Source organism: Fundulus heteroclitus, chromosome 23 (genome assembly GCF_011125445.2).
Source record: "Fundulus heteroclitus isolate FHET01 chromosome 23, MU-UCD_Fhet_4.1, whole genome shotgun sequence".
NCBI lineage: Eukaryota > Metazoa > Chordata > Actinopteri > Cyprinodontiformes > Fundulidae > Fundulus > Fundulus heteroclitus.
The window spans coordinates 26,343,118-26,484,124 of record NC_046383.1 but is presented as its reverse complement, the minus strand read 5'-3'; the positions used below and the strand labels follow the sequence as shown (position 1 = coordinate 26,484,124).

The following is a 141,007-nucleotide window of genomic DNA, read 5'->3' as shown; positions in this document are numbered from 1 at the left end:
GATGACTTTTCCACTCGTAGCGTCGGCACCTTCAGCTTGGACTACAAAATCTCTGAGAGAAATAAAAATGGCATATTCAGGCGCGCTGGTGGCGCAGCGGGTACTGCGACCCATGTACGGAGGCCTTAGTCCTCGATGCAGTCAACCTGGGTTTGACTCCGACCCACAGTCCTTTGCAGCATGTCTCTCCCCCTCTTCCACCCCCTTCCTGTCAGCCTACTGTGTTAAAAAGTGAGCCACCAGAGCTGTGAAAAAATAAAAAAAATAAAAAAAATGGTGGATTCATGAGATTGGCAAGTTGGCAGTCCATGACCTTGTTGACCAATTGTTCAACAAAAACATAACAGAAAACTGAACGGCTTGAAAAATGCAACCACAAAAGAATATAAAGATATATACGCAGCACTTGGACAGACTAAATTCATATATTTCTGCACTCCTGCCGTCTCCAAGTTCACAACAAATGTATTTCAGAGTTAAAAAAGAGGATGTTGCATGATACGACAACGATTTCTTGCTGATTTAAATGTACAATTGTGATGCAGTGGCACATTCTTCATTGAGGTGAGCCAACCTGAGTACTTAACAGACATTAACTAAATGACCTACATAAGGAAAGCATTAAGTAAATAAACAGAAGCAAGAGTGGAACTTACTCTGGGAAAATCTTTAGCCTAGTTACTGTGCACGTGTATGTTTTATATGGACGGATAGCAAAAGATTGCTCTGACTGAGAGGTTAAAAAACCCGAACAAACTATTTTATGAAACGTGTTTGAGTATGTTGGACAACCAAAGAGAAACATTTTAACAGCTGTAAAATGAGTAACGTGAGTTTTCCATTGGCAAATCAAATCACGGCCGAACCGTCTGCTTTGGTTCCACCGTATCTCCAGTCAGGAGAAATTAGGATGTGTTAAGACAGCCTGGGGAGAACCAGAGGGACACGTTCCTGTTTTTGGAGAAGGGGCACATTTAAAAGCTGGGAATGCATTCCAAAACAAGCTAGCTCGGATGCTTTCACGGGCAGCATATCGGAGGAAATGGTGCCAATATTTCAGAGCACATCCAGAGAAAGCATCTGCTCTGCCAGGTAGGTGGCATTCAAACACGAATGACCGAGTCCATCTTTATTTTCCCGGCACTGGCGTGAAGACCAAACAGCTGAGAAACGTATTTAAAAACAGCAAATAAACTCCCAAAACTCCCGTTTAGGAACGTTTTTGGCTGCGCAGCGCCATGTGTAAACTCATCAGGCGTTGATATAACAGCTATGTAAGTTATGAAACCATCCCCTGAGAGCCCACCAAATATAAACAGCCTGGAAGACGCGCCTGTCAATCTCGGCGGCAGCAGCCATCTGGGCCTATCCTGTTACCGAGCTGAATAAGAAAATGAGAAAATAAATAGCTGGTGGTACCAAGTTCGGGCTGACTCAAGAAAAAAAAAAAAACCCGCCGTCTTCTGTTCCTGCCTGTAGGTAAACCAAGCCGGAGCAGAAAGGCTTGCTAATAAATTCAACCCTGCATTCCCCGAGGTGTCTTGTATTTGATGATCCTAATTAAGGGTGGGTTTGACCTTCCAGCTGAATTCTTGCTTTGGGCCTGGAGCTCTCTGCCTCTGGAGGGCTGTTTGGAGGGCTTAGAGGACACAGCGGGCCTTAACTCCATGACCCAGCTAAAGACTGGATGCTGGCAAAAGTGCCAAAAAGGTTTTTTTTTTTGAATGATCAGTAAAACTCACATGTTCTTTTTTAAGTTTTAGGCGCTTGTCTGATGAAAAAATTGGAGTTCAAGAAAAAAAATAAACTATATATATATATATATATATATATATATATATATATATATATATATATATATATATATATATATATATATATAGTTTCTTTTACTCATGTGTATATATATATATATATATATATATATATATATATATATATATATATATATATATATGTGTGTGTGTGTGTGTGTGTATAATGTACATACATATATACATATTATATATATATTAAACAGGAGGAGTTGGTTTTTGAGAAAGAAAGAAACATTGATGACTTTTATTCTTCTGTAGAAGAACAAAATAATGTCTGGATGAGCTTTTCACGGTGTCATGTTTTGATAACGCTCAGCATGAAAATATTTATGAGCTCAGTGAAGCGAGGGCCCAAAAAAGAGAGAGACCTTAATAAGAGACCTTGTTGGAAGTTTGCCGGCGTCAGCTAACAATATGAAGCGAAACCCACATCAGGAGAGCATGAAGTCACCACAGCCCCGAGGCTGCAACACCCACATGTTGTTCTACTCTCCTCTGAATTTTAAAAACACCGTCTCTATGACAGCACAGAGCTCTCCATGTGACTTTAATCTGCATGGGCTACACCGCGGTGGTGGTCCCGCTTTCAGTGTTCAGCCTCAGGAAAGTCTCTCCAGCTCTGAACGGAGTGATCTGGATCCAGAGTGGGGAGTGAGAGGCTTGAGTGAGCGAGATCTTTATGAGATGTCACCCACAGCTGTGGCTCTGTGTGCACGTTCAGTGGCGTACCCCCTTTCTCTATTTGTTCTTTTTTTGTCACAATTAAATGTTTCAGATTAAACAACTTTTAATATCTGAGAAATATACCTTGAGTAAATACAGCAAAACAATCAAATGATAATTTCATTTATTCAGGAAATGAGGCCAGTCCGGCCATGTGAAAACATAATTGCCCCGTAAACCTAAAACCCCAAAACTGTCGGAAATAATCGTTTGGAAATCTGTCGTTGAGTATTTTCCATCACTGTGGAGGAATTTTGTCCCGCTCTTCTTTGCAGAATTGTCTTAATTCAGCGGCACAACCGGATTTAAGCCCAGGATGTGACTAAGCCGCTACAGAACATGACTCTTTTTTTTAGCTCTTCAGATGATTGTCCTGATGCTTAAACCAGGTTTGCTTAAGTTAAGTGTCACAAACGTATGTTTTGTTATCGTATGCCACCGCTATGTCTGACGTTTTCTAAAACATTACTTTCACTCCACATCCAACAGGACCCCCCCTTTCAAAAAGTTCCAAATTTGTCTTGTAAGTCCACAGATTATTCTGCCAAAAGTCTTGTTGCTGTTTTGTCAGATGTGGTTCTGGCGTTGGACCTCTATCACGGATGCCATTTTAACCAGTCCCTTTCGTACTGTTGTGCCATGAACACTCACACAAACGAGGCCTGTGACATTTTAGATGTAGTTCTTTGTCCTTTTGTGGCCTCCTGGGTGAGTTATCGTTTGCTGTTGGCGTCATTTTGGCTGGCCGGACACTCCTGGGAAGGTCCACCACCGTTCCAACTTTTCTCCTTCAGTGGATGAAGACACTCTGGTCCGCCGGAGTCCCAACGTCTCAGAACTGAGAACTGTCTTTCTTTCTTACCTGTTTTTGAACTTCTGTAGATTTTGCTGTGATGGGTTGCTTTTTGAGATTGTCTAGTGTACTTCACGTTGTAAGGAAGCTTCTCTTTATGGGATCTCTCTTTTAATGGTGTGGCAGCAAGCAGGCCTCGATGTGGATTGTGAAATGAAGCAGAAAAGTGTGGCAAATCAGTCAATTTACGCTTTAACAAAGGGGGCAATTATATATCCAACTTGGACTGGGTAGTTTATTTTCTTTAATAAATAAAATACTCATTTGAAAACGGCAGTTTTGTGTCAACTCGGGCTGATCATATTAATGCTATATCTGTGTTTGAGAGACTTCCTGCTCTGTTGCCCTGAATCTCTCTCGTTTTTACAGCCAAAGACACGTGTAGCAAAGAAATGTGAGCAACAAAACCAGTGGCAGGTTTTCCAGACTGGTCCCAGACCAACATATTCCTCATGTCCTTCATCTTCAACGTTGTCTTTCTTTGACATCCTTCATCCTGCAACCACGTCGCAGCGCGTCGTCCCTATAACTGTCTGCCTGAATTAAACCAGCTCTTTGTGATTTGGTGCTATTACTGTACTGCTTCACACACTCCTAGCAAATCCTCTCAACACTAATTTTCAAATTGCAGACAACAGATGTAAGTAAAAAAAAAAAAAAAAAGAAGAACAGACGAAGCCCGGACTCCAGCAGTGAACAGCATGGTGGTGCTGCTGGTGGGGAGACTCCAGATAAAATCCTTAGTAGCTGAATCAAGTTAAATTCTCCCTCGTGAAGTCAGCAGATTGACAAGATTATCCGTCCCACGCTGGCAGGAAATCGGATCTCTGAGTCGGATCAACAGGAAATTAAAAGAGAGCAACAAGGTTCAGACAAAGGCAAACAAACCCCCCCCCGTCTCTGGGCCGATCCTGACAACAGAAACGTCAGCCAATAATAATCACTGGAAAGGATGTCGTCGCAGCTTGAAGCTACCGTGGCAGTCCAGTCCAAAAAAAAAAAAAAACGAAGCTTTTTGGCCCTCAAAGTTTTTCACGGTCGTGTCACAACTGGAAACTGGATTCTATCGGGATTTTATTCAATAGGCCAAAAGAATCGATGGATTTTATATTTCAATGTGTCTTGCCACAGATTGTCGTTCGGATCCAGCTTTGGACTTTGACTAGGCCACCATGATGGGTCAATAAGCCTGGATCTGCGTGTCTTCTACCTACGCTCTGCTGGGAGCTGAACCACTCGGCACGTTTCAGCTGTTTCTGCCATCTCTAACAGGTTTTCTTCCAGGACTACCCCGTATTCAGCTCCATCCATCTACCCACAGCTCTGACCAGCTTTACTCTCCCTGCAGAACAGCAGCCAGATTTCTGCCACCCCCATGTTTCAGCCTGGGGATGGCAGATGGATGTTCAGCGCAAGCTTTCAGCCAAAACCCTGCATTTTTTTTTTCACATGGCGGGAAATGCAGCTCGGCTGAATGTGTTGCACGGAAACACGTCCGGGTCGCTACATTTGTTCCCGCCTGCATTTTTAAACTCTCCCAGAATCGATAGCAGGAAGGGTTTTAGTGGCACCCATCATGCTGCAGGCACCCCACACGTTGAGGACACATGCTGAGCAAAAGCACTTCTCTGGATTCTCAGCCGCATGAAGGTCGGCCAGAAAACTCATCCGCCAGCTTGCTTCCTGACGTAATCACCCACCATCAGGGAAAGATCCACATTAAGTTTACACGCAAAGTACAACACATTGTTTCATCTACAACCCCTAATAACTAAAAAAAAAACGAATTCCTGTCATCTGTGGGGGCGTCAATGCCTGAGACAGAAATCAAAATTCACATTTCCACTCCCCCGATCCATTTTCCTGAGCTGTAAATCCAGAGATGCCCTCATTGATTCCATGTATCGATTAAGTCTCCCCCTCCTGTTTGAATTACTGTACAGCTCGCCGCTGGGAGTTTGCACGTGTGCGCCTGGATCCACTGAACGTGGGTTTACAGTATTTGCAGTCGGGACGACCCGGGCGGCACAAAAAAACCAAAATCTCCACCTCAGCCCCAAACGCCTGTCTGTACCGCACTCCGCCGCTAACACACTTTTCATCAGGACCTAATGGGGCTTAGCTGCTGCAGAAGGCTGCAGAAACAAGCCACCACGCTGATAAAATAATAAGACTTCCACTACAAATGCTGCCCTAATTGGAATCATCCATTCACTTTACAGTGCATTATCGCTGGCGTGTGGCTGGCTCTCTCCAAGGCGTGCACTTCATCGAATTAATGAAACTGTACTTGCTGCTGAGGATTATCTTGTACTCGCCTCTATTGAGTTAAAAGCGAAGCCAAGACAATAAAGTCTGATCTGTTGCATTATTTCAATAATCTTGATTCTGCAGGAGAGCACTTTTTTTTTTTTTGACATGGCTTGCTTGGCTCATTGTAAGTGCTGCAGGTTTTCTTGTGTTTGTCCAGGTTGTGTCGTTTTTTTTTTTTGTTTTTTTTAGTGTTAGCATGTAAGTTTTTGGACTTTGAATGCTTGAGTACCCAGAGAGAACCTATGCCAACTCCACGCAGAAACAGCCCGAACCGGAATTTGAACCCGGGACCTTCTTGCTGCAAATCAGGGGGAAATCTGTTCCAAGGTTTTTATATTATTTTAAATTTTTTTAACAGATTAGAGCGTGAAGGTCAAGAATAAAATCACAACGCTGACAATGAAGACAAATAAAGTACAACGGTATTTCCACGATAAGGGTGAAATTTCAATAACTTTCTTGTTTTGAAATGAAAGCAGGACTATGAGCCTTAAAAACAAATCCCTCTGACTTCATATTTCCCACCGAGTCACAACATTACAGGCAAACAGGAGGTTTTCCGCCCCCGGCGTCTTCCCAGCAGATCCCCACAAGGCCTCGCTCTGAGATCCCGGGCCTGAAGTCGGCCAGCACACACCAGCAGGTTACAAAAGAAAGCGCAGACCGGAGCGGCGTCTCTGTCAGTAAAGTCGGTCGGGTTGCCAGAGCGAGCGTCCAGGGTCAGCTGTTTTCTCAGAGCGATCTTTTGCAACCAAGGCGTCCAAAAGCAACATTCCAAGCAACCAACCAGCAGCCACCACAATGAGGCGAGAGGAAACTGGAAGAAAAGTGGATCTTTTTTTTTTTTTTTTTTTTTTTTTCCCCACCAACCTTTATCCCTTCTCTTGAAAAAAGCTAAGGTTTCCCCGAGTTTGGCTCTCGCGGCTCTGGAAGCCCACATGCCTGCAGTTATTCATCTGGGCAGACACATCAATTACCACTAATTAACCAGATGATGGTCTGGTGAGCAGAAAATGAAGGAGGTGATTAATCACTCCGAGCACCTCTAGGCCCCACGCTACTCAACCTTAAAAAGGGGGGGGGGGGGGACATGAATGAGAAGAGCTACTGGGTTTCCTTTTCTTTTTTTTTGCCTTGATGACTTGCCCGGAAACAGGATGTGTCCAAACCATTGTGGAGGGCAATCAGGAGAAAACGGAGATCCCTCTGAGGATTATATTAGCAGAAATAATCCACCTGACCGACCTGATGGGGAAAACAAAACTTCACCCTTGAGCTCATACCTCTGCGTCTGACAGAAATCCTAGTAATTTCTGTTTTTTTTTTTTTTATTATTAGAAGCAGGGGATTTCCTGTTGCTGCAGAGGTGCTGGTTTTCTCTCGTTTCGTTCGCCTCAGTGGGTGAGTTTTGCTGGCGGGTTTGGGCGATGATGTAATCGTGGAAAGATCCTGGGTGCAGTCAGACTAGCGATCCAGTGGGAAAGCTTTCATCCCGCCAAAGATGGCCGCCTTCAGAAAGAACCAAAGTTAATCTTAAAAACAGGCGACCAGAAGGAGAGCGGTGTGAAGTGAAGACGTTTTGGCCTAACTTTCGAGGCAAAAGTTTGGAGAACTTTCCCTTTTTTTGTTGTTGTTGTTGTTGTTGTTTATACCACAAACTTCAAAGTATTTTTTTTTATTGGGATCTGATTTACCCCCATAAAGTGGTGCATGGTTGTAAAGGGGAAGGAAAATGCTGCATGTTGGTGGGTTTTTCCCCCACCACAAATAAAATTCTGAAAAACATTTGGATTCAGCCCACTGGAACCAAGAAGCTGCAGAACCAGTTTTCCCTGCAGTCACATCTGCGAGTGCTTTGAAGCGTGTCTCTACCAGTCGTTCCCCAATCAAGAGAGCAAATTATTCTATGCAGAGGTGCTCACGCTAAATTTCTCAATGGAGAACTTGTTTGAAAAGCGATTTGAAAAGTCTCATAGCAGATTATCCGTTATAGATCTGGGTCTGGACTTTGACTGGGCCATTCTAGCACATGAATCGAAACCACTTTAGCTCTGGATTTATGCTTGAGGTACTTGTTTTTCTTCAAGGATTGTTCTGTGTTTAGCTTCGTCTATCAACTTTAACTTAGCTTCCCTGCCTTTGCTGGGGTGGAAGAGCCTCCCCTCAGCATGATGCTGACTCCACCGTGTTTCATGCTGCAGTTTTTCCATCGTGCAGGATTTTATGTTGGTTCATCCCAATATAAAAAAAAAAAGCCTAACAATTTATTCTGAAGTAAAAAAAAAATGTGGGGGGAAAAGACGTCTTTTTGCGTGGCTCCGTGCAGGAGCACAACATTTATCTGCTGAATAATCTTCGCAGCGCAGACAAAGGCGAGTATATGTGTTTACATTGGGAAGTGATGCAGATCGGAGCGCGCTGATGGTGTACGGGAAATAATTCCCCGTCTCTATCCAGGAAAACATTTAATCTGACTGGAGGAAGCCAGGAATTTGTCTTGCAGATGGGTTTTAGAAGGGGGTGGGGGGGGGGGGGTGAACTTGCCGAGGCCCGCTCATGACACAGTTATGTGGTTACAGCACAAATCACAATGTGCCTCATGCAATCCAGTCATTTTTCCTTACTCCTCTCTGTGGAGGTAAATTAAATTACGACGGACCGCGCATGCAGATGCAGCAAGCAAAGCGCTGCATCTCCTTATTTAAGACAGGATCGTCTCAGCAGCAGCAGCAGCAGACAGCCGTGTGGAGAGCCCCGCCGCTGCGCACTGAGCTGCTGCCATCGTGGCCTCGGCCTGATGAGGGAGTCCGGCTTGTTTCGGTGCCGTGGACTCGCCCCGTGTGCGCTTTTATTACCTCATCATATCTGCTGATTTATGGCTCCGGCCCTGGCCCACTTTTCTGGGCTGTTTATACGCGATGACGATGAAGGAAAATCACGGGCTTTATTGCCCAGACCTGGCGGGGTTGTTTACAAAGCGAGGAGGGCCGCAGTGGGGGAGCTGCACAACACCTGCACCTCACACCCGTCTGATCCGCCTTTACAGACCCCCCTCTGAAAGGGGCCGATAAGTGCAGAGCATGAAACGATATGTATCTGCTGCGATAAATAAATCATTAGCGTCTGCTCCTGATGCACACATTTGCTCCTACGGACTCAAACCCTGAAGATAAAAGCTTGTATTCTTTTTGTTTTGTCTATAAAATGGGACTCCTTGTTCTGTTTTGCGTGGACAGAAACCTAAAATAAAACCCAAGGCTGGAATTAGATGCTTCTATCCTCTCTGAGCCTCATTGCGTCTGCAGACCAAACATCTGTTTGCCTATGGCGCCATCGTGTGGAGGGAACAGGCACGTCTCGGCTGCAGCTTGGTTTAACTTCTCTTTCCTTTTTAATTGCCAACTATAAGGGCTGGCCTTCGTGGATCAAGTCAAATGGAAATCACACTTGAATTTCTGATTCAGCGTTTACAACTCTAGAGTCGAGGTTCTAACATGTGATGGAAAGCCTGGAGTATTATGGTAAGAGTCATTTTCCAGGTGTGGAGGAGCCGTCTGAAGAGGACTCCGGCTTCCTCCCACAGTTTAAAAAAAACAAAAAAAAAAACAGGACTGCTCAGTAAACAGCCACGTCTAATCTAAATCGCTCTTAGACTGTACGGGTGCTTTGACCTGTGATGGACTGGCGACCTGCCCAGGGTGGACCCCAGCTTCTGCTCAATGAAGGCTGCACATGCAGGCCATATGCAGAACAGGCCTCCTGTATGACAACTACGTGGTTTGCCTAAACTTGATCCATATTTGCACGACCAGATAGATTCTGCTACACATTTTGGACCCATACGCCTCCACCTTTTTACCCAGAGCATCACACCGACTAAAGGAAATTAATGAGGACATCAAGCTGTAAATTGTTGGCTGGGGCGTATGGGAAAGCATTCAGGGGTTTTAGGCAGGGAACTACTTTTTCCATACCTATCCTTACCTGAAAACCCCCATTTTTTCCTTTTTTTCCACAGGAGCCCTTGTATGAATGAATGTTGGGGAAAGTATCTGGCCAAGAACATTAAGTCATTTCAGGCCTTTCCAAGCTGAACGGGATCACCTTTAGGAGAGTTATGCAGCTCAAGGACCATTTTCACCCAGGAGTTAATTAATAGCGAAAAACAAGGTGAGCAGCAATTAATCAGGCAAAATCAGTCATAATTCCAGTCTAATGATTTTATTGTGTGTTCTGGGTGTTAAGATAATCTATAAAGTCATCATCAAAAAAAAAAAAAAAAAAGCAAATAGATCCATTACAGCATGTTATCACTTTATTAGCCAGTAGTGCAGGTTGATTGATGCACAGCTCCAGTTTTCCTAAGATAACACATCACACAGTTTAGCAGAACACACACCTACAGGCTGATCACCAATGTTTGCAAACCAAAAGGAGGAGAAATGGAAAAAAAAAACAAAAAAAAACGTATCAAGGTGGCGCTATTCCACCGAGCTTCCTACAGCTTTACGTTACAGTTTGAAGGGATATAATCAGTTACGATCAGTCCTGTAGGAAGGCAGAGAAACCGACTTCCTGGCTGTCTAAACCGGCGGTGACGTTAGATTAACAAGCTAGAGTATGAGCTCCTAGACGCACCGAGCTGTTAAACAGTAAGAAGTGTTCCTGCACAATCGTCAGGTATGTTCAGGCAGTGCACAGCACGAAGACGCCGCTTAACATTTGCTGCATTTCATTTCGACAAAGCATGCAATGAAAACACAAAACTATGGTCTGCAGAGAAGGACGAAGACGGACACGCGGGGCGGAGCCGAGTCCCGCTTCAGACCGCTCTCATCTCTTGCCCCTTGATTCTGCTCACTGATTTCACCCGCTCAGTCCCAACAGCTTGCACCCGCTTGGTGTTGCAGTGAATTATAACCACATGGAGACGGAGGGGATAAAGAAAGCACTGTACGCGCAACATTAAGACATCCTAAGCTCCCACGCTGGAGCTGCTTCGTGCTAATAGACTGTATAGTGTTTCGACGGGGGGGGGGGGGGGTGTAGTGAAACACACAATCTGTCACGACAGTCGTTTTAAACAGAGGTGAACCAACAGTTTTCTATAGTTTTACCATGAACTGAGCAACAGATTGGGGTTATTGTGCGACCGCTAGGTAAAAGGAAGGCAAGCGAGAAACTAAAGACCCTGAAGGAGGGAGCTGAGCCAGAGATCGGTTTCAAAGAGCTAAATACTTTTATTTGCGCTCAGGGAGCGAGCGGCCCCAGCCTCAGCTCCACGTGATGCGTGAGCCAGATGGCCTCGGGCGCGGCGTCGCCCCCGTCCTCGCTCGGCCGCATGGGGGCCGTCAGGTTGCGGAAGTCGTGGCGCATCCTGAACGTGACGGTGACGTCCGAGTCGTCCTCTTTCTGAGGGATCACCTTGATGAAGAAGCCGATCTTGTTGGACTTCCTGAAGGCGACGATGCTGCGGAGAGGACCAGAGGTGAGGTTATGGGTGCTCCGGCGGCGGCGGCGGCGCTTTGGTGCGGCGCGCGGCGGGGGCCGGAGCCGTTTACTCACTCTGGGTCGTCCTGGAAGTCCTGCGGTTCAGCCAGCTCATCGTACTCAGCTGCAGCATCCTTCCCTGCCAACACCAGCTCCTTACTGGGTACCAGAACCTGAACGGGAAAAAAGCTTTTAGACGTTTCCCTCTTCTAATAATTATGTTGAACATAAAAAAATAAAAAAATTAAATTGAGAAAAGATCATAGTGGGACAAAAAGTGCTTTAAGGTGCAGCTTACTCTTGGAGCTCATAGTGGTAAAGGACAAAAAAGCAGAGGCTAGTTACATCCACATTTTAACATAATACTTGCAGTCTAGTGTTCACTGCGCTGGTTTCATTCGTGATAATTTACTTAAAACCGCTTATTCAACGGCAGCTTCAGCCCCATTAAGAGAGAAGTGAGTGACAGCGGACCTTGGCGGTGCTGTTAACGTCGTCAGGGTCTTCTTCTTCACAGGCAGCCAGGGTGACGTGGGTGACGTTCTCCACTGGGTTGGTCAGGGTTAGCAGCACCTGACTCTCCTAACGGCGCGAAGATAAGAGACGTTCAATCATAATGTTAGAACTTGTTAAAAGACCATTTTTAGTGCAGCCGATCTCATCGATTTTCCATAAAATGTATTAAAGACTCAAACAGTATGTGGTAAAAATGAGGAACGCTTGGGTGAAATTAATTAAGTGCGGAAACTATTGTTGTCCAGCTATCCCATATATATTTTCAATAAAATGCATAAAAAAAATGATTTTTTTGTTTTGTTATTTCTGCCACATTTGAAGCCATATAAACACCACATTATGGAATCGTGTCGTTTACGCGCATGAAGACGGCTCTGATCCGGGCTGTTCTACAGTTTTCTGACCCCGGCTTCAGCTAAAGTTTCTAACAGAACGACGAAACTTCAACAAAAATACACTTTAGAAAACAGAAGCAGGGCAGACGCTGACCTTCGTGTGTCGGAGATTAGGAATGGACATTATTCTGACTTCAGGGATGTAGCTCCTGTTGGAGGAAGACAAGAGGAACAAGAAATTCACCAACAGCCAAACTGCGCTACCAAAACAAATCCTCAGATCACCGGACCGCTCAAATGGTTCATTTCATTTTCTAAACTAGAACATCATTATTTCTGCCTGATTTTAATCACAGCTTCTTTTTTTTTTTTTTAGAAGAACACTTTTTGGAAAGCTTAGTATGCCTCATTTCTTGTGTTTACAGCTGCACAAGCAATTTCCCCCAACATGAACCTAATCAGGACCGAGGCTCCACTCACACAGCCACCAGCTGGATTTTGAACTTGATTGAAGTCGGATTAAACTCCGGCTTGCTCAGGTTGTGCTCGCATTTCTGAGGAAAGCAATTAAGAAAAAAAAAACGACCAACGTTAAACAGATGAGATCAAACCCCAGCCATCAGAGAGCCATCGGGGCACGGGAGCCGTACTGACCCTGCAGCGCAGCGAGCGCTTCATCAGGAGGTGTTTGTGTCTGGGGTGGAGCTGAGACGCTCCTGCGGGCTGGAAGTCCGGCTGCAGCAGCCTCTGCCGCAGCGTGGTCACTGGGGAACACACGGACGCGTTCAGGTTGGCGCTCGGTGGCCGTCAGGAGGTAAACCAGTGCTGCCGCTAGACGTAGAAGCTCACCTTCTGGTAAACTGATGGGTCTGGTGTAGCAATCCTCAGGCAGCGGCTCCACCTCGTCAAGCGCCTGGGCGGGCTCGATGGTGATCTCCTTCTGGTCCTCGCCCTCTTTGAGGCTGGATGAGGAACACAAACACGAGTCTCTTTAAAAGATGAAATCTGAGACTATCAGACTACCTGCTGCTGCGCACGGCTGGTCAGATGGCTTAAAAAAAAAAGCTTAGCACTGATCACCTAAAATGCTCATTTGAAGGTTTGGGAATATAAAAAAACAAGGCTCCTATCACTTTTATTAAGGTAACACTGCTTTAAAACTACAGCTGCTAACTTAGGATGGGGGTATTCAAGACTGCAGGCTCTACATAATCAACTCATCTGTTAAAAGGAGTTGAAAACTACTAAAAAAGCAGCAAACACTCATTCTGCCTTTCTGTCTATGCGTTAAAGCTTTCAATACCTAAAAATTTTAGTTTTTTTTTATTGTAATGTTTAACATGATGCAATGAGTCCTGAGGACCAGCATTTAGAGACACTGCTTTAGTTTTTTAATCTGTTGTCTATAACAAGGCAAACAGGTCCCTGATTTTTGGGGACTGATTCTTTTCTACTTTCAGCAACAGAAGTATTGTGGCCTTGCTACAGGAGCTGGACTTTGCTCACTCTGTTTAAATTTGTGCTATTCTTGAAAAATAAGAAACCACACAAAATCCTTCCAGGGCCATAAATGGACCCTGCGCTGCACTTTGGACTCTCGTGCTTTAGCCTCTCTTAGATCTGAGCTCTTCATTAAACATATAACCATGAGCCTGCCGTTACAGCACTCTGTTGTTCCCCATCGTACGAGCTGATCCGCTGGGATTATGGCTGTGCGTCACACGGCTACTGGACACTGGAGCAGTGGAGACGTGTCCTCTGGAGAGACTGATCATAGGTCTCTGTCTGGTAGGCCAATGAGTGAGGCTGGGTCTGGCAGTCACCAGGAGAACGGCACCCGTCTCGCTGCGTTTTCAGTCCAGCGATGGTTTGGTGCAGAAGGGATTACGGGCTGTTTGCAGGAATTGGGTTTAGCCCCTTAGGACTGAAAGGAACCCTTAATTCCTTCAGCACAACAGGACTTTCTGGACATTTTTCATGCTTCCCACTTTGTGAACACAGTGTGGGAATGGCCACTTCCTTATACAACATGACAGGATTTCAAACACATGGATGATCTGGTGAAGGAGAACTGCACAGAGTCCAGAGGACACAGGAGCAGTGAACAGAACGCCTTTGGGATGAAATAGAGCAGAGACTTTAAGCCAAGCCTTCTGGTCCAACATCAGTGTCAGACCTCGCGCTTCTAGACAAATGGTTAAACACTTCCCGTAAACACACTTTTCAACTTAATGAAAAGCCGTCCCTGAAGAGCTCCAGCTGTTCCAGCCATAAGAAGGACCGCGGGTTAACGATGGGATGTCATCCGACTTCTTGTGTGAGTGAAGGCAGACGAGCTGACCCTTTGTGTTGGGGATTTCCCCAACATCTGACAGAACTCTGTGTCGTGATCCATATTCAGGCTGCATTTAGCGCTTTGAATGCACCCACAGTTGTTGTACATCTAGTGCAACAAACAAGTTAACTGGATCAGAGCAGCCCGACACTGGAGGATCACACGGTAACTCGGCTCTGTGCGGCTGCCGTTTCTGCTCGGTACCAAATCACGACGCCACACTGCAATCCCACATTAACCCTCACACTTCACAGTGACTGCCTCCAGAGATGGATCAGGGTAGTAATACTGGAGGATCGACTTCAGCTCCCTGTTCTGTGCCGGGAACTTTCAGCCAATCCCAAGATAAATAAACAAAAACAAAAAAACATGTAGCTCATACAACCAAAGCATGATCTGAAAGGGGCTTTAGGTTTATTGTGAAGCAGCCAGCCAATTGTTGGTTTTATTAAGTTACAACCATGTTACAACATGGTGACGCTCCCACAATAGAAAGATGGTGACAAACTGCTGATTATGGTGAATTACCAGTGACTGTATAACCACATTTTCTAGGGATGATGAACAACATAATCAAAGCACAGCGGCTGAAAGGTAAAACATTTATCCATGTCATCGTGGTGTGGAGACAGGGTGCAGCTACTAAGCGGAAAGCACAATTCACCCGCGCTCTTCTTGTCATACAAACATGAAAAGGATCAACACTGGGTGCCAAAAAGCAGCCCTATTTGTCATATTTGACGAGAGGAAACTCACGAAAGTCCTGCCAGGGCGGAGATGGGGGCTCCGGGCCTCTGCCTCTGCAGTCTGGTTCCAAGGCCGTATTTTTCCTGGGCGAATTTGGACCGAAGAGGCATGATTAGGCAGACGGCCAAATGAGAACCAAGTCAGCATGATTTATGAAATTAATCTACAGCTATTTCTCTACATGACAAGTTCTTAACAAAGCCTTTGTGCAGGAGATAAATCCATGTCAACTCTTAAAAATAAAACAGAAAACAAGCTTCTTCTCTTTTTTTCTTTTTTTTTAAGCATAAAGACAATAAATAAGCCAGATAGAGTTTAATATATCTTCTGGTAAGAGACAAAGAACACAGAACAGAGCAGCTGGAGAAAGACGAGGGGGGATTTCTCGACTTAATTAGGCTTAAATGCTTTTCTTTCCCTCTGAATAAACAGACATTAAGATGCCAACATAAAGCTCCCCTTGTGTGAATCTAAGCCTAATTTAGCCAAGGACACATCCATGTGATCCGTGAGCTCGCCCAGTGACAGAGTTGACAAGGAAAAGGAGATAAAAGTGCATCTGTAAAAGACTATGTGAAAATGTAACTCACCACCACATGAATAGTGTGTTGCTGGGGGGGGGAGAGGGGGGAGGGTAAAAACCAAAATATCAGAGTGCATAAGCAAAGGAAGAAAAAAAAAAAAGAAGAGAATAAAGATTAAAGTGAAAGCAAAGCAATCAAGCAAAACATTAGTGGCATTTGGTGACATGCAAGTGCAACAACAATGATCCTTTAAGATGGAAAGCTAGAACTGCAGGACATCACATCTTAAGTGGTTTCAATATACAGCAAGAAGGCCTGAGTCGTAATAACGCGGGTTATTGCCAGTGCTGCCCTCTTTTATTAAATGTGCGCTAGCACCCAGCGAACACGGCTTTAGCTTAACCACACACCGAGGTGCAGCGGATCAGATCTTCAACTTGCAAATCACTGTTGTACAAAGCAAAATGACACCACGGCTGTTTAGCATTTTCAAAGGTTGGAGGGAGGAGGGAGGGGGGTGACATTTTTGAGAAGACTGCGTGAAAGCATCACTCTCAGGGGGAGGGGGGAGGGAGAGTACCGAGAACGCCAGGGGCATGCACTGTCGTCTCCTCGCCATCTTCTTCCTGTCTCTCTCCTGCTTCTCTCGGTGGGCGAGCTGCTGGTAATACTCGATCAGCTTGGAGATCTGTGGCAAAAAAAAAAAAAAAAGGCAATTTTAAGATCACAATAGTGATACTAATGCATGCTGGGGGTGCAATGGTACACGTATTCAGCGCTGAAAACGCATGCGGGATATTTGAGTGCGGCGGTTCAAGTCCAGAACTCCACGTTTAGCCCTGCAGCTTTTAAAAAAGGTCGTCACATGAAGCGACATTACGGCTAAACGGCAAGCCTGAGGACCAGCCGCTATGGTTAAAGCCGCCTGTCTGCAAACCCGGCTTCCTTCCACAGTCAAACTTCTTACTTTTCTGAACTCAGTGACTGATCCAAAGTATTTGACAGTAAACTCTTAATGTGATTTTAACTGGCTGCTGGTAACAACAGAACATTACCGCCCAGTCTCGCCGCTGAAACTGCAGGTTTGCTCAATAAGCAGCAAAAGTATCAATAATTGTTTGTTGTTTTGCAGTAAATATGAGGCCTAAGTAAGAGCAGCAGAGCTTGCTTTTGCCTTGGGCTTTGGATGTGTTGGGTTTAATGTTCTCGGAGAGCAAATCAAAAGAAAGCTGTGTTTGATCAGGGAACATGTGAGAAACTCCAGACTTACCCGCTGAGCGTGGGGGTTTTCTGGCTCCTGCCATCCACCGCTGGCTGCAAGAGACAAAAACGGTGCACAACATCAGCGTAAAGACCAGAAGCAAAGTTAGCTGCTAATTGTGGGAGGGGGGGTGTAGCTTTAGTTTTCCTATTAGCGACCCCTTTTATAATGTCGGCGTTGGTTAAACACCTACCGACTGATTTGTCAGCCATTCCTACATCCCTGGAGGTCCAGCGACAGAAACCACAGGCCAGGTAGTAGGCTTTCTTCATGGTGGTCTTGGTAGGGTCATCAGCCAGGGGAGCTGGGATGTTAGTGGCCCGAGTTGACAGTGTGTGCATGCAGCACGGGCAGTCAAAGCAGTTGGCGCACCTACGGCGGAGCAAAGAGGCAACAGTGAAGCGACGGCGGACACAAACACATTTCCAGAGGCAGCAACAGAAGAAGAAGCTTTCTGCGTGCATACGATTATCCGTCACCTGTTCTTTTTGAGCTTAGCCTCAGCGGACGGCATGTTCTCCAGGCAACTTGGACAGTAATGCGAGTCCACCTGGTTACCAGAGTCAAAGAAAGAACAGGGGAGTCAGCTGATCTGAGACAAAAAAAAAAACTTCAGCAAAGTCATCATCGGCCATGTTTCCATCCAAATCTCATGCGAATTCTGAGCAAACTTTTAAAATAACGCAGAAATAGAAGCGGAAACGGTTGCGTTTCCGTCTGCTGGCGATTTAATCAGGCGACGCACAGCGCAGGTCGTTATTATACATTGACTGCAATAAACAGGAAGTAGGGGTTGCTAACAGGCCCGGACCACGGATCAATGATGGGACGAGGTTTTGATAAATGTGTTGATCTTATCAGGATGAGACTAAGAAATGCTCGCGTCTCTTCGTCGGTCCATACGTATTCGTATTTGCTTCCAGCCATGTTTACGAGCGTTAGGGCATTTACTGATTTTCATTTCAAAAAAGTCAAAAAACCACCTCAAGTGAACGTAGAAACTTTGTTTGCGAAATTTAGTTAGTCCGGATTTTGCAGTTTTTCATCAACGTTTTCCAATGCGACACTTCAAAATATGCATAAAAAAAAAAACATTGATGAAACGCGACTATTGTCAGTGGGTGTGATTTGTTAGAGCTTAGTGCGTATAGTACCAGCCACGTTCATAGACACCACTGGGCAAGATGTACAGAAGGTTTTACAGTACAGTAGAGTACAGAAAAGTACAGTAGTAGTATCTCTGCTTTTCCTGAACTTTAAAAGAAAATTTCAAGCTTTAAATGAACTATTCTATTCTATATATATATATATATATATAAATAAAAACAACAACAACAGTGAACAAACATGCTAATGGTTGCACAGGTTCTTGATCTCAACAAGACTCATTCACACCATCTCAGATGATGCTAAAGACCACTTTAGCTACTCTGAGGCCTTTGCTTGTTCTATCAGGCATATTGCAAAGTTTTTTTCACATCGTTCTGTAAATCGCCTGTCATCTTTCGTCTACTTAACTAGAATATTGGACTTTTATCTGAATATGCCGTATTATCAATCGTTGCGATAAGATAATTGTCTTTTGCTTTACGGCTTAACTTGAAATCAGCTTGTTACTCATATTATTAATCTGGTCTGTAACTCTGTCTTTATGCCACTATCATGCCCGAATTTACAGGAAAATATCACAAAATGATGTATTTGGGATACTATTGCTGAACATGATTGGAACAAGAGAAAACTTGCAAAAAGAAGATTTATATATAAACTTATAAAAATGCTGGATTTCTTTATTATCAATTAATATTTTCCATTGATTATTTTGAATGGGGTATATATAAATAATTTCCATCATAGCACTTTTACGTTGTTATAGAAACAAGGTGAACAAAGACACATTAATTAATTTTGGTAAAGAATGACTTCATAACTTGGGGACCGATTAGACCACTGAATAAATGAGTCCAAATAAAAGATTGGGGGTTTCTAAAATAAAAATAAAAAATGATGTAGGAGATTATTTTACTGCAACAAAAAAAAAAAATTATTTTAAGGCCTTTACCAAGTGCCAGAACATAGGGCTGGTCTTATATCTATATATGTATGCCTTTAATAACTTATTCCTTATCAATTAGAAGGAAAGACTGGGTTTTTCTGATTAAATTTTTTCATATAAACTCTCAAAATGCGTTAATGTAGCTACTTCTTTCTGGGTGTGGTGTTCCCAACTATGATGATGGCCTCATTATGAAGCGACTCTTCGTAAATTGGATAACATAACCTTTAAAAGAGACACCCCGACGTTATTACAAATGGCTTTATTTCCCAAAGGTGCAGATAATCTGTATTTTTTTAATGTTATTTCAATTTTGTAACGTCAATTTTTCACTGGCTAGGCAGTTTACGCTACATGATGCTAACTAGCGGAAGTTAAAAGTGTCCAGCCAATGAAATAACGGAAATGCCGGAAGAGCGATTGATTGACAAGCCGCTTCGCCAGTCAATCCGCGGAATGAGCGAACAAGTCCCGCCCCCATCTGTCATAGCGACAGGCAAGTCGGCTAACAACAGAGCATCGGAGGAAGAAGAAAGACGAACGTACCTCGTGAGACACACATTCCAGCGACCTCAACTCGCTACAGTAGCGACAAAAATAAAGCTGAGATAGCGGGGCTCTAATCCTTTTCTCTCCACGAACCAGATAGACGACTCTATCTGGCTGCAGAAGAGACGCCATCTTTCCACGGCTGAGCTGTGCTGCTCACCCTACTCCTGCGTTCTGTTGGTCAGACCACGGACACACATACGTAGACGCCACTGGGCGCAGGTTTGCACGTCGACGTCACCGCCATATTGTATGTGGCAGAGAGTAGTGAACGTCGATCGATTCTAGAAATATTCCCTCTTAATTCCCATGATATGACGTTTTTGTCATAATATTACCACTTTTGTCTTTTCTTTCACTTTATTCTGCCATGACTTTTTTTTCTCATATTAGTCATTTTATCTCTTTAATACTCCCCCAAAAAGTCTGTTCCTAATCTGTGTCTATACCAGATCTTAAAAGGTTCACATGTGACACGGTATCATGAAATAATGAAGACCACAGTGTTTAGATTTAACCTATCTAAAACTTGATTTTTATGTACACACACACACATATATATATATATATAGAGATATAATATAATAGATAGAGATTAGTCTATAGACATGAGGGTATGGATATATATATAGAGAATATATTATATATATATATATATATATATATATATATATACATATATATTTCTATACAATATATTTCTATATATATATCTGAACATATAGTTATATATAAACACACACCTATTTATTTATAATATTTCAAAATCTATATATGCACATCTATGTCTAAAAACATCGATCAATAGCTCTCCGTTCTGCCAATCTCTATCAATCTATATATATTTATTTATAAATATATATTAGCTCCATCTATATCTTTCTATCTAAATACTTAAAACATATACAGGGAACATTTAAAAACATAGGAACGCAGGAATGAGGCATCTTCTCCGATCGATGTTCACTACTCTCTGTAATGAACATCTGGCGGTGACATCTGGTGGTGACATAGACATAATATAAAGAGTAAAAGCTCAACATTGCCCTCAAGTGGTCAAGGTTAAAACTACAAGAGGTTCAACAGTATGTCGCTTCTCTTACTCCAAGATGGGCTTTGAGCGTGTTTTTCATCAAACCTTGTTTTAACCAATTTGAATTTATAGAAATTACCGTCGGTCAGTCTTGAGCATTATTAAATAATAGTAATGTAGACTGTCTCATGTTTATTTAAGAATCAAAAATCTATATTGTCATTATGTTACCATAATGACATTTTTGTAAGACATCGGCTCAGAATTCACACAGATTCACACACAGGCACAACAGAACATAATGTTTTTAAACTTTTTTTCCAGAAAGTAGTTGAATGTACCAACAGCACTTCCTGAGAAGCCAAAAGCTTGCAAATAGTCCTTAGCGTCTGGTGATACTGATATGGGTCAAAAAGACAGATAGCCGTCACTTTACAGAACGATGTAAACTATGGTGCAATTGCACGAAGTTAAAAGCGTAGAAAAAGACAATAGCGAAAACTTTAATGTTCAAGTTACAGAACTGTGCTATTTTTATGGATGTCCAAACAACCACTCCCTGAGAAACTAAAGGCGTGCAAATAGATATTCGTATGTGAGGGACTGTAAATAATTCTCATCAGATCAAGTGCCTGTGCAACCAGTAGTTTGTTTGGAAACATGTAACCGAGTATGAACTGGGATGGTGGTTTATTGATTCTCAGCAGGCGGCGATAGCCCTCACAGCCTCGGGGAACAAAGCTGTTTTTAAGTCTATTAGTTTTTGATTTAATATTACTGAATCATTGACCTGATGGAAGTGGGACAAAGTGCATTGCCCAGATGGGTGGGATCTTTAGCTATATGTCTGGCCCTTTTCTGGACTTGTGCAGCATAAACCATTTAAAGATCTTGTAGAAGTCCTTCTCTTTTGTGCCTTGCAGCTCCCGTACCAATCTGTCACACAAAATGCTTTCCATTGTGGCTCTATGAAAGTTTATGAGCAGCTGAGTAGAAAAGTCCAGTCCAATCTTCTGAGAAAGAAGAGCCATTGTAGGGCCTTCTTCTCCAGGTGGGAGGTGTTCACAGTCCAGGAGGTCAGAGGAAATGTGAACTCCTAGGAACTTTACGCTCCACCACCTCCCTATGTATGCAGAGAGGAGCGTGTTCAGTCTTCCTGGAGCCCCTGCAGTGCAGGAGGCCAGAACCTGAATAAAAAAGGCATGTTGTGGGGTGATGTTGGACAGAGGTGTCAAAAGTATTCACATTTATCACTCAAATAGAAGTATGGATACTAGAGTTTAAAAATACTTCTGTAGAAGTAGAAGTATCAACTCAAACCTTTTACTCAAGTGAAAGTATAAAGGTACCCGTCTGAAAATCTACTTCAAGTGATATCAGTAATTTAAGTAAATTCTACCAAGGACAATAGCCTAGACATCCTGTACCACATCCAACTATAATGCACTATACCCCGCCACCCCCAATAAAAAGACATATTTCTAAAGCCATTATTAATTAATTGGATTCGTCTGTTTCACCCACAAATATGTCCATTGAAAACGACCCATTTAGTACAATGAAAATATATTAAAGGTCCATATCAATGCGATACTGAGCATGAACATGGGTTTCATGGAGCAGAAAATCTGATGTCTGGTTGCGTCTAAGTATTGATGCAAAAAGTCAAAACTCAGAGACATAATATCAATAACATCTGTTGCCCTCATCAATTCCTGTAAGCGGTTAGCTTAGCTTGTTGTGGAGTGACATCAGTTAGCTGCCACTAGCCGTGCTACCGGTAATAGGAGGAGTTGGAAACCAACTGTGCATGATTGCTAGCAGCTAGTTGTGCAGTGCAGAAGTGTTCCCCATCTGGCTTCAGGTCTGTTTGGGTACTCCAGTTGTGCTATCCCAAAGCTATTTTGTCTTTCAGTGCTGAAAGACAAAATATGTCAAAGCATCGATTTCTTGAATGTGATGTCAACCAGTCTTAACAACTGTGAATTGATTTAAGTATTGCTACCTCTCATTTAACCCAATTTGGACTTGTTTTATTTTCATTTATTTCCTGTCCATGTTAGTGTTTCCTAGCGTTTTTAATAAGTAGAATAATTACTGTAACAGGGATTATTATATTAATAAATAATAACGCGTGAAATAGTAATTGTTTGTGGTTATTTTGGTCCAGAAGTTGAATGGTCTCTAAGAGCAAAAGAAGTACTTCCTTTCGAGTTAACAACTGAACTGAAACATTTTCATTGGTTTGTGGTAAAGTGAGGGTTAAAACTCCAGTTGCGATTATAATTGCATTATCAACGTTTGCTGGATAAGTCTAATTAGTTAAACTGGTCCTATCACACTTTTCCAAAATAAATAAATGCATAACTGTTAATTGATAAACAAATTGTTAGTATTAATCATTACAGGCTCACAGCTGAAATAAAATAGAATGAGACAATTTTTAAAATGTAAGCAATAGAAAGCACATATAATTGCATGAAAATGTAAGGAGTAGAAGTAAAAAGTAGGTTAAAAAATAATTACTCCTGTAAAGTATAAATAACCAACATTTCTACGTAAGTAAGGCAACAAAGTATTTGTACTTGGTTACTTGACACCTCTGATGTTGGATAATCTTGCATAGTGTAATAAGGTGTATGGATACAGTCAAATACATTCAGTCAGCTTTTTTTTGAGGTAAGGTCACTCAAATTTATTCATACCCCTTACATTATTTTACATTTTGTCAAATTAAAAGAACAGTTGTTTACAGAAGGAGAAGGTAGCGATTTGGAGATTTTGTTTATTTGAGAAGATGAAAAATATAAACTATGGATGCTGTGTGTGTTAGAATAGGCATTTCTTGTTGTAAATTTTATTTATGAGGGATGCAGTTAAACATATTGGACAACAAGGCACTTCTGACATTCTGTACTAAGACTATATTGCAATCTACCTGTTTGCAACTCCTGTTCCTGGCTCAGCATCAATGTACAGTGCCTGGCAAAACTGGAACCTTTAAAATCTTGTCAAATTAAAGAAACCTCAATGCATTTCACAGGGATTTGATGTGACCCGGGCCTCTCTCAAAACTGGCTTTTTGATCGGTACTCCTCCATAAACACCTGACTTGTCGATTGGAGGTCCTTTAGCTGTCTTGACAGATAGATTTCCCCGCCTGAGCTTTGAATCTCTGCAGCACCTCCAGAATTATCATTGGTCTATTGGCAGCTCCTCTTATTTATAGGAGTTTTGGTATAAACATGCATGCCTCGCCTTTTAGATTTGTGTTTGAAAAATGTGTTATTTTCCCCTCCATCTAACATCCGTGCACCACATTGTGGGCGCCTGTCTCACAGACTCTGCACGCCGTCAAAGGTATTTTGAAAATGGTTGCTGAAATAAAATTTTAAACAAACATAGCTGAAACTAACACACATTCTAAGTTTTATGCTAGATGATCCATTTGCACAGTCCCTCATCCATTTTGAGGCGACAATGGGATTTTATTTATTAACCTGACAAAGCAGCTTCTTGGCCAGAGTTATCTCCGTGTGCAGCTCCAGAGTCAGTCATTTAAAGTGGCAGCGGGATATCGCTCCCATTACTGCGGTTGTCAGATAAAGTCACCGAGGCTCTCTGACAGGCATGCAAAGAGGCTTGTCAGCCACCAGCGGGGGACAGATGGCCAAGTGGCGGATCACTGTGACAACCACTGGTCCCAGACAAGAGAAGTGATCCATGAATAAAAGTTATGCGTGGGGGAGGGGGTGCCTCGCCATATATTGCCTTCAGGGACATGGGGTCAAAACATTTTTCATATAGATTCCCGTATTTATTCGTCTTAATCGTTAGTTTTCAAAATTTAATACTATAAAGTATAGCCACGTCATCCCAACCACAACAAGTGCAGGCCTATTCATTCTTTTATGGCCGCTATCGGCTTCCGCCAGCAGAGGGCGCCCTACCTCGGCCCTCTGGGAGCGCCTCCGCCCCCCTCGCCGCTGATGTTCATTTCTCCCCGGAGGGACAAGCTGGCAGACGGCCTCAGAGGACGGTCACCGTGTCGGAGGGAGTAGACGGCGTCATGTGGCCCTTCTTGCCGCTGCTGCTGCTCGCTGTGCTGCGACCCTGCGCCGCCGCCGGAGCCGACCTGGTGCAGGTACCTGTTGATGGACACGAACCCACATGGTGACCGACTGGTCCGCCAGCCTGGCGACATCTTCTCGCTGGTGCTGACTGACAGCGTTTACACCTGCTGCGCCCTTCTGCTTAATTATGAATTAATGAAAGCAAAAAAAAAAAAAAAAAAAAAAAAAAAAAAAAAAAAAAAGAAAGAAAAACACGCTGTTAATTTAGCCTAAACGATGAAAACAGAATGAAGGCTTTATTATGTTATGTTTTTCTCTGATATTTTCTGCCATCGTCTTTAATTGATAGACTTGCATTAACTGTATTTGGTTTTGTATTATCATTTTGCCTATTCGAGATTATATGTACATATAATGTAAATACATATATATGTATTTATATATTTATTGATATACACATATACACACACACATATATATATATATATATATATATATATATATATATATATATATATATATATATATATATATATATATAGGAAAGTTTAAAACACTGGTGTGTGTTTGTTTTTTTTTTCATTTTGACCCCAAACATCTGTATTTTCCATTTTCCCCCTCCAGACTTTAACACCTGCCTACTCTGACTTGCGTTTGGAAGAAAATCTCATCAGCCATGAGCTGCAGGAGCTACAAAATGTTGCTTTCAAGTTGATTATTTAGGATGTTTTGCTTATAGGCTGTGGCGCTTTCGCTAATGGAGCAAAGTTCCTGTTGACACTGGATGTATTTTGCACGGGGGCAGTCGGCAGGGGGAACTCCAGCCTACATGACAATGGAGATATGAGGAAGGGAAAAACACTTGTGGCCAGGTGAACACGCAAAAACATCTGTTCAGATAAAACGTCAGACCAAAGGAAAACAAAAGTTTAAGTTCATCCACCTGTTTTTTTTGTTTTTGTTTTGTTTTTTCTTAATTCTGCAATTGAGAACATGTTTGTGCTGGTGGTCTCCTTAAAGCAGAGTTTCCAATCCAGTGCAACCGGACCTAGATCCATCTTTGGCCTGCATGAACACAACCGACACACAGCGAAACACGGTGGCAGGATCATAATAGGGGGGTGTTTTTTATATCCTAGTGGGTACAGGGGAGCAGGTGACAGTTGACTGGGAAATAGCAATACTGGAGAAGAACCAGTCAACACGCTGCAGAAGACGGGGGCGGAAGTTCAACGTCCCAAACCAAACAGCCGGAGCCACAGCGGCCCGGCTTGGATCAGTGCGTGCTGTTGTGTTAAAAGGGACCAGTCAAAGTCCTAAATCTAATTCAGTGAGATAGCTTGATTGTTCACGGATGCTCTCAATCCAAACAGACTGAGCTTGAGGTCGTCTGAAGAAGAAGAACGAATGGGTATGGATTACTTTTGCAAGACATGTTGCATTTGAACGTGCAGAATCCTTTTAGATCCACTTAAAACAAACCTGATTCAGGTAAATCTGAATAATTAGGAAACCGTAAGCCAGTGGCCCCAAACTCGTGTTTGGATCAGTCTACGTTAACTTTTAGGACCTGGAACAGACGTTTTACTACTCGTTTACGACGATCGGAATCTAATATGAAATAACACGCGTAATAAAAACAGATCAATTCTGGCAGCAGGGGACACCGTAGTTGCACAAACATTTTTCCAGGGTTGTCGTTTAAAACACTCTTTAACCTTGTGTCCGCGTACCCACAGAAGTGCAACTCATCCACGGAGGACACCATCTACAGATACCAAGCACGGACCCTGAATGGAAGCAAACCCGTGAGCTTCGCTGACTTCGCCGGGACGACCGTCCTCTTTGTCAACGTCGCCACATACTGAGGGTTGACCTTTCAGTATGTAGGTAAGAAGCTGCACACAGTCGGCTTTGTGACTTAAACATTGCTCCATTCAGCAGCTGGAATCCTGCTCTCGTTTTCCTTCTACCCCCGTGGTATCTTCTTTCAGAACTGAATGCACTGCAGGAGGAGCTGAAGCCCCTCGGTTTCACTATTCTAGGCTTTCCCTGCAACCAGTTTGGCAAACAGGAGCCGGGGCAGAGACATGAAATCCTGCTGGGTTTGAAGTAAGAAATCTCTCTCTCTTTTTTTCTTTTTCTTTTTGCAGTCACAAAGAGGAACATTATGTACAGGCAAAGCTGACAGAGAACTCAAAGTGAGAAGTAAACAGTTTTTGTTTCCCCAAATATTTGCTAATGAGGAACATGATACAGCTGCGTCCAGGAGGCCAACGGTGTAAAAATGTAAACGTTCCCTAAATTGTGGTCCGTCAAGAACATTTATATAGCTGTTAACAACACTAGCTGGACCTGGTTCAGAAATCATCTGTCAATCGAGCTTCATTTAATCAAGAGGGATGTCTTCTGGCAGAACAATAGCTTTCTTATAGGGACAACCTGGCCGGATATCGATATCCGACTGACAGGCGTGCACGTTTACGTTTCAGAGATGATCAAAATTTGTTCAACCTGAAAATAGGGCTGGGCGCTAAATCTGTTTAATAAATTAATTTGAATTTTTTTTAAGATTAGATTTTTGGAAACATCTGGATTTTATTTTGCCAATGCACTTATTGGGCTTCCACGAAGCGAATCGCATTCAATGTTGAATATATGTTCAAGAAAATATATCGTCAAAATATTGAAAAAGAGGAACTTTTTTTTTTACCATAGTAAGAGGCACTTTCATTTACTCATTTGCTTTTTTTAGTTAGTATGAAGTAAAGCCCGTTCTTATCTTATTACGAAATACCGCAAAACAGCAAACATTTTGTTATAGTTTGATTAAAACAGCAGAGTCGCCATCTTGCATGTATTTAGTTGCACTTTGAGTTCAGGCCAACTCCCAGACAAAATGCTTTTTGTGAAACAGAGGGAAAAAAAATTAAGTTAATCGGAGTTGGTATAATAAAATCTGAGATTTTATTTTTAAGCCATACCTGAAAATTATGCAAACCGAATTTTTTAAAAGCGGGTTATGGTCTAGGCTTACACGCTGCTTTTCACTCCGTGAAAAACTATCACACAGCACCAATCCTGGGGCGACTGCACCAGTCACATGACCCAACAAAAACTGCACGACCAACCCCCTCCCCCCCCAAAACAGGCACAAAGGTCAACTAGATGGAAATAAACATCGGTTATTAATATCGGCCCAGTTTTACTTGTCGGATCGAATATGTTAAAAAACATACGGGGGCGATGTTAATGCTGATATATCGTGCATCCCTGCTTTCTTATTTCTGATTTATTTTCCACGCATTGAATTTATGTTGGGTCTTTCTTTAACATCCTGGGCTTTGACAGCCTGAGGGAGCTTTTTGGGCAGCGGCCACACTGCAGAGCTCTGTGAGCCACGACCGCTGATAAGATGCTTTCTCTCTGGGCGGCAGGCACGTCCGACCAGGCAATGGATACGTTCCAAACTTCCCGCTGTTTGAGAAGGGTGACGTGAATGGAAAATACGAGCAACCGGTTTTCACGTTCCTCAAAGTAAGTCCCAGGTTTTCAAAACGCAGGGCAAATTATTGTTCTGCAAGTCTTTTGAGTTAGAAATCCTGTGTTCCAGCTGTGCCATTAGGCTCATTAAATAGCTGGTTCCTGGAAATTCAGTGGGAATTTGCAAATCCCATTCGTAATTTGTATCTAATTTTATTTGATTTTTTAATAGATGGCAGTCTGTGTTAACTAAAATGTATAAATATGCTTTGAGCTTTTTACATTTTGCCATGTCACAACCACAAACCTCACTGTACAGCATTTAATTGGGCTTTTATGTCACTGATTCATGCAAAGTTGTGCATTATTGTAAAGCTGAGGGAAATTGTGTGTTTTTCAAAAATGCTTTACAAATAAAAATCTGAAGAGTGGCTGGCATTTGTATTCAAATGCCCCAAGCTTGGGGCATCTCACCGAGAACCCTTCGGTCTATCATCTGAATTACAAATCTGGCTTTAAAGGAGGAGCTTCTGGTGTTGAAAGCACATCGGCCCAGAGTCTACCACATGCTGGCTCGTACTGGCAAACATGAGGAGGTAGGCACTCATGTCAGATGAGACCAAAAGTTTTGCCCCACATGGGAAAACAAAAACAAAACAAAAATTCCCATCAGTTAAAACACAATCCCCAGAGTGAAACATGGTGGGGGCAGGATCATGCTTTGGGGATGTAGTAAGAGAGAAGATGGGAGGACAAAGCGGGAAGAAGCCTATTAGAAGCTGCCAGCAGGACAACAAGGCCAGAGTCCCAATGTATTGGTAGAAAATTGGTCTGTTGTATCAGAATGGCCTAGTCAAAGTCCAAACCTAATGTAATTGAGAATCTGTGGCAGATAGAATGAGCAAAATGACTTGCACTAGCAAGTGCAGTCAAAGGAGGTTTTGTAAAGTGTTTGACCCAGAGGGGCTGATTACAACTGCCTGCCACACTTTTCAGACTTTTAGTTGTGAAAAATGTTTGTTTTTCCTTCAGGCTCACAGTAGAACACTACTACCTGGTGGCATTTCCTCCCCTAAAAATAAACAAAATACTCCAACGCTTGTGTTTGTAACGTGACAAAATGTTGACGGAAGTGGTACAAATTAATTTGCGGGGTGTAGAAGCTCCACCAACACAGCAGCTGGATTTAAATAGTTCATGACTGGATACCAGTAGCCTATGTGATTGACTCACTCAACCTTCTGTGGTCCAGAGCTCCTGCCCTCCCGTCGGAGATGACTTCGGCACCCCCACCGGCAGGCTGTTCTGGGAGCCTCTGAGAACCGGCGACATCAAGTGGAACTTTGAGAAGTTTCTGGTGGGACCCGAAGGAAAAGCCGTGATGAGATGGCACCCGCTCGTCAACGTGTCCACGGTCCGAACCGACATCCGCAATTACCTTATTCAACGCTACACACAGGAATTGCTCAATTAAAAGTGATCCCTGTTTAATGTTGTCCTTTTAAAAAAAGAAAATGACGTAGCAGTAGTCAGAGCACAGTAGATAGCAGACAGGATGGTGATGGGACAAGGTTCTGATGCACGAAGATGGCACGTTGAATGAAGAGGAGGCTTGAAAACAGGAAGCCTGTGGAGCCTCCTCGGAGCCTGGGGGGCGCAGGGAAGCTTTTCAGTGCATTCAAGCTGCCCTGTGATCCCTCAGCACCATGGCATCTTCTCATCCCAGGACCTGTTTGCCATTACAGCAACATCTGTGTCGTTCTTTAGCTTCAATAAATCATTAAGAAAGCCCCCGATGTGCAGTATTTCTTTAAGAGCACAGAGAAGAAACTAGAAAAAGCTGTTCCTGCGTAACAGCGAGTGAGAATGCTAATCTGCAGAATGATTTGCGCAGAAGATGCAGAAGAGAAAAAGTAGCTGAAAAACATTGAAATCAGATTTAAAGAATTTGAAAAAAAAAATGAATTTGAAGGGATTTGAAGAATTTGAAAAAAATTGAAGAATTAAAAGAATGTGAAGAATTTGAAAATTTTGTAGAATTTGAAAAAAATTAAGAATTTGAAGAACTTGAAAATTTTGAAGAATTTGAAAAAAAATGAAGAATGTGAAGAATTTGAAGGAATTTGAAGAATGTGAAAAAATGTGAAGTAATGTGAAAAATTTGAAGAATTTGAAAAAATTGAAGAATTCGAAAAAATTGAAGAATTCAAAGTAGAATGTGAAGAATTTGAAGAACTTGAACATTTTGAAGAATTTGAAAAAAAAATGAAGAATTTGAAGAAAGAAGAATGTGAAGAATTTGAAGGAATTTGAAGAATGTGAAAAAATGTGAAGCAATGTGAAAAATTTGAAGAATTTGAAGAATTAGAACAATTAGAAGAATTGAAAGGATTGGAAGAATTTTAAGTAATTTGTATCAATTTGCATTGATTTCAATGGGAACAGCAAAAAAATAAAATAATCGCACAAAAAGTGAAATATTTTAAAAAGTGTAAAAGTTAGCATAACCATGAGATATAGCAGTCATGCCGGGAAAGAGCCAAGTTTGATACCAAAACTGTTGAAATTGGTTGAAGTATGCAGGAGTAGTTAGACGCCGACAGAATAATAATAATAATAAAGAAAAACAGGAAAACAATAACTGATAGTGAAAACTCGTGAATAAGGAAGGTAAGACATTTAGAATAGATTTATTAAGCCAGTCAAATACAAAAAGTCTCACGTGTGCTTTTTGATAACAGCAAAAAAGAAAAAAAAACAAAACAAAAAAAAGAAATAAAAAGAAGAACGCTATAAACCAGAAAAATACACCTGCCAGAAATTACAGCATACCTTTCAAAAGTGCAACTCCGCTGATGTCTCAGTTCTCACCCATCGAATATTTGGTTCCCCGCAACATTCAAAACTCATTGCGCAAAACCGAGTTAAAGTCCCCGTCCCGCCCAACTTGAAGCCCTTCGTCTAACTACTTGAAACACTTCATACTAAAAAGGAGAGAACAGGCGTTCAGGTAAATTCGGCTTGACCATTTTAAAACTGCAAAACATATTTCCAACATGTTGCTCCCGTATTACGTCATGAGGTCTTCTGACTTTGTGTGTGACAGCGCTTTTCAGATTATTCACCCCCCCGGCATGGATTGCTAGTGGTCAATGGGGACTGAAAGCATTGCCAGACCTCCTGGCAGAGGGTTTATTTTTCCCTCTGAGGAGCAGAGCTATAAGTTCTTGAATGAATGGATGGATGGATGAATAGGAGCCTGATGACTCCTGCTGCCTTAAAGGTGCATTGCGCAAGTTCCAGGATGTTTGCTGACGTCTGCCCCCTCTGGCGACAAGTTGAAATTACACCAGTGTCGTACATGGGAATAGAAAAAAAAAGGCTAGGACTTCACAGGGTTTTTTTTAGAGGCATAATGTTTTCTGAGGTAAGAAAGTTAAACATTTTTATTTTGTTAAACAATATATAGAAATATTTATTTTGAACAGCAATGTTATTAATTTTTTTTTTTTTTAGGGGAAAACGTAGCTACCCTTTTAGTTGGTCAATTACGGAAGAGGCAGATTGGCCCGGCCTCCAGCGACTTTTCGAGGCCGCCCTCATCCTGGCTGCAAAACCCCACTATGACTGAAGGCAGGTATAAGCTGCATAGCAGGGTTTGCAGCCAGAACAAGGCAGCAGCAGCAGAAAGGGAATAACGGTTCCCTCAAGTCAACAATAACAGAAAAAAAGTGAGCCGGTACATGAACACCATGTATTGTTATCAAGTAGTTGGTTGGCAATGAGGCGGAGTTGACTGGAGATGCCATTTCTGCAGCAGATACAAATTTTGTCAGAAGTTACAGATCTCCGTCACAGCATCTTATCTTTTTAGCTAAAACAGATCCAACTGCTGGTCGCTTTTCATTGCCCGGGCAGAACAGCTCCTTCCATTGCATGAAAACTGCCCCGATATTTACTCTGGATTTGTTCCTTCACCAGTCTGAGTCCAATTTTGCCCCTTTTCTTCACACCGGAAAAACTATTTTTTTACTTTTGTGTGGAATCTGTGATGGGGTCTGAGAAGAGCTTGTCGATGGCCTTTTGTGATCCATCTCTAAAACAGCCGGTGTTTTCTAATGCCTCAGTAACATCTGAACAACAGTTCAATCACTTTGAACAAAAGAGATTCGGCCCAAATTTCTCTCTCAAACTGCCTAACGGGGCCTACAGAGGCAAGTGCGGTAAATTGAAGACACCTCGTTTTACACGTCAGGCAATTGTAAGGGCATAAATGAGAAATAAAATAAATAATATTTAACTTTGACTTACGCAATGCACCTTTGAAATATTCACGCTCTGTCACTGTGTGTTGGGGCTACAGTAAAATGGCACAGGATGCGGTAAAATGCGGAGAAATATCGGAATGCGTGGTAAAAACCCAAGTAGAAGTGTTGTTTAATGACATTAGGTCCATCATCATGGGGGAAAACAAAAATAGAAAGTTGTGTTAAGTAATGTGTATTGTGTCTGATACAAACATACAATGTCAATAGCTACAATATATTGGAAACACACTAACAACATAGAAAGAACAGCATTACTAAAGACAATGATTTTACACTTAGTCAATGCAACTATCAAAACAGCAGGTTATAAATAAATTATTAGTAATCACAATCATGTAATTTTTTTTTTTTTGTTCTGTTTTTTGGTATGATACCATCAAAATTCACTCCCCCAAATTTTCGTATTTCAACAACCACTTTTGAACAGTTACACATATTAGACATTTCTAGAACATCGTTGGCACTGTAGAAATCCTCAGAAAAATCAATTAACATTCACGTTGTTTACCTCTATGATTTATTGTACCTATATAATCGTTCGGCGCTGGAATGAGCATGTGTTGTCTTATTTGTTTTTGGGGAATGGCTTCCAGTAACCCTACAAGTAAAAGTGTTAAAAAGGTGTTACATACTTGCAGAGAGACAATTACATAGGTATATTTTGTGGAAGGAAAAAACAAAATAACCACACAAAAAAAAAAAAAAAAAAAAAAAAGCAATGGTAATTATCCAAACTCATTTAAACAAAAAGGACTTCAGTTCCTGATAGAAAAAAAAAAATCTAAATAATATGTATATATATTTATATATATTCAGAATAGCGAAGTGTTTCACAAATAGCCTTATAAAACGCAAGTATAAACAACATTACAATAGGATATCTACAGTTCAGTAGGAAAATTATATCTCAATCACACCTCGTCAACTCAAAGACAGTTTCATGCTACTACCCAGACTCCATCAGATGGGTACGGTGATGCTTTAGTGCTTTCCGGGGTCTATGTTCTGTCTCTCCCTTTTGCCAAACCCTGTTGCTGTTGCTGCTGCCGACTGATCTACAAAAGTACAAAAAAAACAAAACAGCTGCATTACTGTCAACCCACAAATCTCGATCTGATTTAACGTTTTTATTTAAATGCACCACATATCCTGCGGTTCTTTTATGGTTTAAAACATCTTTTTTCACAGTACAACCCCAACGCATTACTGTGGTCTGATAGAATGTCACGAGGCAAAGCAGTTTCATAATTAAAACAGTTTTTATTAATTATAACCGGTAGAAATCTGAAAGGTGTGGCTTGCATTGGTTTTTCAGCTACCTTAAGTCAAAACTGTGCAGAACAACCTGTCAGCTTTACATGCAGAGACCGAAACATCCCAAGCTCAGTCAGACTGGATGGACAGCCACCGGGATCATCGATTCTCACATTTTTCCACAGATTTCCACATGGATCTAGTTCTGGACTTTGACTAGGCCATTCTGACTCACAGATATGCTTTGATCTAAACCAGGGGTGTCAAACTCATTTCTATACTGGGCCACTTTGTCATGATGACTCCATTAAAAGGATCGGTTGAACGTGTATAGATGATTTCAGTTAATTTCACATAGATGTAGAAAAACAAAAAAAAGCACAGTAGCATAAAAGTAGCACCCTTAGGCCCAGTTTGTCGGCAAAAAAAGTTGATATTGGGGTGAGTTACACTTTAAACTCATTATTCTGCATCACTTTTTCTCTTTTTTGGACATTTCTGGGTTGTTTAATGTGCTGTGGGAAAACAGACATCTAGTGGCAGGAAGCTGTTACTACACAGTTTAAAAAAAAACATTTACTACACGAGGCACAGTTTTAGCCACTTTATACAATTTAAAAAGGATATATGCTTGTACTTTATGACACAATATGCCCTTTTTGGCTCTTGAGGGCCGGATAAATTGTCTTGACGGGCCGGATTGGGCCCCTGGGCCTTGAGTTTTGATACATATGATCTAAACCATTGCACAGTAGCCCTAGCTGTACATCAAGGGTCATTAGCCCCCTGGAAGGCGATAAAGGAGTTCAAACCTTGCTGCCTCCGAGAGCTTTTCTTTCAGGATTGCTCTACGTTTAGCTCCAACCATCTTCCTATCAACACTGAGCAGGCATGAGATGACGCTGCCACCACCATGTTTTATCCCGTGGAATATATGTTAAGGTCTACGTGTGGTTTTACTACTCCATCACTTGCTGTCAAAACGTTCAGTTCTAGTCTCCTTCCACAGGTTTGCCGTTTCTCCTAAATGGCTCGTTGCCAACGCTGTTCAGGCCGCTTCTCTGCCTTTAACCCTGACCTCTGTGATATGTTCCTTGCTCTGCCGTTTGTTTGCTCGTGTTTCCCAGCAATCCTCTGAGGCCTTGACACAACTTGTTTAACGTATGTCAGTAAATATACTGACATACGTTAAACAAGGGTGTGCTTTATTTCCAAATCAGATCGTTTCTGAACGCCGGTGGTTACACCGGATTTTATTTTGCCGTCTCAGAGTACAGGGGGCTGAACACGATCACGTCATCGTGCCACACTATTCAGATTTTTACACGTAAAGAAGGCCGATTTACGTTGGTACACACATTTTGGCCTTTGGACGGAGATTTGCGTGAGAGAGCCTGAAGCAGAAGGAAATGTAGGCGTGCTCCTCACCTGCGTTCTCTGGTGGAGGTCTTGAACTCTCTCCTACTGCTCTGGCCCCTCGTGGTTGAGGGAATGACATCTGCCAAGGAAAGCCCTGGCCAGACAGAACACAGTTTGCCGTTAAAACCCAAAACATTCTGTATCACAGCAGTATTCGTCCTCGAGTCCTACCACGACTCGAGCAAGGGAATTGCAGGTAAGAGAAAGACAGAGCGGGGCGGAGCGCTCCCTTACCGGGGTAACAGGTTGGAAGTCTCGAGCTGGGGGCGGTGCTGCTGCTGCGGCGGCGGCGGCTGCTGCTGCGGCGCCCGCTGCGTTGGGCATCCGGGGAGGGAAATGAACGGGCCAGCCCTCGAGGCCCTGCGTTCCCACCTGCACAAAGGGACCACAGTAGGGAGGGCTCAGCGGGCCGTTCACTGAGCCTGACGTGGGGTCTGAGGTACGTCTTTCCTGCTGCTGCCCCTACGAGGTGTCACAAGTACACATGTGATCCCCGGTCAGTGCACGGCTGCTGCTCTCAGCCATGTCCTGGCATGGCCCACTGCAGACCCTCAACCCCGCGCATCCCAAATACACGGGAGCGCTAACTGGACTGAGGACCTTTTATCTACTATAGAAGCTCTTGCATCAAACACTTTTCAGCCACAAGGGGGCGCTACAAGGGTTTTTAACAAATCCCACAAGCTTTAAGAGAACGCATCGGTCCTGATGAAAGGTGCTTAAGTCAATGGCCCATCTGATCCAACATTTCACCTTACCTAGACCGATGGCTCCTTTGTATAAACCGTTTGAAACTAAGCTGCGTTACCGTGAAGCTCAGCAGCCAGTACCTGTTTGTGATGCTGCATCTGCAGTCTCTCCAGCTTACACCTCTCGGTGCGCTCTCTCTGACACTCGTTCTGCGCCTGATGAAGCTAAACCACGCACACAAAAACGGAAAATGAGACATAATATGCATAAAATCCCCCACTCAGGTGAGATTGCTTTGCATTGCAACACCGAAATGCTAAATCTTTCCACGGTGCAATAGAAGAAGCAAATAAAATCTTACTTGATTGGTCAAATTAGTGATCTGACCCTGGAGCCGCTCCACTTGCCGTCTCAGATCTTCTTTCTCTTCATTCATTCGCTCCCGGTCACTCCTTTCTTTCCTGAAGTCCTCCTCGAAGATTTTCACCTAAAGTTAAAAAAAATAAAGTAAAAATGTAAAAATGGATTAAAAGAGAAGCATCATTAACCTGAATCCTGTTTCTTAGCGTTATTCCTTTCTCCCTCCTCTTATCCTCAGTGAAACCTCAGGATACATTATGTTTTATGAATGTTATGGAAAAAAAGAAAGTCAAATGTACTTTACTATTAAAAAATAATTCACTATATTGTACTTAAAATGTAGTTAGCCTTGCAATAATTTTGTCTACATTACCCAGAATGTATGCTACATTGTATACAGTGGCTCCAAAGTACCACACTTTATATTATATATATATATATATATATATATATATATATATATATATATATATATATATATATATATATATATATATATATATATATATATATATATATAGTGTGTGACTGCTAGTACCTTACTAATGTTAATTATAAGTTTCATTTTTTAAAATGACTCTTGACCAGAGATATTTGAAACGATGCTTATTTACTCTGAATTAATAATCATCTTAAACACATTTGTTTGAATCAAACTACTAATTATAATTGTTGTTCTAATCAGAAACTATTTCAAACTAAAATCTTTTAGCTTTGCTGTTTGATGCCGATTGATAATAGTCAACCGTAACACCAAACGTGACACACTGGGTCACATCGAACTAGACATTAAAATACGAGGAGGAGAAAAACAGCCACGTTGTAGAGCGATGTTCCAAGCGCAGCTCAGAACCCATGTGTTCCTTAATAAAAATCTTAGTTTAAAAACGTTCAAAGCCTGTTTCCCCATAAACAACCAGGACCCTACGCCTTAGGAACGGCGGGGTTGGGGCCACGTTTGGGCCCCAGTGGAACGGGAACGGGCCTCGGCCGTTCCCTGCTTGTGTTGCACGTCTTGCCTGTTCTTTCAGCACAGCGATTTGGGTGAGCAGCTCCTGCTTCTTCAGGTTATTGGCGGCGTCTGCAAAGTTCCCCTGCCCGGGAGGTTGCTGAGATGACGAGGGAGAATGCAAGTTCAAGGCTTCCTCCAACGCCTGGACAAAAAAAAAAAAAACAGACAAAAGAAATGAGTTAAATAGAAGAGAAAGAAAGGTGGCCTCTGTTCCCTTTCTACACACTCACCCTGTTTAGGCGTTGGATCTCCTTCTCCTGGTATTCCCTCTGCTTGCTGAGGGGCAGCAGCTGATCCTGCAGGTAGCGGACCTTCTGCTTCAGCTCGGCTGTTTCCGAGTTCAAACACTCCTTCTCTCCCTGAAACGAACGAAGCCCGTGACGCCTTGCCGCCTCCCTTCTTTTTGACTTGCGTTTGTTCTGCGCCGGCGCGCTCTCTCACCTGTACGTTTTCGATCTTGGACTTGGCCAGCAGCAGCTTCTTGTCGTAGTCGCGCTGCCTCTGCTCGCGCTCGGCCTCCAGCTCCAGCACCGTCTTCTGGGACTCGGCCAGCCGCTGCCTGAGGTCTGTAATCTGGGGAAAAGAGCGCGAGGAGCGCCGATCAAGAACACCAGCCACAAATCTAACGTACAAAAACTGCATACGCAACACCAGAGAGAAAAAAAAGAAAGAAAAACTAAAACGGAAAAAAAAAAAAAAAAAAAGGACTACAAGATAAAAACTCTGGTAAAGATTAACATCTGCCGGTGCCTGTGTTGAAACAGAGCATTTAGGAAATGGGAGTTATCAAAATTACAAACCAAGCCGCAAAAAAGGACATGTTTGCGAACACGCAGTTCTGCCTCGGTATAAAATATGAACGAACCGTAGTGACGCAAATGGATATATCTGGGGTTGTGCGGTCTAAACCCAAGCCTGCACGGTGTCCCCGTCTCGACAAGAGTGTGAATGTCGGTATGTTCGCCACTGCGGCGCGCATGAACGCAGGTGTGCGAGAGTGTGTGTGTGTGTGTGTGTGTGCGTCCGTGTGTCGCTGTTGCCCTCTGACTGCACCACAGCAGGAAGTCAGCGGGTACCGGAGAGGTGAGGGGAATTCTTGCCGAAGAGTGACAGGCTTTGTGGTAAGCATGCTCAAATAAGCAAGCTATTGCAAGATTGCACCTTTTCCACTGGACAAGCACATTAAAAACTGAAAAAAAGAAAAGAAAGAAGAAAAAAAAAAGGGTGCATGTGTGTAATTGCTTCACTCCACTGCCAACTGTTTGCACACAAACATGAGAGTCGCAAGTTCCCTCCAGAGAACCTTAAAACTAACAATTTGATAAAAAAAAATTTTTAAATAATTGTGTTTACTCTAATATGCGTTTTTCATTTTATAAGGTTAAAAATGTTTATTCTTATAGTTGATTTTTCCCCCCCTCTTAAACCTTCATAGAAGCTAAACAGAACTTCAAAACAAAAAAAAGTGTCAAACATGTCGTGAGATTGGATAAAGATATATATTTTTTTTTTACATCAGTAATAGTGATTTATAGACGTTTCTTAACAGGAATTTGCATTCAAGCGGTCTAAAAGTCAGTCAGAGACGTCTTCCCACACTGCTCGTGGCAGCCGGTAAGTCATTACAGTACCTTCTGCTCGAACTGTGACTTCATGGCGTTCCACTGAATGTCCCACTGCTTGTTCACCTCCAGAACCTGCGAGCAGCGCCAGAAAGCGAAACAAACAAACGGTGAACATGTAGGAAACAAAAAGAGCACAGAGACTTTCCCCAGTGGCAAAAGAGGATGGGCAGTTCGGCGAAGACTCACATCCTTTCTCTGCTTCTCCAAAAGCTTGATCTTCTTTTCATACACCTCGATGTCACATGTTTTAGCCGGGGTTCTCTCTGCTGATTTTCCACTCTGATGGGGGGGGAGAAATTCCACAAAAATCTATGATTACATGACCACACCGATGAGGAAGTTATATCACAAACTCATTGAAATGGTTTGTTGAGTGCATTTCCAGAGGGAAATGGAACCAACCGGGAGAAAACATAAATAAGAATCACACACAATCCTATGAATAATGACATTGTGCGCTGTATCCCCATATAAATGTACCTTCTGCGGCGTGGTGGCCTCCATTTTAGACCGAACAGCAGGAGATTCCTCCTTGACCGGCTCCTCTTTGGCCTCGGGACTCTCCGTTTCTGACGGCGAAGCTGTCGACACCGCCGTTGCTCCTCCCGTCACCAACTCCTTCAGTTTCTGATTCTCCAGTCTAAGTAAGCAAGAAAGTGAAAATGATAAGCCTTTCTGAACAGAGTCCATTTTTTCCCCCAGTAGACTTTGATCCTCCTGCGATCGTGTCAGGATGTTCTTTGGAAAGAACCTACAAGACCCGGTGGGGACGCAGGACAGAAAACACTGAAATAACCCCCCCCATCAGAAGTGAAAGCGAGGTCAGCAGCAGTCTCTGAGCAAATGTAACCGGGCGGTGAGGGTCAACACAATCTAAAAACAGGCAGTGAGCTGTTTCCACGGCTGTCAGAGAGGTTTAGCACACGAAATGACAGCAGGTGACGTAACGTCCAGGAGAGCTCACGCGTTATATATTCATTTAACCACCCGACAACGGAGGAAAACACGAAAAAAGTCCAGCCAGGCTGAGAGAGAAGGAGAAACGCTACCTCAGCTGCTCCAGGTCTCGATTCCTGATATGATGATCTTCTTCCATTTTCTTGCGAAGCTCATTGTTTTCCTGCCTGAGCTGCTCGCACAGCGTCTAGAAAAGCCAAACAGACCGACAGAGCCACATTTATCACAATATTAACCACCGCTCTGTACAGTGACACAGGGTTTTTTTTTTGTTTTTTCTTAGCCAAAAGCTCCCGCCCTCTTAAAAACAATCCTGTAGTGAAAATCAGATTTTTTTATTTTTTTTTTTAATACAGTGGTGTTGATTTGCATGTTTATGAATTAAAATTCATCAGGAAATGCCATTTCTTTAAAGCTCATAATTCTCTGGGGTTTCTACCAGCTTTACAGAGTTACACTTGACACCAGATTAGCTACATTTATAAACTACATGACTTCCAAAGAAATCACTTTAGTGTGTTATAAAGTAACTTTTTGGTTAATACCTCATTTTAAATCAAACAGCATTAACATAAATTGTGTCTTTTTGACATGGGAATGCCAGTCTAGTGCTTTTCCACCCATGTTACTTTAATTTGATGCATTCTTATACACCATAAGCTTAATATAATGTCACAACCAGTTTTACTATAGATGTACTTTATTAAGTCAAACCTTGACAAAAATAAAATCTTTTTGATGAGCTAACTTGGATTACAAAACAAGAATTGTTAATGCAAAAAGTTACAATAAACCAATATCAGCAGAAGCTAAATTATTCTAAACAAAATAAGTAATTTCATGATAAATCGACTTAATTTATTTAATGCTTTCCTAGCTATCCTGACCACTGGAGCCAAATTCATCCAATCACACTCAGACATTCATTCAGCAAAACACAGGTCAGTAGGCAACTAGTGGTTTAGCGCTTTGCCCAGGGGCACATCAACATTCGACGGGGGGGAAGCTGCAATAGAACCTACAACCTGCCGATTGCAAGGCAACTACTCTACCCTCAGAGCCACAGTCGCCCCAAAAAAAAACAAAAAGAACAACCACACAAACTTACGCTGCAGCTACATTTAATGACATTTAAATCCCATAACAGCAAACAAGGACTTTTTTTAGGCCTCTAAAACCCCTAAAATTGTGATTATTGAATATGAGACTATTTAGAAACCTGACAAATCCCTGTTCTCGTTTTCTTTAAACAAAGACCATCTTTTAAAAAGCACATGTGAAATAGAAATGAGTCAAATAGCTTTAAGAGGTGACGCACCTCTTATTCATAAATAAAGCTATTTTGCCTTTACTGTAAAGTATTCTTTTTTATCTTGTGCCAGATAAAAAGTTTAGGCAAAATGAACAAATAGGATGATAAAACAGAGGCTGACTAGTCACCATGTAAGAGATGTCCACCTCTAACTGTCCTTATAATTATAAATGTCAGAGAAAACCTGTATGGGAAAATGAACTAAACTAAACTAAAACCACCAGTGCAGTGATTTGCCAGCATTTGTTACAGACGTGTACATCTCCCAGCTTACTGGCTCACAAAATGTGATGCTCCTCAAACCTCAGAGTAGCTTCCTAGATAAAAAACAACGTCGTAGATGTGGCAGACAAGTTCCCACGGCTCGTACCTGTAAGAGGGAGGTCCTCTGCTCGTTCTTCTGGACCTTTGAGGAGAGGTGGTGAAACTCCACCGCCATGCGGCCGAGGTGAGCCAGGAGCTGGTTTGGGTTGGACTCCTCCGCGAAAATGCTGAAAGAGCTCTCCAGCCTCTTCAGCTGGCTCGCCAGCTCGTTGTTCTCCTGAGGAAGCGGGGGAATCGCCCCTGCCACCAACCCGGCCTGGAGACACGGGGTAGGAAGTCAGTCATCTTCGCAGGGATGAGGCGAGGCCAGCTTTACATAGCACTGGAAGCCCGCACAAAGCCTACTGTTCAACACAAACACTCGAAAAGTGGAAGCTCAACTCTCTGAACAGTCAAACCAGTTTGTCCAGTTAGATCGAAGTGTATTTTCAGTAATAATAATGATCTGGTCCAGTTAAATATTTCTTTCAAGTGCTAACATTCGAGAAAGGTCAGGTGTCCCATCAACCCATGTCCTAAGGATGTGAAGTGTGAATGAATCTGAGTAATTCTAGTCCGTAATAATCCTGGAATTTCCCCTCACTGACTCAGATGGAGCTGCCAGTATTGTGTTCGTAGGTGAGTCAAAGCACCAGTGATGTATTCCTAATTTTGAGGAAATTGCCTTAGAGAGGAAATCCTACATTTAGCCACAGAAGCCGCAGAAAATTATTCGTACTAAAGTCAAACCGAGGGGACTGAGATTCTCTGATCTAAAAAAAAAAAAGCTGCTTGGAACATACTCCTGGGGCACTTCGCAATTCGCTACGTACAGCCAAGACATCCGAGCTCCTCCTCTCCATGTTCACTCTCTCGGATTCCAATAAGGCCTCCTGCGAAGAACAAAGAGGTTCGACATCTGTATATCAAAAACATTACACGCGCGTCACAATAAAGAAAAAAAAAAAAATCTCAGTTCGTACATGGGGCTTCTCCGGCTGAAGCGTTCTCCCCAAACAGCTTGATTGCTCCTCCTTCTCTGCAGTGGGGTGTAAACAGGGTTTGCCTGAAACAAACCAGAGCGAGCTCAAGCTAAACCGTGATCCTCCTCTAATTGGTCATCACGGACGGTGACATGGCAAACGAAATTCCTCGTCCGGATGAAAAATCGGCGGGACTTACTTTGAGTCTCGGTGTGAGCGGCCGCTCCCGCACAGAGGCTGGCGGCGAAGCTGGCCGACTTTAAAGCTTCGTTGTCCCTCACCAGCTCCTCCACTCGCTGCCGAAGCCTCGAGGCCTCCGACTGGGATTCCTCCAACAGATCGCCTGCAAGATCGAAGGAATCTCGTCAGAGAGTCTCAAAAAAAAAAAAAAAGGCGCTTCGGTCGATTGCGTCCGACAAGCCGTGGCATCTCAAGCATCCTCTGGCAGTCGGCATATACGGGACATGACAGCTGGCACATCCTAGGTGAGTCACAAAAGGAGCGGTGGGTCCAATCACGCTGTCCAAAAATAAGCCAGGAAGTTTTTCAGGTTTTACAATATGCCATAACAACCGGTGTCACAACAGTTTCGTTTCTGCGTGCGAACATTCAGCCTGGAGAGCGAAGCCACGTGGATCGTTACGGGAGAAACAGCCTTCCAACCGTTTTTCTCTCACACAGATAACATAAAGACAACGATCACCCCCCCCCCACACCCAGCAGGGATGCGTCATCCACATTTTTTTTCCCCCAGACACGCTCCTCTCTGGAACCCACCTAAGCTCTTAAGTCCCTTCATCCGTTCCCTCAGCATGCTGTTTTCCTCCAGCAGCTGGCGATAGCTGCTGCCCCCCACCGCCTCATCCCTGGCCTTGACCTCGCTCCCGCCGGGATCGTAGATGCGATACGGACCTTTCCCTTCCATCGCCGTCGTTCACTTCCTAAACATGGTCCTCTGAACTGTGGAAAGAGGGCAAAAACTGTTTGACTTTACGTAATAATAAATAATAATAATAAAAAAAGAGGACAAAGTTCAGACAACTCTTCAAAAAGAACACAAAGGATGCACACAAGGAAGGTTCTGACTACACCAACCCTACACTATTTCTCCACTGTGTACATAAAACACAGCTGGCTCTGAAGAAACACGAGCTCAGTAAATGTGTAAGAAATGAATCACGTGTTCCTGCGACACAGCTGCCCAAGTGCTGCTTATACAGCTTAAACTAAAATAAAAAATAAAATAAAAAATCTGGGCATCCACATATTACAGCCCCTCAAAAGTCACAGCAAGTAATCCGCAGATGAGTCAAGGCGCCCACTCAGAAGCCCACCGTAGCCCACGCGTGAACTTCCTAGTTTCTGGCAGTAAAAGTGAAAAAAAAAAAAAAAAAAGCCAGCGCTGTCGCCTGTTACAGAAACGAGCACACGAGTGACAACAAAAGCAACAACCTTCCTACCCTTGATGCTTCTCTGGCAGGGGGGTGGGAGACAGTGTGCTGGCGTTATGGAGAGCTAGATAAAGACAACTACAACGCTCCTAACCGGGGAGGAAAGACAAAAGGGGGGAGGGGGCATAACAAATAACCATAGTTCTAATATTAAACACACATTTATGTACATATTTATAAGACCCTCGAGCCTAAAATACACCACAGTCCGTCTGACGATAGCTACCTTGAGTGGCTGGAGAAGGCTAATATTAGTTTTCGCTGTTGTCATGCAAATTGCTAACGACATCTTCGTTAGCAGTCGGCTACAATGCGGGACAGGAAGCCCTTTAAACTCCGGTATTTCGCCACTAAGCGGGCTCCCGTCGGCGCGGAACCTAAGTCGGAAACAGGAGCGACGCGACGAAGCGACGAGAACAAAAAGAACCGGTCAAAGACGTGCGTGTGTTTTTTTGTTGTTTTTGGTTCGGTACCTTTCAGATTGCTGTGGCCTCTCGTCTCTGTGGCTAGACAGACATCTACTGCGGAAGTAGTCTACTGAGTCTATGCCGTAACCTGGGAAATTCCACCTCGCGACGTTTGATGTAAACAGCGGTGATTGACAGCCGGGCCGACCAATCAGAGGGCAGCTCTCCCCTCCCCTCGCCTGTCTCGAGCGGAGTCGCGCAGACCGTGATGTAAACACAGCGGCGAGAGAGAAGCGTTGCACAATTCCATATTTAGTCAGATTTATCTTTAATTATTAAGAACCGCTTACCCTGTCTTCATGATGCATTGATAAATACGCACAAAAAGCGGTGCCCACTTATTGCAGAAAAATAAAATAAATGTTTTACATGACAGAAAGTGAGTGAAACTGGTACCCCCCCCCCAAAAAAAATTTCTTTAAAGGAAATTACTACAATTTAAACAACTCCCATTCTTTTTTTCTTTTTCGTTTTCACCCCGAGAAGGTAACCAATTTTAGAAAAAGGGACAAACCCGACCGTTTTCGCTGAATTGCTTTATTCTTCATTGATAAATAGAGGGGGAAGGGGGGGGGGGGCTTTCTGTTGTTGCATCACATATTTCCTCTGAAGTATGAGGGCAAGAAGACCTAGATCAAGATAGAAATGAGTCTTCACTGCACGTTAGCACCGCCAGTTTGGTAAAGACACTTGTAACTATTAAATTGTGGTCTCTGCTCAATTTTACCTCTGGATGAACAATAATATATTTATTATTTTATATTTCATTGATAGGCTATAGATGTTAGAATAATCTGTCAAAGTCGGCTACCTTTTCAACATGTTGCCAGGCTGTAAGCACAAAATTGCGCTGAATGTTACTAAGGGTTAATATAATAAACCGACTCAATATAGGGCCTAATTGTGAGAGGGAAAGGTTTTTGCTGTTGTCTTAAGTAATAATGTATTCAGGCTGCTTTATTTTCATACCCCTACAATAAATCCAGTACAATCTCTTGCGTTCAGAGGAGATCAATACAGCCCTCCTGCTCTATGAAGAGCTCAGAGGTTCCTTTGAGGACATACGTGCAACAAACAGCATCACGAAGATTGACAAACAAAGCGTGACAAGTCGAAAATAAGGTTGTGGAGAAGCCGAGCAGACTTTAATACTGACACTCTCTATGCAGTGGTTGACCTATTGTGCAGAGGGGAATGTGCAAAAATGCAACTATGCAAATGTGCAAGTCGAGCCTGGTAGAGACGTACTCCACATGTGTGTTTATGCACCTTGGGGGGTTGAATACAAATGCTTAAAACGCTTTTATAGGGTTTGTGATATCCTACCATAACATCACATCAAAATGCATTGAAGCTTGTGCTTCTAACTCAATAAAATGTGAAGAAAATAAGTTTAAATGAGAAGGAATACTTTCTGTTTGTCCTAGGCCAAAAATAAATTGAGATTATAAATTTAGAATAACATGAGCTAATTTAGGATGGCAAAGCTTATCTGTCCACCTTGTGGACATAACCTTTTAGTAGGTTAAAGTTATTCTTTAACCTACTAAAAGGTTCAGTTTTCACAATCGGTTTGTAAAAGCCAAAGATTATATATTAATGCAAATCTTACTTATTGCCTTGTCCATTCATTCATTGTTACTCTTTCTTGGAAACTCCACAAATGTATGTAATATAAGAAGTGCCTGTCAGGTTTTCTTTTATTCAGCTTTATATCATACTAAACTCTGCCTCACAAAAAAGTCGAGTGTTCCAAAGAAAGTTGTTTCAGTACTTTTGTACATTAATTAAGGTGCAACCAATAGGCCACAGTGTTAAAAACACAGGCGGTGCTTGAACTGGTTGGGAAATCATGGCAAAAAAAACAAGAAAACAATAGAAAAAGTGCTAACTTGACAGGCGACACAACACAGGCAGTGTTTTCACTCTCGCGTTCACGTTATAACTCAACAGTTTTGAACTGCTTCAATTATTCTTGGCAACGTTTTTTTCCAATGAGTGCCTATGTTTAGTGCAAGTTTTTAACAATTCTGGTTTAAAAAAAAACAACAACAACACACCGGTTTGAGAACAAATTAATGAACGCATAGCCAAAAATGAGCATGTGGGAATAAGTCAATCGTGTTGTAAAGGCAAAAGAAACACAATGGAAATCAAGAAACACCAGCTAAATACTAACCAAATCATATCTAACCGTACATTTTGTTTTCTCATTTTTGGACATTAAATCACTTGAAACTTTTCCTATTTTATGTCAGGATTACTAAAACTATTCCTACTTACTAATCGCCAAAACAACAACTGAATGAAGATATTTTTCAGAATGTTTTACATATATTTCCTAAGATAAGTCTCAAAGGACATGTTTGGTGTAAACAGAATAGAACATTCCAGGAAAAGAAGACTATATCAACTGTGAAGCATGAATTCTGCAGCGTATCAGAGGATGCTACAGGAAAATGCAAGACCTAATATTAAAAAAAAAACTTAAACGCTTAAACCAAACAGTAAATCAGTAAATGTTTCTAGGACTGGCTTAGAATTGAGAAACTTAAAAATCCTGGGCCTAGTCAAAGCCATGATTGCGTTGTAATTGAGATGCTGTGTAGTGACTTGAAACAGACGCTAAGAAACCCTTCTCACATCTCACAACTATCCTCAGGCTGATGTCAGAGAGTGGTAGCTAGATAAATTATGTTATTTAAGTCAAAGGAGGTAGCATTAGCTATTGGGCAAATTGAATGTCAAGTAAAAGTTATCAATCCAGAGACAACTTAAAAACCTATAGATTACATCTTGTAAATGCACTCAGGAACCGTCTTATTTACAGTCTTATAAAACTAAAAGTAAAATTTTTGGCCATAATGACCATCATTACATTTAGAGGAAAAAGGAAGCTTGCAAACCTGAGTAAACATCGTCTATTCTGTGAAGTTCAACACGGGGGTGGCTGTATTAAGTTGTGTGGGTGTTCGGCTGCAGAAGGGGACTGATGCGCTTCCCAAAAATAGATGCCATCGTGAATAAGAACTTTATGTGCCGCGAAGTTAAAGACTGGGCACAAAGTAGTTTTCCAAATGGAAAATAACCCTTAGAACCTCACCAAATTAGTTAGAAAGCGGTTGAAAGACAAGAAAATCAGTGTTTTGGATTGGCCTTCACAAAGCCCCGATCTCATTATCCTCATTACGTTTTCTGAGCTGATGCGAAACGGTGTGTGAGACAAAAGCGTCCTTACAAACCTAACTTAACGCGACCCGTTCTATCAGACAGAATGAGCAAAAATTTCAGCTGGACGGATACCTGAAGTCATAAAGGGCAGTTCTACCAGGTACTTACTGTCCACAGAACATTTTTCCAGAAGTCCCAGCCTTTGTCTACGTCTCTATGGCAAACACCAGTGTGTTTTTTTCACATGACTTATGGAGAATTTAATGAATCGTTCTCATATGATGAACACACGGGTTGGAACTTCCTGAAGCTCCAGTTTTTGTCGGTTTCATGTTGTCCCACACTGCTTTTATTGTGCCACGGTACGCAAATAATGACGTGGAACATTTTGTACCCTTCAGCCGACTGATCACTGAGCACAGTGAGATCCCACTGATCCTTTGTGACCTCTCCACACAATGTGACTTTAGTTGAAGGATGCAATCAGGACAGCAGATCTTTATTTCGGGTAAATCAGATTGAGTGAAATTGATAGATGTGAATCCAAGAAGGATGAATTCTGTAATTGCGAGAAGGGTTGTTTTAACACAGCATTCACTTAAGGGTGTGCACACTTATTTGATAAAGAAATCCGGCTAAAAGATAAAACTTTTTTTTTTTTACTGCTCTGATGTAACATCAGAATCTTCTAAAAAATTAAATGTCATGTTTTCAGTAGCTTTAATGGGAAAATCCTGATAATCAACAGAAATGAATGCTTGACAACGTTATTCTATATGCCATCAATATATGTAACGTGTTTCATTTAGTGAATTGAGTGGCTGAAATAAATAAACCTTTCAATAATATTAGAATTTATTGAATGGCTGTGTAGATAAGAAATACAGAAGGATGATTTTTAAGTGCAATGCTTCCTGTACTTATAATTGAAGCAAAACAGGATTAAAACAGTCCCTAAAACACAGCTATATAGATCTGCCAACCCAAAATCCGAATAAGAAAAGTGTAAAAAGGCTTTTAGTGTGAAGGTGAATATTAGTTAGTCAGAGTATTATATACTGGATCTTTGGAGAAGTTTGTAAAAATGAAGCATAACACTGTTTTGTACATTTTTAATTTAGCAATTTTATACAGTCTATTTCTTGTCTTTCTAGTCTTAAAAATGAAGAACATTTTTAAGACTTGGATTTAAAAGAGTAATCTCTGTCAGTGTTGTTAAAGGTTTATATATTTCCCAACATAAAGAATATTGTTAAAAGTCCTTACAAAGCTGAAAAAGGTAAATATATAAATAAATCCTTCAAAGCAATAGTGACATCTTGTGGGAATTAAGAAGCGAGAAATCTTTGATCACATTTCCACCTCAAAGTGATGCACAGGCCTTCGGTTGACTGGAAATCCAAAGTATAATGTAACAATTACTTCACACAGCCAGACCCAACCACACAAGAGGAACGCTCCCACTAAGGTTTCCTTTCTTTCTGCCACTGTAAACAGAGTTCTCGCTGACAGAGACATTTACCACATGCGTGGCCTCAGAACTTCAGCCCTGGTGGTCTTATTTGGTGTCAGATTTCGTCAAGAGAGAACACACCCAGTCTGTCAGTGCTTTGGCACCATTTATAGATCATTTTCTGATGAACTGGAAATCAAATCTTTTTTTTAATCACTTCTGGCAACCACAATTAGTACTTCCTGTGCACCTCAATACTGAGGTGTGCAGTTCACACGTAAAAAGTTGAATAGCTGGCCTCCTTTTTAAAAGCTTTAATGCTTAGTAATCTACATCGTTTTGCAAACATATACAAAGCTCTTTAATATTTCCCCATTTAGCAACGTTACACAACCGCAAACAAAATACATTTACTTCATTAGGCCTATATATATAATGAAGTAAATTAGTATATATATATATATAATGAAGTAAATTAGTATATATATATGTATATATATATAATGAAGTAAATTAGTATATATATATATATATATATATATACATATATATATATATACATATACATATATATACATATACATATACATATATATACATATACATATATATATATATATATATATATATATATATATATATATATATATATATATATATATATATATATACCTATCAATACCTTGTAGAGCCACTTTTACACTCCAACTACAGTAGTGTTTCTTTTTTGTGTGTCTAGCAGAGTTGTTTCTTTTGTCCATTTTTTTTTTTTGGTAATTTACTCAAATTCAGTCAGATTAGACCAGGAGCAAAAAGTTTCATCTTGGTTTCGTCCAACCAGACCACCTTCTTCCATATTGTTTACTTTTCCCCGACACAAAATGTAAATGGGGCTTCTCGTGGCTTGCTTTCAGTGATAGCTTTCCTCCTTCCACAGCGGCCAGCTTTGTGGTTGCACAGCTTGTAATCGTTGTGCTTACAGCTTCTTTCACCTGAGCCATGGATCTCAGCTGCTCCTCCAGAGTAACCATTGTGCCTCTTGACTGCTTCTGTTGTTAATGCTCTCGTTGCCATTTTAGGTGGATGGACATGTCCTGGTAGGTTTGTAGCTGAAACACACTCTTTCAGTTTTCAAATTATAAGTCGGACAGTGGTCCGTGAGATGTTGGAATTTAGTTTTATAACCCAACTCTGTTTACCACCTCCCCATAACTTTATCTCCAACCTGACATGGTGCCGTCACGAGTCAGAACAGCTGGATTTATATTAAGATTAAATTACACAAAGGTGGAGTCTGTTTACTATTTAGGTGAGATCTTTATTATATTATTATATATTTTTTATTGTTTTTGTGGCACTAGTGACCTTTATGGGACAGTAAACTAATAGAAAATGGGGTTGAGCGAGAGGGGGAAGACATGCAGCAAAGGTCGAATGATCTAACTCTGTTCCACCGCCACGCCCTCTATTTTGGTGACTTCCAAAGGCTGTCGCTTGCCCTGGGTTTTATTTAAGGGGGATCAGGGCAAAAGGAAAACATTTTTATAGGTTTTTTTTGGATCTTTATTAGTGAAACATCTGAACATTTTAAAAACCACGTATAAATTTCCTTCCATGTCACAGTCATGCTCAACATTGTGTTAAATGTCCTTGACCATTATAGTGTAATGTACCGTACCAAAATGTGGAAACATTCAAAATGTGTTCCAAGAGGTGTGCTTTGTTTTTACAAAGTTCTGTAAAAAAAAAAATGTATCTACTCCTTTGTCTCTGTGTCTGTGCCTCTTATGGTAAACTTTACATTAAAGTAAAAACGATGTGAGGCATAGAACAGGTAGAAAGACCTAAATCTCTACCATAACCATTAGAATAAATAGAAATAGCATTCTTAGCTGTTTTGGTCAACCAGCCAAAAACACACCCAGTTGGCGTGCATCGAACTGGCTAATTGTATAAACCTGTTCTCAAGAGAGCCGTTCAGTGATAAAGACAATCCAGACAGACAACTAATGTGGTCCAGTTTCAAAAAAAATAAAAATTTGTGTGTCTTTTTCCCCCCCTCTCTCCTCAGCCTGACACCAAACACCTCGTCAGTATTTGCTGGTGCAAAAATATTTCCTCCTAAGGCTGCTGTGATGTGCTGAAAACAATAAGCGGGGGGGGGGGGGGGGACTCTGGGACTTCCAACTCAGAACAGAAGACAATAAAGCCTGAGGATACAGGAAATGTCACCCGTTGCTTCGTCCTGCGGGGCAGAAAAACGGCACACTTTGTTTTCTCCTCACGGTGACGGCTGAAACCGCTCTGAATGCTTTTTCATCGTTGCACAAGGACAGCGGAGTGAGCAGAAGGCAGGTGTGAAAGAGCCACCCATAGTTTGAGGCCCCGCTTCTTTGACACAAGCACTCAGTATGTACCTCACCCTGCTGAGGCACAGGGACCGGTCTAATTAACACTAGCCTAGGACCAAAAATGTCCGCTTGTCAAGTATCAACATCTTTCTCCGTCTCATGGCTTAAAAAAAATGCAGATTATTCCTTCTGTATCTCTGCTATAACACATCAAAGAAGCACCACAGTCACAGCATATGCATTTCTTTTGACCAGCAGACTAAATAAGATTTCTAAATAGAAAATCTAAAATATACACTTAATTTAATTCATGACAGACTGAGGATTTCAGGCATGGAGGGTAATATCACACAAGGATGTCTTTAAATGAAATAAAATCGAGAAACACAAATCGATTCGGAGATAAATGGCAATGTCGCGATAAAGTCAAGAAACACTACACGATTTAGCAGCTAGAATTAATTCATAGATCATAAGGGCTGAGAAATCCTCCTCCCAATGACTCTTTTTCTGCTTCATGATGCAAATGCAGCCACAGTTCATTTAGAGACAACACAAAATGGCTGCAACCACCCTAACCATAGCAAAAAGCAAGAAATCACGCAGCGGCAATAAGTCGACACCATCCTGCACCTCTGTCTCAAATGTTTAAAAACAAATAAAACTCACCCACACATTCAGCTTCTGTCGGAGAGGCACTTTTTAAGGAAACTGGTGAATATAAGGGGGAAGCGATTTCACTGTGAGACTTGGGGAATTCCCGTAACCCAGTAAAATGGCCTGACACTGCAGGCTCAGCCTAAACAGAACCTGGTGTGTGTCCAACTGCGCGGCCTCCCCTTTGACTGAGCGATACGACGCATAAGATAACAAGTATGAACATTTAAAATCCCCGTTTTTTTTTTGGGAACAGTAGGTTACATCCCCTGCCCACACACCCTTTGCTGCTTTCATGGATGCATGCGGAGAAACCGGGAAAAATCTGCAAAACATACAGCACATTTTAATCTGAGGATAGGGTTTGACATTTTAAATGGATAATTGTCCAGCGCTCAACTTTTATGCGCACCATATGCCATTTATGCACGCATGCATGCAGTAAAGTGTATGCTCTTTTTTGCAAAATCCTATCATGATGCCATCACAGTTATCAAAGCAGCAGATAAAAGTAAAAAGCCCGTGCACCACCCATTTTTTCCCCCCCTGAGGACAGACGGGCTTTGATATTATTAAACTAAAATCTGTCTAATTCATGCGGCACATCATGTAACGCCAGAGGAAAAAGAAAAACTTCCCCTGCAATCAAAGGGGAAATTCAACAACAATGCATTTATTTCTATATTGATAGTACTCTTGAAGTTATCTCATAATCTCTTGTCATTATCATCAAATGGAACAATTTCAGGTTGGGTGTGCCATTAAAACCAAAGTGACTGACTTGCTGCAGACTCTATTTGTTGCCTTGGATTTTGGAGTACTGCAGGGGATTTCCTCACCACATACATCTTTTTTTTTTTTTTTCTGCTTTCCTCTTTTAACTCAAAATGGCTTGACAACAGCTGCGCTCACACATACGCAACCAACTGAGACACTTGCGAAAGCAGAGACGGCTGTCGTCGCTGTGCAAGACAAAAACCACTATAGCTTTAAAGGCCACACAAAAAAAAAATACAATTTCAACTTTGGTTGCAAACGAATGTGTTACTTTGCATGTTTTACGACACAAACCCTGTTATTCACTTGTGTATTTTCTACATCTGCTATCAGATGATAATAACTACTGGTATTTTTTGAGTTTGTTTGACAGAGGAGGCCTTGAATTAGTCTGGGTGTTTCCTGACGCTCTAGTTCCCATCTGAATGTATTGACACTGGATTGCCCTAAAATAGAAACCAGTACACGTAGCGTGAAACGCAAACAAAGAAACGGGGATTTATGAATGCAAAGTCAAAAACAACGTTGTTTTTTTTGGTGACATGTGTTTTATTGGGGTATATTTAAAATCACGGCACTGATTGGACGGACAATAATCTGAAGGCTTGCGCACATACCACTCTTTATTCTTCATCTGAAGCTTTTATCCACACCGAAGTGAGCAACTTAATGTTACATCTGTAAAAAAGACAAACAGCACCCTCCCAGGTGGGGTCACTAAGGCTTGAAAAAAAAAAAAAAAAAAGAAGAAAAAAAAAAACACTGGCTTGGAAGGCTTAGATGTCATTGTTCAGTAGGACACTTGGTTTGGTTGAGGAGTGGCAGCCATAAAGGAACAGATACTGACGTTAACCACATCTGTTTTGGCTGCTTTAAAGGTCACTAAAGCAGGTGAGACGAAGCTGCGGAGACGTGACGGCTTTAATCTTCCCCTCCGCAGAGGATCAGCAGGGTTTTACGGTAGTCTCCTGAGGTGTCGCCCTAAAAAAAAAAGGGACGGGAAACACAGACACAGCTGGAGTTTGAATTACAGGAAATCACGGCGCGTATCTGGTGACATTTGGCCATCAGCGAGCTGGAACAGAAAAACAGGGTTTACCTTGGCCCTACACACTGGCAGAGCTGCAGAACAAAGGCGTCAAAATCGTTGTAATAATAAAACAAAGCGGTCAAATGTGGAATTACCCTTTCCAATCAGCTGACTCTGAGACACTGATTTAGTACTGTCATTGTAGCTGTGGTAATGTAATGTGTAGCTTGAGGCCTTTTTAAGGGAACGGTTCTTCTTTTGATAGGGGGTTTACTCTGGGCTTGACATATGTACAGATAAAACCGGACAAGCCCACCGCTTGACTTAGCTTTGCTTCACAGACAGTTCGACTCTGTCCTGTGGTCAACCTATTAGCAAACACCAATTTGAAGTATGCTCCTATTTCACATTTAATGTAGATGGGTTTTCTCCTTGAGCTGCTGTCACAAAGATTCTTTTTACCAAGCTTTGTTGGCACATCAAAAATAATGTTTGAACTTGAGCTGTTGTGTGTGAAGCACTAAATACTGTCACATCTCTGAAGCATGCGAGTTGCTTAGGTGTTTCCCTTCCTTTTGCGTAAAGCGTGCATTGCCTTGAAGGGTTGTAACTGTAAATCAAAATTTCAGGGTTTTTTTCACCCTTTCTTGTTTAATTATCATCTAACCAGCTGGGCGTGAAAGTTTAATCCTCTGTAAATGACCCCAAGTGGTCACATAATGATTTTGCTGAATTAGTAAGAAGGCAAGTCGGACTGGCATGCTGTTAGAGGCGCTTCAAGCATTCAGCATGCCAAGATGACTGGTAGGAATCTTCATCAGCACAGACAAAGCTTCTGCAAAGCTTAGAGGGACAGTAAGTGACATTCTTTATGGGTCATTGCTGCAACATGCATGTAGCACTTGGGTAAAGTTCATAGCAGGGGCACATAGGGGCTGTTTTATGAACAAAGAAATCATTAAAAAAAAATATGAGGCAAAACATTTTAGCTTTACATACACTATAGGTTCAGATGGGTAGAAAGGCGAGCAGAGATAATTTACTTAAAACTACAGTAGTCTGTAAGCCACTGAAACGAAATAGAGATACGCAACACTGTGACTGTGGCATTAATGGGAGGTACAGCATATCTAAAACTTGAAGAAATCCTTGTCATTATAGGGATCTTCACCAAATATAAAAAAAAAATATATATATATATATTTTTTTACTTCTGTCATTGTTTCTTAAAAGAGAGCTAGCAGTTGTTAGCCCCTGACTAGCCCAAGATCTTGAATACTATTTTGTAATCTGGTCAAAAACAATAACGGCAATCAAGCCATAAGTACTATAAAAAAAAATCTACACAGCTAATAAATACGTCATTATGGTTGCAATAATAAGTTTGCTTTGCCTTGCAAGAATCTAAGTTATGTTGCTTGGCTTTCAATTCTCTTTCTGTACATGCATGGGCTTTTTTTCTATGAGCTCTTTTTCTACAACAAAAGCAACATGCATATTATTAACACTATGGGAAAATGCTGGTGAAAAATATGTGGTTAAGTAAACCATCGAGGCAGATTTAAGGCCTATTTCACAATACACTTCTGCAAGCACTATTTTTACATTGATTTTTACGTCACTGCAGCATAACTACATATCTATAGCACAGCAACTATATAACCATAATTATAAAGTTTTGTTAAAACAAAGTTGTAATGCCTATATCCTATATCTTAACTAGGTTGCTGAAATCTCACTTTAAAAGCCCTGTGTGGTTTGACATGATTTTAGATAAATCCCAGTTGTGCCCACTTAACATTACACCCACTTGAGGTAAAGCCTCTCCTCAGATGTAAACTAGATAAACAATTTATGCCACTGTTTTGAGAGTGGATTCTTAAAAGGTAATTTGAATGTTTTTTTTTTCAAATCTCAAAACAATATAGTTTCTTTTCTTTTAAATCCATCAGTTAAAGCATGACAAATTTCGACAGTGTGCAAACTGAGATATCCTCTGCATATAAAATGTCTAAATAAATGGGGGTAGATGCGAAAAAGAAATCTTGAAATTTAACAAACATTTTATTTATTTATTTTATTTTGGTTGCATAGCTAGATAATACTTCTGTTAAAGCAAATCCAGGGCATTCTGCTCGCTAGTCTTTATTGGTGTCACGGTGATTTCATCTGTATGTTATTATAGAACTGCTTCCTATCTCTGCAGCCGCCAGCCAATCACATGGCAGACATAAAGAGGAAGTTGGGTTAGGGAAATTCCTAAACAGCTGTGCGGTAGCCAAATGCCTGCAGTCCACCGCAGGAAGCTATAGATCACCGTACCCCACCACCTCACCACAGCAGCAGCATTTGAATGATCTGCAAATGCATGCACACAGAGCGACAAAAGGCAACGATGGGGGAAAAAAACGACAACAAAATAGCATGACAGACACTCAAGGGGGACGAGAAACAAAAAGAACTTGGCAAGAGTGTTAGTGAGCAAAAACGTTAAGACTTACGATCATTGTCTCTACCTGGATGAATTCATGGAGGGAGACGTCGTGCGTTTCTTTAAACTCTTTGCGGATATTGAATAGGTCCACCTCGCTACGGGACACCATGATGCGGATCAGAGCTCTGTCGTCTGTACCGAGGCCCTAAAGAAGAAAGCCACACTTACTTTGTTCACATAGATTTAGAATACATTTAAATTTGAAGTAAATGAAGAATTGGAGGCCTTAGCCCCTGGTTTATTTGGTTTACAGTGCCCTGGTAATGTACTAATACTATATATAAAATTACAATCTCAAGCATGTCTATAAAAGCTAAGGAAATAAATATTAAGCTTTCCTGAGAATCACTAAATCCCTGAACTGCTTCAGATCTGTGTTGCACGGAGTTCACTGACTTCTGGGTCTTGTGAACAGGCATTTCAGCCCAGGATGATTGGAGTATTTCACACAGTCCCTGTCTGGATTAATTAATGGAGGGAGACGTGCAAAGGTATTGTGAAATATATCATTCCTTCGCACTATCCACATCTTTTCTATCAGATTAAGGACCGGGGATTGGGCTGCCTACTACATTTCAATAAGCTTTGTTGGTCTGGAACCGAGATGCTGCTCAGTTATCGGTGTGCTAGAGGCCATTGTTGTGTTGAAACAACCATTTCGGGGGCAATTTACCTTCTTCCAAATGCAGCATGACCTCTTCAAGTATTCTGATGAATTTGAACAGAACTATGATCATTGGTATGCGATAAATCAGCCCAATACAATGCCATGAAAAACATTCCCATGTCATGACAGGTCAGCCACAATGCTGTTAAGTATGCGGTGGCTTAAATATACTGCTTGGCTGGTTCTGGACAGTTTCTCAGAAAGAATTATCATGTTTCCATCAGTCCAAAAAAGGTGCACCATTCCTGTTTCGGGCAGTCAATGTGCGTACATGTAATCGTCATCTTCCGCTTTTCCGGTACAAGGTAGCGAGGGCAGTGGGTCAAGGAGGGACGCTCAGACTTCTCTCCTCTGGAGGAAGCCCAAGATGCTCTCAGGTAAGGCGAGAGACATAGCGTGTCCTGGGCTGGCACCTGGGCCTCCTCTCAGTGGGACATGCCTGGAATACCTCCCGAGGGAGGCATCCAGGGGGCATTCAGGAAACAAATGCCAGAGCCACTTCAGCTGAGTCCTTTCGATGTGGAGGAGCAGCAGCTCTAATCTGAGCTCATCCCGGATGGTCGAGCTCCTCACCCTATCTCTAAGGGAGTGGAAAGTAATTTCAGCCGCCTTTATCTGAGATCTAGCTCTTTCGGTCATGACCCAAATTTCATGACCATAGATGAGGGTAGGAACCTAGACCAATCATTAAATTGATAGCATCTCTACTGTTGCCCTTACTCGTAGACAAGACCCCAAGATACTTAGACTCCTCCACTTGGCTTGGTTACTCCTCGCGGGAGCCAGCCCGGCCAAGCCCGACCGAGCAATGCGAGGCCATCCCCCTGTGGGCCCACCGCTTGCAGGGGGAACCATGAGGGATTGGTGCAAAGAGGATTGGGCAGTGGTCAAAGGAAGAGTACCCAGCGACCCAATCACCGGACACGTAGACTGGCTCCAGACCAGGGGTCACCAACCTTTTTGAAACTGAGAGCTACCTTACTGGTGTTGTGTCAGACGAAGGGCTGCCAGTACTGACCGTTGAACTAGAAGAGTCAGAGTTCACCTTAACTTTATGTAAAATAAATAAATTTTTCATGCTATGTTATAGTCATTTTTAAATCTATATAAATGCAGGTGTGATTAAACAAGAAGGCTCGTGAGTGCCATATGTGGGCACTATGTTGGTGACCTCTTTTCTAGAGCAATCAATGTGTACTTTGGGAAACTGGGACTTCACCAGCACACGGGATTTGTTTCAACAATAGAGTTGGAGGGGGCTTCCTGCCTAGTTTGGCTTTTCTAATTGTTAAGGTAATCAGTGATTACAGTAGACCTTTAATAACCTTGGAGCTGAGCATTGCCTGAGCCTTTTCGATCCTAATTTTTCTTTGATCCATTCCTCGTCTGTCTGGTTTTGGTTTGCATTTTTAAAAATATAAAATTATTTTATCTGAGCGGCCTGTCATCTGCTGCTATATTTCTTTCCTCATTCCTTCATTAAAATCTTTAATGAAGTAGGGGAGACCATCTATTTATTCATACACTGAATAACCTCAATGCATGAAATTCACACAGTTATCATTCTGAACTCGCTCTTTTCAAAGAGGGATTCAGTTACACTGAATCAACAGCATGCATTTCAAGGTCCGATTGCTTTTCCATTAACCTACCGTGCCTACTAGCAAATTATGTCTCCTGCAGAAAAATAATTTCATATTGATCTGGTTATGGATTCTGGCTGAGTGACCAATACCTTCATGGCTTTATACAAGCGGTCTGCAAAGTACGACGGCTGGTTCTTCACACTGCGAACTGAAAATACAACAGACAACAAAGAAATTTCAGGAAGGAGTCACAGAACGGATGAAGTCAGCACAGTCCACTTCTAAAGGTTAAACATGATGAAGCTGAAAGTCTAATGCAGCAGTTACCTAACGCATAATAGGCATTTTTCACATCGCCAGACATTTCCTTCTTGATGATCTGCTCGATGTCCTTGTTGGTGCATTTGACAAACTCCTGGAACACTGTGATGAATGCAGAGGTGCAGAGCCGGGTTAAACTTGTTTTGTCGCCAGAGTTAGTGCTACATTTGTTAATTAGGCCATCGCTATCGATTCAAATTTGATCTGTACCTCTCCTGAGGTGTGGGAAGCTCCTGGTGCACAGGATGCTCATGAACTTCATCTCCATGTCATCAGATTCTGCATTGCATGCATCTGCAAGTTCCTGATTAGTTACAAAAGCAGAGCATGAAAGTAAAGCAATTAAATCGATTTGTCTATTATGTACACATTAAACGGATTAGAGCTTGTGTCATAAACTGCATCACCTGAGCATCTGCACAGGCTCGTTCCACGTCTGCAGGCCCTTCTTCTCTTGCACCCTGACCATAGCAAAGAAGGTCAAATGTAAATTGTCCATCTTTGATCTGCTGAATGTCAGTGGTTAACCACAAACGCTGTTGTCTTCCATACAAAAAAAAAGTATGTCACGATATTCTCATGGCAATAAATTGGAGGTGAATAAGTAGTTCTTTGTGTCTGTGAGAGTCAGACAGAGCTGAGAGGACTAACCACACTTTCAACCAGTGAGTGGGCGTGGAAATGATATGCAGTCTGAGTTCTCAGAGGGAGGATGAAGGTTACCTGCACCAGAGAAACAAGGATCCGACAGAAGTGGCCTGACGTGTCTGAACGAATGGCGTCCTCCAAAGATTTCTTGTAGGCTGCAAAGCATAGTCAGCCACATGTTCTGTAAAAGTTTTCCAGGCACGGAAAGCGTTATTGAATTTTCATTTTTAAATTGCAGACTCACCATCCATGTAGGCAGCACTCATGGCTTGTATTTCCTCGTTGCTCCTGGTGACCAGGATCTCGATCAGAGCATGCTCATCTGTCCCTGCTCCCTGTAAAAATGATGGGGGAAAAAAATACCGATTTCAGTTTTTTATTGTCCTCACTAAGATCTTGCTTCTAGAATGACAGGGTATGTGAGCTAGACTTTTATACAGCTACTGACATCCATGTTTTAGTTCATTTGTACCCCTCTTTGTAGCAAAACATAGACATTTCATCCTAGTCGTCATACCTGTAAACAAACCATACCAAACCTGTGTACTTATTTTTTGTGTGTGCATTTATTTCTCAAGGTTGTCAGGTTTTTTGAAGAATTATTGAGATGACAATTAATAAATAAAATTAGACATGAGATTTGTTTTTTTTAAACTGTTCATTGTTTGCTGAAAAGTTTAAATGACACTATTTTTCCACTGATATTTATTTCTTGTACTTTGAATGTTTTTGTGTGATTCTGCTCTTTGCAATCATTCTGTGATGGCTTTCACTAAAGAGGAACTCCTAAACATCAGACAGTCCTCTATAGATTTTTTCCCTCCATTTTTACTTAGATTTTGGTTGGTGGTGCAGCAGCTCTCTATGGGACTTACTGAGACACAGACAAGGTAAACAAGTAGGTGTAATGGTGAAACTTCAGCAACAGACACTCTGCACGCCCTTGGCTTCAATCCGCCTGCCTAATGTCCACTTTCTGGCTAAAAAAATGGACTAAGTGCTGCTTCTCGTTTCTAAAAACTCAGACGGCAGATCTGCTTTCCTCTGCTTTTTATTAAAACATGGTTTGATAGCGCACACCCTGAGCTACACAGCTGTGCAGATCAGAATCTGCTTTTACATAAACTAAGGTTGGTGTTCTGTATTTATAGTATTACAAAAGACATGCAGTACTCAGCCAGCCTTTTTTAAAAACTGTAAATCCTTTTATTCACCAAGGAAGTTGTCCTTGTTTGTTCTGGCTGGTGTTTACATCCCTCTACAAACCTGTACATCAGAGGCTCTCTGAGCTGATAACATTCATTGTTCTTGGGGATTTAAACAGCACACACCTCCCCGATGAACTTCCAAAATACAGACAGCGTACAGCATTAAGTGTCACACCAGGGATAACAGCACACTAGATAACGGCCACGCAGCTTTAGAAGATGCGTGGACTTTTCGATCACTGTCACAGATCCCATACATCCTGCACACAAACCGTTAAGGCTCTTACTTTCACCTAGGTGCTACACAGTGCTATTTAAAAAAAAGAAAAAAGAAAGCCACCATAGAGTCATTTTCTCTCCCCAGGCTGTCACGCTGATGAACAAAATGAACACCTTACAGCCTGATTAGCCAGTTACACTGCTGCAAAAAAGATGTTTATTTGCATCTCATAATCTCTTACAACAACAACAACAACAACAAACCATATCGTACATATATTTAAATCTAATGTTTAAAATCATGGTCAAATAAAGTTGATTTTGATTTAGAAATGTTATGTTTGTTTGTTTTTTTGCTGATGTTTAAACATTGAAATGAAAAATTATAATCTGTATTTTGTATAGATAGCATAATTACTTTAATTGATATGCAGCAGGTAGAATCATTTTTCATTTCCTATTTTAAATAAACACAATTCAGCCATTCAATACATTTTTGTGTTGAAATGTTTGTGTAAATACCATAACCTTGTGGCGCTTTTACTTAAGGTAATAGTACAGTGAGACTCTCACACAGGACCACATCTAGTTGCCACACAGTAATTTCCACTTACATTTCATCAGTGGAAGATTTTACATACAATTTTGCCTATAGCACAAGGAAAAGAACGTGTTGCCAGATTAGTCATAAATAAACCTATTTGCTTATCAAATAGTTCCTGAGTAAAGGCGGTGACATTCCCACACCAGCTTTCAACCCTCTCTGCAGACATCAGTCCAGGCTTACTAAATAATCATGAGGTCCTATTGTGCTGCTAAAACGAAGCTCTCCACTTTAGAATCAAATATAAAGCTCGATGGAGAATGATGTATAAATTCTTCAAAAGTGTGCATGCTTTTCACCTCCTTAATTATTGGCACCCCGGGTGCAGATGTGCACCAAAGCCAGCTGTTATAGAGACTTGGAGATCCCAAGATGTCGCTCTTTGCTGCTGTTTGCCAGCACTGAACTTTTTTTACATCTTTTACCTCCCTTACGGTTCTCCTCGGCGCAAATATTTCCAAGATTGCCGTGGGTCCTCTTTCAGCTTTGTTTGTTTCGGTTTTATTAAACCTAATAATTATTGCCTAATAATTATTGCCGTGACTGAAGAAATGTGTGAGTTTAGGTGAGTAAATAACTTATTGTAGCTGATTCCTAACTTATGATGGTCAACACACGTTTGACTTACTTGAAAAGCATGTTTACTTACATTTCTCAATTTGAACAGTGGCTAAGAGAAACGGGAATGTGTTTCATTATATTTATAAACTAGGCTGACAAGAGATTATAGGTACACTCTTGACACTCTGCACATGGATGAGTTCATTTAATCTAGGAGAATTGCTTGGGATTGGGAAAGTGGAAATATTTTATCCCACAAAATAAATACTGTAGTTAAATGAAATACTTGATTGTTCTAAAATTCTAAAAAATAAAAATAAAAAAAAGATATTTTAAATAAATATGAGCATTTCAACGTGTACATATTGCACATACTTTATATGGAGATGTATTTTATCCCCGGGTATCCGTCTTTACAAGACACAATATAAAATGTGCAAGTTTACCCGAGTGTTGTATGTAAATAAATGAGATTATTAAATGTTTTCAGCCCACTCATATGTTACCTCGATCGCCTTTTTCATCATTTTGGCATCAAACTCTGCTGGGGTCAACATGAGCCCAATGATCAGCCTCTCCATGTTCTTTGACAGTTCAGACTTCAGGTCCTTCATCAGGTTCTAGGAGATGATTGAAAAACGCAGATGTCTTACACAATTACCACAGGACGTCCTTAACAACTTTAACTAGTTTCCTAACTGTATGACTTAGTACGAGAATTAAGTTTGCAAATCTATGCTAGCTTAAATATCCTCACTTTTGTTTTATTTTTCAAACATTTTGTTTTCTCTCACCCTTCCCAGCAGGGATTTGAAGGCCTGTCTGATTTCCTGCCTCTGGGCGTTGCTCCTTCGCGCTACAATGTCAATGATCGCATCCTCATCTGTTCCTGTTTTTAGGTAAGAGAAGATTTTACACAAAAGGCTCAGAGAAACTTTCAATATGAGCGTCACTGTGTGCAGGGTTCCTCTCAGAAATGTACATAAACTCATCATGGACATCTTTGATGATGTCTTTGAACAGCTTTTTTTCCAGTGGAGAATGAACTAAAAAAAAAAACTTCTTCATAGCTTTAGAACAAGCTTTACTTGTATGGGTTCTCTTTGTTGATCCAGTGATAATATTTTCCTAAATTTCCATAAGGAAAGTGCACTTGAACCATGATCTCCTTGTTGTTGTCAACAAGCTAGGGGCCAATGCTGTAGGAGCTCAAAGCGAGCTTTAATCAGAACAAAGCAAGTCTTAATGTGCTTTTGGGGTCATGGTCTTGCAGAAAAACACTTTTGTTTCCAAGTTTGAACAGTTCAGCTAATGATTTGGGATAAAGGTAACAAACGTTGAGCCTTTAGCCCTGACAGCAGAACAGCCAGCTCCACTATACTGCCACCACCACGCTTGACATTTAGTATATTATATACCCGTTTATACCAAATACGTAACCATTAGACTTATAAAAGTCTAATTTACTAATTTAACTTATTTGAGTAGGTGCAAAGCATGTGGTTCAGGGCACCTGTTTACAGGATATTTAATGACATATTAGCAGGGGTGTATACAGTCATATTCAACAAATTAAAGTCCTTTTGATAAGTTCATTTATTTAAGTAACTCATCTCACTGAGCGAAACACTTTATATAGTTTGGTACAGAAAGACGTTTATCCTTCATTTATTTCTGTTAATTAGAATGATTTTCTGCTTTCCAACATGTAAGATTGGAGTGTAACATCAGGCCTTGTGGTGGACTGGTGGCGTGACCCCGCCTTTCGCACAATGACCACTGGAGAGAGGCACGAGAATGACTGAAAATCTCAAATAAATTCCAACTCGTGCACTCGGTTCTTCTTTTCAAATATGCGCTGACGTGTTGTTGTATCGTTATTCAACCAAACCTAAAGTTTGCAGCCCTATCGCATTTCTCTCCTGATGAGTGTATGCTAGCTTCTGACCAGAAATGTATTAAAGCTGCGTACCGAAACCCTTCATAGCTTTCCGCAGAGCTTGTGCATCGGCTGCAGGGTCGAAATCAGGCGCAGGATGGACTGTGGGCCTCGGCTGAGGAAGTTGAAAACACAGCATTAGGAAGAACGGCACTCAATAGACATGTCGATGATCACAGCGGGACAGCTGCTGATACACACTCAACGAGCCATAGTTGGAAACATGATATTTTGCAAGCTTAGAGCAAAAAAAATAATAATAATAAAAGGTTAGCCGAACATGCAAAATGCTTGCTGTTGAAAGATAATTTTGCTCATAATGCCTGAGACAGCAGTCTGAGCCATGTGATAATAATCTCCTGACATTTGAGGGGGCGGCTGCCCTCATGAAGTCAAAACTCACAGCAACAAAAGCAACGAAAATGTTGGTTGGACCAGCTGGGAGTTCTGAAGCGTTAGTGAAACGGCCTTTTGTTAACAACAATGCTGGGACCTTTCTGACATTCAACCTCCATGCTACGCCGATCCGCAGATGGAGGGGTTCGGAGAGAGCGGGTCACAAACAAGAACAATCTGTGTGTCGGGGGAACAGCATTCTCATCGCATCCGAAGTTAAACAAAGCCATCACTGTAGACAGATGGCTACAGCACGTGCTCACGGCTCGGTTAAGAAGCACATTGCCGCGGAGCCAGCAGGTATTTGAGACGGCAGGTGAGGCCGAGGCAAACATGCGGTGACACATCTAAAGAGCAGATGGGGTCCAAACCTGCACTTTGGTCATGGCACTTAACTCCCACATCTTGTAGGCTATCTGAGCGGCTTCGGGGAAGAACTCGCCAGCTAGGCTGTAACAATCAGTTTGACACAACATTGCACACTCAGCAAAGCCAAAACCTCACGCTTGGCTCCACTTTTACGCCGATTTATAGGTCACACAATACAGTCAGCCCTACACCGGTCACATTAGCTTCACTGACAAGATTTCACTTGTGCCTGCAGGACATGTTGCACCCGTTTTGAATAGCTGCTTCAGTTACATGCACTCAGAAAATATGAATAACGGAGAGCTGGTACTCTAGCACCCTCTACTGGTTGTTGCCAGACTGTAACTTACTCATCGTCCCCTCCACACAGGTTAAGGAGAGTCCTCTTGTAATCGCCCGACGTATCGTCCTGATTCACACACATATGAGAGAGACAATGTAGCACCAGGGATGTACCAGAGTGCATCTGAAATGTGTTCATTTTTGTTGTTTGCTGACCTTTATCATGTTATAAAGTGACTTCTCGTATCGGAGGCGGAAACACTCTCGGATGTCCAGCATGTCAATTTCAGAGCGGGAAATCATGATGCGGATGAGAGTGTTATCAGCGGTGCCAAGGCCCTGAGAGGAAAAGAGACACAATGTTACACGGCATAAGGCAACAAGGAAAATAAAATGTTAAAAATCCCTTAAAATGACATTCTTTTGGCTTTTGAATTGACCCACGGTATGAAGAATGTAGCCATAACTGACACAGCAAATAAAATGATTACATGTTTATACCTTCATCGACTTGTAGAGACGTTTGGCAAAGAACATGGGAACGTTCCTTATGCACTGGACTGTGAGAGAAGACAAGAAACAGGTTACATAAACAACTCCACGGTTTCTTATATTTAAAGTAAGTCTGGAGAGGGTTTCTTACCGACAGCCAGCATGAGCCTTTCAAAGTCTCCAGACAGCTCGTTCTTAATGCTTTCCTCAATGGAAATCTCTGCAATCTTCTCATATTCATCAAAAACTGAAGAAAAAAACAAAAACAAAACAAGAAAGCATCCTTTAATGTGAAGGAAAGCATCACGCTGGGCCTTGATGTTGAGGTGTTATGCTTCTCTGTGGGATATCAATGCTTTATTCGAACCATACTTTTACCAGTGATGAATGATGATACAGCAAAACAGTTTTACAAGCTTTTTATTAAACATAATGTAGGGGTTGAATTTCTCATAGGTTTTCTCTCATCCACACCTGTACATAAGTAGGCCTGTGCACACTTGCTCAAATTTATATGTGTGCTAGCCAGTAAGAATTTGCATGAATGTCTATTTGCCTTGAGCTAGCATCTGGCATGACTCTTGGTTAGATATTTGGGATTGGTAGTTTATTCAAATTGGTTAGGACCGAGTTTTGAGCTTAGTTGACCAGCTCTGTGAGAAGGCTATGCTTAAAGTTAGCCTCCTTTTTCCAGAACAAAACCAGTTCTGATGCAGCCTTGGGATCATTTCCCTTGTCAGAAACACTCGACTATGTCCAGGTTTCAACCATCTAGCTGCTGATTTTAAGTGAAGTAGAAGTAAAGCAGGAAGTCTTTTTTAATATTCAATCCAACAGAAATAAAAGTGGTCCGTAGCATGACGCAACCACCCTATTTGACATTTGGCAAATTCTTCTTGGGTCTGGAAGCCCCGCTTTGATTCTTCTGAATAACATTTTTGTCGCTATGACCACAGAGTTCATCGTTTGTCTCGTCTGATCATAAACCAAAGGAATAAGGCGTTACCTTACGGGCAGCTGGAACCGTCACTCATTTACTTGCTAACAACACAAATTCAACAGTTTTCTGTGCAACATTATCAGAAGTCCATCATAATTTCTCTGTCATCTGCCCCGTACATGCATACATTGTTGTTATGAACAGCAGAGGTTTTCAGAAACGTCCAGCATGAGCATCACTGCTCGAAGCTGCAAAGAAATTCCCAGGCTCTACGCCAACAACTGCATTCACCGCCTCAGAGGCCTGAGGTCACCGTGGGGCTGAACTGGATGCCTCACCCCCACGCTAACCTCTCCATAAACCGGGCTCACCCATGCGCAGGTGGGTCACACTGCGGTTTCCCAGGATCATGATGAACGTTGCCTCGTCCGTCCCCCACTTCTCCTCTCCCGCAGCATACAGGTCCTGCACAGAGGTGAGAGAGCGTTGATAACACAAGGAAGAAATTACCCATTATATTTAAGTAAGCAAAAGAAGATCAGACAAGCATTTTATCTACGGATGCAACATGGCATCGTCTCTGAACCACTCCACTGAGGTGCATAAGCAAATATTTATAAGATTTCAGAATAAAATGCTCAGGAAGACAAAAGCTGTCATCAGAGTATGAATCCTAATTAAGGCTTGGGGACTCCAGTTACTTTTTCACATAGGTCTAGGTTGGTATGGAGGGCTTCTTTCCCTTCATAAGTGAAATCCTCATTTGAAAACTGTTATTTCTATTTACTCAGGCTATTTTTGGCTGATGATTTGATAGCTGTAAAAAATAAATAAATAAATAAAACGAACAAAAAAACAACAGATGCCTGATTAGCCTAATTGAACTAGCCTAGTTCAATTTAGCTTTAGCTGTTCTTATTAGTATCATTACATCAAGTTATGTTCTTTTAGAATAATTTGCCTGCTTATCTTCGTATCTACTGTAAATATTATTATCAATCGAACGTTGGGCTCTTTGAGGAAAGCAAATTGCCAATCTGTGGCAAATTGCCACAGATCTATTTCTTCCTTTTCTTACCAATCAACATGAGTCCTGATACGAGTTTGAAAATACTGTTAAATACATTATTACAATGAATTATTACAAGATAAAGAGCTCATAAAGAAAAATGACAATTTAATTTTACCATTATCTTACTATTGATCTTCTTGATTTCTTTAGCTTTTATATTACTGTGTGTTATTACTTCTGTATTAACATGCTCTAAGATAATGAAGCCTTGATTGGACTATAATTATCCAATAATCAAAGGGCTGCAATTAGTGTATAGCTTAGCATCTAGTCATTTTTAATTAAAAAAAGAAATTAACAATTTATTTTTGCATAAACCACAATTCAGTTGGTTGATATTGTGTGTGTGCTTCACAAACAGGGTGGAGGCTGCTGGTGTGTGCAGCAGCCTCGTAAAAAAAAACCCTGACATTTTTATGCATCGGTATCAGAATAATAGAAAGCCTGAGCCTTAGCTGTGAACTCTACACTCCAGCGTCCCCGGAGCTCAAATGCTAACCCAAGCACATCAAAATATTTCATTTGGTAGTGTAAAACAGCAATCTAAAATTGCAATTTCCAAACTACTGCTTCAGTTGACACACTTTACATATGGTTTCTGCTAAATAAATAGCCTTAATAACTGGATCATTAGTTTAATCATTCTCACTTGTGCGTCCTGCTGCACCAGGTCTGCGTCCACCACCCCTGATTCGTCCCTGGTCCCCTGAAAACATCACATCACATTAGGTCAGGGCGGATCATCTGGGCTGTGTCTGCCTCTTCCTTGAACTAACCTGGAGCAGAACGACCAGCATCTTCTTAAAGTGCCCTGATGTGTCTGCAATGATATCCTCCTCCATGTCCCTGCCATAGGCTGGAGAAGCACAGGAGATCAAAAGCTGCCAGGTGGAAGTAGCCGAGTCTCAAAGTCACACGGCCGTCACGCCTTACCATCCTTGTAGGCGGCAACCATGTCCTGTATCTGCTGGTTGTTTCTGGATGCCAGGATTTCTATCAGACATCTCTCGTTTGTCCCGTCTCCCTATAGCAGAGCGTGTGGGGCGAACGTAAAGCTAAAGCAACATCAAACAATTACCAGAGGGATGGTAAGTGGCGTACTTTGATTGCGTCGTGGATTTCCTTGGCGTCGTGGTAGGGAGGGCTCCTCATCAGACTCACGATGAGACGTTCAAACTTTCCTGTGAGCTCGTATTTCAGATCTTCAATCAGGTCCTGAGGAGACAGCGCGGCGCTGAACGCTCAGAACGACATTCTGGACTTGCACATAAAAGCCCCGTCTGGATGTGTTGTGTACCTGCCCAAAGCTGCATTTGTACGCTGCAATGACCTCTTGCCTCTGTGCATTACTCCGAGAGGTGATCAGGTCCAGGATTGTCTCTTTGTCGCTGCCTGAAGAGCACGAAGCAGTACTTCAGTTAACTCACAAAAGCTCGGTGTTGCAGCACAATCACCACAAATAAAATAAAATTAAATATAAATAATCGTGAATTACAGGGGAATGAGGCACTCACCAATGCCTTTCATAGCATTGTAAAGAGTCTCAGCATCAACGCTGGGATCAAAGTCCGGAGCGTCAGATATTGTACCTCTGAACACCTGTTAGAAGAATAAAGTTTGATTACCCGCTACTACCATATAACATAGAACAGATTACTAGATCAATGTGTGCTTCTGTGCTTTTTTTGTCTCTCTTGTTGTGTCTCTGCTCTGTCTTCTGTAACCCCAGTCGGTCGAGGCAGATGAACGTCCACACTGAGCCTGGTTGGAGGTTTTTCCTTCCGGTTAAAAGAGAGTTTTTCTTTCCACTGTCGCTTCATGCTTGCTCAGTATGAGGGATTGCTGCAAAGCCATGGGCAATGCAGACGACTCTCCCTGTGGCTCTACGCTTCTCCAGGAAGAGTGAATGCTGCTTGTCAAGACTCTATGCAATCTACTGGATTTCCTTGGATAGGACATTTTTTTGACCAATCTGTATAATCTGATCGATTGTGACTTTGTAAAGTGCCTCGAGATGACATGTTTCATGAATTGGCGCCATATAAATACAATTGAATTGAATTGAATTAAAACATTTTTGTTGAGTCATGTAAGGGATGGAGCATTGTTTTTGAACACCCATGATACATTATTTTGTCAGTTCATCATGTTTTTTGAGCCCCCTGTATGAGTATAATTCATGTTCATTTTTTATTTCTTTTCATCTTGAATGGTTTTCCTAACTGAAGGGTTTCAATACAGGTTATGGCAGGAGCGTAGCCACATTACATTACAAGATGGAAATAAAACAACAGCATTAGGCATAATTTACAAAAAAAAAAAAGCTCAGACAAAAATACATTTAACGATTTAAAGCGCCTTGATATGACGTTTGTTGTGAATTGGCACTATATGTATAAAATTTAACTGAAAAGAATACATAAATTTAATGAGCAGTCTAAAAGGGAACTTAGATACATACAAGAACAACTCCTTGCAAAACTATTAATCTCCCCTTCAACCTTTTTCGATTCAGTCATGTTTGGTGAAAACCACAGAGCTAAATGCATTGTACTGAGATTATATGTGACAGATCAGCAGAAAATATAGGCCGATTATGAAATGGAACTAACATGATACCTGATCTCAAAATACTTAAAAAAAAAACATTCAAATTGAGTGCATTTGTATTCAGAAAGCTTTGCCCTGTATTTAGTTTTGTCCATCCTCCCATTAACTCTGACCAGCAGCCTACTTCCTGCTGAAAAAAACACATCCCCACAGCATGATTCTGCTGCCACCGTGTTTTATTATGGGGATGCTGTGATAAAGATAGTCTGTATTATTAGTTTTCCACCACACATAGCGGTTTAAGTGTTTATTACTCATCTGCCCAAAGCACCTCCCACATCCCTTTAAGCAAACAGAAAATTTTGAGTTTTTATGTTTCCTCTTTCCACTCTTCCATAACAGCCAGATGTGTGGAGAGCATGACCAATAGTTTTCATGTTGACAAATTTTTCCACCTGAGCTGTGGATCTAAGCAGCCTCTCCAGAGTTATGATGACCCTATAGGCAATTTCTTACGTCAAAGGTCTTGTTGCCCAGCCTGCCGGTTTTGGTGGATGGCGACGTTTTTGGGGATGTTGTTACTTTAGACCTGCAGCAAGATGGTCCTAGGCTTGAATCCTAGCCAAGAAGAACTTTGGATGTTCCCCTCGAGCATGTGTGAGTTTTCTCCACACACTCCAGCGTCCCGCCACAATGTAAAAACACTCTGTTTAGCTAAGTGGTTAATCTAAATTGTTGAATGGTGTTTGAATGCATGGTCGGTTGTCTTGTGTGACCCTGTGATGGACAGGGAACCCGACCAGGATGTACCGCGCCTCTTGCCCGTTGCATGCTGCAGCCCCCCCCCCCCCCCCCCCCCCCAATAACCCTGTAAGGATTAAGCTGGTATAGGACATGGATCAATTGAACAACAGGATTTCTAAATGGGATATTGCTTTATAAGCTTCCCCTGCTTTAGGTTTCTCCACAGCTTTATCGTTGACCTCTCTGCTTTGGTCTTTGGTCCTCATGCTGCTGTTTGTTTATTAATATTCTCTAACAAACCTCTGAGGCCTTCCCAGAACAGCCTGTTGACTTTGTTTACCAACAGGGTGACTTCTGAAGGAGGCTAGCTATGATGAATTTAATTTAGGGATATAAGAGTAAAGGGGGTTTATATACATGCATACCCCAATATTCAGATTTAAAAAAAAATAACATTTAGAAAAATTAATTGCTTTTAATTCCACTTCGTAACTATGCACCACCTTGTGTTAGCACGTCATATAAAATCCCAAATGTTTTATGAGATGTTTGTGGTTGTACCACAAAAGGACACAATGTGGAAAGGTTCACGGAGAAGGAATGGTTTTGCGAGGCTCTATTGACATACAATCATGTCAAGAAAGTAAACGCCTTTTTATAGTAATTTCAGATAACTTGTGAACAAAAACATGCAAATACACGTGATTCTTCCTGAGAATGAGTGATGGGTTGTGTGTTAAACCGGGAGTGACTGCAAACCAGTGCAGGCCTACGGCAGCCGACCTCAGCTGCAGTAGAAAGACATACCACGTCGCCCGCTCATGTGCCTAGCGGCACAAAAGTGTATCTTTACATGCGGTGGGGGTCGGGTTGCACACAGACCACCTGTCTCTACAAGGGTCTGAAATACAATAGCTCAAACACAGCGACAGACACACACACACATCTAACTCTGCTCCCTCTTGACCCTGGGCTCTTCACTTTCATGTCCACAAAATGCTGACAAAACGAGCTCCCCGGCTGTGTGGAATAAAGGAAAACGGGTTGATTCACTGTCAGCACTTGGTGCAGATCACTGCTGCATTACTGCATGCAGTCAGAATGTGCAGCCCTCGCTGCTGACGGCACATACTCAGGTGCTCTTGCTTCTGCGACCGTCACTCGGCACGACAGCTGAACAGCTTCAACCACATGGCAACGAGGTCCCAGATATGTGGGCCTAGCAACAAACGTTTATCTAAACAATTCCCATATACATGAATGTATGAAAGCGAACGCGGGTTGGGATGCTAACTGTCTTTTCATTGCTTCCTCGGAGGGTGCAGCTTGTTTGTTTTGTGTTTTTTTTCTTCTAAAATCATCTCATTTTAAAGTGTGTGCCTTATCAGGTATTCATGCTGTGAATCCTGTAGTCTTAAATTCTTCCTCAGAGCACCGACCTTAGGATCGTCTTGTTTGCTGTGGGATAGGACAGGAAAGCAGTGACACCCTACACTGCTGGCTTTATGATGTGGACGGCTCACATTTTGCCAGGTGACAGAAGGGGACTCAGGCGCCGCCCTCACTTCATTCAACGGCACACAAAACCAACCATGTCAAAGAGACACAAGATCTCCTTCACGGTTTCTTGTGGAATTGATAACCTGCGGCGTGCCTTAAAAAAAAAAAAAGAGTGTTCACACCCCCTAAACCGCATTTTGTCAAGTCACAATCCCAAACTTTTTACTTGGGATCTTGCGTGAAAGAGAACACAAAAGTAGTGCACAGCTGTGATTTGAAAAAAAAATAATTTATAGTGTGACCTGCATTTGTGTGTAGCATCCTTCACTTTGATACCCCTAAATTCAATCCGTTGCAGCCAAATTTGTCAGAAGTCACCGAGTTAGAAGCAGGCAACTCTGGAGGAGCCGCAGAGATCCGCAGCTCGGGTGGGAATATCTGTAGACAATAGCACTTTTCAACCAATGTAGGAGTGTAGCTGAAAGGAAACCATAAGAGGTCCTGTCTGCATTTTGTGACAAGCTCTGTAAAGGAAGCAGGTGCCTTGGTCCCATGATACACAAGACTAGCATCAACCTTGAACACACAATCCCCATGGAAAAACATGGTGGTGGCAGCATCATGTTGTGGGGAGGATGTTTAAAGCTTGTTGGAGCTAAGCAGAAGATCGGTAGAGGTCAAAGCATAGCAATGCTGGAAGAAAGCCTGTTAGAGGCAGCCAATGACTTGACATTGTGGCAGAGATTCTCCTTCCAACAGAACAATTGTACAGCCAAAAGCAATGATGGAAAGATTAAATCCAAATATAATGAACTGTTAGCATGCCCCCAGTCAAAGTCCAGACTTAAATCCGATTGAGAATCTGTGTTGGCACTTGAAGATTGTTGTTTACAGACTCCCTTAATCCAATGTGACTGAGCTGAAGTTATTTTTGCCCTGAAAATGGGCAACAAATGCCAGTCCTTTGGTTGCAAAGATGGCAGAGGCATACGAAGGCATGTCACACGTTTCACTGAATACCATACTTCCCTTTCCATCGGCTGGAAGGCAGGATGAGAACAGTTTTGTCCACTTACCATGTTTGTAATTGGTCTTCTGTGTCACTGCTGCTCAAAAATCTACTGAGGGAGAGAGAGATGCTGAGTTAGAAGCAGCAATGCAAACAATCTATGTCATTTACAGATTGGATCGCAAGATGATTTTTAACACATTGCTGATGTGCAAAAAAATTTTTTTCCTTCTTCGTGAATCCCATGCCAAAGTATAACTTAACATGCTCCACATTCCTCATTTTAATGCAGGGGAAAGGCTGCACTTTTTGTAAGAGTTCTTATAAAAATACTACTTTATTTTCATAATTTTACAACTTTATTCTCATGATATCATTTCATAATTTCCAATTCATTAATAAATCCCACCCGACGGGGGTCGCCAGTCTCTGGCAACGTTAATTTGGGGGGTCGCAGGCAGAAAAGTTTGGGAGCCCCTGCATTTAAAGACCCACGACACGTTATGGAGACTCGTTACCAACCCTTCAGAGATTATCTGATTTTATTAATAGCTTAACACGATGAACAACAGAAACCAATGTAGCAAAAATAAATAAAAAGGGGAAAGAAATAAAAAAACTGTAAGCAGATAAATGAAATAAAAAGCTGTGTTCTGAATTGAAATGCTCAATGTTTGCCTGAGACAGCTGCGAAGCCCTCCCAAAAATAGCAAGCAGGCAGCCTATAACTTAATATCACAATCAGTCTGCTGGGGGGGGGGGGGGGGGGGGGGGGGGTCTCTATAAATAAAGGGCCACACCCTTGTCTGCACCTCACACTGCAGAAGCAGTCCCATTCTCTGAAACACCTTCAACTTTCCACAAAGGCCCAAGTAGTCTGTTTTATATATTCGCATATAATGTCTTCTTATAGTGTCTCCTCCCTTACACACACACACACAGACAAATACACACAAATTAAGTGTCAGCAAACTTCTCTAGTGAATCTCTGACGCAGCACAAACCTCGCGTTAAACCAAACCGGCGGCGATCGGACACAGACAAAAAAAAAGGTTCCTAATGGGACATAGGGGCTTACCTTAGCTGTGCAGGAATAGCCGGTGCTGCGGAACGGTGGCCCTCCTGCCTCCTCTAGCCAAAAAAAGAAAAAGAAAGCTGTTTGTCGTCCCCCCGCCCCCCTCTGGTCGGTCAGATTCAGCCAGTCCCGTTACGTGTCCTCTGACGCAACGACTGCGGCGCACTGTGGCACAGTGTAGTTGTGCGAATCAATGTATGTTGTGTTGAACACCAGAGAGCGCGTGTAGCAGTAGAGCGACGTCGTTAATCAATGAAATTTACTAAAAGAATAAAAAATATAAACCACACTGATTAGTAGTGCGCATTTCTGTACATTTTACGCACGCAGGTGAACGGAAAGACGCGCCGTCTGCCGCTTCTAACGTGACTAGAAGAGGTCAGGCTATATTTTCAGTGCTTAAAAAAAAATCAAGATCAATCGGTATACGTTTCCACGGCGTCTTAGAGGGTTTGAACTCGGCGTGGGAGCTGCAGTTTGATGATCACACGGTGCAGCAGTGAGAGCTGGCCTGCGCTATTTCTGTCGCGTCAGGAGTCCATTCCAGTAAGCGGGGGAGAGAGAGACACGCCAGCAGATCTGAACGAGGGGGGTTGGGCAAAGAGAAACAGCGAGACAATGTCAAGACATCCAAGTGTCCAAAATGTAACAACTACATCTGGTCCTGCCGCAGGAACCACAGACACTGTTACAAACCACTTTTGTGTCTGACGCTGAAACTGATTTTCCACGTGGTTACCGGGAACCCATTTGCGTATGGACTGAATATGAACTTAAACTATGTTTCCTGCACTGCAGACGTTTACTTTCATTACTCAGAAAAGACGGTGTCGAAGAAGAAGTTACTCATGACACACTTTCATAGGCAGATGCACCAGCATGACTGGGTTTTACACTGCAGGTGGTGAAAGCTACCTCCATCTTCATCCAGTCACTATTTCTATGGGAAACGTGTATCTTCAAATTATTTGCTCAGGCTGGTGGAAAAGTACTACTTTGTGTTGGACAAGGCCAGCCAGGGACAGAGCGGAGGAAAGGACCAGCCTGGTTTAAAAAAAAAACAGGTGTTTTCCTCTCCTCTGGTTCCTTAATGCTAGTTCTGAAGCTCATCTTTCAAAATGTGTCTCTTTGTTATTGTTAAAGACCGAGAAAGTTGTTTAAAAACTGCACAGAAGGAAGACTTTATTCACACCATGGATGTTCTAACATAGATTAGCACCTTGCACTTTGCTTGAGTGAGTCACATGCGCAGCTTCTGAGAAAATAGTGATTTTGAGATTACAAGCGATGAACTCACAGTCAGCTAACAGCTGCCCATCAACTTCTAACCAGTGTTATCTCGCCACCAATGATTGGTTAATTAGGAAAGAGAGGTGAGAAAAGAAACAGCAGCGACCCAATGAATAAAGACTCATTAAGCATTTCCCTGACAAGTTCTTGTCCAGAACTACATCAAACAGATCAAACATCAGCTACTTTTGGTTTCCTTAAAGACCTATTACTGTGTAGTAAACGGTCATTAGTTAAATATCTGTTTTGAGTAGTTTCAGTTAAAGGTACAATATGTGTCAGTCTGGATGGTTGCTGAGCACAGAATCAGCTTTTAATGTGTTAAATGACCACTCCATGACCGAGCCCCTCTAAAGCAAGTGAAAAGTTTACTCCTCATGGTAAAAGGTGTCCTATGTTATGACTGTTATGAAAATAATATGATAAATATTGCTATTTATCAGTAAAAAATTATTTTGTGAGGTATAATAGGTAATGTTCTCCAGTAAGACATTTTCTGAATAAAACACACAAAAGAATGTTTATTTGGAAATGTTTTCAAGAGGTACATCCGCTTTAGCCATTAGCAAAGAAACACATATCTGTTAGAAATCAAAGGATAACTTCAGCAAAATGTGCAGGAAACAGACACGCTGATAAAAAAGTGATCCCAAAACAGACCCCTGACGGATTTCACATCTTATCACAGCACAATCAGATTGTTTTCAATTGAGGCAGTTAAAAAGCCATTTGTAATCTTTAAGTGTCGTTGTTATTTCATTAATCATTTTGGGCAATTATACTTTTACCAACCAGCTGTTGCGCAACATCTTCTTTTTTTTTTCAAGAGCTTTATGTGAACGTTCACAAAACATATTTCTTTCTTAAGAAAGAGTTCAGTTTTTAAGCAAAAATGTATATCCTTTTCCCCTTTGTTTTTGAGATTGAATTTTTTTTTCTTAATGGCTCGTTTTCTTAACATTTTGAGTAGCTCATTGGACAGACATTGATCTCTATACACATCTTCCGTGATTCCCCGCTAATATTGCCACAGAAGTGCGGATTTGGAGCGACATATTACAACACAACATAGGCCTTCACGCGTTAAAATACAGCAGCTGAAAAGCTTAAAGATAAAAAAAAATGTATCTAACTCTTGCACACACCCTGTGACCTGGCTGTGAAGCAGCAACGCCAAAAACGTAAACACAAGCTGAACGTGAAAGTGAAAACAAAATAATTCACAGGGTGTGACCAGATTGGGATTCAGCCCCCCACAGTTTCACTCATAACATTACAAAAAGGCACTGAAAAGACAAAACACACTATTAGACAATAATTATCCCAGTCCAAGCCCCCAAAAGATATTTCTCAGGCTGCATGGGTACTAAGTGGGCTCGGCATGACATTAGGCTCCTCGTAAGGAGGCCCACAAATAACCGTTAGTGAGCCTATTCTCTACCGTGATGGCTAAGAATGTAAATGTTGGCGATGGGAAAATATTTGACAAACATTAAATACGGTCTTTGTTCATGTATTTGATCTGTTTGCTTTTTTTTTTTTTTCAGTCATTGTAAATCTTCCTTTCAGTGGCGTAAAGGCAGAGCCATGTGAGGTTAAAAACTGACTGACGGAGAGAAAAGATGGAGATGAAAAGCTTTTGTTGTATACTGACCTCTTCTGCTTTCACGCTGCACTGCAGGGGCAGCGTTCTGCCAGATATGAAAAAAAAAAAAAATCATCAAAATGTAATTTGATGGTAAAAGTTTTAAAAATGCCTCAGGCTTGTTTTCGTTACATATCCTTAAGTGTTGTTTGTTTTATGACGAATATGGACTATATCATGTGATTGGTTAAAATAGATTAACCGATCACATGATTATGGGATCTGGATTCCAACCCTGACTGGTGCTTGATTGACATGGGGCCTGGTGTCATGTTTGGCATCAGTTTGTACATAACATCTATGCAGCAATAACATATTTTAAAGGGTTGGGCATCAAAGGAGGCTTTACAGCTGAAAAGCCGATTTGTTTGGCATAACTACAGCAGCCAGAGTTCCACTCTTTTTGCTATGGAACTGGATGTGACGAGAGAAAAAATAAATAAATACAACATTATCAAACAGAACAGATGAACTCTCAAAAAGTTGTGTTATTCTGTACAGGAGATCGACGTCCGGGGTTCTTACCCTGCATCCATGCAATAATGAGCACATTATGATCCAAACTGGTCGGGAGTGAGAAAGGCTACTTTGTGAGTAACTCCATTGAGTGGGAGGGTCACGCAGGCCAGTCTTGTATATATGGCAGCACTGTTTCCTTCATCCGAGCCACCAGCATGGATATTTGTGTTGTTTTTGTCGCACCATTGATGGCTCCTCGTCGGACCGGAGATAAAGGTAAAGAGCTCGAGCGTCTACAATGGGGAAGGCAGAGTTAAAACCTTTGCATCAACATGAAACGGTGCGTTTGGTTCATTACGATAAGAGTTCGGTGTAACTTATCTTCGATGCACACGAAAGAGCCATAAACTTTGCATTAGAGAATATTAGTTGAGGTTCAGCGGGACCAAGAGTAACCCTGTGCTCATAAAACTGCGAATCACGTGCGTAGACGCTGTTATTTAGTTAAGCATTACCCCCGTCTCTCGGGAAATGGTATCTCAGCTGGAGAGATCCGGCCCTGAGCGCAGATTCGGTCACAGGTACTTTGACCATCCGTGCCGGCTGCCTTCCTGCTCGCCTCCTTTCTGCCTGTTGAAGTGGATGCCAGGAAGGATCAGGTGAGCTGAAATCCCATGATGGGAGACGAGAAGGTAAATGCTACCTCTCAGAGAGCAGCTCTGCAGCCCGCCGAATACATGAGCAATGAAAGCTGCTTTGTCCTCCACTGACCCCCCCCTCCACCCTCCAAAATAAGCTCTCAGGGGCTGAAAGCCTGGCATGCTCCCTTTCTTTAGGTTAGAGATGGATCCTGAGAGGCAAGAAGCAAACAGGACGCTCAGAAGATACAATGTAAGGTTTCCAGATCTAATCAAGGAAGGTGAACGCTGGGAATGTGCTGATCCTTCACACGTCTCTTGTTCTTTTCCAGGGTGACAAACCTCCCACAAAAAATGTGGACCTTGAAGTGTTGAGCTATCCGGAAGGCATTATCATGAGAGGTTTATCAACGCCGCACATCTTAACAACAGTACAGCTCTAATTATCCAGCAGGAAACAGGGAAAGAATTCACTCTTTTTTTTTTTCGCAGATAAACCGTCGCTCCTCACTCAATTGAGCGAATCTGATCTAATTAAAATTATCTATGTTTAATTCTGCATAATGAAGTACAAACAGGGTGTTTTACGACTAAATACCGTCTGATCTAACATATCAGTAACATTTCTGCTGAGGTTTTCTACACAGTAACGCTCAGACAGACATTTCTAAGTGTTTCTTTACCCCAACACAAACAGAAATCGAATAAAAAAGCGTGTGTTAGACCTTCTTTTTTTTTTTTTTACTCTGTTTGCATTTGATTGCTTGTTTTCCCCTCATTTGTTTTCAGGAGTGATTGATCAGGACCTGAAACAGTGACCTATCTCTCAAGCGATATCTGCAGGAGTGGAGAGAGCCAACTTTGCAAGACGGACGTATTTTTTTTTAAAGCCACTGAAAGAAGTAATAGGGCATATAACCAATGACTGATTAAAGGGTAATCAGGGAATGGGCGTTGTTTTCTGTCCTGTGGACAGGGACGCAAACTCCAGGCATCAGCACAATCATATCTTGGGGGAGATAAAGGAGGTCACATATAAAAGAAATATCTAGTTTTAAGGGAATGACGGATCCTGTCGTATCCTCTGAGCACACCTGTGAGGCAGAAACCTACGAAGACGTGAGTGTACTATTCTCTATCTCTTGTTCTCTGAAGCTTGTCATATGTTCTGTAAAAGGCTTTATCTATGGGTGTTCTCAGAAAATGGGATTTGTACTTTTTTTTTTTTTTACCTTGCCGTCCCACATTTTTCCAATAAGAAAACGAGACCTTGCACATACATCAGTGATCTTGATTGAAGGAACTGACCTGACAATCATTTACTGACATATCCTCTGATCTGCCCCTTCCTATCCCGCTCCTCTCCCCCTCGATTCTTTCTCAAATGTGCTCTGCCTGTCACAAACATCGTCAACCCGCTCACCCGCCTGTGGCTTCTCGTATCGTCTCCACTCCATCCTGATCCCGAAACCCCCCGGGGCAGAAGCATGCCGTGCGGTGTGGTCAAGTCCTTTCTGGTGAGCCTTTCTCGCAGGAAGCCCATCGAGCCCGACGGGGAAGAGTCCACCTTTAACCGATGCCTGACCACGCTGGACCTGATCGCTCTGGGCGTGGGGAGCACCCTGGGGGCCGGGGTCTACGTGCTCTCCGGAGAGGTGGCCAGAGACACGGCCGGACCCAGCATCATCATTTCTTTCTTCATCGCAGCCTTGGCGTCTATATTCGCCGGACTGTGCTACGCGGAGTTTGGATCCAGGGTTCCCAAAACGGGCTCGGCTTACCTCTACAGCTACGTGACGGTCGGAGAGCTGCTGGCTTTCATCACCGGCTGGAATCTGCTGCTCTCCTATGTCATAGGCAAGTCTTCTTCTCTTCCCTCACATTATCGTTATTAGAAGACTCATTTAGAAGATCATCGAGATTTTTTTGTCGAAACTGTAACTTTTTAACTCAAAGGAGATGATCGTTATTTCATGCAGCCTCTAAGAAAAGCGTGAACCCCATAAATGATCAACAAGGAGGCTCGGTGATGTTGCTCTTTGACCCTGCACTGCCTCAGAAGCAAATTCTCTAAAGCTCAAAAATAGCCCCACTTGATTAACCAGCCGTGCTTTAATGGCACAATTGGACGGAAACGTTCCAATCCAAATTTTCCATTTTATGACAGCACTAAAACGGTGACTCAGGATTATTATTTTACGGCCCTGTTTCTGCTCAGGAACATCCAGCGTTGCTCTGGCGTGGAGTGGGACGTTCGATGACCTGATCGGGGGTGTCATATCCAAGTACTTTGAGGAAAATGCAGCCATGGGACTTCCTGGCTTGGCGGTTTATCCAGATGTCTTCGCAGCCGGTCTCATCTTGCTGCTTTCAGGTACGAAATGATAACGCTCAAATAATGCAAGAGAGTGTCGTCGTAATTCAACGATATTAAAAAAAAAAACGTATCTGCTTTGCGTGAAGGCGTGCTGGCATTTGGCGTGAAAGAGTCAACGACCATCAACAAGATCTTCACGGCGATCAACATCTTGGTGCTGCTGTTTGTGATCATCTCTGGATTTATCAAAGGGGACATCTCCAACTGGGAGATCAGCGAAGAGGCTCTGATAAACGCCACAGCGCAATTCAAGTAAGAGCAGAGGGCCTCATATTCCCTTTAATCGAAGCTTTTTTTTTTCTTACACTATAAAAACTGCTGGCTTGAGAACGACCCAGTTGTAGTTGTTTTCCTAACTCAGACCTGGATCACTTAGCGCCAGTCATCATTTAGTTTTACTCTACAAAGAGGTGTTGGGTTAGAGTTTCACATCAATTAATGAGCTACAAACAAGGTAGCCAGAGAATGACCCGTAAACGTGATTACTAAACAAGCAGTGTTTTGAACTAAATGAATAGTATTCTTATTGACTTGCACTCTTCATTACACATGATTTCAGTAAAAACAACCTTACCATGTTGTCCTTGTCTATTCATAGCCATGTACCTTAATAAGGTTGTAGTGATTTATTTTGCTTTGTGGTAAAAGTATTTACATGAACTATTAAAATAGATGGTTAAAATTCTCAAATATCAAGGGTAATTTAATTAAGTTTTATATCATTTTCTAAAAGCGTGCTCTCTATTCCTACTGATTGTGGTTGTGAGCTAATAGACCAGTTGTCCTATCAACCTAGGTCTAGGTCACCAGTAGAACATAGAAAATTAATTTAAAGCATCAATTGCCAAAGCGGATGTCAAACATCCCATTTGGCGGGAAAAATTTTATGAAGCTTCCCATCGCAGGCACCATTGTTTCATACCTGAAAAGGTTTGGAACAAATCAAAAGAAATAATGAAAGGCTAAATAAATAGCAGCCAATGATGTATAATAATAAGTCTAAATTGACTTTTTGACCAATTCTTTCATCAAAGTATGAATGATAAATATAGCTTAGACTAGAGCTAACTTCTTAGTATGCTAAAAGGCTAATTCCCTCTATCACGAACAAACATTAACTCTAATGTTAACTAATCATCAACACGATTCACTAACATTAACATCACCATAAATTGTAATTTGCCATCTTACCGTTCTGTGGAATCTGATCAGGTCACTACTTTAATACTATAGTTTAAAATGGTTGTGTAGGACTGTGTAAAAGCTTTTAAACACCAACATTTTCCTCAAACTTTATATTTTCATAGGTTCTCGATCAATGCTTCTTTAGACCTTCTTGGAGTGTTTCCCAGCCTATCTGGGGGATTTTGGCCTCGTTTCCATTCATTTTTCATCCAATCCTTTTACCTGACCATGACAATATAGGGGTTGTGCCTAGAAAAAACTGGAAAGTGGGCACATGGAGGACAAAAATGGTAGTGTCTGACCTAAAAACATGTTTTATAGCAGATGAAAAGTAAAATCCAATCAGGTCTTTAAAACATTTCCAAATAGGTCTAGCAATGACCTGACCCTGGACCTGCATCGACATTCAGCTAATCTACCCAGTTTGGTGCCAGTAACCCTTTGTCAGGGCAAACATACAGTTTTAGAGGCTAAATTGAAGAAACGTGAACACATTTTGTCTTTATTCCTGGATGCTAGTGTTAAAATACCTGGAGATTACCTGTAGACCTGCCTCTTTGCTAAATTGCAATGCCCTTTAGAAATAGGATTTGGTGCATTTTCATTCTTAAATCATTTAAAAATCTGACTTAATACCCTTAATAAATTTCAAAAATAACAATTCTCTCCAAATTGTCAATTACTGGAGTGAAAACCAACTAAAGCCCAAAGGAATACAAAGAATGAAGAAACACTGATCGAGAAAGTTATCAGCGATTCCAAGTCAGCCCGGCTTCTTGGAAGCAGACTGTACAGAAATAATTGACGTGTTAAGAATAATACCCAGAACTGTAAATACAGCAGTATTTCCTCCCTGGTTATCTGAGTGCAAGTAAACATACTAATGCGTTCTCTTCATGCAGGAACCTGAGCGACACCACCAATGTGACGAGCATTTACGGCGTGGGGGGATTTTTTCCTTATGGCTTCAGCGGCACCTTGGCAGGAGCTGCAACGTGTTTCTATGCTTTTGTTGGGTTTGACTGCATCGCTACAACAGGTAAAAGGAGGACATCGTCTCTTATCACCACATCATCCAAACATTTGATGATAAGAATACAAATAAAATTTTGAAAAATGATTATCTTTTAAACACAATAAAACAAAGTATATCAACTAACATTAGCATTGCTGGTACCTTTTGAGTAACGTTGTAAAGTTAAACAAACAAGGCAATAAAGTATATCAGCAAAACTTTCTGATGAAACTGCGATAAGGTGCATTTAAGGATGCAACAGTAGAGCTACGTGATTTTACGATGGATTTACAACATGTTAAAACTATCCCGCTCATTAAAGTGCACTGTCGAGCTAGCTGTTCGGTTTACTGAAAAGATCTCCCAATAAGGAAGGCCGAGGCGGTCGTGAGGGCCTCAGTTTTTATTACAGATAATTAAAAAAGATTCTGCATCACAGAGCACCTCTCTTAACTCTTTTTCTAGGCGAGGAGGTGAAGAACCCTCAGAAATCAGTCCCTGTGGGCATTGTGGCGTCGCTCCTGATTTGCTTCCTGGCCTACTTTGCGGTGTCTGCTGCCCTCACCCTGATGATGCCCTACTACCTGCTCAACGAGAAGAGCCCCCTGCCCGTGGCCTTTGAATACGTCGGCTGGGGACCCGCCAAATACGCCGTGGCCGTGGGATCGCTGTGTGCTCTGTCTACCAGGTCTGAAAGCTCTCTGAGAAATACAGCCGCAGTCACGCTCTCAGCACTCAAGCTGGACAGCTACGGCGTCCATGCAAGTCACAGCACAAAAAGCACTGGTCTGCCAAGGTGTGGTGGGAATTTATAAAATAAGATGTGGTCCCTGAATCTTTTTGCACGGCTAAAGTTCAATTCGATGTGGTCAGTGGCGTCCAAGAATACCTTATTGTTTTAGAGTTAGTGGTTACATGCGTCCCCAGTTTATGCTGCATATGGATGTGACTTTGCCCTAAGAATGAATTCCCTGCTGGAAAAACCAGCAGATCCTTCTAGATTTTGTGATCAGTGACCAAGCTGAATGCCTAAGTAAGACCTTTTATGCAGTCAAGCACTTAAGGACAAATAGAGATGGTTAAGTTATACATGTCTACCCCTGATTTAATGTGACAAAAAAAGAAAACAGCAGTGCAAATTAAAGGTGGGTATATCTGCCAGTTTCATGATGTTTGTTATGCAAAGGCGCCATACAGTACAGGAATGCTGGGTCCATATATTACAAGCCCAAAAATTAACGACACAATGTAAGCGACTGTCCACTGTCGCGACATGCTCATCCGGGATGAGTCATTTCTGCAAGTCGCTGACTCGATTCAAACTGCTGGGTGTCCTTAGACGGGAAACTTGTTCTGTCTGGATGGTTAAATTACCTCTGTAAGGTGCCTTGAGATGACATATGTTGTAAATTGGCAATATTTAAACAAACGGATTTGATTCGACTTGAAATTTCAACATTGATTGGACATTCCCAGACGATGAATTCTGATTTCCAAACACTAATGGGACGCAGTGTTTAGTTTTGGTGGGTCAGCCATTACTAATGTGCATCTGTGAGGCTAAGAAAAATAAAGATACCAAAGAAATGAAAGAAACATAACGAGTGCTTCAACAACTTGTTGCCTTGGATCCGAGGCAAAACGGCCACCGCTCATATCAGTCTGCTCAGGGGTCAAAATGAAGAATGCTGACTGAGCGACTTTTGTTCAAATCAAGCAAAATCAATGGGAACAATCAGTCTTTCTCTTAGTCTGTTTGTGAGGCCCGATCAGCCGTAATGGTGTTGTTGTTTGACCTGGAGTGCACTTTCCTCCGCAGCCTGCTGGGCTCCATGTTCCCAATGCCCCGGGTCCTCTTCGCCATGGCAAGAGACGGGCTGCTTTTCCAGCCTTTGACCAAAGTCACCGCCAAGGGCAGTCCTGCTGTAGCGACCATATCATCTGGAGTCGTGGCAGGTACAAAGACAAATGTATCTGTTCTGAAAAAGTTTCTGTTTACGACTTGAACTCAAAGAGGACATTGTGTTTCTCTTTACTTCTTTATCTCCAGCCATCATGGCGCTCCTGTTCGACCTGGAAGCCCTGGTGGAAATGATGTCCATTGGAACTCTGTTTGCGTACACGCTAGTAGCAATATGCATCCTGATACTGAGGTACATTCATCTGTTCTGACCAGAGAAGCACCAATCAGATTTTTTTTTCTGGGCAGTTTCCAATGACTTTTGTGAATGTTTAACCATGCAGATAGCAAATTTAGCTGATTCTGATTTCTCTTTCAGAGCGATAATAGAAGGCTAAACATTAGAAGAGCGCTGACAAAAATTGCCCTCTTGCAGCAATTGGTCATTAATTCTTTATATATGAAAAAACGGTGATTTCACAACATTTGGGCAAATTCATTTAAGCATCCCATGTTGGTGATTAGCAAAATATTACTAAAAGAACAGTTTTTTTCTTTTTTCTAATGTTATAGACCCTTACCCTAACTCTAAATTTCCAGCATTTCCATATTCAGCATGGCACATGACAGAAATAGGTTAAAGGGTCAGATGGATAAAAAAGAGCTACATTCAGCCTCTTGCTGAACAGGACTTTCACTGATTTACTTTTTGAACACCTTGTTGTTACTGAAGATAGCAAACTGTGAGTTGCCCTCGCCAATTGTAAAAGGTTTTTTTTTTTTTGCGTTTTTTCAGCCTGCCTGTTGTTGTTTAAAAGGGTTTAAGCCAGAGGCCTGCAACCTTTACAGTCGAAAGAGCCATTTTGCCTTCAGTCCACTTGAATTAAACTCGTTCAGAGCCCCAAATGTTGCCTGGCCTTTTGAAAAAGGACAGGTTATAATTTTTGATAAAAATCCGCTGTAGGAAATATGTTGTCATTGTTAAAGAAACGTCCTTTTATGTCTGTTTTGAGGTTTAAAAAAAGAGGATGGATGGGATGTTGACATTTGTGGATAATTATGTAAAATAAATCATAGTTTCCAACAGAATGAAAAGATATTGATTTAAAATAAAATATTACTGGCAATTTCACCATCATTTTGTTATGAAAATTAAAAGCAATTATTCCAAGAAAAAAACTGCTAAAGCCTGTATTTATTATCATTATTACATTTAATTACCACAATAAAAATACTCACAACATATGCCTCCTTGATATAAGGTACCAGGCGGGTCCATCTGAAGACACGGACCTACAGATCAAAGAATCAAGCACCAAGTTTGGATTCCTGAAGGCTCCCTCCTCTCCCAACTCTGTCACAGCGAAAAGAGTCACAATCCTGACTATAAGTTCTGGTAAGAGACGCCACGAGCTTGTTGTTTTCGAGCATGTTTCTTCAGGAGTATCCTTCCCTTTTCTGGTTCAGGGTTTGATCCTTTGTTTTTGTTTGTCTCTGTGCAGTCGTCTGCGTGGTGGCACTGTGCATCACCCTGACTCAAGGCATAGACGCTCTGGCTAATGCAGAGGCATGGAGCTTGGTGCTCGTCTGCATCTTTTCCTTCATCCTGCTCCTCCTTCTAGCCTTCATCTGGATTCACCCACAGAATCCCACAAGGGCAACATTTATGGTAAGATTAACTTAATTCAAGTTGGCATAGATGGACTGGTTAAAGAATTCATCATAGTGGGTCAATGTTGACGGTTCAGACTCCCAGGGGGGCGTGTCTGTATTTTGCATATTTTGATGTATCAAAATCAAAACCACAGGGAATAATTACTTTGTGTACACAGCGGCAAAATTTTTTATTATTAAAGACTCTTTAATACCAGACAATTATAAGCCTGAGTACAAATAAAGTGGAAGTTTTTAAATAAGTGGGAAACGTTACCCAAAATAAGCTTGCCCTATGGGAAAATGTAATCGCCCCAACAGGTAAATTATTAATTAATAGTAAATAACCCCAATTTTTTTGGGGGATTTCACCAACCACACCTACTTACTGTCAAACCTGCAGAATGATAGAGAAACACTCATCTGGAACCTGTATGCAGCAGACTATAAGATCTGTACAGGCAGCCCATCATTCCCCAGCCGAAGCGTCACCTGCCTAAATCTATAAGAGTGGAAACAGTTTTGATGCCATGTCTAAGGCATCAGTAAAATCATCAGCTGAAAAAAAATATACACGTTTTTAATTTACTTGCGTTACCTTTGTTTGACGGTAACATTTGTTTCATGATGTGGAAAAAAAAAAAAGAAGTAAAAACAGAAGAAATCCGCTGGAGTAAAATACTATTTCACATTAAAATAAATCTAACTTTAATAATCAACATGGTATGTCGTTTTATGAGTATGGAGTATGTATCTTTCATTTTCAGTCTTAAATAGAAGAAATTAGACCATGCCATCCAATAGAGAAGTACAGTACATGCTGTAGTACGGTGAGACTGCGGTATCTTTTCTGAAACTTATGACACCATGAGAAATGCAAGCGAATGTCTAAATTAAAACACACTTTGTAAAAAGCCTAATTCAAAACATCTTGTAACTCACTCTTTCTTATTTTCATCTTAGGTGCCTTTTCTCCCTGCTCTACCTTTACTAAGCACGCTCATCAATGCCTACTTGATGGTGCAGCTAGGTTCGGCCACGTGGCTGAGATACGCCATCTGGATGCTAGTTGGTGAGATATTTTGTTTCTGCCTTTATTCATTCAAAAACTTTATCATCCCTGCTGCTGATCTCTTACAGTCCTCCCCCTCTCTCTGCAGGCTTAGTTATCTATTTTGGCTACGGAGTCCGTAACAGCATTCAGGGCAAGCGGCTCAGGGCCCACCAGACCAACATCGAGACGGTCAGCGGCAAAACGGACATGGAAATAATTAAAGAGGAGAGGTTGTGAGCGCCAGAGGGAGTGACGAGAGATACACTGAGATGTTACACAGCGCAGCCGCTTTTAAATGTGTACTTCCTGTTCCTCACGCGTCAAACGCCATTTACTTGGGTTTGGTTTAAAGGCCGAACGTGCCAGCGAACAGGTTTACAGAACGAGAAATACCCAAAGAGGGAAACGAGTTGTTTCTGCGCTGCAACTTTATTACAGTTAAATGTTGGTACTACTGTGTAACGCACCACTGCACACTCAGCATGTTTAGAATCAGAGACGTACACTGGACTTCCTCAAAGGCCTTGGAGTTAAACTCAAATATTATTATTATTTCTTTTTTTTTTTTTTTGATACCTTTATTTCGAACATGCAGGAGAAAGTATATACGAATAAAACTAAAAAAGAAAAAAAAACAATAAAACAATGTTTAAAAACATTCGGAAAAAAACAACAAACATGGTACCCTTCTTTCCTGAGTTAATATACCTCTATTTCATTTAAAATAAATTGAATTATTTAACATGTTTGTGCTTTTATGGTGCCTCCCGCAAAATTGTTCTGAAATGAAAAAGAAAAACCCTGACAACAATAAATGTAATAGAATAGTAAACAACAGAAATTGATCAATATTCTGTGGATATTTGACATTTTGATACGCTGAAAATAATGAATAACGGGTTTACCCTTTTAATAATAATTGTAAAACGTGTTTTGTAATTGTAATGATGTTTATAAGTGACATGCTTTCGTTTCATTCGGGGTTTCTTTTTTGTTTCGCTTTGTTAACTTATAGTATTTGGCAGAAGCAGATGTACTATTTACAACATGACATTTTGTGCAGCATCCTATTTGTTTGGTCCTTCTTTTGGTATTATGTTTAAACATAAAAATGCCGTTGCCTTTACGTGTAAATATGGACATTTTACATGTTTGCTATAATTCTGTAAGTGTACTCTTCCTAATTTAAAAAGGAAAAAAAAAAATCAAAGTCTTATTTGTAATCTGGAGTTACTTTTGTCGCAGGTTGACTGAAGGTAAAATGAATAAACAAGTGAATAAATATTGCTCCAGTCTTTTTTTTCCATAAATGCACAGTTCAGAGAGACTAAATGGACCTTTCAGGACATCGTATCTTTTTCACCTTCAAGATTAGTTACCCTCAAGGAAAAACATAAATTAGTCACACGGCCCACAGCATGTTTCAAATTTGTTGCAATTTCTTGCTTCCAGAGAGTTTTATAACCAACAAAGTGTACGAAACACTCTTAATGAAAGGTGCAATTATGAACTGGTTTTATGTTGTGTTTTATCCCTCTTTATAAGGGTGGGGAACATTATTGTTATATATACAGTATTTTTTATATATACCGCTTCATAAACATCATGCTGTAACCAGTTCCTTACTTGGGAAGATTAATGCCTGATTAACCCATCCATGTATGAATAAACACTCAACAGATAATGTACAAGAAATGGGTGATGCCAAAATTTCATTTTACCAATAATTTGATGTTACTCTGCACTTTTTGTTTTTCTGATGTATTGGAGGTACACAGAGAGTTGAAGAAAACAAAATGGGACCACAAGACCATGGATAGGTTATTCCTAAAATTATATGATAGCACTGTATGAAAACTTGTTACTCAGTGTGCACCAAACATATTCTTAACTAGTATATTTCTGGCAGGAGAGAAAGAAAAGCTGCCCCATCTATAAGACCGTGGAGCTAAATTATAGACCTATGATTGTTTCCGTAGTTTTGTTCAAAATCACTCGATAACCATTTGAAGAACTATTGTTTGCTCGGTGACCCTCGATATGGCCCAATAAATGAGTCAAGATATTTACGTGTGATGGAAGCTGTGGAAAATCTAGCTGTAGTTGTTGTTAAGAAAGAGGTTATTGGTCATTTGCAACTTGTTTAAAAATGCATGTAATTGGTAGTTTAAGGTGTTTCAAACCACTGACTCATAAACAGTTTCAGGGGATAAAACAAAAACCAGCGAAAAAAGAAACTTGTGGGGTTCCACAAGGTTAATACTGGGAAGAAGTTGATGCTTAAATGATGTTCAAACAAAGATGGATAAAACTTACAATGTTTACAGATGACTTAAGTACGTTTTTTTAAGGGTAGAGTTGCTAAAAATCATGGTAAAAATGATTTAATATCAATACGTCTTCACGGATCAGGCTAAATTTATGCCGTTTGGCTGTAATAGGGACCTTTTGAAGTATCACAGAATGATGTTGAATTTAAAATAGTTTTTTTTTTTTAAACCAAACGTATGTGTGAGAACATTAAACCAGATATAGGGTAATATTTATAATAGATAAATTAATAAATATAATAAATGGATCCAAGAAGTCTTCAAGTAATCTGTGCATTGAATAATTAATTAATGTAAAGTCTGTTGGTGAAGATATGTCTTGTGGGTGAAACTTTGTTTGTTTGTTCCTTTTTTCGTCTGGCAGCATCTCTGTTAGACCTATAAATTGGTGCTTTAGCTTTTGCCTATTCCTTATTTAGTAGCTTTGTTGTTTGTGAAGCGACCGTCTATTACACTTTGTCAGCTGAAATTAAACAGGCTACCATGTGTGAAAATGTGCCGCGTGAAGCGTGGCGCTGCGGACACAAGAACCCCATCAGACTTTTTCAAGTTTCAAGACCAGTTGGATTAACGCTTTAATTATAGCAATCAAAAATAATGAATTATATGTTCAAAACACAATAAAAAAAAACATTACTTCCATGTTAGAGGGATCTAATGATTTATTTAAAAAACTAACTGAAGTTAAGTACCAATGTTTTTAGCCGTGTACCCACAGTCACTCCTCTGGGCAGCGTTTGTGCTGCCATTGCACTCTTCCAGCCCAGCAGCTAGACAAACAGTCTCTGGGCCCTTATTGGTCCAGGGAATCCTGAGGAATTTGTGGTACTAATGCTCCGCTCTCAGTCCAAGGAATTTGAATGGTTTTGCTCCCCTCCTCTCTTGTCTTCTACCCTATTCCTGTGGTGCAGAGGTTTCTACATGCTGACCTGAATTCACGCACCACTTTGCTCATCAACAACTCAATCATGCCTTTGCCGAAGCCATCTGAGTCGAAGTGGAGGCTGTTGCTGAGCCTTCTCCTTGTTTGCGCTGCAATCCTTGAGTTGGGTAAGCGGGCTTCTGTAAACATGCGTTTTTCTGGAAACGCCAAGAATGCAACATTTCTGCTGGCTCGCTTTAAAAGCTTGCCATGGTTTAATTTTAAACAATGCATTCATGACATCCAGAACACAGGTTGGATCTGTGTTCATTTCGTCTGTGCCCCGTGTTTTTCACTGTTAAAAAAGATGCCAAACAAGAGAGAACGACTCCTGGAAGGACGTCCGCGCCAAAGGAACCCAAACATGGCAGAGCAGCAGCTAAAAGGCACAGAGCTGAGACGCTTAAACCAAAGATCAAGCCTACAGCTGCAGCTCAGACCAAGACATTGCTCACACAGGTAGGAAACAATAACTTACTGATCGCAGTGTACAGATTTCTTATGCTGTTAAACTTCTCCTTTTTTAAAACAAAAAAATCCCTACTATGTATTCACTGCATTAAGGTTCTTGGCAGAGGTGTGTTTAAGAAGGTGGGAGAGACCTTAAGTGTGCAGGCAGGAGACACGCTGAGCCTGAGGTGCAGGGGCAAACCTGTGGAGTGGAGCGTCCCCCCTTACGTGGAGGAGGATGAAGGAAGGCTTATGTAAGAAACCTCTTCATTAGCGCTATGCATGATCATGACGGTGCAATTGGAGACGTGCTTTCGGTTCATTCCTAACGTCTCTGTTTTCAATCGGCAGGATCGTCCAGCAGGAGCGATTCGGCCTCCTGACCTTAGTCAACACAACTGTGGCAGACACAGGGGAGTACAGCTGCTATCCAATGTACTGTGAAGACAGAGACTGCAGGAGGGAGTACAGCAAAGCGATCAGCGTCTTCATCTTCTTTCCAGGTACGGCGGAAATGGATTTTCACTGAGATTAAGAAGCTGCCCTGTTAAATATGTCTAAAGATCCTGGAAATAAATCCGTCTTTGATTGCCGTGCCATGATCCGTGCAAGAAAATGTGTTTGAAAGACTCAAACTTCAATTTGAGAACTTTTACGACGTTTAACCTTTCATTTGAGAATATTTATTCAGCAGAAAGAAATAACAACCCCTTAAATCACAAGTCCAACACTTACTGACACCCCTGATAATTGTTACATACATGCAAGTGAAGTAGTTCTTCACTTTTGCGAATGGATCTTGAACTTCGAATCATTAACCCATTAAGTGTTTGTCTCCCTGGATTGTGAATATGGTGTGAAACAAAGGCCCATTCCCCTCAGCCACTCTTCGAAACAGGAAAGAGAACATGCCATTCAACAACAGTAAGTGTATGCAGATCTTCATAGGTTGAGGAAATGCTGCAAAGAAAGTGCTACGTGCCTGAAACTGCCAAAACGCAGCAGTCAGAGAGACGATTTTTTATAAATGACTACTTGAATTGTGACAGCTAAGTAAAGCAATCTCCCAAATTCACTGTTACATAACTCCAGCAAAGGATGGCATCCTGAGGATACCAAGTCTCCATAGCAGCCATCAGATGCTTTCTACGTCCCAAATGGTTGTCTGGGAGAGATGCCAGGAAGAGGGCATCTTCTGTCCTACAGTCACAGGCGTAAACCTGTGGAGGATGGTGAACTTCACTGGGACTTTAACTAAAACAATGTGCTTTGGGTAGACAAGAGTAGGATTTAGCTTTTGGCCACATTCAAGGAGGACAATGGAAAGAAAGTACCTCAGGATGACTGCTAACTATTGAGTATGGTGGAGGATGTGTGATGCTTGGGGCCTGTTTTTCTTCTAAGGTTTTAGGGAATCTTGTTAAAATGTGTGGAAACAGAAACCTTTTTAAATACCAGGACATGAAAAAAAATCGGTGGCTCTCTTCCAGAAAGGTGAAAATAGTTCATCATAATGTTTTTCAGCAGGATAATGATTAACGTACTCGGACCATCTCCGTCCCTGGACCTAAATGTTATGGAAAACAAGTGAGGTGAGCAGAGGAGCAGAGAGTATAAGAGAGGACTCGCTATAAGTTGCAGGCTACGTCAATGTTCTCCAATTAAAGGTTGTTTTCTTAACCCTGCAGTGTTTTGCGCTACTGCAGTGAAAGAGCATCAAACGTCAGAGGTGCTAATAAGGGTGGAGGGTCACTGTGTTGATGGATTTTTTTCAAGTGTGTTCAATTCATCTTATCATCAACCTCTCACATCTTTTAATGCCCAATCCAGACCCTCGGGAACTATTCGTTCCATCGTCGAGCCACTATGAAATCCTCCAGCTGAGAAGCAACTGGCCAGCGGTCCTCCCCTGCCAGGTGACGTCGCCGGAGGCAAAAGTTGCTCTGCACCGGGAGTTCCCGCCGGGGGAGGTGGAAGTGGACGGGACGGAGATCTCCTTCAACTACAGGAAGGGCTTCACCATCCATCGGCCGCAGCCTCGTCACGCCGGAGTGCTGCACTGCGTGGCTACTCTGGGAAACCTGATGCAGAGCTCCACCAAGTACATCCTCATCTACGTAAACTGTGAGCGCCGCTGATGACTTCATGTCAGCTTGTGTTTAAAAGGTGCAGGGATCTGCATCAGCTCTGACGTTTCACTTTGGATATTTAATCGCTGTACGACAATGGTCAGATACTCCAAAATGGTTCAACCGTAGCTCATTTTCCATCCATTCTTCAGCTTTAAACAAACCAAACTGGCACAGATGTCAGGGTTTCTAATCTTACACCTCTGTACTGACTTTTACCTCTTTTGGATCATATACAACAGCATGGACTGGTCAGAAATTATATTCAAAGTAAAACATTTAGTCTCACTGGGGGAAAAAAAAAAGGCTGGATTCTGATATGATGTTGATGTGAGAAAATTGTAATTTTTTCTGTCCCTACCATTAGATCCTATGGCTCCTCCAGCTCCAGTGATCCAGGCATCATCGAGCTCCGTGGCTGTAGGAGACAACCTGCATGTCACCTGCTCTGCAGTGGGAGAACGAGACGTTGTCGTAGAGTTCAGCTGGGAATATCCAGGACAGCAGGTCAGCAGATCGGCTGTAAATGCTTTACAATAACCACAAAAATGTTGCTGCTTTGTGATTAGGTCATATTATTTCTAGATTCTTGTGCAAATGAATCAGAACCATATTTCCCTCTGAATTGCTGCACGAGCTTAAAACGTTGCCTTTAAATTAGACACTATTTCACCTGTATTTTCGCGAGGTACCTTCATTTTAGCCTCAGAATATCATAATACCAGTGAAACAATGAAAGCGCAATCATGAATTTATATACTGGTTGCTGTAAAACAGGGGTAGATGTTCCCATTGAAAGTACTGTCTTCGTTGGTTAACTTTGGTTACCTCCGAAGAAAAGCAACCATTTGCACTTTACTCTAAAATTGAATCATAAAGAAGGAAATTAGTGACAAGAATATTACACTTGAAGAAAAAAATTTTAATCAGTAGCGCAGAAGAAGGTTTTCTAACATCAAAGGAGGTTCAGCAAATGCCAGGGCTATATTCTCTTGGGGTGTGCGCCGCAGGGTTATGTTGCCACCAGTGCAGAGCTTGCAGTTGTAGCAGATTGGTGTTAAGGCATCATGATGCACAATGAGAGCAAGACTGTGGGGCTTGCTCTCATGTCTTTGTGACAGGAAGTGCAGGAAAGAAGCAATATGTGTCAAAGAAACAGGTCAAGGGAAGACTGAAACAGAAGAATTGTTCAAGAGAAAATAATTTGTCCTGAGAATGTGCACTATCCATTATTACCCATGCAAGGGACCCTTACTATTGTGTCCAAGAACACCGTCATAAATATAAGGTCATAAAGAGCATGATTGAAATACCTTCCAAGGGCAACCTTTTTCAACAATTCAGGCAGTATTTTGGATTGATTTTTGTATTTTTCCTGCATGTCGGAGCACGAAGATGAGAACATTAAAATGTTGGAATAAGAGCGTCCAGAGTGAACAATACTGTCACTTATGACTGATCACAAAAATGTGATGTATTTCTTATGAAATCCTATAAAATCTTTATTCTTCACTACGTGATAAAATAAATTTAATTTGAGCTAAAAAAAAACTTTCATGGATCTGATCATCCTAACAACTCATCTCTTGGTGCATCTCATTTTAGCTACACCATAATTTGCCCTGTGGAGTACCTTTAACTCAGTTTGATGGCAAACCTGTTCATGGTTCCTGCTTAATGGCGTTTCTGTCCTGGTTACAGATCGGGAGGCCTCTGTACACAGAGGAGACCATGAGCCCAGTCAGCGGAGAAGCGTCTCGGCAGCACTTTCAGTCCGTTCTCCAGGTGGATGAGGTGAGGGACGTGGACCAGGGGACGTACACCTGCACTGCCCAGAACCTCCAGGGAGCCAAGTCGGTGTCCACCACCGTCAAAGTGGTCCCCAAAGCCAAAGCTAGGAAACTGCTAGTGTGACGCCCAGCAACCCGGCATCACTGAGGGGAAAGACACAGGAGGTGGATCAGAGCAGTCTTTTATAGGAAGAGGAGTAAACCCTTCAAAAACAGACCAATAAACAACCATGGTGTCCTTTTTTGGATGTGGGATGATGAAATCATTCTGCAACAAGGCAAGAGTATATCAACATGAATGTTAGTTGTTCAAGGGTGGATAATAAAGGTTTACCAAAAAGATCTGTGTCCATTTCTCTAATATGTATAAAATTTAGAACAGAAAAGTAAAAAAAAAAAAAATCAGCTGTTCTCGTGTCAAGATGGGTGATCATTTCTGAAACTTTTTGACACTGAAGTTGGTTGAGCTTGTATGAAACACTGAGAGGCTATTTCATACATCAACACGAATCCAGATCAACATTTTACTACCTATGTACACATTTAGGTTGATCTTGGAACATGTCTTATTTTAGATTATTACACAGAAAATGTTCAAATTAAACATTTATGTCCATAACTGAATGATTATTAAGGTTAATTAAAGTTTAACTTAAGCATTTAATCATAAAATCCAACAAACCTGAATTCATTTTTAGTCATTACAATGCAGCTTCAAAATATTTGCCTTTCCACTTATAAATACAGTTTTCGTTAGAAATGAATAGAGGTGACCCCATTTTTTTAACTGAAAGAGAGCCAAATTTATGCCGTAAAACCTTTTACTTGAATACGATCCCAAAAAGTAATTTTGAAGTTTACTTTTTTAGCAGTTCAAATTGTATTCTGGAAAATGAATGACTCACCCAATATCAATAAGGGATTTTTTTTTTTTTAAACTGCTAAGAATCGTCTTCTGGTTTTAGGGCCCAAACAGCAAAGACAAAAGACAAGTTGGCAAATACACTAGTTGTACAGATACAGCATATAGTTTCAAAAATTGTTCACAGAGATATAATTTATAAATGCCGTATTCGTTTCTGCTACTTGTTTCTGAGCCGGGAAAACATTTAATGCGCAGTGTAACTGGTTGAATCAGTGAATCGTGATTTCATTTTTACTCTTGGTCAAATGCATCAAGCACATGCAATTGTTATGTTTTATTTAATTTTTATTGCAAAGAAGCCATATTTATCTAACATATAACAATATAACAGTGGATTTCGTGTTAATTAAACAACTTATAAGTGAAAACCTTATCTGGGATGGTGAAAGATAGGCTCTTTCAGCGTCTAAAGACTCCTTGACTTGACGGTATTTCCCCTTTCTGCCTGAAAGCTTGCCCTGACCAACCGGTCCCCATCTTGAATGAGAACTTTAACAAATCTCTGGAGATGTGAGGGTCCCCCCAGCTTCAAAATGTGGCTATTTAATGTAATTGGTTGTTCATACCTGACTGTTCCGTTCCTGTGTGTCTCTTGTATTGGGGATTTGATCCTCCAGCTATGTCCCACTTTCTGCTTCTTTTGTCCTGTGTTCTCTAGGACCACCATAAATTCTATGTTTTCCTTTTCCTCTTCCCTTTTTTTATTTGTTTCACAAGCCACTGCAATCCTTTTATTTCTATTGTCCAAATGTTTATTTTCCTTCTCTTTATCAATGATAGGCCTTTGAATGGTGCCAACTGCTTAACTCTGCTATGACCACAATGTGCAATCTTCATGAAACATAACTTTATTTCACATAGATTGGGCTGGAGATCTGTGGCACATGCTATGTGCTAATGATAGCATATTTTGATTGTCAGGTCTAATAAACGGAGCGCGCCTCCAAACATATTCCGGGTGTCTCGTGGCTCTTCTGATCGTCACATACAACGCAGAAGTTTACCGGTCACACATAGTACTGCCTACAAAAAAACCTTTACAGAGACAGTTACTTCCCACAGACTGTTTCTACGATGAACACAATGAACACAATATATCCATCCATCCATCCATCCATTATCTAACACGTCTATCCCTTGTGGGGTTGCGAGGGGTGCTGGTGCCTATTTCCAGCTGTCTATGGGTGAGAGGCGGGATACAACCTGGACAGGTCACCAGTCTTTCGCAGGGCACACAGTTTATTTATGTGTGTAAATATATATATATATATATATATATATATATATATATATATATATATATATATATATATATATATATATATATATATATATATATATATATAAGGAAATAGAAATAAGTATAAAAGGAGTATAGCCATTGTTTATATGTAACAAAAAATAATATATATATATATATATATATATATATATATATATATATATATATATATATATATATATATATTCTTCCTTTCCTTTTCGTTACATATAAACAATGGCTATACTGCTTTTATTCTTATTTCTATTATATTTGCTCGCCGTGAATGTTTAAAACCGAAGTCAAATTCCTTGTTTGTGCAGACAATGTGTTGGCCCATAAAGCTGGCTCTGAGTCTAAAAACGTAGCCTTGCAGTAACTAACTCTGTGCACTATCTTTCCCGGTCGATAGATGTCGCTGTAGCTCCGCTTATTTCTGAGCGTGTCTGCGCAGTTAACGGGAGAAGGCAGACTTTCCCTTTCCCTCTCTCTCTCTCTCTCTCTCTCTCTCTCTCTCTCTCTCTCTCTGTTTTTTTTTTCTCGCTCTCCTCTTTTCAAACCTCCGGGAGGGAAAAGAAACAGTCCCAGCCTGCTACCCTTTCCTCTCGGCACACAGGCTGTGCTCGCAGTCCGCTGTTTGCTCCTGAAGTCCGGCGGAGGAGGGGAGGGAACTATCCTGCCGCGGCCCCCGCTTTGCTCTGAGTTTGTGTTCTGCAAGCAGTGAGCAGAGAAAACTGCAGCAGAGTGCCGGTGTTGATCAAGGAGATGTCCTGCACAGAGAGCATGGTGAGTTCTGCTGATCTCCCTCCACATGCAGCTCTGCAGCAGAGGGCCTGCTGCTGCTTGGTGTCTGGGGGGGGTAAGCAAGTTTTTACCATGATCACAGCGGCGCTGTTGGGAGGACAGGGTGTTTTTGAAATCATAATAACGGTGAAGGTGTGTCAAACATGTTTATCTGATAGAGATATAAAACCATTCAGGTTTGGTTATGAGCCCGGGTCACTCTGCAGCTCCTGGGGGAGTTTGGCTGTAAATGTTTGGCCTGAAACTTGCACTCCTTTAGTTGCACTTTGGAGAGTTTGGGGACAAAAGCCGCTTCTTGGGATTTGTGTGTGGGGGGGAGAGGGTCCCCGGGACTGCCAGGCTGTCGTCCTGGAGACCAGAGGCCACAGGTGACCTCTGACCTGAGGACTCTTGGAGCGTTGCGGGAAGACTCCTTTGAGCGCAGCGGACGAGGACGCCTGCTGACGTACGGTGACAACGGGTCTGCAGCCACTTGTTGGCGAATGGGCTCCTATAATTTAGGAGTGGAGAAGCTCAGAGGTGCTGATTGTCAGACGATACTCCTGACTGTGAGGGAGTGCTTATTACGGCACTGCAATCACAGCGACAGCTTAAATATTGCTTTGGGTTTAAAGTCACGCCGCAGGAATGCGCTTTTACCACCACATCCACCTCACATCACAGATGCCATGGATGGACGGGAGGTGAGATTGGCACATCATAACTGAGCGGGGGCTGTTAATGTTCTGAAGAACTGTTTTTTCTTTTTTTTTAAAAAAAAAAACAGCAACTTCTTTGATATTGGTCGTTTTTGACATCTTTCCGCCGCTGATATTTATGTTCAACACTTTCAGCTGTGCATCACTCTCTACACAACGCCTCTTCTTCTAACACCTCTGACAACTTAACGTGTCACACTCATTTAAATAGACGTTGCACTTAAAGTGTAAGCCAGTTCTTAAGAGTCGGACGTGCCAAGCGAAGGTTTTCATACCCCTTCTTTCACATTTTTGTCACAATTCAGCCACAAACATTATTGTGTTTTAGTGGGATTTTTACGTGACATACAAACATAAAGTTGAGCATAATTGGGGAGTGGATGGAAAATTACACACGTTTTTTTTAACGTTTTGGACAAATACTTACACTTGCAAGTCAGTTGTATGTCTCCGCCGGCCAAGAGAAAGATTTTGGGACCATTCTTCTGTTTTCTAAAATAGCTCATCCTCTGTCAAGGTTAGATGGAGAGGATCTGTGAAAACTGCAGATTTAAAGTCTTTTTCTGCCAAATATGGCATTTTACATGTAGGCCAAAAGGTTCCATTTTAATGCAGCCTGACCAGCAGGTAACCTTTAGCCGATCTTCTTGTCGTTTTCCTATTGCCGCTTTTCCCCGTTAAGGCCAGATTGGCCATGCATTGAGAGGTTATTTGTTTGAGAAAGTACAGCGACAGATAAGAAGTCCTAAAGTTGTCCTGGGATGTTACGCCTGTAGTCTGTTTAGCTGGAAACTCGGTATGTGTGATCCAGGACGAGCTGAGGCAAGAGAAGGAGGCTGGCTGTAATTTGATGGAGAAACAAAACAGACCCATCAGTAAGATAGCAGCAAGCTGAGAAGAGATGACATAAATTATTGGTATGCTTGTGTTAAGAAGGCGTTTTAAGATGAGTTTAGCTGTGCCAAAACATTTGGAAAGACTATGCAACTTTCTGCCACTTTCCTGTAGGAATTAACCAATCAGGACACACTTTTGTGAACATATAAATTCAGACGACAAGATTTAAAAAAAGAAGACAGGTAAAGTTTAAGAACATTAACATTAGTTTAATTTGAATCAAAGTTATTTGGATTCCTTTCATGAATGGAAATGGGAAAAAAATCCAACATCATCTTTCCAACATAAGATAAGATAAGATAAAACTTTATTGATCTCACAATGGAGAAATTCACATGTCACATAGGCTCTTATTATCAACAGAAGGTGCACAAAGGAGGAAAAGGTGCATGAAGTATATATACAGTGTATCGGGGGGGGAAAAAAGAAATAAGAGATTTATGGTGACATATAGATTTAAGGTCATACATTAAAGTGGTAACAGGTAAAAGAAAACAGTGCGGTTTCTGGTTTGTTAAATAAAAACAAATAATAAAATAAGTGGGATAACTGAAATAGGTGAAGTCTCTTATTGTACAGGATTATTGCACAGGTTATTGCACAGTATATTAAATAGTTATTGCACAGTAGTTATTACACAGTTATTACAGTGTTATTACACCAGGTTATAGTGCAGTGGCATTGTAAAGTCAGACGGCATGGTGGTGGTAGACTGATGTTGTGAGCTTATCAGTGTAACATGGTCTTTGGTATTCCAAAACCATGACCTGGATGACTGAGAATCTTCACCAACATGGTCTCTGGTATTGTAAATGAAACTTGGCTTGATTCTGAATTGAAAAGAAAAAGGAGCATCAGTTCAGTCGTAAGCTGAAGAGAGGACACTCAAATGGCCCTCAAACAAGCAATAACCGCCACCTAAAGTCTAGACTTCACAAGTTGTTCCAGTTGTGGAAATAATCTTCGGGTTTGTCTGTCAATTTATTCAATAAAGTTTATTGATTTATCATGAATTCACCACACAAGATGTGAAATTATTACCAACAAATCTTTTTTCTTGTGTTGCTGCAAACCCACAGTATTTGAGACCTGAATGCCTCCCCTGTGTTAGCCCAGCGGTTCTCGGGCCAGAGGCGGGCTACACCCTGGACAGGTCGCTGGTCAGTCACAGATAGGCACCCCCACCCCCCATGAGACTGCAGGGCTAAGCGGCCACAGATAATGGAAGGATGGATGGATGTGTGAGCCCAGTCTGTCCGTTTCTCTCAGCGGAGTCAGCCTGAAAGCTGCTGCGATGTCTTCGCTCAGCTGTTCCAGCCCTCCGGGGCTTGACTCTCTCTCCTAAGCATGTGTGCGTCAGTGGTTGTGTGTGTCCTTATCACACACCCACTGGCAGCTGATGAAACGCTAATTCTGCTGACCATCAGCTGTCTGCCGACCATTTGCTCAGCGTTGCCTGGCCCAAAGATCAGAGCACGCAAACTCTGGTCCGGCAAGCCCTGTGATCTTTGACTGAAGCCCGCGTTCACGCTGCTGCGCATTTTGTTTAATGCAGATTCTGCACATGGCCCTGCTAAATGTTGGGCTCAGTGAGATAAATAAACCCAACAACGACATGTTGAACCCTGCACAATCTAACAGATGGTGGAGAGGGCAGGGCACATTTGTAACAGCGCTGTGCTCCTTGACCGACATCTAACTTCACGTCCACCTTCCAATCAAGCACTAAAGAGCCTTCATGCCATTAGCTGATTGCTTTTTGTCTTCTAAAGTCTGGTTTACATTAAATCATTAGCTGTCCCCCTCTTACTCTCCCTCTCCCTTCTCATAGACTCTGTAATGTAGTTTTGGCCAGACCTGCTGGCGCTAAGGAGAAGGTGTCCAACGCTTAAACTCTTTGCCTTTTAGTCATCCCGTGACCAGCCCGATCCGCTCTCTGAGCCGGCCCGCCGCTCTGATTACAGCCAGGAAGTAAACCAGCGAGGGACCTGGCCAGGCGTGCAGCTGTCGATGAGGCCGTTGAGCTCGCACAGCTCCAAACATCATGTATTGATTTATTGTCAGCATCACCGAGGAGAAATGTCACGAAGCGGTCCAAATGGACAAAACTGTGTGTTGGAAAGTATTTCATCCCCCCCTAGAAATTTTAATGTTTTGTCAAGTGCTAACAACAAGCTGCAAAATGTTTTGTTGGGATAAACCCACTCCTGTAGCACAGAGTTGTGTAGTGGAAGGATAAGGATACAAGATTTATTTATTTTTTCCCCCCTCCAAAATAATTGGTGAGCATTTGTTCTCTGCACTCTTGAATTAGTACATTTGTTTCCAAGATTTTCCCCGAATTCTCGATTGGATTGGACTGGTCTGGACTTTGACTAGGCCAATTTAGCACATAAGCATGCTATATGCCATACAGGATTTGAACCATTTTATTGTAGCTATGGCTGGTGGTATTGCTCGTTCTTTAGGGTCATCAATCTCCACTTTAACCAGTTTCGCTGCCCTGGCTGGAGAAAGGAATACTCACGGCATGATTCTGCCATCACTGTGTTTCGCTGTGGGGTGGTCTGTTTGAGGTGAGATGTGCAGAGCTAGTTTTCCACCACAAAAAGCATTTTGCATAAAGGCCAAAAAGACCAGACGTCTCCCACATGTTTGCTACCCCCCACAGTGATTGTGGCTAACCGGAAATATATTTCCTACCTTTTCCTTTCTTTCCAATTTCCAACTGAATACAATAGCGGAGAAGCTTTACAGCCAGTACACACAGGCTGGCCATGGTTTGTAGGTAGTTTACTGAGAGTGTTGTCTCCTTTAATATGAAATCTCGGTATGGTAACATTTCTGTTACACAGCAGACAAACTAAATCTGGTTTGACATTCCGGTCAGTAAGATTACTGGCTCAAACCAGTTCTCACTCTCAAATCACATGATTGATCCATGCACGAGAAAGCCACCCAGGTCTACATTGACTCTGTTATTGCCATGTGGCTGGAGGCTTAAAGCTCCATGAGCATTACAAAACTCCTATAAGAAGATATTTATGTCTTTGACAAGAAAATATTAAAGTAATATTTCACTTTAACCAAAATATGTTGAGGATTTTTTTTTTTCAAATCTGTTATTTATTTATTTTTTTACATGAATGGATCCGTGAGTGGTTATAGCCATCCACCTGCCCATCCATCCATCCATCCATCCATCCATCCATCCATCCATCCATCCATCCATCCATCCATCCATCCATCCATCCATCCATCCATCCATCCATCCATCCATCCATCGTCTTTACCCAGTTGTCGGTGCAGGGTCGTGTGTGTGTGCATGGAAGGGGGGGTGTGTCTATCTCCAGTGGTCATTGTGCAAAAGTCGGGGTGCGTTCTGGATAAGACGCCGGTTGTGGGGGTATATGTACCACATTGCCCGTGCTAATTCTCAGTTATCTGGGTCATCACAGCAGCAAGCAGGCTTAACTCGGAGGCAACCAGACTTTTGCTCAGTATTTCTTAAAACGTTTCGACACCTATCCAGGTGTCTTTGTCAATTCTGGTGGCTCGCACTTGAGCGAGCGGTTTGTGAGCGAATGTGGTACGCTCACACATGTACCACATTGCGGTACATGTGTGAGCGTTAATCATTTGGGCTAATTGCTTTGTGCATTTTAGGAGTAATTTGTCAGGTATTTTCTTCAATCGATCATCATGTAAATTGAATTGAATGAAATTTGTCCTCTGCATTTGATACGGAGCAGCTGGCTGCCACTGTGTGTTGACCGGAAAGCATTCTGGTGCTAAGGGTTTTACTCGGTGACCCATATCGAGTCTTCATAGAGCGCAAGCGCGCTGCTCTAACCACTAGGTCACCACTCCCCTAACGTGTCGGTGACGTCTCCTGGATGGTTGTCTTCACCAAGCCGCTAAGCTAGGATAATAGTCAGTAACTCAGCAGACGTTGTAGCGTATTTGCAAACCGCCCCAGAAGGCGACCAACGACTTCAGCCACTTTCCTGATAGATGATTAAGGAAAATTTCCATCTCATGCCTAATTAATGGACTATCAGGTATTTTATTTTTATCTCTTCTCACCACTTACACATCATCTCCTAATTCGTGGAGTGCATGACTTATAGTTTGCCTGTCAACCAATGCTCTCACCCGATCTCTGCAGTCGCAGTTGATGCCCTATTTTGTGTTTCGACTATCACCTAAAATCCCAATTTATACGTTGAGGTTTTTGTTGCCAATGTGACAAAAATATCTCAATACATAATGCAAATGTCTCAAGGGTTTTAAATTGCTCTGCAAGGCACTGAGCTGCATATAGGCTATTTTTGTGACACAGGGTGAACTTGCGAGCCTAAACTAGGTTATTTCCAGACTATTAACACACCCAAGTTAATCATTATCCACAAGTAGCATCGTTTCCTCATTCTCAAGATTGTGATCAACACTGTGTCAATATTTCTGCATTAGCAGGCCAATTACAAGGTACGTATCAAACCTCAAAGACGTAGCGATATTGTATGTTCAGCTCAGAAAGTAATACAAGTCAATCAGTTCACTGTTTAAAAGTTAGCAACTAATTTGTGAACAAACTAAAGTTTCTGACCAGAATCTGGGACTCAAACTAAAGATCAGACATGGCCTGATCAGGTTGCTGTAAAATCACTACCCTTATCTACTTTGATGCATCCGGCTATGAGGAAGCAAGAAGCAAACAAAGGAGAAGGAGCAAATGTTGTCTGAAAGGATAATAATCCACTTAATAATCTACTTGCACCCTTTTACAACCCACAATTTATACTAAACACATTTTTGTGTAATTTTGGTTTCTAAAGAAAAAACAAGCAAACAAATCAAATTATAGTTTTTTTCGAAGGAAAATTGCACGGTTATTTATCCGGTCATTCTGTAAAAATCAATGCACTGTTAAAGAACCTTACATAATATAACAATATATACCATGCACATTTACTTAAATATACATGCAAACAAGATGGCGCCATTGTATGTGGCTGGCCGTCAATCTCTGCTTCGGTTGCTGTTGGATTTGTCTCGGCCTTTTCTACAACTAGCGTCTCCTCTAATTGTGTCTGTCTGTCTGGCCCTTCTAAACATCCATGTAACGGTGGAGGAGCTTTCGATATCTGACTTCTACAGACAATAGAAGACACTTCCACCTCACCTAGACGCTCTGCCCTCCTGTCCGCAGCGTCCTCTTGTGCTGCCTTGCAGCACTCGTCGCCGCCGAACGCGTGGCAAAAGAGGCTGATGACTCCTGAGATTATGGGCTCTCATGAATTCATCCTTTGGGGTACACTTCCTGTGATTCTTTGTTCAGGATCTTTTATGTCCGTCGCCGCGCGGAATATTGCTACCGCCAGCTTCGACCGGTCTGTTCAGACGGCAACCGGCACGTGACGGATCTGCAGACGCCGTGGCTGTGTTTCATTGCAGATAACTAACAAAACTTTTATCCTCAATTACCTTTTTTCCCCCCACTCTCTCTTTCTGGATTTCCTTTTGTTGACGGAGAGGCGGCCAAAATCGGGTGACAACAGCCCATTTTCAGAGCTCTTCCCCCTTCAACGGTTCCTTTCTCAGTTGCCCAGGTTTGACTGGACGGGGTGGAGGTATTGCTGCTGCATATGAAGACACTTTTTAAAAGCAGGATTTGGCCTGCTATGACCTGCTGCTCGTTTAAATTGCAGCTGTTTGGGACCGAACTCCCACATCCTGTGTTGTGTGCTGCTCTTTAGCAGATTCCTCCTCCTCCTCCTTACTCCTACAACTTTTTAATTTGTTCTACTGACTCCCTGACCTCTGAATTTTGCAAGGCTTTGGGCTTCTTTTGGCCTGACACTTTCAGTATACGGACCAGCTCTTCTCCTCGGACACAAGGAGATGAGTTGGTCTTGGTATCTCGCATAGGTTGTCTATCTGTCTATCAGACTGCTATCTCAGGTCATTTATTTTCTATTAAAATCACTTCCAAAGCGCCCTCTCCAGTCAGTTGGCCATTACTGGCAGGCCTTTACCACCATACACACCTGCAACAGCTGGAAACGTCACTGCTGCTCTCATGGACTCTCAGCTTTATGCTTCTGAAGGTCTGGAGTCTGGACAACTCGTTTAATTTTTTTTATGAGAGCTTTCATGACGTCCCGGACTCAGTTGCCCCCGTTAGGTTTAAGCCCACCAAACCCAGAGCTGGGCCCCTAAAAATGAATGTCACCCGTGGGTTCACGAGACAATGTGGAAAAGCAGAGCACAATAGGAAAAAGATCAAGCTGCCTGGCTCTCTGGAAGCATTAAGAGACAATCTTCCTCAGTACAAGAGATAAAGGCAACGTTTCAGTTTTTGTCTGATGTAATTTCTAACAGTAGTCGTGGTCCAAGGGTGTTATTTAAAAGACAATCAACTCTGTTATTAATCCATCAACCCCTGTTCTGCTTGATGCATCCGCCTCCATGTGTAATCATTTTCTTTCCTTTTTTTATAGACAAAGTGGCATTTGTTAGACACATCACTGGCTCATCTTCTACTGTGGATCTCGCTCCGTTGCTCTTGAACAGTTGAACTGGAACGGTTTGAATCAGTGTATTTGCCTTTTTAAAAAAAGCAGCATACCAGACCAAGTAATTGTCCTCTTTACTGTCTTCTGTTAAGTTTGATCAAAGAGTCGTGGCCATGTTTTCCTGATCTTTATTAACTTTAATCCTAGCTCAGGAACCAGGCCAGTTGGTTGTAAGCATGCTGCCGTTAGGACCCTTCTTAAAAAAAACTCACCTTGATCCCTCGGTTTTATCTAGTTTTAGACCAATTTCTAATTCCTCTTTTTTTCCCCCCAAGGTTTTTAGAAAGGTTGAAGTTTTTTAAATAAACGTCAACCTTATTTAAAGCGCTGTGGCATCTTTGAAATACTTTATATCAGGTAATTGTAGAGACGCCGCTTTTATTGAAAGTGCAAAATGATAAAAATATCTGTTAATTAGAAGTTCCCTGTAGTTCTTGTTTTGTTTGACTTCACAGCAGCCTTTGACTCAGTGGATCATTCGGTTCTCTTATCTTGATTGAACTATGTCGGTATCCATCACACATCACTGAAGCAGTTCACAGTTTATTTGACAGATATAACTTTCTCTGTCATGATTAATCATTTTACCTGTTCCAGGGCTCATTTTTACAGGCAAGGCTCCACTCTTGGCCCACTTCTATTTGTCCATTTATATGGCCACTACTACGCAGACGATTTACAGATCTACTTGACTCTGAAGCCAGGTTGAATTTTCCTTCGGTGTATGTAGAAGGCTACATCTATCAGTCTGTGCTGCCCTATTGAAAACTACGTTCATAATGTCTATGTACTGGAAAGCACAATAGACTGTTTTAAATGCAAGTTCAACAAAGGAAATGACAGTAATTGAAAGTTTAGTTTTTCTAGACAGCATTGAAACAATCTGTAGGATAAGCAAAAAACAAAAGGTTCAGTTGTATTCTAATGCACATAAAGGGTTTATGGATGTCCTTCCCTAAATAACATGCTTTAGAGCAATATCAGGATAGCCTTGTAAAACACATACGTATGGCATATTGATGGATTAAAACAACTGATCAGAATACCCTTATAAAATGCTTGGAACTATTGCGATAATGATACTATTGGAAACTATCGTGATGACAAAATTGGTTGCGTTTTTCTCACGCCTCTCTTTCTCGTCCTTATTATGATGCGCCCAACTCCTCCGGTGACCTTTAACAGCTCGGGCGTTATCGTCCGTTCGGAGGCTCTGTCCAGAAGGCCAAAGACACTATTTGCATGTGAAACCTGAAATCCTGACACTTGCAGCACAAAACCAACAAGTATTGCATTCCTAACAGTGCTTTAGCACACACACTAATATTGTGATGATAACTTATTTGACAAATGTAGGGCAGCCCCACCGGGTGCTAATCACCATCAGTGGTGTAGGCAAATAAAATCTTTAGGTGTCCAAAGGGTTTTGTGGGAGTTTAGGGAGCAGATCAACATCTTTGGCTCTTTGTTTAGTCCTTTTAATTCTTTTTCATTGTGTGGTTATGTGCTCAATGAGGTTAGGGCTGTGAGGGAGTGCCATAGGGTGGGGGTAAGTGAGCCGTGGGACTGTTTGAGTAGGAGGGCCGTTCTCCATTTAGAAGAGCATTGCTGTTATTCACTTAAAATGTCTCTTAATCATTGTAGACAGTGGGGCAGGTCAGAATTATGTCTTTAGACCTTATGGAAAAAGTGCAAAATGTAAAATAACCAGAATCCATTCTCTGTGTTTAAAGGTTGTCTGCATTAAAAACGCCATCTATCTATCTATCTATATTTATATACTATATATATATATATATATATATATATATATATATATATATATATATATATATATATATATATATATATATATGTGTGTGTGTGTGTGTGTTTAAAGAAAGTGGCCCGCACACTAATTTCTGTGAATCACAAAGCCTGTCAAGACACACAATGTTTCATACCGTGGTGAGGCCACTGTCATCTGACCTGTTTGCAGAAGTGTTGTTGTTTTTCAGCTGTATGAGACAGAAGGTGCCCTTTGTCCTTTACAGGGTAGAGATCTGAATGTGTACGAGGCACAATAAACATCATCCTTCCTCAGATATTATCCAGTCAGTCAGACAGCCCCCACAAAAAGCTGTTGTGTGCTGCTGACTGTATCCTTGTCTTATCATGGGGAATGTCTTGTTTTGGTAACATTCATTCGTGTTGTGTCCACCTGATCTCATCCCTGTTCTGTCCTCACGTTTTATTGATCGGGTTCGTCTTCCTTCGAGAACCGCCTGCACTCACCTGCCTTTTTATAGACATCGGCAGCAGTCCTTACACTGTGTGTGTCCACGTGACGTATTCGGCCCTCGTCTCTTTTCTTTTAGTCGGACGATTCGTAGCGTTGCAGAACAAAAGGCCAGGAGTCGACGCCCCACTCTGTGAGTGGGCAGCGTTGTATTTATATCGACTCTGTTCTCTTCAGCCGGGCTTTGGTTCCCTGTCACATCGTGTGCTTTTCCGTGAAACCCGTACGGGGATTTTAAAGGTCGGGGACAACGAACGTGACCTGGCCATGCTTCTTTCAGGTCACGCAGGGGAAAAAAAAAATCAAACAGTGGTTAAAGATTTACTACTAGTTTCTTTTGCGACCAGAGAAAAAGAGTTCAGTCACAGAGATGGGAAGGGAGAAATGCGTCATCATTGCTCTGTATCGATAAAAATGTAACACTCGTTTTTTTAAGTAATCTCAGTATAAAGCCAGCTGTACTGTTAAGGCCCCCGGAAAGAAGATAGAACATCAAGATAGAACATCAAGAAGCCTAAGAAACAATATATCCAGCTTTGACCTCAATAGGCCACCTGAAAACAGTGTTGTACACTGCAGGCTAACTAGGACGTGGTCATCTGAAGTGACAGGCCGAGCAAAGAGAGCAACAATCAGAGAAGAACTCATGAGGAGCTGCAGAGATCCACAGCCCAGGTGACAGAACCTGATCACAGGACAACTATTAAGCTCTGATGAAGAAGAAAGCCGTTGAAAGAAATTTGTAAGAAGTCCACTTTGTAGTTTGCCACATGCTATGGAGGTAGCACAATGGATACGGATAGCATGGTGAAACATGGAGGTGGGTGCATAATGCTTCAGGGAGGCTTTTCTATAGCAGGGACAGGAACTAGTCAGAGTTGATGGGACCTTGATGAAACAAGACAGGGCAACGCTGTTAGAGACTGAACACAGGTCCACCTTAAAGCATGACAGCAATTATCAACAACTATTAGAAATCCATCTGCTCAAGAGTGGCAAGAAGAAAGCAATTGATGGAAGAAACTCATAAGCAATCGCTTTTGGGAACTTTTCACACGCCATGTAGGACAGCGGTCCGTCCCCAACCCGGTCCGTCGGGCCCCACTGTCCTGTGTGTTTTAAATGTGGCTCCAATCAATCGTGGAATGGAAACACGTCAGGGATGACAAAAAGACATGAAACTGGGACTTAAGTTTCCAGCGGGGCAGCAACCCTAAACATACAACCAGAGCTACAATGGAATGGTCTACATCAAAGCTTGTCCGTGTGTTATAATGGCCTAGTCAAAGTCCAGACCTAAATCTGACTGAGCAGCTTCAGTAGAACTGGAACATTTCTGTTCACAAACGATACCTATGCACTTTGACTGAGCCCTGAGCTGTTTTGATAATTAAAAAAAAATGGACAAAAATATATTCTGACTCGGGAACAGATTTTAGTCACAAAATGTTTGACGTCAAAATAACACACTTATGTTGGTTCATCATGTAAATACATTTTCAACAAAATACTTTAAGTTTGTGGATGTTACGTGACAAATTGTGAAGAGGTTCAAGGTGTACCGATGCCTTTGAGAGGCACTGTGAACCCGTAGAAGAGAACTGCACAACGCCACCTGTAACATTTTCCTTCAAGGAATCCAGACCGGCATGAGAGTCGGGGGACCAGGTGGCTTTTCAAGCACTCGATAATTCTGTTTTACCAGACAGCCAGAATGACAGTCATAGCTGTTTCCTTTAATGCTGTTGTCCAGAGGAGCTCAGGCGGAGGAAATGAGTCTAGTTCGGTCTGCTGTCCCGTCTAGGTGGACCCAGATTCAGATTTCTCTGACGAGCTCCTCTTCTGTCTTCATTTCTCCGCTCTTCTCTGGAATAGCCCGTGAAACGGTTTTCTCGGCGAGCGCGGAGAGTCTCAGGGCACATTTCCGTGGAACCTGAGACTGGATATGCCCGAGGGGCCCAGACATAATAACAGGGGAACAGTGGCACCTGCTCTAGTGTTAAACTAGGCCCTGTAGCTATGATGGGGTTTTTACCCTTTTTTCCTTTCTTGGCTTATTTTCTTCCTACTCCAACGCAGAGACCAAAGGCCAATGCCACATTCTTGCTCTGGAATGCCTTTAATAGCTTGCCAGCCTCCACGTCGTGCACCTGTGACTGGCAAGGTGTTTTATTAGCTGGGATTTTGGCGTGCCCACCCCGTCGGTGCCAGCTTTAAGGAGTCCTTGACGTCCCTCCGCCCGGCGGCCGGAGAAAGAACTGCCCCTCTTGTGATGCGGAGCGGAGAACAATGTCTTCTCTCTTCTCTCTCCTCCCTCCTCGGATGCTAGCGTCTCCTGTTTGAATTATGTAATTGGATACGGTGCAGAACCCGTCCAGTAACCCAGCGGCGGGAAGAGAGACTTTCACTCAGCCCCCATGTGTTTGTTTTCTACTTCTTCCTACCTCGCTCGTTCTTTTTTTCCAGCCCTCGTCCTTCTTTTCTGCTTTCCAGCCGTCTGCATTCTAACCTCAGCCTAATCCCCTGGTTATTGTGCTCTTACCTGCGAGCCAACAGGGCAGGCTTCTCCGCCGCTGTATTTGTTCCCTGAAGCTGGCTCTTTGTGCTTCATTGTCAGGCTCTGAAGCGGATGCCACAACGCCGGTTCGCATGAGCGGCTTTGTGCGTTTCTCGAACTGGAGGAACGAGTTGAGCCACACCGGCCCCTGAAAGAGAGCTTATAGTACACACACACAAAAAAAAACAAAAAAAAGATGAGCGGAAGGTGCAAAACTGTCCCAGATGAGTCAAAGCTGGCTCAAGAGGACAGGGTAGTGCTTTCTCCGAGTTTCTTTTATAGGTCTTGGATCATTTTCAGCCTCCGCTGAAACCATCCTCTCCCGGAACTTTATATCGACTTAATCTTATTTTCAAATCAGCGCAAGGTCAGTTGTTTAGGGAATTTCCTCCTAATCCGCGTACCTCCCAGCTGCCGTGTGCTGAGAAACAGGAAGCCATGTGGTTTGATCATCTGCAGCGCGAGCGTGAGTCAGAAGGAGCGAGGAGTTCAACAGGGATGAGATCAGAGGAGGAGAAGTAAATTCTCAGGCGGACAAACACAGGTAGAGACCTTTTCTGTCCAGACATCCTTTGATCGTGTAACACTGACCTCTGCAGCTCTGGTTATGTTTTTGAATTCTGACGTCGAGGGTAGAGATCGCAATGTAACGCTCGTGTGTGTGTGTGTGCGCTCTCGTGGAAAGGTTTGACGTATCGACATGCGAGTCAGATCAATATACTCTGAACCTTAATGCGATTTAACGCAGTATTTTTTTTAAAGAGCAGCTCAAACTGCAGAGAAAGGAGGAAAGCAGCCTGAATTTTGATTATTTCACTAGAGGGACGCTTGTTGAGAGCAGAGAAAAACTTTCTAACTGTTCTTTTTTTGCAAGCAGGAGCCTCAGCTTCCCAAATTTCCTCCAATATAAAAAAAAAAAACTTAAACAATTACTATACGTTTCATGTTAGATAACACGTTTCTTAAATGTTTGTTCCACTAACCTAGTTATGGGATATTCTCAAGGTATGATAACCCTGAGTTTTGCATGACCTAATTGCTTTAACATAAAACCAACAATTAATCTTACAATAACTCAAAATATTAATTATTAATTAATATATTAATTATTACAATCTTATATATTTTTCAATTATATTTTTCTTTATTGTTCTTTTATACGCCACAGCAAAAATATCTATTTTCTGTTGTGCTAACACAAGTAAAAGCAAATGATATTATCTAATCAATTAGCCGGCTGCTTAGCAAACATGCCACTCGTAAAGCTGCATTAATAAGAGTGATGGGTCCCGTTCCTTTAATTTCCACACTGTGGACTTTCTATGGGTTTCATGACCGGAGATATCTCTAAACAGGTTAGTTTTCTTTTCGACCAAACGAGGGAAAAGATAACTGGCTTTTTTCCCCCCAGCCGGCTGACCGGCAGCATGTGCAGCAACGGGTGGAGGAGGGGCATCGCTGCTTTACTCTGTTCTTCATACAGTCAAATAAAACTCACTTTCTCTGGCGTCTCATTAAACGAATGTGAAACTGCAGGAACAGTGTGGGGTAAAATGTCTTGAAAATGTTACTTTTTAAGACCTTAATATGTCCCAATACCAGCCCATGTCTACACTTGGCTGTGTGTTATGACTTGTTGGCTGTTGTTTTTCCTTTTGCATTTAATATTTAGCCCAGTGGTCTATTTGTGGTTCAGGAATTTCCCCCTGAGGACTATTCATGAATATTAGGTTGTTTTCTTTTCCGAGCGGTAATTTCATTAAGCTGACTTCAAGTCAAAATGCGAGCAACATTTCGGTGGAATTTCTTCTTCCTTTATTGAATTTAGTGACTCTGTACAGCCTAGCTGAAACTCTCTTGGCAGAACAAGCTGATTTTTCAGAGGAACAACAAACAATCGCGGTGTTTACCCTGAAACCAGAGGAGGGGAGGGAAAAAAAAAAAAGTGCCGTTCTCCTGACAAGGCATCAGCCTGCGTCAGCGTCGGTGTGTTTACCACCTGAGAGCCCGCCTGATGGCTTCCTGCTCCTGCTCCTGTTTCTGCTCGCTATGCCTGAAATACGACCAAACAAAGGCCGTCTGGGTCGGTGACACTCAGGCATCTGAGGTACGCTCTTCATTCAGATCTGGACCTGGAAGGCAGGATGATTATGAAGTGCGGTCGGCGCTGTGGGAACCCTACTCGATGGTCAGTGTGTGGGGTTTGTGGCGTTAGGATGGATGCATGAAGACTCAGTGAAGATGTTCAGAGGAATCCCTTCAGTTGTGGATCTCTGTAATCAGAGCGGTGAGTCTTAACCTGAAGAGCTCCAGGAAACAAAGAGGTCAGCGCTGACCTGAACGCCCTCAAAGCTGGCCTTTCTTGTGCCGGTGGTCTTTATCGGTTCGGTTTACCAACGTTTCCGACCGACGCTGTGATTATGTGGCTCAATGATCAGTCGTTGCATTGTTCTCTGGGAGGTTCTCATGGGAACTAACGAGCTTTTGGATAACGGACAAAAAGCGGGTCCTGCAGCAGAGCGAACCGTTCCACTCGGGCCTTATCAGAGCTTGTCAGGTCCACATGCGTTATGCGACGGTACATTAATAATTACCCAGGGAGAAATGCAAGGAATGTGAGCGTGTGTGTTTTCTCGCATGGCTCTCGCTGAACTACAGCTCTGCTGATAGCAGCAGCTGGCAAACACTTAGGAGGCTTTGCCTACTAACAAGGTGCACAGAATGACATTTAGCTGTTTGCGTTTCGCACAAATTCCTGTTAAGTTACGCGGGGAAAGTTTTCAGCATGATGGCATTTATATATATATTGCAATGCTGTGTAATAGCGTTGGTGGGAATCCTTATTCAGTGTTGCATTTTTTTGTAGGTGGAAGGTGAGCTCTTGTAGTGCAGGGTCTTAGTTACCGGTCTGCCGCCTATTGCAGTTATTTAATCAAGAGGTTTCCGGATACCGATCTGAGGTATTTAGGGTGAAGTATCGGCAGACACCAAGTCTGAATATGATATGTGCTCCGTCCCTAACATAGTTTCCTACTACATACCTTAATTACATTTAAGTTTTTTTTACATCTAATCATGTGAGTCTAGATTGTTATTATTTTGCATGTTAAAAAAATTGCCATTCTTATATTTTTAAGTACATATAACCATGTCAAGTAAAGATCTACAGACATCCTGCTGTACAAGAGAGCAGGATGACAAAATAAATTTATTTTGGTGATTTAATTCATTGCAAGCCATCCTTAGGAGCCCCTTCAGTTCAGGTCAAGGTAACGCGTGTGTCTGTATTCACAAAGATTCCTAAGACTAAAAGTAGCTCTAAGCGACGTCGTTTTAGGAAAAAACTCTGAATTTTCCAGATTCTAAGATTTTCCTTAGAATTTTACCTCGGTAAGATAAAAGTTATTCACAAAGCATCTTAGGCCATAAGAGAGCGCCTAAAGTGACAAAATGTTAGGAGTAGTGAGGAGTGTCTTAGGTGGGAACCATGGTGGAAACAGAGAGAGCTGATTGGCTGATACATCACCTCAGCAGTGGAGGAAATGAGCACATAAACTTCTTTAACGATCATACAGTTATTAATATGTAGATAAGATAAGATTATAATCCCCATATAGGGAAATGAATTAGTGTCAGCGGCCCAACAGGTTAAAGGCACGCCTCTAGGAATGTGGTTTTATCGAGGAAAAATAAATAATAGGAAAAATATTGCATAATTGTTAAAAAATGAGAAATGTGCAAAGAGTATGGTACATAGGTATTTTTACAAATGCTCTAAATAATAAACATTTTAGAAGAATTGGAAAATCACAGAAAAATATATACATAAATACACACTACTAGACAAGATAACAGAAGTGATGATATATTTTCTGTATTGTACATGATGGATGTCAGTAGCCTAAATGGTCAGATGAAGTTTGCTCGTTTGATGCCATCTCCTTTCTGGGTTGTGATTGCTGCACGACGCACTTCTCAATTTGAAGTCTGGTGCGTAAAAGCAGAGAAAAAGACGCATTGATCTGCAGAAATGTGCATCAAAGTCAGCCTGTTTGGGCCGTGATCCAGGGATCAATTTACCTTTCAGCACTCCTCTGTTCTCCTCCCAGCGCTGTCCAGACAGAGGCGCTGCTCCTCTCGGTATTTTTCACCTTGTTTCTCCATTTTATATCGGAGTAAACATAACAAAAGAAAATCAAAATAACAATGATGATGAGGATGAGGATGTAAATAAGGTGCATTCAAACATTTTGAGGCTGTGTGACAGTTGATTAATTTTGCTACGTTTCATCGTCATGACGCACATTTCGTAATCCAGTCTAATCGGTTAATTTCTCTCCTTTCCTCACTGGGAACACAACACATTTTGTCTGTGTACTTTTTTCTTGTACGCTCAACCAATCAGAGCTCTTAAAAGACAGCGTCTCACCTAGCAACGGGGTCAACCATGCCTTCTCACTAAGATAAAAATGTCTGTTGTCTCCTTACTCAGTCGCTCTCAGCAGCGATCTGAATCACTTCCTTCCTTGGTGGGAATTTTTAGGCTGATATAGGAGCTCTGTGAGAAGACTCTGAGAATCCGTGTGAACACAGGCCCTGGTCTTACGTATCAGTTCAAGGGCTTATATGGGCAAGATAAGCAGCCAGGGCCATCGTGGCTCACTCATTTCCACGTTAAAGGGATAGTTCAGAGTTGAGGTTCCGTGAAAATGTTATTATCAGTTGATATCTAGTCAATAAATGGTGTCTTAACTTAAATCTGATTGGTTGGGGCTGTAACCTGGAGCTAACAGATAGTCTGAGAGGGACCAGAGCCTGGATGGATTTCTTCTTAAAACAGCTCGACTCTCAAGAACAACAGTAGTTTATCCATTCGCTGTTTGATGAACCTTTAAGCCACTGCTGTGTTTGCATTAGATGATCATATACGTGGAAGCTGATGATTATCTGAATGGGAAATGGGGGTAGCAGTGATCTTCCTGTGTAAAACACGTACCGAGTACCAAACATGTAGAGAGTTACCGGCAGGGTGACTATCTAATAGAAATATAAGGCAGTGTAAGATTCAACACAAATCCTTGACTTAAAACGCAATTTAGTTGCGTTTTACGCTACTTTGCTGTACTACAATGCCAAGAGAGGTATCTCTGGAGATAAGATGTGAACCACTCATAACTTTTTAATAGAACGCTTATGAGTAAATCCTGAACTATCCCTTTCACTTAGTTGCAGAATAAAAAAAAAACAATCTACTAACGAATCTACATGTTTTTATTAGCTGTTAATTGCATGATGAACAGTTTAATTGAACTGATTGTCAGCCGTAACCTCATACCTCCTGTCATTGTTTAATGTAGCTTTGCGGTGTCTGAACAGAGCTGCTTGCAGGCCTTCAGTGGGAAAGGTATATTTGAATATTGATAGATTTTAATGTGCGTAATGGGGTAAAATATGGCAATAACATCTAGGTTTTTTTTTAATGGAGGGGTAAGAGTATTTTCAAAGCAAAAAAATCTACACATACATAAAAAGTATATAGCTATACATATTTTGAATGAACATTTGATTTTTACTAGCTTTCTTTGACAATTTTCTTGTCAGGTCAGGTACAAATTGATGTCTAATACCGTAGATTGGCACAATGTGTTTGTGCTTGCACATGGATGAGCTTGTGTGTGTGATTAGAGGGTGAAGGGATTTCACTTAAAACAACAATAAGGTCAGCCGCATATCCATATGCTGCCAGCACTAATCTCTCTTTATCTCAGACATGCACACGAACCTGCTCACAGCGGCTCAGCCCGTAACCTCACAGAGGGATCAACACAGAAATTAATCTATACGAAGTTTGGGATTATCCCACTAATCTCTTGCACATGACAAATTTGAGATATTGAAAGCAAACATTGTCTTTTCAGTGATTTATTTTTTCAGGGGACAATACAGCAGATTTGTTTTTTTTTTTTTTATAATAAAAGAGCCGATTTAGAAGTACCTCTGGTGATACATTCTGGTGAGCGAGAGGGACCTGTGAATGCTCCCCCTGGGCACCGTCTTCCTATAACGAAGCATTCCTGGATAACATCAGTCAGATCCAGATCGATGGGGTTTCATGCAGCGGCCGTGCAGCCAGTCACTCCCGATAACCTCTGGCTACACCGATCAGAGCCGGTAATTGAATGCTGTGCAGAAATACAATACTGTACAGTCAACAGGGGCAGTCGGTTTTAAGAGATGAGTTCCAGAGACTTCTCAGCACAGCCGCGCAGATTATACAGATACAATTGTTTATACTTTAAAAGTTTAGACAGGATGTACGGCTGATGGAAGCTCTTAAGCCGATCTCGTCCAACAAAACACTAATGCTGAAATAAAATGTACACAATATCCAAGATTAATATATACAACAAAATCTATTTTCTGACCATAAAACTGTACATTAATGCTGCTTGCTGAGGTAAGCTCTATGTTATCCTGCTATGTTTCCTATAGTGATCACATTAGCTTGATGACTGTGAGCTCTTTAGGTAGGCACTACAATAAAGACAATACATCAACACAGGCAGGTTGATTAAAAATAGCCCGACTTTACTCTAGTTGCACAATATCTTAAAAAACATGATTGATTTTATTTATAACCAAAACGTGAAATCTGTTCATACTGTTTTTACATGAATACAACATTGTTACAGTTAGAATATCATTTCTAAAACGTATTAGTTTGATTTTGATGCACAAATTTTAAGGGTATATAGCTACGTTATATGCTTATAAAAAAGACCAAAAACCGTTTGATCATGATAAAATAAGGTTATATACAACAAGGCTCCATCCTGATGATGTTTTGATGGTCCGTTTTATGGATAAAAATAGCCCCAGCACCGGGCGCGATGACCAGATATAAAGAGACATGGCGCCATCTAGTGGCAGTATCGCAGAACTATCATAATGCCTGTTTGCTTAATTTATAAATCAATGGTAAATAATGCCAGACAGAGCCTGACCCTCTGCAATGCCTTGCAATTAAGCGGCAGCTCGCCGTGATTGAAGACCAGCTATTATTAATTAAATAAACTGATCTACAGAAACTTTAAGAGCCTCATATAAGAAAGTTTAGTCACGTCAGTCATCTCTGCAGTGACATCTGAGCCTTGGCAGGTTTAGCGTCCGCTTCAGTCAACACCAACATTCATACTGTATTCCCAGAGACATTACAGTCTTTTCCCTCTTGGAATCATACATTTTTTGGCGTTTTTTTTACCACTGGACCTTGGACCTTTCTGCATCGTTCCATTGGGAGATGCTAGTAGCTGTTAGCCGCTTCCTTGTGTTATCCCCTGCTGCGCACGCGCAGTGTTGTACTTCTTCTGTTATTGAAAATAAACACGAAAGGCTTTTTTTTACTAACAAACTGAGCAAAAAACAAAGCGTAAAATGCCAGAATAACAACTGATACACCATCAGGACGTGAGAATCTTTCAGAATTACTTTGTAAGCAACCAGAGTGAGCTACTGATGTATAAATGAAAAAAAGTCAAATAACGTGGCTTAGCACCTTTAAGATAAAACCGACATTAATAGCTGCCAAGTAGTTATTCTGTAGAGTTTTAAACCTCTTTACAGATCTCTTTGTCATGCTTTAAAACCAATGCCTACTGGAAACCTTGGGGTTCCTTGGGTGTTTTATTTAAACATTCAACACCATTTACTTTAAAATGAAACTACATTTAGTTGAGTCTAATCTGAGGATTGTGGCAGATCACGTCTGGGTCACCAATGTGGAGGAGTGGAAAAGGACGACACAAAGTAGGTAGGTTCACACACTTCTTTACTGGACTCCAGCAACCTCTTTTGTGTCGTCCTTTTCCACTCCACAGGATCACATTTACTGTTTTAGACTGATTTCAGTCAGATCTATCAAAGCAAGGCAAAGTAAGTTTATATATTTTTGTACCAGCATTCATACACAAGGTGATTCGTGGTGCTTCACAGAAAAATAGACATAATCATCATCACATAGAAAAAGACTGTTTGACAGATTAGCTTTGGTACATTTTTAAAATATCCTAATTTTCTCCCTAGCGTGAGGTGTTCCTCGGGGCTAGACTAAGCCCAGTTCCCAAAACCCTTAAGAAAAAAATAGTGCAGCTGGTGGCTGATGGCCTTAGTTTCTTATTCCATCATGAAGCATCTCAATATTATTTTCAATTAAAATGTATCTTTTAACTTGTTTTTTTTTTTTTAAACAGGCCTCCAATTCCGATTTTAACCTTTTTTTCACTCGTGCGTTTTTCACATCGTGGCTAAAATCTAATGTCCGAAAAATTCAATTTAACTGAACGTTCCCATTTATGACCATACACATTGTTGTCAAGTAACACTTAGTCATATTCAATAAAGTAGAATATAAAAATAATAAAACTTCAAGCACTTTGAATCGCCTTGTTACTGAAAAGTGCTTTATATAAATAAACTTGCCTTGCCTTGCCTTAAAAAGCTAAATTTTTCATGCAGAAATGGGGCTTTGATGAAATTATGTTTAGTACTGCCTTTTTTTTTTAAAAAAAAGATACTTTTAATTTGACAAACAAATTAGATAGGCATATTCTAATTTGTTGAATATAATAGTATTTTTTTCTTTTAATCTGGCTTCTCTACACTTACCTGACTCTGCCAGATGGATTTGCGAGTGAAACCTTGAAAGCTCGCAAGATCAGGATGGTCTCACGAGGCTATCTCTACACTGGTTTCCTACAACTTTAGAATACAGAATAACTACTTATATATTTACATTACGTTTATTTACATTTGATGAAAAAGCAACAACACACCTTCTAGAGTCTTTGTGCAATAACTGTATGTTCATCTGTTAATTTTTTTTATCATTTCGTTTTATTGTACCCACTGTATTTATGCACAGAGCAGTTGTTTGGGCCAACTTTAGCTCACCGTCCTTGTAACGTTTCAGTTTCTCTTTAACGTGCGCTTTAATGTCTTCTTGTCTTTGAAAAAAAAAAGCTAAATAAATGAAAAAACGTAAGACGTTTAAACAGTAATTGATGAAAAATAGCACCCAGCTTGCTTTCTGGTGTGCTGAGATTCAGCCCTGTTCCTGCAACATGGAAACATGCAGTCTGGTGGTAATGAGGAATAAGTGGATATAATTGCATGCTATTGTCAGAACGTCCAGAGTGAAGCCTCTGCTCTGTCTGCCTCCTCAATGGCACCCTGTATCTGCAGCGCCTATTAAATATAACCTTCAACCTCCATAAAGTCTGGAGTAGTCATCATCAATGGAGACAGTGTGAGGCTGAACGCTGGCCTTTCAGCCGAATCAACGCCATGTCAAGCCGCCGCTGAATTATGGCCCACAGTTTTACTGGAGCGCTCCTCGCCCTCTCAAGTGCCGTAAAACGAAAGTTGACCTCTCCGGGAGCGCAGAAAAGGTTCTGCCTGCTCTCCGCGTCGCAAAACAGAAGGCAAGAATTCGCTCCGAAAAAAGCTTTGACGAATGATCCGTGTTTGTGTTTAACCTCAGTCCAGCCTGGCCCCGCTGAGGTACGATGATAAATGTCAGAAGCCCTAACCCTCCCCGCGCGCTTTCAACATGTTTCACCTCTCTGCGTGGCCTCAGGATGGGTTAAGAGAAACAAAGTCTGCCTGATGCCCTCCCTTCCATAATAAATAACCTGCTAACGATTACAAACGGCGCTGCTCTGCCGCCGCCAATGCCCTGCAGCCACAGACGCTTCCACTCCTTACATCCTGACGCGCGGGGTAACAGAGTGGCGCTCCGCTTTGACTTTAATGTAGTGACGAACCCTCCTGGTCGGCCTCAGGCGCAGCTTATCTTGCTTTGACACTCAAAAGATCAGTCACGTCAGGGGATGGTTGTGTTTACTCTCGTTTTTGTGCTCTGGACAGTGGGATCATGTACCAGCTGATTCCCTGACATGTTAGTTTTTTCTCTGGAAGTCCTTGGACAGTATATCTTTGGCAGAGCGTCCGCCAGACTATCAGGGAATAATCTGAAAACGGTAAAATAAAATGAAGGGTAAGCTTCTAGCCTGACATGGTCATACTCAATTCTAGTCAGAATTTGAGTCTGATACTGCTCCATAGAGCTGTGATTATGGGGCGTGTTTCGAACGAACCAGGAAAAAAAATTCCTCTGCACTCAATTGGATAGACCTACAACCAATAAGAGCAACGGAGTGTGTGACGTATGTTAAGCGACGCATAGTTGTTGTCAACAGAACTCAACTGTTAGCCTAGCATAAGAAGATGAGCGTTAACGATTTATGCCGGTGTTGCAAAAAGAATGTAGAGATCCAAGGAGTCCTTCAACACACGAACCTGTCCATATCTTCTAGAACAGACCTAATAGCAGAATCTACACACCTCAACTCTCCAGCGGCAGCCACCGTTGTTGTAAATGAATTCAACCCAAGCGCGCTTTGGTGACGTGGTTGATTACGTTACTGTTGATCATCTGTCCATCATCGTATAAAGCCCGCCCCGACAATTTGATTGGCCCGCCAGATATTGGGCGAGCATACTCGTGCTACTATTGAGCAATGGCAGACCGAACTTCCCGACCTAAAACGTTGTGGGCGGGATTAAGTTCGGAATGGCACCCAGGCTAGTAAGCTTCCCTTGCCAGTTGCCGACACTAATAGCCTAACCACTTTCAGCATTATGAGTATTAAAACTAAAACTAGGGCTGGGCAAATTCAAGAAAATGTTTATTTGCAACGCTGTCGCTGAAAATTGCTGCATCAGCTACGATCAACATTTTCAGGACCGTTATCTTTTTTTTTTTTTACTGTGACCAAGTGATCCCTACCACTCTACCTGAGCTTTAGTATCTCAGCCAGTGAGAAAATACACCTGATGTGGCCATTAAGGGGAAACCAGGGCTTGTTCAGCTGGCCACGTTAAGTCCTACCAGATATTGCATCTGAGAAGTCCTAAAAAGTCTACACCGATAATGATTGTGCTTCAATATATTGTGCAGCTCTGCTTCAAACACCGCTATGTCTATTTATACCAAACCTACAGATACGTAATAAAATGCCAGCTGGCCCTCCAATCACGTTTGGTGACTCTTCCACTTCTGTGGGTTAGGAGTTTAAAATGGGGCAACAACACATTTGTGTTTATGGCAGCCAGCAGCTGTGAAGACCTAGTCTTTCATGGAGCTTATGTAATATAGCAGCGAGCGCACTGCTGTGTGGGAGCGTTAGATGTAACCTGCAGAGGATCCTGCAGTCCGTAAACAAACTTTGATCGCACAGAGGGAAGAGAACGGGAACGCCGAGGCAAGCGGGGGGCGCAGGATCAGGTGCCGCTATCTGCGAATACGCTTTTTATCGGGACGCTGTTGAGTGACCGGCTCCTCGCGAGGGCGAGTGAGCGTCCGTGGGAGTGGGAGTACGTCGAGCGTTTAACGCCGACGAGCCGGAGCTTGTGCTCCCGTCAGGCATCTGTGGAATCTGGTTTCTCCGTCCATCTCTCTCAGTCCTGAACTGGGTGTCCACCGCGGTTTTAAATGCTCCCTCTTCACACTGAAGTGTTTAACTGAAGGTTTTCCTTTCACTGTGAGAGACTTGATTACAATATAGCAGGAGACGGTCCTTGAAGCCCTCAGCGTGAGGGCTTTGTTCTCCTTGTACGCTTCCAGCTAAGTGGTGGTTTTTGCAGATTCGGAGAGGAGTTAGGATAGGAGTCTCTCTGAAAGTTTCCCGTCCTGCTCATTGTTTAACAAAACGTCATTAATAAAAGTTTGAAACGGATTTTTCAGCAGATGCAGGTTAAGGTGCACAGTTCGAAAAGCTCCTCTAAATCCAGCTCCTCAAAGAGCCGAAGGAGGAAGAAATCAAAAAACAGAACACTTTTCAACTAGACAGTAACTGTTCAAGGTTGGCAATGCTTTGATCTGTGCCTGTGTGTGTGTGTGTGTGTGTGTGTGTGTGTGTGTGGGGGGGGGGGGGGGGGGGTTGTGCAGCTTCTCTGGGCCCCTCGGCTGGTCTGGGCCGGGGCTGTAAATCGTGCCGTGTCTCCGGGTTTACTCTGGGCCCGTAAACCTGAAGGCAATTATGGAAAACAACCGGGATGCCAGATCCCAGCGGTCCCGCAGGATTTGCTGTTGCAGCCTAAATGGGTCGCTGCCTCGTCTGCACCCGGAGCGAATGGCTTCGCCTCGATCAACCTCGGCTCCCCGTCACCCATCGACTGGCCTGTTGTGTGTGTTTTGCACAGTGGACAAACTGAGACAAGAAATGACTCTAAAAATACGCCGGCCAACCTCGGGCCGGGGGCCATTAGGCTTTGCACGCTCATTATTTATTTATATGGAATCAAACATATTGATTCATGCACACTCGGCATGATCTGAACCCACTTTCAGCACGTCTTACTTGAACACAAAAAAGACTTTGACAAATCAGCTGCGTCATAAAATGCCTTCATTCTCTAATGAGTGCAAAACGTTTTTATTATATATCATGATTGATTATCAGGCTTAATCTCTAAAATACCAGCTTATTAGTAACCGGATGTTTCAGCGGAAAGTTGATATTGGGGAGGAAGTGGGACCTCATGAATATAAACATGAGCAGCTTGGGCTGCTTTGATCTGGGCCTGGCTGAGAGCCCTGAATGGAGTGGGCTGGAGTCTCTCTCTCTCTCTCTCTCTGCCGATTTTAACCATTTACATAATTGTTAGAACTGTCCGGGCCAGCAACGCGAGGTGCTCAATAAAAGTGGATTGTGCTGTAAGAAAGAGGAGATCCAAAACAAGAGCTTTGTGCGGGAAAATGCTTTAGCTAGGCGAGTGTGTTGTTAAGTTTGTGTTCAGCGAGCAGAGAGCCTTCAGGCGGTCAGCGGGGTGGTCCGCTCACTGCTTGGGATGAGCCCGTTTTTGATCTTTGATGCGCAGAGAAAAACTGCCTAAGCATTCTTGATCATCTTTTAAGAGGTTCAAGCTGAAAGTAATGGCCATAATCTAAGTTTCTACTGCAAGCAAGTTTCCAAACGTGGTGGCAGTTCTGTGGGAGAAAGGAGTGCATAGAGCACCAAACACGTGGGCGCAGAGTTCAGAGTTGACGCTCGATTTATGAACACTTGCTTCATTCCAGTCACCTGTTCTTGTTCCTAACATTTCCACTGTGTATGTTTTGAAGAAGAAGAAAAAATGGCCGTTGGAATGTAATTCACATTTATTTTCTGCATTAAATGCCAAATATAATGTTTTAGAACCAGTGCGGCTGAATGACAACTATTCTGCAAAGACGAGTGGTCAGAAAAGTCCTCCAGAGCGCTGGAAAAGACTCATTAGCTACGTTTACATGGACAAAAGTAATCGGAATAAAGGGCCGATCGGAATAAAAATGCGGCATGTAAACAAGCCAATCGGAATATGATGATCGGAATTCAGATCAATTGGGATTAAATTGTAATCCGAATGAGAGGAGTGGTTTATGCCGATCGATAATCTGATCAACGTTCATATAAACGCTTGTCAGGCTGAAGTTATTCCAAATGTGGCAAACTGACCCGAGTGCCCATGTGCGCCCGACGTAAACGTGACGTATTTCCGCGTTGGTGAAAGGCGGGAATACGTCGGGAAGCAAAACAGTCGGGGCTCCCGATACAACCTTTCTGTTCAGAAAAATAAAAGAGCTGAAAATGTTGCTTACCTAGTAACGTTTCAACCGTAATTACAACATCGTGCAGGTTGAGCATTATGATGGGATTACCGGTTTGTGTTCCCATATAAACGCTACAATCCAATTATTTAATCCGAATACATTTTAATCCGATCGTGAAATTTTGTGCAGGGTAACAAGTTATGACAAATGCTTGATTGCAGTTGTTGCTGCAGCCAAACCTGTTATTATTAGGGGGCGTTCACTTTTTCCACATAGGACCATGCAGGTTTGGATTATTATCTCCCTTAATAATAAAAAGCTTCATTTAAAAACTGCATTTTGTCTTTGACTATTCGTCTTTGACTAATATTTTAATTTCTTTGATGTCCTCACTCTCTGCATATCAATAGTTTGAAAGAGGGTGAGACATTTTAAAGTATGCTTCCTGACATAAAACAGCTCATTAAGGCCTCCAAAATAGATATCATATGATAACAAATATGTTTGACATACCATATATAGATATATGGGTGTCAAACTAACTTCTATATGGGGCCACTTTGGCATCATGAAGGCATCATGAAGTCATCATGAAGTCATTAAAAGGGTCGCTTGCATGTGTAGAGACCATACTTTTCATTTCAGTTCACTTAGTAGTATAAAAAATGCACAGTAACATAAAAGTAGCACCCATAGGCCCAGTTTATACAGTTTATCTGCAAAAATAAAGTTGATATTGGGGTGAGTCACACTTACAGGAGGCACAGTTTAGCCACTTTATACACTTTAAAAGGATATATGCCTTTTTTTTTTTTGGCTCTCGAGGGCCGGGTAATTTACCTTGACGGGCCGGATTTGGCCCGCAGGCCTTGAGTTTGACACCTGTGCTCTACGCTATACGGATAACGAGACCGATTCCGTGACCATGATGTATGGAGGCTTGCAACAGTCCTTTCCTAGTAAGAGAAAAAGATTGTTTAATTAATTTTTAGCAGGTTTAGGACAAATGGATGCGTGGCTGCTTAGTGGCAAGGACAAAGGACAGAGTGACCATAAAGCTCCAAAGACCAACCCTGCAGGAAACCTGTTTGAAAACCTTGAAAAAAACAGGTGATGAGGCTAGGCTCCTCACCCACTAAAAACAATGTATATTTTTTTTCCGCACCAGGATTGTGAAAAACTTGAAATCTCGGGTTTCAGGGAAGAATCAAGCCGAGGCCGAGGGAAGAGGACACGGCACAGTTCACGCCTGCTGTACTGGTGCCACACCACCGGGCTGAACCTGAACGAAGACCTTTGTTTCCCCTCAGTCGTGTTTATAGTCAGAAACGGTGCGGTGCGCCTGAGCGTGTTTTATGGTCTCCGATGGTTTATGACTGCTGGCGGTGTTTATGCACGGCAACGGAAAGGGTCAGAAGGGTGAAATCAATAGTGCACCTTAATGAGGTTGTCTGAAAAGAAGGGAAGGGGGGGGGGCGGGGTATGTGTGGGTGATCAGAAAACCGATGGCGAGAGGAAAAGAGGGGGGATAGGAAGAAACAATGCATGGTGTGTGGGGGGGGATGAAGAGGCTCTCAGGGCTCTCAGGTGGGTGTCTGAATCACTTGGCAGCTGGATTTAGTTGTAGAAAATGCAGCAGAGCTCGCTCGTTGTTCGCTGACGAAAATGTGACCGACCGGCTGAAACTTTTACTGATTCCGAGCGAGACTTCCCGACACTCGCCGAGGGATTTATCAGTGATTTGACCCAAGATGTTAGAAAGCCCCGCTGCAGCGCTTGATTAAAAACGAGGGGGTTTCTCCCGTAGGGACATGAGCTGTAGTAACCTAGCCGGATCAGAGTTACGTAACAGAACAACAACAACAACATGACCCTTCAGCACCGCTGCCTCGCATGATCCTCTGTTCCTTTGATTCGCTCCAAGCATAAAATAGCAAATGCCTCCACACACACACACACACAAAAAAAACACGCTCTTTTAATGTTGTGACTACATCAAACTTACATACCTCTCCGTGTAAATAAGTGTTTTGCATTTATTGTTCTTCCATTGTGGGATTTGCATGGCAGTCGGGGGATGTGTGGGTTTGGCTTCACTGAGTTCTTGCGCTGAGAGACGAGCTGTCCGCAGGGACAAACACGGCTGATGTCAGCTCACCTTTGTCCTCCGGGGACAGAAGTCGACACATACCATTAAACGGGGTAAGAAGAGGAGTTTATTTCAGCGGAGGAAGAAGGAGTAATGTTTGTTTCGTACGCTTTTAGAGTGCTTTAGGGTGTCTCTGTTGCTTTATGAACTTGCATATTCACTTTGTTCACTGCTATTGCTGTCATCTCTATCCGTGATCAACTACCTGAGAAGTTAATATGAATGTGTTAAAACAGAAATGCTGTAAAGTACTGATTGGATGTATTTCTGTCGAATGTATTGGCCGGTATTCTGATAGAAAGACCTAAGCAAGTGATGGAAAAGAACAGTCCAGTTAAATGTAGTCATGTTTGCAGGCTGGTTAATGAGTCTCTGCCTGCCTGCTGTTGGCTCGACTCTTTAGCGGACATATAAGCTTGTTGTTTGCCGTGTTTAAAGAAGCATAATCCCATTAGTGGGATGCTCGGCGCTCCTCAGGTTTTTCAAGCAACTCTGTGTGTCGCCCGGCCAGAAAAGTCTAAGAAAAGGCAGAATTCCTCTTTCTTGTGAGGGTAGCAGCCTCCTTTCAGCCTGCTGCCTGGCAGTGCTCAGCATCGGGTGGATGAGGGGCAGGACTGCGTTACCCTGTGATCCGTGCAGCCGGGGACAACTCCAGTCACTCAGACACTTCCTCTGGCATCCCATCAAAAAAGGACGGAAAACACAGGCTGCTTTGAAACTGGAGGCTTTTTAAAGCTTGATAACCAGGTAGCCAGCCCCTGCCTTATACACATTCATTTTAAATTATGTATTTTCCACAGTTTGAGAAAATATAGCAGATAACATGAGTTATTTAACATTGTTTTAACAGTTTCAAGCAAAGAAAAAGGAAAGAAAAGCAAACTAATTGCTCTGCTCTCTGCTCAGTGACTGGGCCAACCAGCGTTGGCGTGGCAAGCCACTAGATACTGATCTGAATTTGGACATTCGAACACTAAATTAACATGTTCACAAATAGATGGAGCACAGTGCTGTCTGCTTGACTGATTTCACGAAATCCATGCAAATAAACGCTCATTATTTATGCTACTTATTTGGCTTTGTCATTGTGTGGCGGCCATATTGGATTTTGAGATGGCGGTTGAGGAGTCGGAGCTCCCCGGTTACCGATTGTTTACGATCCGCACCTAGTGCATCCTATGGCTCCGGTAAAAGCGTTCTGGCATCTGTTTTCTACTGCTGCACATGTGACGTGTGCAAGCTGGGCTGCACGCAGTGCTTTCCATTGTGTGTGTTGTTCTGATTTTAACCACTAGGTGTCATTATTACTTATTGTTCCTTCAATAAGACAAAACCCTGTTTTTTAAAGTTTTGAATCTACAATGATTCACCCGTCCCTTTCGTACAAAGCATAAAACTACTCTGCTGTTTAATTAAAATATTGCATGTGTGGTTTATTCTTCAAAGCTCAATAAGACAATGATATAGATGGCTGAGAGTTCTTGCAAGTCTTGTCATAAACGTGAATATTGTAAAGTTTAAACTAGATTTTTTTAGGTTTATACAAAACCTTCCATATGAATTGTAATACTGATAATGAATAGAGACGCATCAATCCAGCTTTTTCCAGCTCAAGCCTTTAAGGTTTGACCAGCTCTTTCTGATATAGACAGATTCCTATGTTTGGTTTTATTTTTGTGCGCATAGAGCAATTCTAATATCTGGTTTATGCCTGAGAAGCTCTTACCCTACAAATAAATTTCTGTTTATATATTTTCATTACTGATTATAATCTTCTACAGCAGCTCTGTAATCCTCAAGCACAAGGCATGTAAATTGTTTGCTAGAGTCAAGCATGCCTCAGCAGGAAGTCCACTGTGTTACCTTAGATCCAGGACGTCCTCATGGTCATCGTTGCCGTTCCTGTCCTCTCTCGCAGATCTCTTCACCTGCCTTCGGTGTCTTGTGATCAATGGCAACCTCGGTGCAAGCTCTTCCTCTGACGCGTGGCCCCAGCCAAAACCTCCGCAGCCCTTTCCCCTCCTCCCCGCTCTCCTCGCTCTGCGGCATGGGAAGCGTGGGGAGTCTGGTGGAGAAGGCGGACGTGTCTCCGACTAAAGGTAACCGCGCCGTGCCCCAGGTGAGACCCAGACAGAGCAACGGCCTGCTGAAGAAAGGCCTGACCCAGAGAGAGCTCCTGAACTACCTCAACATCACCAGGTGAGAACTGCCGCAGGGCAGCGGCTGCTTTAGTCCAAGGTTTCCCGAGACGTCCTCTGACCTCCTGCGCCTCCAAACAGAAAAGAGCCCAAAGCCGGCGCCAGCGGCGGCAACAAGAGGGACGTCATCGGAGGCCGGGAGGAGGAGGAGGTTTACCCCAAAGTCTACAGTAAAGATGGTACTGAAATAGACCTGACCAAAAACTCACTGCCCAGTGGGGGCAAGTACGAAAAGGTGAGATTTTACATCATATTTGTTAAAAAGCATATTTTATTATTGAGAATCATGTAAAAATGTTGGTGTGAATTAGTGATTGTGAAGCTTGGACCTTTTTCACATCACAACCACAAAACTTATCATGAGATGGGTTTCATGAGACAAATGGACTCAAAGTAGTAAATCTTGCTAATTTCATTATTTTTTTTATTTAGCTCCAAATTTTTTAGCAGCAAATCTTTTAGAGAATGTCTCCCTTGGCTTTTTAGTACCAGAGAAACATTTGGCCATTGCTTTTTGCAAAACAGCTGAAGCTCAGGAGGCTTCAGTAGACTGTTAGATGGACGTCTAGACTTTGACTAGGCCAAAGTGCACTTATACAGAAGGTTGTCCTGCCGCTCCAGCCTCAGGTTAGATGAGATCAGCAATTGGCTGCGAAGAATTATACTCAGGGGTGTTTGATTAACCATAAATCAGCCTTCTAGGGTTTGCATTTGTTAAAAAAAAAAAAGAGAAAGACAACCGCTGTATTATTTTCCTCCCATCTCATGGCTATAATAATATTTTATGTTAGCCAATCTTATAAAATCCCAATAAAAACACACAGAAATTTGTGGTTGCAGTGTAACAACACGTAAAAAGGGTCAAGTAATAAAATTACTTTTGTAGGACACTGCACTAAACTGTTTTCTGGAAAACACGTTTTTGTGTCCAAAATTATAGTAATAATCCACGTTGTTATGAATTAGACTGAAGGTAGTCTTTGTCCGATTTACAGCCAATGAAAAGGCTGCTGGGGATGTTGTAAATTGATCAGAAGCGCTTTCATAAATCTCCTGCAGCATGACGCAACCCCACCCCAATCCTTTTAGCAGCATAAATCAGCCACAGATGTCGTCCACCTCAGCAGCAACGCATTGAAAATCTGCCACTTAGTCTTCAGAATTTATTGCTGTGATCAAATATGTGTTTTTTTTTGTCCTCCTGCATGGATCGATATTAAAAACACAGAGGGTGTAGTGGCATCGGTTTCATAGCATCATTGTGATTTATCCTACATAACCCATCCATTATTGCCGCGCGAGTGATCGCTTAATTCTTCACGCCTCTTTGTGCCGTCTTCAGGTTCGCTTCAGGTCTTCTGCCTTCAAGCCCGTCACGCCCAAGAACTTCAGCTCCATGCAGAACCTCTATCCCTCCTCCAAGCTGGAGGACATGGATCACGGCGTTTCTAACGGATTGCACAGAGCGTACGGCCCCGTCTCTAAAACGGTCTCCACCTCCTCGTCTTCGTCCTCGCCCTCCCGTCACGGAGGGCCAACATCGTGTGGAAACAAGGTATCCTGGCGTTACCTGGAAATCTGCTTAGTCAATTACTCGTTAGATACATGATCCAGGCTATGCTGTGCAGTGGAGTCCATTTCTATAAAAAGGCTAGGATTAAGCTCTGTGTGAGTTGACTATGGGTGTAATTGTGAATTTGCAGGCCGTCTCCTCAGTCCAAGTGATGAGCCACGAGGATGACAACCTCTCAGACTCGGGTCATAACTCCATGAGCAGCCTGCCGCCTTACCGCCCTCCGTTCCGCCCGAACCTGTCTCACATCAGGTCAGCTGCTACATCAAGGTCGTCGCCGTACTGCGTGTGTGTGGGTGGTGAGAATAAAAAGAGATCTGAACGGCTCCTACGGTTTCCACTCCTTTCCCCCAGTGCATCCATGGGCCACATCAACACCATCGGCTCCTTGGACCGCACGTCTCGAGGGCTGAAGGCAGCAGGGTCAGGGGGCGTGGCCATGGGGGAGGTAGCCTGTCGAAGCATGGCCACTCTGAACCGGCTGACTCCCTACGGCAGCGAGGCCCCGCCTCCTTATGAGTGGACGCTGTCCCTCTCAGTGGAGGACGTGGTACGTAAGGGAGATCAAGACGTTTTTGTGACAACTTTGATGTATTTTATCCAGATTCTATGTGACAGGAACATTACTTTTTACATCATTTATTTACAAACATAAAGGTGAAAAGTGTGACTTTTCAGCTTATGTGACGTGGCTGGGTAAGGAGAGCCTCAATCAGAGAAGCTGCCAAGATGCCTATAGTAGCTCTGGAGGAGCTGCAGATGACCAAAGCTCAGCTGGAATAACCTGTCAACAAGACAACAGTCAGTCAGTCACTCCTCAAATGTGTCCTTTGTGGAAAAGCGGAAAAAATAAAGCCGCTGTTGATAGAAAAATAAGCCTTCTTCAAAGTCTCCGACAAACCATGTAGCAAATACAGCTTTTTGGCCTTCAATGCGGACAAGGGAAGCTGGTTAGACTACAGTAGTTAGGAAGATGGAAAAGGCTAAATACAGTGCAATCCTGGATAAAAACCAGTTAGAAGTCATTTCTCCAGCGGGACAACTTTAAACAATTCATGAAGATGCTTCGCCCTAAACTCAACGGTCACCAGCATGGCGACTCAAATGTTTGGCTCTAAGCATGTTCATGTCTTAGGAGGACCCAAAGAGCAGAAATAAATCCAAGTGAGAATCTGTAGCAAGACCTGAAAAATCACTGTTTGATGATCTCTATTCAATCTGGCCGAGTCTGACCTATTTCACAGAAAACAACGCAGAAAAAACGTAAATCTCCAGATTATCAAAGCTGGTAGAGGCGTAGCCCACCAGACTGGCAGATGTGTCCGACTCTTGCTTTGTAAAGAGAACGTGAATCCCTCTCTTTTCAAATATCCCAGTAAAACGTGAAACGGTTCTGCCAGGCTCTGGTTACTCACGCCTTGGCTGCCTTGTCCAGGTGCGGGACCTGGAGGAGCGCCTGGTGGAAAAAGAGCACGAGCTGAAACAGATGAGGAGGAACCTGGACGAGAGCGAGGGCGCCATCGCTCAGGTGAATCACGTCTCCCTGGCTTTGCCGTCGATCCAAACGCCACGCCGGCGCTCTGTACTGACCCCCCCCCCTCCATCTGCCCGCCAGGTGTTCGAAGGGAAGCAGCGTCTGTGGGAGAAGGAGGTGGAGGAGCTGAAGAGCCTGTACGCCGCTAAGCTGCGTCAGGTCTCCCAGCACGGCCAGCGCTCCCAGCGCAGCTTGCAGCTGGAGCTGTTTAGGGCCCAGCAGGAGAAGAATCGCCTGCAGGAGGAGCTCCACAGCCTGAAAGGAGAGATGAGGCAGGAGGTCCCGGCCGTGCCGAAGCCGACCAGTCCGACGCTGGAGGAGACGCGGTGGGAGGTGAGAGTCCAGGGAATATTTCACTGGGGGTTGGTGCGTTCAGGGTGTTGGAGCATGCTTTCCAGATAGTCTGTGGTAAAAAGGGATTAAAGATCATCTATCCGGTCTGTCCACCAATATAAATGCGGTTTCAAAATCCTTCTTTTTTTTCTGGAAGATAAGTCCCTGAGGGTCATAAACTGTGATCTCATTTCCCACTGCTGTGCGTCTCAGGTCTGCCAGAAGTCGGGGGAGATCTCGCTGCTGAAGCAGCAGCTGAGGGACTCCCAGGCAGAAGTGGCCCAGAAGCTGAGCGAGATCTTCAAGCTGAAGACGCAGCTGAGGGAAACGCGGACGGAGCTGCGCAACAGGGAGGCCCAGATAGACGCCCTGAAGCTCATCCTGCAGGGGTCGCAGCGCGGCAGGTCTTCCTCGGCGGGGGAGAGCAAAAAAGGAGCGGAGGAGAGTCCACCGGCGGGGGCAACGGGTATCTGTCGCTCAATAACGCCAGTTTTAGATCCAAAAGTCAGGTTATAGCCATGTAACCAGGTCAGGTGGCACGTTTACCAGAAAGCCAGCGTCTTTCTTGATCTTCCATTTATGGTTCCTTTTGGACTCCAGCTGACTCCACGCAAACATCTCCTTTGCAGGAGGCCCAGGGGGTGCCACGGAGGAGCGTCTGCGCGCGGAGCTGCTGCTGGAGCGCCGCCAGAGCGAGGCCCAGGCCACGGCCTTCGAGGAGGAGAGGCACACGTGGCAGACGGAGAAAGACAAGGTCATCCGCTACCAGAAGGAGCTGCAGGCCAGCTACCTGCAGATGCACCACCGCAACGAAGCCCTCGAGAGGGAGCTGCAGCAGCTGAGGGCGGGCGGGGCAGGAGGAGGAGGAGGGGGGGGGAGCAGGGACGGGACGCTGGAGACGGAGGCGCCGGAGCTGACGGCCGAGGGAGCGGCAGGAAAACAAGAGGACACGCCTTCCTCGGGCCTGCCGTGGATAGAGAGGATGGAATCGTCTGAAATTTGAATGTGACCCACTTGTTTGCAATGCAAACTGCTTTCTTCTAGAGCAAGGACCAATGGGAGAGCAGGACTGCCTGGAAAAAATGAGACGCAAAAAAAAAAAACATCTATGTATCAGGTCAAAATCCTACACGGTTCACCTGATCTCTGTAAAGGAGTTTTGTTGCCAAGTGATCAAAATCAAAAAATGTGACATCAGAGGTGAAATAGAAACGCACAGGGGATCTGAGAAAGGGTCTATGAAAGATTTAACCTATGGGCCCAGAAAAGCTTGAACAATAAGGAATAACCAAACATTTTAGGTCACTTTGTAACAAGGCAAGCCAAACCTGTGCTTTGGAGCACAAATGACCCACTGATTTACCTAAATACGGCTTGAAGTTGGTAAGAAATTCAGAGTAAAAGAAGGATGAGATCCACTTAAAAAAAACACTAAAACGGCTCAGTTAGAAGAACAGAAGGTGCCGACGTGAAACCTTTGACTGACAATCTTAGAATGGGCACCGAACATATTTTCTCATGTATTTTAATATTTTCCTGGTGCAAAAAAAACAACAAAAAAAAATACTTCACAGACTCCTGTTTGATCCCCCACTGCGCCTTGATTGTGTTATTACCCGTTTCCTGTAAAACACTGGACCCATAACATGGTTCTGGACACGATCCGGCCATCGCTCGTCTGTGCCACGCGCGTCCTCAGCAGAACGACTGCGGACTGGAAAAGCTCTCCCTAAGACTCGTGTAAAGGAGCCTGTTGGTGACTGTTTTTGTTCTTTCAAGCTGAGAGGCTGGAGAGGCTGGGCCATAATTAAAGCCTTGGTTTAGTCAGGTCCCTAGAGATGCACCGAGCAGTCCAGCTGTTCACCAGAATCAGCTCGGCTGGCTGGTTGAAGAGTTAAAGGTCCAACCCAGGGCTGGACGATACAGAAAAAAAGCATATCAATTAAAAAGAAAAATGCATATTGATTATGAAAGATTTAAAACCATAGTTTTAGTGCAGCCCTGGTCATTTTGTTGCTAAATGACCTACTTTTAATAAAGAACACAAACACTGAAATATTGATATATATTGTTATTAACTTATCGTCCAGCTCTAGTCCAACCTTTGGTGTAAAAGTTAAAAAGAGTTAGCTATGTTCAAAGGTTATAAAACAGCATGTTTGCTGCTTTCACAGTTAGACTTTGGAGCGTTTGTCCGCTCACTTTTTCTCCACCTCTTACTTCGGCAGTTTTAGTTCATTTCACCAACTTTTTTAGGTTGGAAAAGTCTCCGTCTGCCGTAGGATGTTAAGACGTTCCCACCTTCGTTACGTTTTGTTCCACTGATGGAGCAGATTGACCCGAAGACAACTTCAGCAGATACCTGGAAGGCTGGGCCCTTTTCAGCCAAGTAGGTCGGTTGTATCATGTTGAGCTTTTCAACATGCTGGACCCAGAAGAGTCGGCCGCCTTTTACAAATCACAGAATTTAAGGTGTGCACATCCTCCAGGGCTGCGGTGGAGCCTCAGTTAGAGGAACTCAAGAAATCCTGGTCCTGATACATTTGCAGGTGAATTAAGTGTGACGTGGAGCTAATTGGCATCAACCAAAAAGATTTGTTTAGGCGCACTGATCTTCGCTTTGAAGAGGAGCCACTAAAAGGTGCTGAGGGGGACACTTCCTGAAGCCGCAGTACGAAATGTCGTCAAGAGTACAGATGAGCACGTTGTCACTGGTGTTAGTCAACAGGTTTACATGCAAGGCAGCCATGTTGGATTTTGAGGTCAGAGCTGGTGAGAAACCGCTGATTTCAACAAACCCATTTTGCTTTTCCAGCTTTGAGCGTGAACATTCCAACTCTTTGGTAAAAAAATGGAACAAATATATGAAACTTAGCCTTTAAGCAGCCCTCATGGTTAAGATTAGGTTTTATTTTTATAACAACAAGCTGATAAACTCAAGTCTTGTTGCGATAATATTTCCAAATATTGAGAGGTTGTCCTTGGACAAGCATTGGTTGAGGGAATTCCCAGCGAGGCAGCGACTGCTCTCTCTCTCTCTCTCACTCACTCACTCACACAGCGGGGCCTCGCCTCTGCTCCTAAAATAAATTAGGACCGCTTAACGTAGGAAAGGCAAGGAAGAAATAAACTGAACTCTAATTCATTTATGGATATAAAAATGAACAGTCTAGAAATCTCCACCAGCTCTTTAGAGCCCAGAGAACAAAAATCAGACACAAACATCTGATCAATCTGAAAAACGTTAAAAAAAAAAAAAAAACGGAGTAGTGAATTCAGATATTGTGAATTTTGACACTTTGAATTAAGAAAGCTTCCTGGATGGGAAGCGAAACGTCTTTAGCTCCAGAAGTCCAGCTGTTTTATTTTATTTTTTTAACCTTTTTCGGTTTGATCATGACCTGGACGACCAACACAAACATCTGATCGGTGCATCTCTACCTAAGTTCTGTTTAATGTGTGTAAGACGGGACTAACTTGTCTTTCAACCGAGTCCATGTAAAAACGCTGCTTTTGTGGGTTTCCTACAGAGAAAGGAGATATCCATCTGGTGGCACATCTGAACTTATTACTCAGGTCTCCTTTCAGGTGAAGATCTTGTGCGTACCTACACTTCTGATTCGATTCGCCTTTTGTGGTCGTAAGAGACTGACATCTGTCAACTTCCACATTGTTTGATGGCAGCGAAAACAACCACTATCTGTATATAATGACTCAATTAGTCCTCTCAAATGCATGACTGAAGTACAAAGTTGTTTCTTTACCAACTGTAAACATTGACAAGCCAGCTGTCTGTTCATCTCTAAATATACTGTGACTCTTTGTCGATTTACTGGAATTAAAGACGTTCAGAATAAAATGTTTCGCCTTGGCTGTGCAGAGGTTCGTCTGAACTCATCTGCTGGAAATCAACGTCAAGATTCTGGTTTTGGGTGTTTAATCAGGGGCCTTGAATGCTTTCGAGTTGACGCTAAAACCCATAGAGCGGAGCTTTAGGGTCACAAGTTTTGGCGTTTTGGTCTATAGGGGCTTTTAGAGGTCAAGTCTTGGATTATTTCTTCATTTTTGTTGCCGTTACATGCCCTGGAAAGGAAGAGCGCAGCGAGGTGGAGGGTCAGCGGAAACGTCTGGAGCGCAGAAGAAAATTATTATATTATAGAGAATGCAAATAAAGAGTCTAATGCTGCAGAAATCTTGAGAGAAATAAATGTTTAAGACTTTTTTTTTCCTCCCCCTCATCCTAATGTGCAGTGGATGAAAACATAAGTGAGAGCTAATAATAAAAAAAACAAAAACAGTAGAAAAGCGCATGAGCGAGTTGGTAATGCAGGTTTGTTTTATGCAGGGTCGTAATCTGAGCAGATACGAGCTCCGCTGACTCACGTGGCCCTTAGCCTGGCATTTAAAGCATTATATAAACCCAGGATTAATATAACTGCACAGCTCCAGAGAGGCTGAGTGATTTACTGAAGTGGGATGAGAAAAGACTCTTATCTCATGTTTTTTTTTTTTTTTTTTTTTCCTCTGTGGGAGTGTTGCAGTGCCGGATTCCAGCACTGGCGTTTAACGGAAAACTAAAACGATGCTCGAAACTTTCTTTCCCCCCCCATGAGCTCCAGATGAAATTATTAAATTCTGAAATTTCAAGATAGTTTTTAAAGGGGGGAAGTGGGGGCAAAAAAAAAAAAAAAGTGAGACTGTAGCACCGACGCCACCATGTGGCGATTAAAAAGAAGGGAAGTTTATATTTGCACTGTGGAAGCAGTCCTCCAAAACTGACTGGAGTAAATATTTTTTTTATTATTATTATTATTTTTTATATATCAGATGCAAATATATGAAACATGTTAGCGAATAAATATTTACAGTAAAAGTTGCATAACACACAAAAAAAGCAGGGAAATGCAAAACACTTAGCAGAAAATAGGAGGACAGGAGTATACAACAACGCTGGCATTCTGTCTGGAAGAGGGAGGAGGGGGGAGGAGGGTGGGGGGGGGCTGAGAGGAGCAGTGAATGATTGTCAACCAAAGGGAGGGGGGGGGAGAACTTAAAAAACACAAGGTCTACGGTTTATCCAGAATCCGGAGACTAACGGTACACCATGGCGCTGGTGCGGTGGCGTGTTGAGGAAACGTTGCCCCACGCAGACGTTAGGTGACATCCGGGGGGACCGAAGGGGGACAGGGGGACCGAAGGGGGGGGGGGGGGGGGACCTGCGTCAGCTCTGCACAGACGGGACCGAGCGTCCAGCTGCCCTTCACACCTCCTCCAAAATGTAACGCGCCACGTGAAAGAACGGCTATGTACAAACTCCAGGAGCCGCCGCTGCCAGTGGCGTGGGCGGCGACTCCTTTGTGTAAGTGTACACTTCTAATACTAAAAAGGTAAAGTGTGGTATGAGTTACTACCATGAACCCTGAGGAAATGAGAAGATCATACAGTCGCTGTCCTGACTCAAACAGAGGCATTCTTGAGTAGATATATTTATATATATATATAAAAACAGCCACAACGACCAGAGGACTTACCCACCCAGCACAAAGTAAAACTGCACGAGCCCACCCACAGCTAGTCCCACTATAAGGCTACCGTCACACCAATTCACAGCTCCGACTAAACCACACGGGCAGAAGCGATGGCGCGAGTGGAGAAAGCTTTTGGGTCGCTATATGTCATGCACCGGTGGCGATTTAAGCGCGTCGCTGCGCTATGCAACTACTTTACATGAGGTGGTGGTGAGGAAAAACTGGAACCGAACACGTTTCACAGTAGTGCACTGTATATTTTTTTTTCTTTGCTTTTTGTCACTTTTGTTAAATACACACACACAGGACAAGACAAATGGCTTCTATAATTAGGAAACTCTTGCTGGTGCAGTCAGTCACAGAAGAAAAAAAAAAAAAAGGAAAGAAAGAAAAAGAAAGCCGTTCCACGAGCTGAGGAATTCACCGTTTTTACCAGCGGCGGCTTTCAGGCTATGTGGGGCCTTTAATACAACATGGAGGAGCCGCAATCAAAGAGTTCAATTAAAGGGAGAATGCCACACTTTTACCCCCCCCCCCCCCTCATAACCAGGAAATAATGAGCCTTCAGTGGAGTTTGCTGCTCTGTGGGTTATCTCAGAAGTAAAACAAGCGTATCGCCGTCCCGACAGCAGACTCTGCCCATCTACACTCAAAAACACTACACCCATTTAGATTCATCCCTCTGCTTTTCAAATAAAAAGAAAAAAAAAAAACGTGTTCAACTCAAAAAGTCAAAAGAGCAACAAAACAAAAAAAAAAACGGAGCAATAAAAATTAATATATATGATAAGCCTATAACTCTGCAGGCATTTGCAAATGATTTTTAACAGATGGATCTTTTCTTCAGAGGCGCTTCTTCTTCGTGAGGACGTGCTCATCGACTCTTCTCTCGACTACAAGCTGTCGTTCGACCCAACCGTGCAGGACTTGTAACGCTATGCAGAGTTGGAGGGTCCGAGGTGGGTTTACGGGACTGCCGAGGCCGTCCAGAGGAGCACTGGGATAAAACCGTAATGCTTACAACAAACGGGCCAAGGGGCCGGGGGGTGGGGGGGGGGCAGAGGACAGGGGCCAGAGCAAAGGGTCCTGGACATTCAAAGAGCTCCAGGTGACTTCATCCTTGACGAGCAGAGTGTATGGTATCAAAAGTAGATCTGCTTGGCGTGTGACGGGTTCTGCTCCATGGGGCAGTAAGGGCATTTCAACCTGCAGGAGGAGGAGACAGAGCAGTTTAGAGCGGCGTTAGGGTATAAAACAGTGTCTCGAGCTTTGATTTTCTTTAGGAGGCACAGATGATGAGGAGATGTATGGAGCTAAATACGTGGAAATCCCCAAGGAAACCCGCCAAGAGCCTACAAGACTTGGGCTAAGGTTCACTTTGCAGCAGGCCAATCCTAAACATGCAGCCACAGCGGAGCGGTTTAATTAAGGACATCTTCATGTGTTAGAGTAGTTCAGCCAAAGGGGCGCGATGGTAGGGGGAGAAAAACGCAACCCAGGTAGAGAGGCGGTCAAACGGTTGGAGTCCCGACCCAGAAACCTTTGCTGCATGTTGCTCCCCTTCTTTCTTCACCCATTTCCTGTCAAGCAACTGTCAAAGGCCAGTAGAGCCACAAAATGGGAAAAATAAAAGAACAACAACCAAAGTCAGCCCTAAATGCTCAACTCAGGTTTTTTTTTTTTTTTTTTTGCAAGCTCGTTCCCATTACTTTTAAAATTCTGACTCCAGTGTGAGATACCTGCCCCAAACAACGAGTTCACGCAGCCCGCTTTGGTCCAGCTAACATGGAAGAAACAGGTTTTATGGATTAAAGTGTCCAGCAGAAGCAGCGGGGGGCTGAGAGGGAAATTAAAAAAAAAAGGTGAAACTTTTTGTTTAGTTTTTATTTCTCTTTAGTTTTGCCTAAACAGAGGTCTGTTTGGCTGTGGCGATGCAGCCAGGACTGGTGGGGGCAGGGATTTAAACAGCTTCACAGGGACGGAGTTCAGCCTCTCATCTCGACTCCAAAGGCAGGTCACTCATCGCTATGATTTATATCGTTTTAACATGGGGGGCAGATCAGGAAGCGCCTCCGTTGAAATGCAGTACAATGGATTGCGACGAGTGAAACCCCACATTTTGCACGGCTGTGCGTTACGTCCTTCATCCAAACGGTTCCTATGTGAGTTGTCTTGAGTAGACATTTTTGTTGCATATATTAATTAGGTCTAAAATCTCGCTGTCCCTCCACTGACCAGGGCTGTGGCAGGCAGCTGCCGTCTGTCATGCTAATGCTAACCGCTATCACCCCCAGCTGCTGCTGGCGCCAAGTGGTGACACGTGCCCATTGACAGTGACGCACTGAATCAGCCTTGGTGGTTCCCACTGGAGTCGCAGTCAAAAAGATCAGATGCGAATCGGATTCAGGACCACGTAGTGGATCAAATGTGACTTGAAAAGTTAAGATTTGGGCCAGATCTGCGCGTCCCCACTGGTTCTAAAGCGTCTGACCTGGTCACTTGACCCATGAAGAAAAATTGATTTGGGCCACATTTGCCTGCAGTGAGGACAGGGCCTTAGTTTCATGAGTTATCCATCCAATCTGGGCGAGCTTAAGCTGCTTGACAAAGAAGTCTCTAAGGCTACGTTCGCACTGCGGGTCTTGGTGCTCAATTACGATTTATTTTGGGGTTTGGCCGTTCATGCTGCTATTTAACGCGACTGTCTGAACAGCGCAAGACCACAAGGCGACCCGCGTGCGCAGATAACAGAAGGTGACGTCACACAGCTGCGCGCTTTTTACGGGAGTAATGGCAGATATAATTGTTGCCAGAAGTGTTCA

The 141,007-nt window shown here is 42.3% G+C and overlaps 8 protein-coding genes and 1 long non-coding RNA gene across 22 annotated transcripts in view; 4 read left to right on the top strand and 5 right to left on the bottom strand.

Annotated features, from left to right (window-relative positions):
• Positions 1-9,999: 9,999 nt before the first annotated feature.
• dctn4 (dynactin 4) lies at positions 10,000-19,712 on the bottom strand. 2 transcript variants are annotated; one of them, XM_012867493.3, is made up of 14 exons: positions 19,517-19,712; positions 17,394-17,464; positions 17,108-17,286; positions 16,924-16,967; positions 16,234-16,341; positions 15,720-15,740; positions 15,139-15,212; positions 12,897-13,009; positions 12,702-12,811; positions 12,528-12,601; positions 12,202-12,256; positions 11,671-11,778; positions 11,272-11,369; positions 10,000-11,176 (listed from the first exon to the last, which is right to left on the bottom strand). In XM_012867493.3, the coding sequence occupies exons 1-14, from the start codon at positions 19,649-19,651 to the stop codon at positions 10,957-10,959; spliced, it is 1,410 nt and encodes a 469-aa protein (XP_012722947.2). In that variant the 5' UTR covers positions 19,652-19,712; the 3' UTR covers positions 10,000-10,956. The 2 variants fall into 2 exon arrangements, with proteins under 2 accessions (XP_012722947.2, XP_012723024.2); XM_012867570.3 differs by lacking the exon at positions 15,720-15,740.
• A 4,470-nt stretch (positions 19,713-24,182) lies between these two features.
• Positions 24,183-29,899, top strand: gpx3 (glutathione peroxidase 3). The gene is made up of 6 exons (XM_036127700.1): positions 24,183-24,268; positions 24,414-24,696; positions 26,365-26,515; positions 26,620-26,737; positions 28,063-28,162; positions 29,361-29,899. The coding sequence occupies exons 1-6, from the start codon at positions 24,183-24,185 to the stop codon at positions 29,580-29,582; spliced, it is 960 nt and encodes a 319-aa protein (XP_035983593.1). The 3' UTR covers positions 29,583-29,899.
• Positions 29,900-32,527: 2,628 nt separating this feature from the next.
• Positions 32,528-44,413, bottom strand: tnip1 (TNFAIP3 interacting protein 1). Of its 3 annotated transcripts, none has more exons than XM_021319017.2 (18): positions 44,276-44,413; positions 43,129-43,311; positions 42,551-42,694; positions 42,352-42,434; positions 42,172-42,261; positions 41,436-41,645; positions 39,846-39,940; positions 39,277-39,436; positions 38,983-39,075; positions 38,803-38,868; positions 37,613-37,744; positions 37,402-37,530; positions 37,179-37,313; positions 36,161-36,286; positions 35,940-36,023; positions 35,344-35,571; positions 35,119-35,203; positions 32,528-33,491 (listed from the first exon to the last, which is right to left on the bottom strand). In XM_021319017.2, exons 2-18 carry the CDS (start codon positions 43,274-43,276, stop codon positions 33,418-33,420), a joined length of 2,082 nt encoding a protein of 693 aa, XP_021174692.2. In that variant the 5' UTR covers positions 43,277-43,311; positions 44,276-44,413; the 3' UTR covers positions 32,528-33,417. The 3 variants fall into 3 exon arrangements, with proteins under 3 accessions (XP_021174692.2, XP_021174819.2, XP_012722398.2); XM_021319144.2 differs by having other exon boundaries at positions 35,344-35,481; XM_012866944.3 differs by having other exon boundaries at positions 42,202-42,261.
• Positions 44,414-53,215: 8,802 nt separating this feature from the next.
• On the bottom strand, positions 53,216-74,633 carry anxa6 (annexin A6). 4 transcript variants are annotated; one of them, XM_012866662.3, is made up of 25 exons: positions 74,388-74,621; positions 73,377-73,421; positions 69,021-69,105; positions 68,804-68,898; positions 68,608-68,721; positions 68,440-68,530; positions 68,283-68,362; positions 68,156-68,212; positions 66,806-66,899; positions 65,646-65,741; positions 65,504-65,562; positions 65,219-65,341; positions 65,071-65,129; positions 64,723-64,801; positions 63,989-64,070; positions 62,811-62,905; positions 62,523-62,636; positions 59,669-59,759; positions 59,500-59,579; positions 59,184-59,237; positions 58,987-59,080; positions 58,783-58,878; positions 58,605-58,663; positions 56,210-56,347; positions 53,216-53,659 (listed from the first exon to the last, which is right to left on the bottom strand). In XM_012866662.3, exons 2-25 carry the CDS (start codon positions 73,377-73,379, stop codon positions 53,600-53,602), a joined length of 1,998 nt encoding a protein of 665 aa, XP_012722116.2. In that variant the 5' UTR covers positions 73,380-73,421; positions 74,388-74,621; the 3' UTR covers positions 53,216-53,599. The 4 variants fall into 4 exon arrangements, with proteins under 4 accessions (XP_012722116.2, XP_012722275.2, XP_012722198.2 ...); XM_012866821.3 differs by having other exon boundaries at positions 56,225-56,347; XM_012866744.3 differs by having other exon boundaries at positions 73,377-73,418.
• Positions 74,634-76,821: 2,188 nt separating this feature from the next.
• On the bottom strand, positions 76,822-78,606 carry LOC118557300. The gene is made up of 3 exons (XR_004927783.1): positions 78,294-78,606; positions 77,845-78,071; positions 76,822-77,365 (listed from the first exon to the last, which is right to left on the bottom strand). It is a non-coding gene; the product is annotated as an uncharacterized LOC118557300 (long non-coding RNA).
• LOC105928784 (cationic amino acid transporter 2) lies at positions 77,961-88,887 on the top strand. 3 transcript variants are annotated; one of them, XM_021319375.2, is made up of 15 exons: positions 78,000-78,054; positions 78,615-78,669; positions 78,749-78,818; positions 79,206-79,535; positions 79,900-80,273; positions 80,635-80,790; positions 80,880-81,045; positions 82,881-83,017; positions 83,459-83,681; positions 84,813-84,949; positions 85,044-85,146; positions 86,156-86,289; positions 86,396-86,562; positions 87,510-87,618; positions 87,707-88,887. In XM_021319375.2, exons 5-15 carry the CDS (start codon positions 79,904-79,906, stop codon positions 87,835-87,837), a joined length of 1,833 nt encoding a protein of 610 aa, XP_021175050.2. In that variant the 5' UTR covers positions 78,000-78,054; positions 78,615-78,669; positions 78,749-78,818; positions 79,206-79,535; positions 79,900-79,903; the 3' UTR covers positions 87,838-88,887. The 3 variants fall into 3 exon arrangements, with proteins under 3 accessions (XP_021175083.2, XP_021175012.2, XP_021175050.2); XM_021319408.2 differs by lacking the exons at positions 78,615-78,669; positions 78,749-78,818 and having other exon boundaries at positions 77,961-78,054; positions 79,903-80,273; XM_021319337.2 differs by lacking the exons at positions 78,615-78,669; positions 78,749-78,818 and having other exon boundaries at positions 77,961-78,054.
• Positions 88,888-90,766: 1,879 nt separating this feature from the next.
• On the top strand, positions 90,767-95,563 carry LOC105935845 (platelet-derived growth factor receptor-like protein). The gene is made up of 7 exons (XM_012876811.3): positions 90,767-90,980; positions 91,160-91,311; positions 91,417-91,556; positions 91,654-91,805; positions 93,133-93,426; positions 93,799-93,938; positions 95,133-95,563. Exons 1-7 carry the CDS (start codon positions 90,791-90,793, stop codon positions 95,343-95,345), a joined length of 1,281 nt encoding a protein of 426 aa, XP_012732265.3. The 5' UTR covers positions 90,767-90,790; the 3' UTR covers positions 95,346-95,563.
• A 2,386-nt stretch (positions 95,564-97,949) lies between these two features.
• On the top strand, positions 97,950-134,590 carry n4bp3 (NEDD4 binding protein 3). Of its 5 annotated transcripts, none has more exons than XM_012865846.3 (10): positions 97,950-98,193; positions 128,938-129,218; positions 129,299-129,452; positions 130,560-130,772; positions 130,921-131,042; positions 131,145-131,340; positions 132,226-132,318; positions 132,406-132,657; positions 132,871-133,123; positions 133,287-134,590. In XM_012865846.3, exons 2-10 carry the CDS (start codon positions 128,971-128,973, stop codon positions 133,658-133,660), a joined length of 1,905 nt encoding a protein of 634 aa, XP_012721300.2. In that variant the 5' UTR covers positions 97,950-98,193; positions 128,938-128,970; the 3' UTR covers positions 133,661-134,590. The 5 variants fall into 5 exon arrangements, with proteins under 5 accessions (XP_012721300.2, XP_035983266.1, XP_012721383.2 ...); XM_036127373.1 differs by lacking the exon at positions 97,950-98,193 and adding an exon at positions 103,769-103,867; XM_012865929.3 differs by lacking the exon at positions 97,950-98,193 and adding an exon at positions 111,454-111,763.
• A 3,831-nt stretch (positions 134,591-138,421) lies between these two features.
• rmnd5b (required for meiotic nuclear division 5 homolog B) overlaps positions 138,422-141,007 on the bottom strand; it is a 6,833-nt gene continuing 4,247 nt past the window's right edge. For both annotated transcript variants that reach the window (XM_012865569.3, XM_021318770.2), the window contains exon 9: positions 138,422-139,391. In XM_012865569.3, the coding sequence (XP_012721023.1) occupies positions 139,328-139,391 (64 nt within the window). In that variant the 3' untranslated portion in view covers positions 138,422-139,327. The remainder of the gene's footprint in view (positions 139,392-141,007) is intronic.

Excerpts from the sequence above, each read along its gene's own strand:
- anxa6 (XM_012866662.3), bottom strand. Across the intron at positions 65,563-65,645 it reads AAGGCTCATGCTGGCTGTCG|TCCAGTGCATAAGGAACGTT; the intron begins GTAAGAAACCCT and ends CTTCTCTCACAG. Across the intron at positions 62,906-63,988 it reads GAAAGCTATGAAGGGTTTCG|GAACAGATGAGGATGCGATC; the intron begins GTACGCAGCTTT and ends ACCTAAAAACAG.
- LOC105935845 (XM_012876811.3), top strand. The coding sequence starts at position 90,791 with ATGGTTTTGCTCCCCTCCTCTCTTGTCTTCTACCCTATTCCTGTGGTG. Across the intron at positions 91,806-93,132 it reads CGTCTTCATCTTCTTTCCAG|ACCCTCGGGAACTATTCGTT; the intron begins GTACGGCGGAAA and ends TGCCCAATCCAG. Across the intron at positions 93,427-93,798 it reads CATCCTCATCTACGTAAACT|ATCCTATGGCTCCTCCAGCT; the intron begins GTGAGCGCCGCT and ends CCCTACCATTAG.
- dctn4 (XM_012867493.3), bottom strand. The coding sequence starts at position 19,651 with ATGGCGTCTCTTCTGCAGCCAGATAGAGTCGTCTATCTGGTTCGTGGA. Across the intron at positions 17,465-19,516 it reads TGGAATGTGTGTCTCACGAG|GTGGACTCGCATTACTGTCC; the intron begins GTACGTTCGTCT and ends TCTGGTAACCAG. Across the intron at positions 11,370-11,670 it reads ACGTTAACAGCACCGCCAAG|GTTCTGGTACCCAGTAAGGA; the intron begins GTCCGCTGTCAC and ends TTTCCCGTTCAG.
- n4bp3 (XM_012865846.3), top strand. The coding sequence starts at position 128,971 with ATGGCAACCTCGGTGCAAGCTCTTCCTCTGACGCGTGGCCCCAGCCAA. Across the intron at positions 129,219-129,298 it reads AACTACCTCAACATCACCAG|AAAAGAGCCCAAAGCCGGCG; the intron begins GTGAGAACTGCC and ends GCCTCCAAACAG. Across the intron at positions 129,453-130,559 it reads GTGGGGGCAAGTACGAAAAG|GTTCGCTTCAGGTCTTCTGC; the intron begins GTGAGATTTTAC and ends TGCCGTCTTCAG.
- tnip1 (XM_021319017.2), bottom strand. The coding sequence starts at position 43,276 with ATGGAAGGGAAAGGTCCGTATCGCATCTACGATCCCGGCGGGAGCGAG. Across the intron at positions 42,435-42,550 it reads CGCTCACACCGAGACTCAAA|GCAAACCCTGTTTACACCCC; the intron begins GTAAGTCCCGCC and ends GGTTTGTTTCAG. Across the intron at positions 38,869-38,982 it reads TGGAGAAGCAGAGAAAGGAT|GTTCTGGAGGTGAACAAGCA; the intron begins GTGAGTCTTCGC and ends CGCTGCTCGCAG.
- LOC105928784 (XM_021319408.2), top strand. The coding sequence starts at position 79,904 with ATGCCGTGCGGTGTGGTCAAGTCCTTTCTGGTGAGCCTTTCTCGCAGG. Across the intron at positions 86,290-86,395 it reads AATCCTGACTATAAGTTCTG|TCGTCTGCGTGGTGGCACTG; the intron begins GTAAGAGACGCC and ends GTCTCTGTGCAG. Across the intron at positions 87,619-87,706 it reads CGCCATCTGGATGCTAGTTG|GCTTAGTTATCTATTTTGGC; the intron begins GTGAGATATTTT and ends CTCTCTCTGCAG.